We start from the raw sequence: 144,179 nt of genomic DNA, 5'->3' as shown, positions 1-144,179 counted from the left end.
AGAGATGAGGAAGGACACTATATCATACTCAAAGGGTCTGTCCAACAAGAAGATCTAACAATTTTAAATATCTATGCCCCCAACGTGGGCGCAGCAAACTATATAAACCAATTAATAACAAAATCAAAGAAACACATCAACAATAATACAATAATAGTAGGGGACTTTAACACTCCCCTCACTGAAATGGACAGATCATCCAAGCAAAAGATCAACAGGAAAATAAAGGCCTTAAATGATACACTGGATGAGATGGACATCACAGATATATTCAGAACATTTCATCCCAAAGCAACAGAATACACATTCTTCTCTAGTGCACATGGAACATTCTCCAGAATAGATCACATCCTTGGTCCTAAATCAGGACTCAACCAGTATCAAAAGATTGGGATCATTCCCTGCATATTTTCAGACCACAATGCTCTGAAGCTAGAACTCAACCACAAGAGGAAGTTTGGAAAGAACACAAATACATGGAGACTAAACAGCATCCTTCTAAAGAATGAATGGGTCAACCGGAAAATTAAAGAAGAATTGAAAAAAATCATGGAAACAAATGATAATGAAAATACAACGGTTCAAAATCTGTGGGACACAACAAAGGCAGTCCTGAGAGGAAAATATATAGCGGTACAAGCTTTTCTCAAGAAACAAGAAAGGTCTCAAGTACAGAACCTAACCCTACACCTAAAGGAGCTGGAGAAAGAACAAGAAAGAAACCCTAAGCCCAGCAGGAGAAGAGAAATCATAAAGATCAGAGCAGAAATCAATGAAATAGAAACCAAAAAAAAAAAAAAAATTGAACAAATCAACCAAAGTAGGAGCTGGTTCTTTGAAAGAATTAATAAAATTGATAAACCCCTGGCCAGACTTATCAAAAAGAAAAGAGAAAGGACCCAAATAAATAAAATCATGAATGAAAGAGGAGAGATCACAACTAACACCAAAGAAATCAAACTATTATAAGAACATACTATGAGCAACTCTACGCCAACAAATTTGACAATCTGGAAGAAATGGATGCATTCCTAGAAACATATAAACTACCAAAATTGAACCAGGAAGAAATAGAAAGCCTGAACAGACTCATAACCAGTAAGGAGATTGAAACAGTCATTAAAAATCTCCAAACAAACAAAAGCCCAGGGCCAGATGGCTTCCCGGGGGAATTCTACCAAACATTTAAAGAAGAACTAATTCCTATTCTCCTGAAACTGTTCCAAAAAATAGAAATGGAAGGAAAACTTCCAAACTCATTTTATGAGGCCAGCATAACCTTGATCCGAAAACCAGACAAGGATCCCATCAAAAAAGAGAGTTATAGACCAATATCCTTGATGAACACAGATGCAAAAATTCTCACCAAAATACTAGCCAATAGGATTCAACAGTACATTAAAAGGATTATTCACCACGAGCAAGTGGTATTTATCCCAGGGCTGCAAGGTTGGTTCAACATCCGCAAATCAGTCAATGTGATACAACACATCAATAAAAGAAAGAACAAGAACCATATGATACTCTCAATAGATGCTGAAAAAGCATTTGACAAAGTACAGCATCCCTTCCTGATCAAAACCCTTCAAAGTGTAGGGATAGAGGGCACATACCTCAATATCATCAAAGCCATCTATGAAAAACCCACTGCAAATATCATTCTCAATGGAGAAAAACTGAAAGCTTTTCCACTAAGGTCAGGAACACGGCAGGGATGTCCATTATCACCACTGCTATTCAACATAGTACTAGAAGTCCTAGCCTCAGCAATCAGACAACAAAAGGAAATTAAAGGCATCCAAATTGGCAAAGAAGAAGTCAAATTATCACTCTTCGCAGATGATATGATACTCTATGTGGAAAACCCAAAAGACTCCACTCCAAAACTGCTAGAACTTATACAGGAATTCAGTAAAGTGTCAGGATATAAGATCAATGCACAGAAATCAGTTGCATTTCTCTACACCAACAACAAGACAGAAGAAAGAGAAATTAAGGAGTCAATCCCATTTACAATTTCCCCCAAAATCATTAGATACCTAGGAATAAACCTAACCAAAGAGGCTAAGAATCTATACTCAGAAAACTATAAAGTACTCATGAAAGAAATTGAGGAAGACACAAAGAAATGGAAAAATGTTCCATGCTCCTGGATTGGAAGAATAAATATTATGAAAATGTCTATGCTACCTAAAGCAATCTACACATTTAATGCAATTCCTATCAAATTACCATCCATCTTTTTCAAAGAAATGGAACAAATAATTTTAAAATTTATATGGAACCAGAAAAAACCTCGAATAGCCAAAGGGATATTGAAAAACAAAGCCAAAGTTGGTGGCATCACAATTCCGGACTTCAAGCTCTATTACAAAGCTGTCATCATCAAGACAGCATGGTACTGGCACAAAAACAGACACATAGACCAATGGAACAGAATAGAGAGCCCAGAAATAGACCCTCAACTCTATGGTCAACTAATCTTTGACAAAGCAGGAAAGAATGTCCAATGGAAAAAAGACAGCCTCTTCAATAAATGGTGTTGGGAAAATTGGACAGCCACGTGCAGAAAAATGAAATTGGACCATTTCCTTACACCACACACAAAAATAGATTAAAAATGGATTAAGGACCTCAATGTGAGAAAGGAATCCATCAAAATCCTTGAGGAGAACACAGGCAGCAACCTCTTCGACCTCAGCCGCAGCAACATCTTCCTAGGAACATCGGCAAAGGCAAGGGAAGCAAAGGCAAAAATGAACTTTTGGGATTTCATCAAAATCAAAAGCTTTTGCACAGCAAAGGAAACAGTGAACAAAACCAAAAGACAACCGACAGAATGGGAGAAGATATTTGCAAACAACATATCAGATAAAGGACTAGTGTCCAAAATCTATAAAGAACTTAACAAACTCAACACCCAAAGAACAAATAATCCAATCAAGAAATGGGCAGAGGACATTAACAGACGTTTCTGCAAAGAAGACATCCAGATGGCCAACAGACACATGAAAAAGTGCTCCATATCACTCGGCATCAGGGAAATACAAATCAAAACCACAATGAGATATCACCTCACACCAGTCAGAATGGCTAAAATCAACAAGTCAGGAAATGACAGATGCTGGCGAGGATGCGGAGAAAGGGGAACCCTCCTACACTGTTGGTGGGAATGCAAGCTGGTGCAACCACTCTGGAAAACAGCATGGAGGTTCCTCAAAATGTTGAAAATAGAACTGCCCTATGACCCAGCAATTGCACTACTGGGTATTTACCCTAAAGATACAAACGTAGTGATCCAAAGGGGCATGCACACCCGAATGTTTATAGCAGCAATGTCCACAATAGCCAAACTGTGGAAAGAACCTAGATGTCCATCAACAGATGAATGGATGAAGAAGAAGTGGTATATATACACAATGGAATACTATGCAGCCATCAAAAGAAACGAAATCTTACCATTTGCGACAACATGGATGGAACTAGAGCGTATCATGCTTAGCGAAATAAGTCAAGCGGAGAAAGACAACTATCATATGATCTCCCTGATATGAGGAAGTGGTGATGCAACATGGGGGCTTAAGTGGGTAGGAGAAGAATCCATGAAACAAGATGGGATAGGGAGGGAGACAAACCATAAGTGACTCTTAATCTCACAAAACAAACTGTGGGTTGCTGGGGGGAGGGGGGTTGGGAGAAGGGGGGTAGGGTTATGGACATTGGGGAGGGTATGTGCTTTTGGGTAAATTGGAAGGGGAGATGAACCATGAGAGACTATGGACTCTGAAAAACAATCTGAGGGGTTTGAAGTGGCGGGGGGTGGGAGGTTGGGGTACCAGGTGGTGGGTATTATAGAGGGCACATTGCATGGAGCCCTGGGTGTGGTGAAAAAATAATGAATACTGTTTTTCTGAAAATAAATAAATTGGGAAAAAAAAAGAACATCAGGATCTGGGAGGAAATCTAGAATACAAAGAAGCCTGCCCCTATTCTGGGTTCCAACAAGGAATGGGGGTTGGGAGATACTGACAGAGACTCTCCAGTGAGGCATTCTCACCATGTTGTACAGGGCCTGGAAGAACTAGTACCTATGGAAGGGTGATTTGTGTGCATGTTGGATGAAGGCCCTGTTGTGTGGCTGCATAGTTGTGTGTCTGTCTGTGTCTATGTGTTATGCTTGTGAACACGAATATGTGCCTTTCTCAGGAGATCTTTCTCACACTTTCATCATATTCAAAGTGTCACCCTGCCAAAACTCTCATCACCCTGGCACACTTTACATACTCTATTCCCTGCTCACCATAGATGTACCAGGAGGATGTTTCTGTTCGCCTTTCTGTGATGGCCATGGCTCGGAGATGAATGATCAAAACCCTTGACCTCCTACTTGGAAAGCCAAGATTTGAGCTCAGGTTTCAATATGAAAGTTGCTCTGGGCTACACACCTGTGTTAGTCCCTCAGCCAGGGGGTCATGATGTACCATAGGTGCTAGTTAGCAAAGGGGCACCAGCATCTGTGCATAAGGCCAAAAACCTAGATTCTATGAAGGTCCCCGAAAAGACCCATCATGACACAGTGGCTACCAAGGTCACAGAAGCTGGGGCAAGGATAGAAGCCCATGTTAAAAATTACAGCCTTGTCCCTGGACTCACGGGCACAGAGAAAAGCCACATCCTCGTGCTCAAGCCCATAATGCTGGAAAGTGTGTGGACCCATGGAGGACAGAATAGGGCAGTATTCGTCATAGCCAGTCTCAATATGTACACACGACCAACGGCAGAAAAGCATAACAGAGGGAATTTAGTGTACTTGATAAGATTTCTATAAGCCTCAGGAAGGATCAAATTCTCTAAGCACACACTCACATACCACTGTCAAATAGGAAATCAAGGTCAAGCTTGGTTGGAAGCTTTGGACCCAACATTCCAGGAGCAAATCTCCTGCAAAGCTGGCCTACAGAGTGTCATCACACACTCCAACAGTCCTTTGTTTAAGGAACTTCCCACTGGTCAGAACACCTGGCAGGGTTTGGACAGTCACTGTATTCATCCAAAAAACACACACACAGGGAACAGCTCAAGAATAGTGGAAGGAATACATCAAACTCATTGATGGTGCCAGCTGTTTATGTAAGCTACAATGTCAGTTTTCTCCAGCATTGTACATGGGATTTTCTGAAGACAAATGATAAGTGAAGCAAACCACTAGGCTTCTTTTTTGAGGGTTGAATTCAGCCCGGCAAGCAAAGCTGCTTTTTATGCCGTGCAAAGTCTTAGGGACGTGATGCATACAGTTATAGTATATGGGGATCTTGGGCCCAGAACTGATGTCCAAAGAAGCAGCATGTGATACCTTAGTGGCACATCAGTCAGGAGAGGTTATGGGACTTGGTCCTCACACAGAAGCCAGGTTAAGGTTCACATGTATTGGACTGACTATTTGACTTTGATCGGGCTCGTTTTAGCTAGAAAGAGAAAAACCTTCTCATTTCCCTCCTGCACCTCTCGCATCCCTTCTTCTCGGCACCTAGGAGAAGGTCCATCAGCAGTGCGGTCTGTACCTCCTATGCACACACACAGACACACACACACACACACACACACACACACACACACACACTCCTCTCCTGTCTTCATCCATCCAAACTCCCAGCCTACTTCCTAAGCAGCCACAGCAGTGTCCTCACAGTGCCTCTGTATCCTCCTAGCTCCCGCCGAGGACGTGATGGAAGAGCTACCCATTTTGAGGGCAGAGGAATTAACACCAACTCTCCTCAGATAAACCCATTTTTCTTCAAGATTTTATTTGTTTTAAAGAGAAAAATACAGAGTCAGAGAGAGACAGACAGAGAGGGCAAGATAGTGAAAGCAGGGGGAGTAGCAGAGGGAGAGGAAGAAGCAGGCTCCTTTTTTGAGCAGGGTGCCCAATGTGGGGCTCCATCCCAGGACCCTAGGGTCAGGTCCTGATCTGAAGGCAGAAGCTTCAATGTATGTGCCCCTCGGTCCCCTCAGTAAAGTCATTTTGTGCTTCTGAGGGACAACCAGTGTTTTATTTCTCTTTCCATGAATATCTGATCATGTTCATGCCAGAGGGGAGAGACAATTTCCTTGGTGCTGAGAGCCTGCAGTGAGTTTATATCAGTAAGGGACACCATATTTAGAGGGGCACTGAGAAAACACCACCACCATTCCTTAAGCAATGGATGGTCATGAGCATTTTCCACCAAGTCATTCTGTCTATGGAAAATAGCTTTGATTTGAGTTGCTGAAGAAAATAGACTTGGGAGATTTGACATTCCAAGCTGGAGCCATTGCTGGGGGTCATTTTCTCCTCTGGATCATAAACTCAATGACTGCATCGCATATGGCTTGCTTCTGACACCAATAGCACATTGATGAGTGCACATGGTGTGCACAGGATGCTTGGATCCTCACTGTGCTTCCCTTTCTCCAACTCCAGGAGGCAGCAACTGGAAATGGACCATGTACATATTCTCCCATAAGTTACTTTTGGGGGACAGATCTAGCTGAAGAACAAGGTAGGGCTTTGTCTCCTCATTTGGTCTGGAGGGCTTCCTCCATTCTGAGTTCCTGCTCAGAACGGAGGCTGGGGCGGACTGAACAAATGGCGTGTCCTGTAGAAAACCAGGACCCTGTGCTACAGTCCCTGAAAACCAGTAGGTCATTCAGATGTTGTGCTTGGTGTGACTGAGGGTTCGGGCTTGTTGCTGTGTGGGTCATTGCAATGGGACTGTGCCTGTGGGGGTGATGAGTGCCTGTGTTTAATCAGAAGACATCTCCCACTTAATGGAGTTCAGGATATGGGTCAAAGTTTCAAAGCCAAACCTCCTTCATCCCCACTGCACACACCCACCTAGGACACCACATTCCTCGCTGACCACCATTACACCTGGAGGGTTGCTTAGGATTCCCTTTCCTCAAACAGGGATGGGGAGAAAGGAAGGGGCACACATCTGTCCTAGCTGGGGACATTTCTCAGATAGGGTCAAAACACAAAAGAATCAGAACCTACTTTAGTCTACCAAAACATCATCACCAGCCTTACAAAAATGCTCACATCTTGAATGCACAGAGGGAAGGCTCACTGGCAAATGGCAACTGTGAGGAAAGCCTCATCTTTAACTTGGCACCTGATCAAATATCCTGACAATCTGCTACATGGCCAGGTTAGCGAGTACCCTTCTCTTGCCTGGCTTCTGCTCTCTCATGAAATTGCTTGTTCCTGATTGAGGACGGGTTGTGGAGAGGCTCCTGGGAAACTGGGTCCTGCTGACTCAAAGGACACACCCACATACCACAGGAAAGGAAAACTTGGAAGAATAAGCACTTTGAGGATGGGGACTCTTTTGGAATGCACAGATGTCAGGACATAGAAATCCTGTGTCTTTGGTTTTCCTGACCATGCATGTCTCAGGAACAAATATAAACCTCTAGGGTACTTGTGCTTCCATTGAATGCAACCCTGCCACAAAGTGTTCTTCTGAAGAAATACAATCTCCTAGAAGAGGTGAGAGATAGGGAGAAGCCTCAAAGGTTGATCCTGGCAAAGAAACGATCTTGACAATGACCACGACACAGTCGCTGGTTGGAGGAACTTGCCTGTCAGTACAACAGAGCATGCACATTAGTGTTTACCCTCTTTCATTTGAAGAGATCACCCTGATTCAATTCCTGTAGCTAAAGTTCAGAGTCAATGTTTCTCTCTCCATCCCAGCTCCTTGCACTGACCATTCTTGATGCAGCAACAGCTTGCTCAGTCCATACCCAGGTAACCCAACATCTCCATCCATTCCCATGTATGCTGTCCCCAAGCTAAACTACATGAGCTCTTCCTGCTGAGCCCCACCAGGGTACTGATCATTCTGTGTATCTCTCCCTAGCTTTGCTGGATGGACAGGCATGTGAACATTCTATATGAATGAAAGAGGAAGGCAATCCATTTTTTATCAGAGTGGTATGTCATCCCTTCTTTGTGGGAGACAAAAAATTTTGGCTTTTTTAATCAAGATCACATACAAAAATCTCAGCATGCACAATTTACAAGGTAGGGAGAAGTCTGAGTAAGAGTCTGTTAACAAATGTTACCTAATCCCAAAGACATTGCGGGGGGGTGAGACAACTACAGCAGGATCATCTACCATCTGTAGGACAGTGAGCTTTGGTATGGGTAGCAGCTATTCCCCCTTGCCACCTATTTTGTCCAGTGGGACCAAGAACGTGGAATCTGTAAGAAGACTGGGCCCATTTGTGCATGACTCATTTTGCTCTCTTCATACTCTGGGGCTCATAGGACTCTAGCACACTTCCCCATCTTCCCCAGGAATGAGGGGTCCTCTGCGCATTGCAAAGTGGTGAAAGAGAACCTCAAACCTCAAATATCCCATCCCCCAGGGAACAAAAGAGTCATGCAAACAAGACAACGCATGATTTGATGATCATACTGTATTCTTTCCTGAAATCACAGGTGTCCTAGATGGAAGGGGAGGGTGGTAAGTATTCTGTACTCTAGAGTCATTCATTTGTTTGCAACAACCTGGAAAAGGGGTAAGGTGGGGCTTCCTCACAGGCTCCATGATAAAACCACCCTGATTCCAGGTCCTGAGGGATTGAGAATAAGGTTCATAGTAACAGAAGAGTATTTTCTGGGGAAAGACTCGTGTCCTCATGGCCCTGTCCCTGGAAACTACGCTGCTGCCTTTAGGTGCTGCAGGTTTCGGTGCAGGGAGTAGGTGTGCTTTTAAGATGGACTTATTTCACAGCTACTCCATGCCTAGTAGCTCCAATAGGAGGCAGAGTTACGATTCACATCCCTGCTCCAATTCAGGACCTTTCTTCCTCCATCCAGGAAGGGCCAACTGCAGCTTAGTCCATACTGATTAACTCACCACCTCCACACCCTTGTCCACACGTGCACACCAAGCAAAGCTCCCTGAGCCCCGTGGGTGACCAGACACTCTCTGTGTGTATCTACCTAGATCCCTGGATAGCCTGTGCAATGGCCTTGATGTGGACAGCACAGAAGGAGAGGCCTCATTTTTCACCAACGTGGTAAATTAGACTTTCTTCATGTGAAGTACAGCATCCTTTGATTCTCTTATACTCGAAATCAGATCCAAACACCTCAGCACGTACAAGGTCCTTGGTGGGGAGTTTATTGAGGGAGAGTCTGTTACCCATGGATACCCGATTCCAAAGACCCTGCAGGAAACAGCATGTTATGTTACAGTCCAGAGGGTAGTGAGCTTTTTCATGGGTACTACTTACACTGCCTTGGCACCTGTTTGGCCCAATGGACCCAGGGCATGCAACCTCTAGGTACATTCCATATCACTGCCCATGGCCCTGCCCATCACCAAGAGAATAAAAGAGCTGTGCACACAGGACAAGGCATGATTTGATATCCATAATATTTTCTTTTCTGAAATCACAGGTGGCCCTGCTGTAAAGGGAGAGTGGTATGTATGCTGTATTCTAGAGTTACTCATTGGTTTGGAGCAACCTGGATAATGAGCAAGGTGGGGCTTCATTGCAGACTCCATCTTTAGAGCCACCCAGAAACCAGATCCTGCAACAAGGAGACTAAAGTCATGTTCCAGACCAAGACCTGAGGCCTCATGACCCTGCCCCCTCAAGCTACCATGCTGGTCTTAGGTTCTGTAGGAGTGGGTGCTGGGTAGGTGTGTTTACATGGGAACCCATGTGGTGTGATTCTCAGGGTTGAGTTTTTGTGTCAGTTGGGTGAATAGTATATTCTCAGACATGCCTGTTCCCTTCCACATGGCGATTAATGGCGTCCACTTTCTCAGGGAAGTTTCCCATTAACATCACATCATGAATGTCCATGCACATGTAAACTTCAACAACTACAATTTAAATAGGTGTTCATTTATTTTAAGATATTATCTATTTATTTGATAGACAGAGATCACAAATAGGCATGCTGGTCTTAGGTTCTGTAGGAGTGGGTGCTGTGTAGGTGTGTTTACATGGGAACCCATGTGGTGTGATTCTCAGGGTTGAGTTTTTGTGTCAGTTGGGTGAATAGTATATTCTCAGACGTGCCTGTTCCCTTCCACATGGCGATTAATGGCGTCCACTTTCTCAGGGAAGTTTCCCATTAACATCACATCATGAATGTCCATGCACATGTAAACTTCAACAACTACAATTTAAATAGGTGTTCATTTATTTTAAGATATTATCTATTTATTTGATAGACAGAGATCACAAATAGGCAGAAAGGCAGGCAGAGAGAGAGGAAGGGAAGCAGGCTCCCTGCTGAGCAGGGAGCCTAATGCGAGGCTCAATCCCAGGACATTGGGACCATGAACTGAGCCGAAAGTGGAGGTTCAAACCACTGAGCCACCCAGGCGCCCCTTTAATAGGTGTTCTTTCCTTGCAAATATACATCAACTTCCCTAGAAAACAAATACCATCGCTAACTAGGAAGGGGGAAACTGCGCCCCAAAGACACAAGTGTGTCTTTTCCAATCCCTTTTACTGAGTCAGTGTCCATGGGTCTCTGATGTCATGGTACATCATGGGCATGAATGGTCACAGTACTTCTCTTTTGCCACTCCACTCACACACATGTCTCTGCATCATGATGCATGATGCATCTTCCCACACTCATTGGAAGCACTGAGTGCTGGGAGAGACTCCTTCCTTGCAGGCGGCTTCTGGGGCAACCTCATGCAACAGCCCATTCAGGGAAGACCCTGACAAAGGAGCAGTGGACAGGAATAGATGGGGCCAATTCACTCCATGTTTCTCCGTGGAGATCTACCATTGCCCTGAAGATAATGTGTCTAAGAATTAAACTGGCCTTCTCCCATGGGAAATCACAAACACACCACTGGCCCTAGCTGGGGCTTTCTGAGTTAGGCCCAAAAGCTGTTTCTATCAAAGGAGAAATGAGGTCTCTTCAGGGACTGGGCATCACTGTGGGGTCCTGGGCACCCTCCGTGCAGGAACAAGGGGTGCTCTGTGCATTGCAAAGTGGTGAAAGAGAACCTCAAACGTCAACAGGTGTGACAGGACAATCACCACACATTTCACTAGCCATCTGTCCAGGCAAGAGGGGCTTGTTTTATTCAGAAGGTTTAGGCCAATAGACAAGTCAAGGGAGGTCCGTGCCTGGGAATGGAAACAGCCAGGTCAGGGTTTCAAGGTACTTTGGCAGCAAATAAGACTTTCTCTTGGTGAGAAACACATGTTTGAAAAGAATCTGATTTTCTGACATCTCTTTTCCTCACTCGCATGTGCGGGATCCACGGGAGTACCTTTTGCTGCTCTCTGAGGACACTCTACAGGCTCTTCCCGGGTTGCTGCACCATTCTGCATTCCACTAGTTTCATACAAAGTCTCAAATTTTCTGCATCCTTCCAACATGGGTTTGGGGCTTGAATTCCTGGTTTGGGTCCTCACTATCCTAACACACAATGCCACAGCCCAGCGACCTTTGGATTGTCATTGCCTTAACGATGCCTTATATTGAGCATCTTTTCATAAGTGTCACCAATCTGTGGGCTGCCTTTTCATTCTGTTTGCTGTTTTAGAAGAGGATGTTTTTTCTATGCGGTCCTCTTGACAAATATCATGATGCCAACAAGAGTGCATTTCTTTGGGCATTTCTATTTCACTCCCACGTGCCCCTGCCTATTTGTAGGCCAGCACCATCCTGTTAGCTCAGGGAGTGATCCAATGTATTGGAAGGTCAGCTACTAGGGACCCACCACCTATTTCTTCATATTCAGAAACGTTTTAACTCCTTGTGTTCTTTGTGGTTCCATATCTATTCTAGCAGTTTCTCTTTTTTGAGAGCACCACATTGTGATTTTGGTCAGTGCTGTACTGAATCTGTTCCCTACTTATTCCAGGAATGGGGGGTTCACCTTAATTTCTTAGGGTCCAACGGCCTCCAACATTGCCTGCTGGGTGTGCATGAACCTGGGAATGTCTTACGTATCAACGGTCCTGTCAGGTCAGCCACTAAGGCTAGAAAAATATGCTGGAGAGCAGGGCTTGTCTCTCGCTCCTGGTTGGTTTCTAATTCTGATCTAACTAGGAAAGACTCGGTCTACAATCCATTTTACAAAGTCACTTATTATCTCAATTAACTATAGGGAAAGCATCCAGGAAAAGAAAACGTCCAGTTGCTCACTCCCACTAGCCACATGTCAAGAGTCCCATAACAACTGGAGTTTTAGATGGTTGCATTGGGAGGGGACAGTAGTTATGGGCATGTAGAACTGACACTGAGGAGACTGCTGCATCATCCTGGTCTCATTAGAAGGGATGAAACTCCAATCCCTGTCTCCTCAAAAGCCTCTGGCTCCACCAGCCCCATGGACATTTGACAGCAGAGCAAAAGGCTCAGACAAATGCTGCATGGCCCACAGACATCTCAATAGAACTGGGATGAATGGGTGAGGCAGTCTCTCTCATAAGAGCATTGCTCCTGTTTCAGTTCTTACAGATTTGGGTATAGACAGCACTGACAACTCCAGCAGTGAGGACGAATTCTCTTCAGGTAGGGAACATCACAGAGGAAGGGAACAGTGGGACAGGGCACCTGGGAACAGGCTGTTGCCCCTGGTGCTCTGGAGAAAGAAGAAGGTGGATTAAAACTGCCAAGGAAGGGATGCATTGGCAACAGGCATGGTTTGCTCATTTCATAGTTTCTGAATGAAAAGAACAGACATTGTGACCACAGGCCTTTAGGTTAGGCTGTGTTTGTCATCACTGCTCAACACCTTGGGCAGCTATTTTAAGGACCTTTCCCATCAAACCTGCTCTTGCCACCCTTTGCTGCTGCCACATGTCAAGCTTGGTCTCTTTGCTGAAGGCCTTTCAGGAATGGTGCACAATCGATTCTGGGTCTTTCTTGGCATGGTCCCAGAACTGGTAAATGTCATGATTTTACAGACCCAACCACCCTCTCCTGTGCAAGAGAACCAGGACACTACGTTCTATTGAGAGCCAGGATGTGGAAGAAAGTTAAACCGTCTCCCTCATAACGTCTACTACCAAACCTTCCTGGTTCTGTCCAAGCTGCTGTATCTTCAAGGGGACTCCCAGAGCTGGAGAAGGTAAAGCAAACTTCCCCTGGTTTCAATACACAGGCTCCCATGATCCTTAGCTTCTGCAAGCCTTCTCACCCCAGCTGAGTCTTAACTGTGTATGTGTTCCCAAAGAAGGACACCCCCATGAAGCTTCCCAGGGGACACAGTCATGGGCCAGGGTCCTCCAAACCTGTGTTAAGGGGCTCCTGGGCCTGCTTCACACACTTGCTGTCCCACCTGCACCGTGCAGAGATCAAGCAACCAAGGTCAGGGAGGACTGCGAGCTGGGGCCCCACCCAGCTGAGGGCAGAGCTATCATACCCAGAGCAGCAGGCCATAAATCATTAGCTCCACTAACTCCCCTTTATCCTCTCTCACAGCCACCCCAGAATCCTCACTGCTCTCTGACCCGGAGGAGGATTCCATGGAAGACAACTATTCTGAGGGAAGGAGCCACACTGTGCCGATAATTCATTTCCACCTCCCTCTCGTGGGTTTCCTGTCTCATCTGTCCATTAGCACCTCCTCCTTGTGTTGACGATGCCCACCCTGGAGGCCCTAATCTCTGGCAGGCATTCAGGCTTTGCATCTGAACTGCTGCATGATATCCGTGGGCAGCCCTCCTCACCTCGTTCCTAACATCACTCTGACCCCTCACCGCTGAATCTGGGAAGCAGCACTGGACAGAAGAGCAGTGGGTACGGCTGGGAGTTGGCAGGGCACAGGTCGCCCTGCTGGAGGGGCCTCAGGAAGGGAGGCTGGGCCTGGGTGTCCCCATTTGGTTCTCTGCTTCCCGGAATCTGTGCTCATGCCCTATTCTGCTCTTCCTTTCAGCTCTCAAGAAGCTTCCCCTCTGTGGACTTGACAGAAACAACATGGGAAGCAGAAGGGAAGGACTTGGGAATGGGGTGAGTTGGGAAGGAAGAGGGGCAGGCAAAGATGGACACATGCTCTACCTCATTGCCCTGAATTTGTTGTGGGCACCTCGGGAAACAACAGAAAATCCAGGGTGCTGCCCTGGCCTCTGACAACAAACAGGAGATTAGAGGAAGGTCACAGTACCTGCAGGCAGTAGGAAGCCTGACAACATCCCACGAGGAACCTCCACCTGATCCGTCCGACTCCCTGTGGTGGTTGGGCACTGTCGTCCAGGAGCCACTGCTCTTGGAGGAAGGGCATTGGCTGCCTGGAGGTACTGGACCCCAGGCAGCCCATGCACTGCGCTCCTTTGGAAAAGAGCCCCTCACCCCAAAGAACCCCTCACTCTGCACAACCCAAGCCTTGCCGTTCTATCATGAAAAACTCAGTGGACGGCTTGCTCCCAAACAACACTAGTCGAGAAGAGATAGTGGTGGGGTGGCCCCATCTCCCACTTCAGACATCTGAGAAATGAGCAAAAAAGACAGGCCCCAGGCTCATAGGAGTTGGACATCTCACCCCTCCCAGTGCTGTATCCTTCTGGGCATGGAGTAGGCAACAGTCTCTGGCTGAGTCATATATGCTGGCCACTCCTGTAGTACCTGACCAATACCTCCAGTCTCCCAAGTCTCCAAAACACCTCAGGGGAGGTAGCCGGTCCCTTCATGGCAACATTTCACTACGTGAGTTTGATATTCTAGAGATACTTCCCAATCTCTAATTCTGCAGGGAAGACCCATCAAGGAAAGGCCACACTGCCTGCTTCCACCTTGCCCACCACCTGACCACAGCGTTGGGCCCAAACTCACTTCCCATGGGAGTCGGGAGCATGCCTTCTCTGTCATGCCACCTGCAACACTCGTGTGGGCAAAGGCTCCCGCCACAGAGAAGGGCATGTCGAGGGCTCTCAGAGAAGCTGGAGAAGCGACAGCCCGGCAGGAGGAGGACCTGGCAGTAATGGAGGAATATGGTCAGGGAAGGGGCCCGAGTGAACCTGGGAGTGTAGCCTTCATTCAGCCCTAGGGGGCCCATGGGAACTTCCCTTTCTTGATGTCACACATGGGTCCTGCAGGGAAACCTCTACCTCAACACCTCAGAAGACATGTCCCACAAAAGCCCACAGGCCTCTGGTAAGACCTGCCCCAGGGCACATGCCACTCACTATCTCATACCACTCCACCTTCTGTCTCCACAGCTGCACCACAGGACAGTCTGCCCACGACCCCAAGGCACCAGAGTCTCCAGAGGTGTTCAGACAAAGGGAGCCAGGAGGGCCCTGGCGCCCCTCTTATGACTTCGATTTGGGCCTAGAGGAAGACTCGGTGTGAAAACACAAGGAATCATGCCTGCAGGAATGGCTTCTTGCACCTGACCTCCACAGGCCAAACAAAGAGAACACTACTTTGCAGCCCTCCAGAAGACGGCAATGGATCCCCAAGAATGAGACAATGGGACCCTCTGAGTTGGCCACCAAACCCACAGTTGGCTGCCCAAGCCCTGCTGATAAAGGACACTTGGGGCAGGAAGCAATTATCTAGGCCCACAACAGTCCATTGCCTGGTGAGACTGGACCTACCTGGACTGGGTGGGACAGCAGTCTTGCGGTCATTTCCCTTATCCACTGCAGGGACTGCTCCTCCTCCCACTGACCCTTCCAGTCCCCATCAACCATGCAGAGCATGACAGATGCATGAAGAAGCATGATTTCCAGGGCCCCTTGACCACCATGGAATTGACTTGAGGGGCAGCAGCCACCCCAGCTCTATTCCTCCAGGGTGCCATCCCAGAACCACCCTGTCACTTCCACACACAGGACCATGACCAATGTTGGGCTCAACACTGGCAGTGGCCCAACAAAACGGGCCCTGCTCAGTCTGTGTGTACTGCAGCAGCAACAGGTGTAGGGAGGAGAGGCTGTCCCTAAACTTAGCTCCACCTCTGGAGCATCCAGACACCACAGCAGAGGAACTGGGACCTCAAGCACCATGCTGCACTTCGAGGAAAACATGAGCTTCAAGTTCGGCAACGCTAGACACCTAGGGTGTACAGATATGGGATCCAACATTCCTTTGGTGGGAATGCAAGCTGGAGAAGCCAATTTGGATAACAGTGTGGATATTCCTTAATAAATTAAAAATAGAGCTTCCCTATGACCCTACAATTGCACTACAAGGTATTTACCCCAAGATACAGATGTAGTGAAAAGAACGGACATCTGTACCCCAATGTTCATAGCAACAATGGCCAACATTCCTTAGGAAGCATGTTGAAGCATTGCCCGTATTGCTCTCCCTGAGGCCTCCAAATCCAAAGGTCTCAGGAACCATTTCTTCTCGCACAGAAACCCTAATATATCTCCCCCATGTTCAAGAAGAATCTCTTCTCCTTGTAACGGGGCATCATTGGAAATATGGGTGATTAAAACAAGGCTTAGACAGGGCTGTCCTATTGAGAGAGCTAGACAGAGACTCAGATGGGACCAAAGGGCTTTAAGGAACTAAGGCTGACTTTTGGAAAAACTACAGCCATCAAATCCCTTAGGAATTTTGGCCTGACCCCTTGCTTATAGACCTCCCCATTGCCTCACCAGGAGTTTAAAGAATGTCACTCTCTGGTAGGTGTAGGAACCTTGGATACATCAGGCACCTCAGGAAGAGGAATGTGCCCAAATCCACAGGTATCGCCTGCATGTCTGATGCCAAGCCCTTTCCTTGGCTGCTGTCCTGGAGAGACAATGATCAGAGTTTCCTCAAAAAAGTCCCAGTGATGTAGATTCTAAGCAATCACCATGATTGATCACTAGGCTTGCTAAGCTTAAGTCAAGAATTGCACCATGTGGGTTAAAGCAGGACTTGCTTTCCAAGGACATGAGCCCTGAGCTGGCTGTCTGTGGAAAGGAGCATTCTTTTGAAGAGGAAATGTAGACTTCAAAAACCTACCTTGTGGACTTTCAAATCTATCTCTGGTGGGCTTTCCATATGTGTTGCTTACATGTGCGAGACTACTTGAGGTCATTTTTAGAAACATTTCCACATTAGCTCATGGTCAGTCAATCCCCTTGCTTCTTATTCTGTGGGGATAGCAGGACCCCACGGGCTCAGGGCTAATTCAACAACTGGAGCATGCAATTGATTCCCCCACGACTGTAGAACTCAACTAGCACCTTGAGCAATTGGATGGGCCTGGGATGAGGAACTCAGTCCTTCAAAGCCAGAGAACATACACCACTCCACAGGGTTCTCTGGGGACAAATGGTGACAATGAAGGACCCAGCTGTCCCTGTAACTGGAGTGGAGGGTCCACTTGGGAAGGCCCTTTTCTGCCAGCGAAGTTTTCTCCCACTCACTGGAGACTATTACTAACGAGGATATTCAGGCGAGACCTCAAAATAAAAAAGGCTTCCTGGAATGGTTTCTTCCCTCCCAGTACTACAGATCCAGTACAACGGCAAACAAAGTCTTTAGCTAAGCATCCAACTGCTCGCCTGGGAAAATGAACCTCCCGATTCATACGGGTATGGCCCCTGACTCTACGGACTTGGCCTCAGCTCCAGAGAATCACAGAGAATAAAGGCACCAAACTATGTCACCAAACAATGACAGGAGGCTGATTTATCAAGTACCAGCTTACATTTCGAGATATGCCTGAACTAATGCTGGAAACCAGTCCAACTTTAAACCCAGCCACACTTAGGCCTGGACCTGACAACTCTACACCTATGGCTCCTAACTCTTTTAAGGCTCTTATGTAAACTAGACTTAAGATGCCCCACGACAATGCAGAGGACAGATGCTTTTGCATTGGCAACAGTTTCATGGAAATGGGCTAAGAAAAACCAGATATGCTTTCATCAATCGAACTCAGACTGCTGAGGCCAAAGCCTGTCAGCCAACATGTCTGCCCCCAAATCAGAGATCCTACTGCCCACCTGTTGGTTTTAATTGGCAAAAGTCTTACAAGTATTTATCCTGACTCCAACAGAACTTCTTTGTCCGCTACACCCATGAAGCAATTGACAGAAAAGGCTTTTCTTCCCAAGCCACAACCCGCCAACCCAACATGGGCCTGAAATGATTGCACATCCCAGGAATGGCCCTCCAAACCTGAGGAGCCCTTGAAAGCCTGACTGCAGCTCAAGGAGACTAAGGATAAGATAAGTGACCCTAGCTGGGACAAAGGGCCTTGAAGCTCTAACCTGTGCCCATGGATTCCCCAAGCTCCAGAGGCCACTGGACACTTAGGGTGGGCCCAGAGGCATGGGCTCATTATGAAAACCATCACCGACCCAGCCAACCTTCCCCATTTCAAGCAACGGTGCACGTGTGCTCTGTTTCATTGACATGGTCACCTAGTATCCATCTTTGCCCCTCTTTGGGACTGGAGGATGTTGTGTGGCATGGGGAAGTCCTTACAGAGTACACAGTCAAGGCCCTACATGTCAACTCCAATAGGATTTCTCAATGAAATAAGGGAATGATCCCAATGCATGAAGCAGCCATACAAAACACAAAGACTTTAGATGTTGTAGCTGCTGCGCAAGGTGGAGCTTGTGCCAATCTAAAGACAGAATGATGTGGGTGCATTCCCACTACCACAAAGAGATTTCTGGGTTCCTAACAGATACCACAGCCCAAATTCGCACTTCCAAGGATCCCTCTCTTTAAGGGTTGGCTCAACTCTTGCCCTGGAGGAGCGTTCTCACCCACTATCAAAGGACTCTTCATGGGGATTTTCCTTCTCTTTCTTCTTCTAACCCTGTTGTGTTGTTCCCCACCCATCCCTTCCGTCTCTGCAGGTGGTTCCAGGAATCCTTCACTGCAGTAACTTCCAGAGGACAGATGGTCCTTTCCACTCAAGAGGATCCAGTTAAAACTTCTCCCCTGCACTCAGTGGCCTCTTCATTTCACAACTCTGACACATAGAGCCCCCAATTGACCAGGAATGACCCACAGTTAGGGACAGCTCTATGCCCCTATTCAGCAGGAAGAAGTTACAGAAGATGAGACCATCCTCCTTCAACAACCTTAGTGACAGAAGAGTCTAAACTGTTCAGGGGCACATGAGGAGGGAGGAGAAAGCCAGCTGAGTACGAAGCAGAAGCTGGCACACAACAAAGCCCCCACCCCCTACATGTGATATGAGTGACATTCCTCAGGTGCTCTCACTGCCCTAAAATAAGGAAAGTAAAAAACAGATTCTCCACAAATAGAGATCAAAACCCTGCAAGATCAGAGTCTTCCTCAGTTTGTAAAAGTTCTCATGATTCTCAAGGAAGATGCTAGCTACCATCCAGAGACCCATAACTCCGTTTCCTGAAACCCTATCATCCCCCTCCCTTCCATCACACTGAGGAAAGCTGAGGCAGAAGGAAATGTCAATAAAATGAATTTTTTATTCAAACTTGCAGTCCCTTGAGAAGGACTTGTGGGAGGAGGAAAGTAATATTCCTCCAGGAAGCTCCCAATTATCTTTCTATTAATGCCTTCCTAGTAGGAAAATCTACCTTCATTTAACAAGAGCAAAGTCTCCTGTATCCTGTGTGTCCTCTGTCCTACTGCAACGTTCTTGCAAAATCTCCCTTTTGCCTGACCACCCCCAATCCCATCATAGAGTCGGCCTCCCATCATGACCCCAGCATAGCATAGAAATCTGAATAGTTTTCTTTCTGGACTGAAATGCACCTCAGGTCAAACCATTGCCTGAGTGTCTGTAAAAGTCACTGTCTTGAATACGACTCACCGATATAGCTTGAAACTCAAACATCTAAAATATAATCAGCAGTTGACATGAATGTGAGGCTACCCTGTAGAAAGATCTATCTGAATTCTGGAAAGTAACATGGCACCTGACTACAGGTGGAATGCAGAGGTGGATGCAGAGACAATTCCTGAAGAAAGGGGCTGGAATTCTTATGTTGAGTCAGGAAGGGAGGAACATGAGTGAGCAGTCCTTCCACAGCCCCTACTGTTTTGGCCATTAGCAAAATGTTCACCCTGCACAGAAACACGGCAAATTCTGGGGCAAAGGTGGGAGATTTCTCACATACCTCACCTCATTCCATGTGTGTTATGTCCTGGGAAGAGAAACCTTGTATTTACAGACAATATGGAAGAACCTTCAGCTATGTGTCCCCAGTTCAAATGACATCAGAACTCGTTCATCATGGATTGCACCACACACATCTTCCCAGTGTGGGAGAGCATTTGTTAGGGGTTCTAACCTCGGGAGAAACAAGAGAACTCACCCTCTGAGGAAAGTAGACATGATACACATGGGGGAAACAATTCTAGGCCAGGGCTCACCTCTGCACACAGCAAAACCATGGGAGAGGCACCTTAGGGATGTAAAAGGGTGGGAGACCCTTCATTCAGAGAGCTCTGTTCTTATTCTTCCCCATGACCTCACATGTGTTAGAAGCCATGTGGTGGCATTGTTGTACCAGAGCCCGCAGCAACATGCATCCCTTCGAGGCCATGGGCACGTTGCCATAGACAGAAACTGGTTGAATCCATCTTCAAGGGAAAGCATTTAGTACAGCCATAGCCTTCGCCAGCATCTGAGGATCCACACTGGTGGGAACCCCTACAAATGTGTTCAACGTGGAAGAGCTGTTAGGTACAGGTCTCACACTGGGAGACACCAGAAAACTCAGAGCAGGGAAACCTGTGTCTGTCATTCCTGGGGTCCTACCTGTACCCAGAATGCCCACCTTTCTCACCACCACAGAAATCCGAGAGTACAAACTGTGTGTCTCTGATCACTGAGGCAGAGCCTTCTGCCAGATTTGGTCACTTTTCCAACACCAGAGAATTCACACGGAGAGAGCCACTAGCGCTGTGCCTTCGAGAAAGAAGTTTCAACTGGGGCTCAAGCCTGAGCTCCTGCTACCATCTCAGAGAGCGGGTCATCCCTCATTAATGAGCGAAGGTGCAGGGACCTCCTGGGACACCCTGCATCATTGCTGCTGCTGAATGCTGATGAAATACCTGTGGGAATCCCATTCCTCATGAAGCCAACACATGAAGGACGTGGGAGGATTCACACAGAAGAAAATCCTCTCGGAGTGATTAGGAAAGGAATGTTCTCAGGTATCCCTTCTTCCTTAGCCAACAATGACACCCTCACACCAAGGAAACACTGATCCCAATGCAATGGGGTGAGATTCTTCCCCTGAAACTCACATGAGAAAATCCCTGGGCAAATACCTCCAAAGGAATTTCTTAGGGTGAAAATGAGATACAAACCTAGACACTGACAATTTTTCACTACAAACACATACAACTGTGTCATGTCCTGAGGGATGCTGAATGCAGTATTTCAGTAATCAATAGCTAGAAATAAAGCAAATCTGCTTCCATCCATCAGTACTTGCATAAAGGTCAGGATCACTGTAAAGGAGGGGTCTCACAACCATGCACACTATAAGATCGGGGGACTTCTCCTTTACTAGCACTCACAAATGACACTGTTACTGTCTCTTGGTAGGAAGTTTGACACATATATACACTGCCTGGGATCCATGAAAACATCAATTGAAGGGTTAACTTAGAATCTTAGAACAAAAGATGATTGACGTATGTTCATGAAATCATTAATCTATTGATGTATGTAGATTGCAAGGATGAAAGGCAAGAAGACTCAAGAAACACATGGTTTGTGATATACAACTCATGTGTCCTTAATTCTACTAATATTGTCCTCATAAATAGGAAAGGATTTATAAATTAATTACATGCTTAGAAATATTTCTATTTTCATTACTTATTTGAGAGTGAGAGAGCTAGAGAGGGAGCAAGAACAGTCCAAGTTGGGCAGCAGAGAAGAGGGAGAGAAAGCGGCTTCACATTGAGAAGGGTGCCCAATGCAGGGCCTGATCCTCCAGGATCCAGAGATCCTGACCTCAGCCAAAGGCAGATGCTTAGCCAACTGTGCCACGCAGGGACTTGCAAATTAATTTCATCTTTTACAATGGTGCTGTTTTTGAAGAATTGTGTATATCGGGACAGGAATTAAACTGTACTGTTCAGATTCAGGCAGTGAGGGCTTCCTCCCCCTCTATGAGAATTTGTTAGCCAACTGCTTTTTCTCCACCACCAAAAATATATCCTTATCACTTGGCCTGAGAAGGTGTAAGACCACTGCTGATATGGAAACAGTCCCCGATTTAGATGATTTAGAATAGGAGGGGATGCATATGCTCCCTTCCATAAACACAAAGCACATCCAGGAATACCTGTACGGTTCTTTTATTTAAGGGACAAACTTGATTTTCGCTCAGATCCTGATATCAGGGTTGTCAGATCGAGCCCCTGACATGTATCATGCTCTGCACCACAGATGGAGCCTGCGTAAAGTTCTCTCTCTCCCTCTCTACCTCCCCTTCCAATCTTGGCTACCAGAAATTCCACGATGTCTATGCCAGACTAAAGGAGGCACGTGTAGGACAAGAGGTAACACAGATGTCAATCACCATTGGCAACTAGTGAAAAGAGACTAAATAAATTTCCTGCTGCTCCCAGAACCAAATAGAAGACTTGAAGAAACCCTATTACAACTGCATTTCACATGACCATCTTAGCAATGCTTACTTCTCCTAGAATCTTCATATTAGAAATATTTTCTCATTCATCTACCTTGAATATTCAGTGATATGGAATTCCTACAGGAGATGTGCAAACACTATACCTCCTCATGTCTTCTCTACTCTATGTGAGTGACCTTCTTACTGACCCTCTTGATTTTGGCTGAGATGATGACTCCAGGGTTGTGAGATTGAGCCCTGCAAAATGTGTGGCGCCTGCCCAGTGTCTCCCTCTCTCTCTCTCGCACCTCCCCCTCTTAAAAAAAAAAGACAAACAAACAAACAAAAACAAACAGCACGTCCACTCAGAGGTCCATTTGTAAAGATGCCCGATATTTTTTTAATCTAGTTTACTGACCCTAAAAAGAATGTGTTGACATAAAACACTATTTTGGAGAGAATATCTATTTATAATATAACCTTGCAATAATTCAGGATTCTGCTAACAGAAGCAAACTTTAGTTCAGATATTTTGTTTGGAGCAGGGACTTGCAGAACCTTCTCCATATGTGCCACTAAGTAATTTTCCCCAAGCAACAAATTCTAGATATTCTGGCTAAGGGTACATCTCCAATTTAATCGAAAAGAAGAAGGTATCTTTCCCTCCAGAAGAAAGACAGAAGCCAGCAAAAGAGGCACCCAAGTCACACCATGAACCTCAACCCAGGCAGAAAGTTCAGAACCAGGACAACTTACTGCTGTGATGCACATCCATCATGGAGGCGACAGAGGTCACACTACAGTACGTGTTGCACTTGAATCTGCACTGAAGAGACAGAGGCCAGATGCACTGGATGCTTCCAAGTAGGCCAAATCACCTGAGCCTCGAAGCGCCACCTGTAAAAACACAGAGAGCATTTAGCTGAGGTCTCAGGACCCATACTCAGGAAGACACAATGTCATACAAAACTGAAAGCATGCTCCTCCCTTCCAGCAGAGAGCTCAAGCTCAAAGAGGCCAAAACCACAGGATCCAGAAATTTGTGAAAGACTTAGCATTGCTGCTGGCAGAACTTCAAATAATACATGCATGTTAAGTTGGCTACCAGGAGTTCCATGATATCTATGCCAGTCCCAAGCAGGATGATGTGGGCCAGGAGACGGCCCGGAGGTCAATCATCATTTGCAACTAGTGACGAGAGTCTAAGAGTCTAAGTTCCTTCTGCTCTGAGAACCCGAACAGAAGATCTGCAGAAACCCTATTTCAACTGCATTTTGCATAACCGTCCTAGGGTTGCTTACTTCTCCTTGAATCTTTTTTCACCTTTGACATGCATTCTCATTAATCTACCCCATAACTTAAATGACGCAGAACTCCCATAGGAGATGTGCACATACTCTACCTTCTCAATGTCTTTCCTACTCTACCTGAGTGACTCTGTTAGTCTTTCTTTCCCTTTTCACAACTCTATTTGGCTGAAATGAGCCTCTGGTCTTTCCTTTCTAAGACATGCCTCTCATGGACCCTGGAACTCAAAAAAAAAAAAAAAAAGAAAGAAAGAAAGAAAGAAAGAAAGAAAGAAAGAAAGAAAGAAAGAAAGAAAAAAGAAACAAGTCTACCAAAAAAATGTCATCCCTAATAATTTCTGGTACTTTAATTTTAAAGTTTTAGTTTATACTCATCCAATCAAATATATAGCTGAGGTATATATTTGTGAGAAATTGAACTGTTTAGGGTGGTAGGTTACACTCACTCCCTTAATCATGTATTCTTATTTTTAATTTTTTAAATTTATTTATTTTCAGAAAAACAGTATCATTATTTTTTCACCACACCCAGTGCTCCATGCAATCTGTGCCCTCTATAGTACCCACCACCTGGTACCCCAACCTCCCACCCCCCCGCCACTTCAAGCCCCTCAGATTGTTTTTCAGAGTCCATAGTCTCTCGTGATTCACCTCCCCTTCCAATTTAACGCAACTCCCTTCTCCTCTCTAACACCCCTTGTCCTCCATGATATTTGTTATGCTCCAAAAATAAGTGAAACCATATGATAATTGCCTCTCTCTGATTGACTTATTTCACTCAGCATAATCTCTTCCAGTCCCGTCCATGTTGCTGCAAAAGTTGGGTATTCATCCTTTCTGATGGAGGAATAATACTCCATAGTGTATATGGACCATATCTTCCTTATCCATTCATCCGTTGAAGGGCATCTTGGTTCTTTCCATAGTTTGGCGACCGTGGCCATTGCGGCTATAAACATTGGGGTACAGATTGCCCTTCTTTTCACGACATCTGTATCTTTGGGGTAAATGCCCAGGAGTGCAATGGCAGGGTCTTAGGGAAGTTCTATTTTTAATTTCTTGAGGAATCTCCACACTGTTCTCCAAAGAGGCTGCACCATTTTGCATTCCCACCAACAGTGTAAGAGGGTTCCCCTTTCTCCACATCCTCTCCAACACATGTTGTTTCCTGTTTTGTTATTGATTCTGCCATGTGACCTGACAAAATTGGGATGGTGGCTCCTGTTCCTGCTTTCTTATTACAGCTATGACATACAGCGGTGGAAGTATTAAGTACTAAGCTACTAAGAAATTTGAGAAAGGATATGCAATTCTAATAGTAAGGATATTTTCACATACATTACAACTAATTTAATATTATTTTAGGACTGAAAGAAATCTAGAAGAATGTACAGACATTCTTCATCATTTCAGATACTTTAACATCCAATACTACCCTAATCAAATCCATGGGACTTTAGTTTTATAGACTTTTCCTTGTAGATGAATCTGAAGAATAGAATCAGTATAAACTACTTTATGTCTGAAAGAATTCATCTTTGAGGTATCAGACTTGACCAGTTCCAAAGAATTAATAAGAAGTCCCTTTCTTGGTGCAGCCACATTGGGAAACAGTGTGGAGATTCCTCAGAAAAATTAAAGTGGAGCTGCTCTATGACCGTGCAACTGCACTCGGTATATACCGAGAAGATACAGATGTAGTGAAAATAAGTGCCATCTGTACACCAATGTACATAGCAGCAATGGCCAAAGTCACTAAAGTGTGGAAAGAAACCAAGATGCCCTTCAATGGACGAATCGATAAAGATGTGGTCCATATACAATATGGAGTATTACGCCTCCATCAGAAGAATGAATACCCAACTTTTGTATCAACATGGACTGGACTGGAAGAGATTATGCTGAGTGAAATAAGTCAAGCAGAGTCAATTATCATATGGTTTCTTACTTCTGGAGCATAAGGAATAACACAGAGGATTTTGGGAGATAGAGGGGAGAATTGAGTTGAGGGAAATTGGAGGGAGAGACAAACCACGAGAAACTGTGAACTCTGAGAAGCAAACTGAGGTCTTTAGAAGGGAGGCAGGTAGGGAGTTTGGTGAGCCTGGTGATGGGTATTATGGAGGGCACGTATTGCATGAAGCACTGGGTGTGGTGCATAAACAATGAATTCTGTAACACTGAAAAGAAATAGAATTAAAAAAAAAAGATATAAAAAAACCAACAACTAATCACCACACAATATGAATGTAACCTATACCTTGGAGATTGAAGTTGTTTCACTCTAACCAGCGACTCTGCTACTGACCCAAAGGGCCAGCCCTCCAGCAACTAGCTTCTACAGGATTCTGGGACAATTTGGGGTATAGTTCTGATTGGATTTTCCCAATAAGAAAACACTGACAGCCTCCAAACCTGATTGCAAACTAAATAGAATCAGAGCTTCACAGGACCCACTGTGAGGCAAAGAAATGCCTGGCAGTGGTGGCAGCGGGTGCCAGTCCACGCGGCTGATGGATTTCAGTTCAACGGATTTGGGATTGTTTCTTAGATGCAAGAAGGCTGCCGCAAGCACACTTGGTTTATTAGCATCTATTCTAATGAAGCCTGGAAGGCATAATGATGGACCATTTCATCCAGATTTTGAAACCCTGCTGTGCTGGAACTTTTCATGAGGAATATCTAGAATGAACTTTCAGTGGTGTGGCCAAGCCAAAGCCAAGTGTGATATTCCCATCAGACTTGACTGCAATACCTGTCAATTTGGGTTGATTCCTCTTCTGAGGTCCCCCAAATATCCTGAGGTTCCTATAACTGCAACCAAATAACTTTCCCTACTCATCCAGCAAGGCTCCTGGGCACTGTGTTATCAAAGTGTGAAACTTCTATTGCCAAGGGGATCCACAAAGCCACCCTTAATTCTTGAAACTTGTCTGGTCATTATCTGACTCTATACACATTACTCTCAAATTGGACATTTCACTCAATCCCTTGGTAATATAACCAATGTTTCCAGCAATGTCCTGTTACAAGAAAAGGGCACTTGTGCTGACCCTACACCAATATTCCTAAGTACCTTGGAAGAAAGTATTCTCCCTGAGAGCTTCTGAATGATGGAGGATTCAGGGAGGGAGAGAAGTTAAATGCTCCCATTTGCTCACACAGAAATATTTCATCACATTTCTGTAGATCATCGATACTTTCAGATACAGAAATACAAATACATGGATACAGATACAGATACATGGATACTTTCCCTCAATCTGGAAGAAGAAACATTAAAGAACCAGCAATGTTTCAAACAAGAGTCACAAAGGTAGACTCATTTTCCTCAACTCACTCAGTCTCCCCCTTATTAATTCTTGTTCAGCTTGAATGCACCTTTTCCATGAGTTCTGCACATCTGTACCCAGTTGAGTTTGAGGATTTTCACAATCAGACACTAAGACCCCATGAGACACATCACCGTGTAAAGTCACAGGCATTTAGTGGTAGAGTAGGAATGAAAGGCCTGTGGACACATGCTTAATGAGATATATTTTCACCAAACATTGAAGGCAAGACATCATCATGGAGGCAGAGAGGCCACAAGACCTGTATTCTGGTCCCTAGGGCATGGTGTGTCCATGAGTTTCCATATCTCCAAGCCAAACACACTCATGTCTTCTGAGCTAAGGGTTCTGCTTATAGAATTTTCTCCCAAGGAGAAAACTAGAGGGGTTGTGAAGAATTTGAAAAAGTGTTCATGGAGTCTTCCTGGATGATGGTTAAACCCTGCAGCCCACCGTCTTGCCCAGGCCCACAAAACTGTTCAGTGCCCACTTTGCATCCACCATGGTCAGGCAGGTCTAGCCCTCTCTCTCCTGGTTGCACAGCATACACTCTCCTGGTATCCACCAGGCCACCCAGCCTCTGTGTTCCATGTCCTTGATGGATCTCTTTGGAAGATGGTAACCTGCATAGGGGTGGAAGGAGCAAATATACTCCTTCCCACCCTTTCTCCCTCCTTGCACCCATCCAAGGTTTGTGCAGGGGGAGAAGAGCTACAGGAACATGCAGATAGGGTTCTTCTTCTGTGGAGCTTCCAAGAACCCCCATGCACAGAGCCTGAGTCTTAGCACTTAGCAGGATATTTTGGTCTATAACCCCACCACCCACCCCAGCCACGAGGCAACATTCCACCGGCCAGCCTCCTCAGAAAGAACTCCTGCACCCTAGCTAGCTTCCCTCCATCCAAAACCCAAGTGCTTACCTAGGCATTCAAAAGGAGACTGGACTAGGAGACACACACTGTAACCAGGTGCCTGACTGGATGTCACACCACACCTTCTAGTTCAGGATTGTGGTGATGGCAGAATTCACGCTGTGTGCTTTTTGACTTGAGACATGCCAACCCTCCAATGTGTCACAGAGTACAGAGCCGGGCTTCAGCTCCCCTGTGATCTGGCTCTCTGATGCGGCTGCCTGGGCCTGCCCACCTCCCTCCCTGTGTCCAGTCCTTTCCTATGAGCATCTGCCTAGGCCTTGCGACTCTGGCTCTGCTCCAGTGCCCCAGGCCCTGGTTGCAGGCCATCAACAGCCAGTTGAGGAGCCACAGACTCTGGCTTGCTGGCCCTGTGCTCCCCTCAACCCATCCACCATGGTGACCAATGTGGATCCAAGTGCCAGATAGGACTGCAGCCCCTGCCTTCCTGCTCAACCTCAGGGGGCACTTTTGAAGCAAGGAACGTCAGATCCAAATATCTGCTCCCAGCTCCCTCCCCACCAGCCGAATAACACCTAGGGACAGATGTATAGGGAAGCCAACTTATTCTACAGTCCAGGCATTGCATATCATTCAGCCTCTTATGGTACACAGGTGGGTCAGAGGATTCAGCACAACAGCACAAACAACACGAGTAGTGAGCAAATGTGTTACTCCTGGGGCAGCAACATTTCAAGATACCCTGCAGTAGGCCTGGTTGTCAGCCTACCTGTGATCCAGTAAGAGCCCTTCTCTGACATTGATGATCAAGCCACAGACCAAGAGAACCTCTTCAGGTAAATGAGCCCAAATTTATCCTGGATCATTTCATTTTGTTGTTTTGATTTTGCTCCAAAGTCCAGAGAGATATCTCTGGGGCATGGATGGGGCTCTCCATTCAAGATCACAGGATGTTAATGAGCCATATGTTCCTCTCAACACAACTCCTGGGATAGGCCGGGTCAAGCTACTACCCATGGGCTACTGTGTGAGCTCAGCAGGGCCAAAGACAGCCTGCTCCCTGGATGTGGAGAGAACACTGATGCAGTCCCTGTGCCTCACATTTGGAAGCCAGAACTCTAAGGGAACTGTGCATGTGGGCTGTTTGTAGCACAGAAACTGGTAGGCATGATGCTTCCCTGAAAGCCACGCAGGATCCTGGAGGCCTCAGAGTGCGGTTTCAGTGGCTGCCCTGCATTCCAGATTGCCCCTGCTCTGTCCTGATATCGACCTAACCTGGAACCCCTGTGGTCCCTCCAAGGTCGGGTGGCATAAAAAGGGCCTAGTGTAGTTGGGGTGGCCCTGGGAAGGGAAACCACTGAGGCAAATCCCAAAATGAGGCTGGAGGACATATCAGGATCTCACTGATATGGGAACCCACAGAAGATTGCTGTGGGAACAGGGAGCCCAGAGTCTGTGGAGGTTGTTCACATCACTGCCTCAACAGCTGTGTCCCTGTTGAATGGCTGAATCTGTGTCCCACATATTCCATAGAAGTGGGACTCACAGCACTTTGTACCCCAGAATTTGGAGAGGAGAAACCAAGGCAATGAACAATAAAAGCACCTCACCAGTGCTTGAAACAGAAGCAGCATCCATGAAGACATATCTCCCTAGGATTGCTTGGTAGAAAACGTGTTTTGGAATCCCTGGCTCAGCTTGTCATGTTGTTTTGAACATCAGAGAAAAAGCACCTGGCTTCAAGGAGCCTCCCTCCATCATGGTGACTCTGAGCCACCCTGATCCAGTTACACAACTTCCTCTCCAGGGACATTCCTGCCAATCTGGTAAATATCGGGCTGTGTAGACACACTACCCTGCAAGCTCTGCCCCAGGAAGCTGTGGACCCAGCAAGTTTGTGGCTCCCAGTTGGGCCCAGAGGTCCTCCCCATGTCACCAGGACAGTGGACCTGGGCCTCTGGCCTTACATCGCTTCTCAGTGGTGATGAGAGTGGCTTCTAGGATTTCCCCAGCTCTGCCTCATCTTGGTCATCAGTCTGAAGATGTACGCTGATCTGGGGCCAGCTCAGTGGCTGTGAATTGCCTCAACATGGCACCCATCTCCACTGTGGTGAACATGCTGGTGTTGCTGTTGGCCAGGCAGTAGATGATCTGATACACTGTGAGTGGTACGGGAGGGCCAATCATCAGTCTCATCATTCCCTTGAACCCCACATTCCCACCACCCAGTCATCAACACTCTGCCGCGTTTCTGCCATGTCCTCCTCCTCTGCCACAATCTGAGAGGAATGGCACAGCTGCAGTGGCAGATAGAGCCTCTGAGCGCTGGGCCCCCATTTCTCTCGTTCCCCTTCATCCATCCCCCACCAAGATGTGGAAACAGTTTCATCTTTAGTGATTCAATACTTACATAAAACACTAGTACTCATCATATCAGCAATTTAAAAGCTCCCAAAAAAACAAGTTCCAGAGCCAGATGCTTTTCGTGGTAAATTCTACCATTCAGGGAAGGGTTCATAGCAGTCATTTGCCCACTTTTCCACAAACTAGAAGAGAAAGCTTCTAAACTCATTGCTGAGGCCAGCATAGCCCTAATGCAAAAATAAACGAGAACACCCCAAGAAAAGAGTCTTACAGTCCAATATCCCTGATGACCATAAATGCAAAAATGTCCAACAAAATACTAGCAACTCAATTTCACCAATATGCTGAGAAAATCATATACTATGATCAAGTGGGATCTTGCAGGAATGCAATCATGCTTTACAGGTGCACATTGATCAAAGTGATACATCACATTAAGAAAATAAAGAATAAAATGATGTTATCATCTTGAGATGCAGGGAAGCATTTGACATACTTTTATATCCGTTTGCAATCAAAATTCTCAACAGTGTGTGTAAACCAGAAACATACCTCAACACCAAAGAGGCCATATATGGGGTGCCTGGGTGGCTCAGTGGGTTAAAGCCTCTGCCTTAAGCTCAGGTCATTATCCCAGGGTCCTGGGATCGGGCCCCGAATCAGGCTCTCTGCTCAACAGGAAGCCTGCATCCTCCTCTCTCCACCTCTCTGCCTACTTCTGATCTCTCTCTATATATATCAAATAAATAAATAAAATCTTTTATAAAAAAGGCCATATATGACAACCACACAGATTACGTCACATCTGATAGTGAAAAGTTTTAGCTTTTTCTATTCCCTCTAAGATCGCCTAAGTTAGGAACATTGCTGATCTTTCCTTGCCACTTTTGCTGAACACAATATTGAAAATCCAAGGCAGAACAATTATGTAAGAAGATAATCAGAAGACATCACAACTGGAAAGAAAGAAGTAAAATGGTCACTACTTGCAGATGATATAGTATATATGGAAAACCTCAAAAAAGCCAGTGAAAAATTGTTCAAACTATGACTAAATTCAGTAAAGGGGCAGGATACAATATCACTACCCCAAAATCTGCTGTGTTTCTATATGCTAATAACGAATCATCAGAAAATAAATTAGGAAGATCATCCCACCTGAAGTTGCATGAAAAAGAATAAAATACCCAGGAATATACTTCACCAAGAGGTAAAATCTTGTATGATGAAAACGACAAGATGGTGAGGAAAGAAATTGAAGGCAACACACATAAACCAAGAGACACCGCATATTCATGGGTGAGCAAAATGATAAAAATGTCCATACTTCCCTAAACCATCTACAGTTACATTGAAATTCCTGCCAAAATTCCTAGGGCATTTTTCACAGAAAGAGAAGAAAGGTTCTAAAAATTTGTATGATGCCACAAAGTACTATGAATACCAGAGCAATCTAGAGAAAGAAGAACCACACTAAAGGCATCATGCTTGTTCATTTCAGACTAATGACAAAGCTAGAGTAATCAAAACAATCTAGCATTGTCATAACAACAGACACACACATCACCAGAAGACAGGAAAGAGCCCAGAAGTAAACACAGACATCTATGGTCCGGGATCTTATGGCAAAGGAGCTAAGAATAAACAAGGGAGGAAAACAGTCTCTTTCATCAATGGTGCTGGGAACACTGGAGAGCCACACGCAAAAGAACAAAACAGTACCATTCTCTTACACCATACACAAAAATTAACTCAAAATGGGTCAAACAATTGAATATAAGTCCTGGAACTATAAAACCTGTAGTAGAAAACACAGGGTTTGGAAAGGTCCTTGACAAAACGTCTCGGTAGTGGTACTTTTAAGGGGATACCAAAGTAAAAACAAACAAAGAAGCAAAGTGTGGGCCTACATCTAACTATAAAACATCCAAACAACAAAGGAAACCATCAACAAAATAAAACGGTAACCTAAGGGAAAACATTTGTAAATTATATATCTGATAAGGGGTTAATATTCAAAATACAAAGAACTCATGCAACTCAACAACAAAACAAAACAAAACACACAAAAGCACCCAAAACAACAAAAAGCCCACAAGTTATCGAGTGTATCAGGAGATGTTCCAAATAGACATCTTCCTAAAGAAGACATACAGATGGTTTACAGGAACATGAAAAGATACTCATCATTAATCATCAGGAAAATGCAAATCAAGCCAGAATGAGGCACTACTTCACACATGTCAGAAGGGCCACTATAAAAAACAGTAGAGACAGCAAGTTTTGGTGAATATGTGGAGTAGAGGAAAACTATAGTGCACCATTACGGGGAGTATATATGGGTGTGGCCACTATGGAAAACAGTACAGAAGTTTCTCAAGAAAATGAGAAAGAGAGCAACCAAAGGAGCCAGCAATTCCCTTTCTGAGTATCTGAAGGGAATTAAAACACTAATTCACAAATGCATATTCACCCCTGTGTATACTGCAGGATTATTTACAACATAGAAAATAAAGAAACAACCTAAATGCCATCAGTGGCTGAATGAATTAAGAAATTGTGGTTGATAAACACAGTAGAATCCTACTCAGCCATAATAAAGGATGAAATCTTTTGATTTACAACATGGAGGCCCTTGAAGGCATTATGCTAAGTAAAACAGGCCAGACAGAAAGACAAATACTAGAAATCACTTACATGTAGAACTTTAAAACAAACAAAACATAAACAAAAATGTGAGCACACAGACCGAACAGATGGGGGCTGGTAGAAGTTTGGGGTTGGAGGTGGGAGAAATGGGTGAAGGTGTCAAAAGGAAAAAAGAAAACAAACCCAAATATAGCATTGTTTATTTTTTTTTAATTAAGTAATCTGTACCCCCAACATGACTCAAACTCATAACCAGAAATCAAGAGTCACACACTCCACCACCCTGCTCTCCAGTCCTTCCGTATGGGATGTCCTGGAGCCATTAAACAGGACTTGACTGTCCCTCAGAAGGAAACCTTGTGGTTTGGAGCAACTCACAAACTCAGCATGGGTAAACCTCCTTGGCCTCATGAGGCCCCTGCTTCATGAAGGGGCCATCATGGACACAAACTCCAACCTTAGCCAACGTGTGATCCTCACCCTGATTTCAGATGCAGGAGATTTCGTTTCAGCATCTGCAGAGTGGACCTGCCGTGCCCTTGGGCCCAAACCTCACCCTAGCTTTTGTTTTCAGACTTCTGTCCTCACACTCCTGGCCCACAAGCCCTCCCGATTGGGAATTTGGGGCCACAATGAAGCACTCTGCCTATCCCCCAGACGAAAAACATTGTCTATAACATTGCCCAGAAACCCCAAATGAGGATCATACTGCTTGGCCCTCAGAAACACCCCAATTGCATAGGCTACCCTAAGCACTAATGCTCTGTCCTACACAGCCGGAGCCCAGACCTTCCGACAGACACAGAAACAGCTGGCCGCACACCCAGCACATTGGTCCATCCATGGTCTTAGGCCATTCATCCCTTCCCTTTGACCTGTTTGTCTTCCTGGAGGTATGTTCTGAGGCTATGTCAGACTGTGAATTTTTTCCAGAGTGGCCTATGAAATTGAGGTGGGCTCAGGGGCCTTGCAGGTTTCTCCTAATCTGGTAGGTTTGGGAAACTGAGACGGGCTGAGATTCCTTGGGAGAGCAGGCCCAGTGATGTGCTCTGGTCCTGGAGGCCCAATCCTGGAGGGAATATGGGTCAGGACTTTGGGTTCAAAGTCTTCAGACACAAACTCGGGTAAGAGTTAGCGGCGAGGTGATGGCAGACCCGATCTGCAGTCCCTGAGGGCAGCTCCTCGGAATTTGAAATTCGGATGGCTGGGAGGCAGGAGCACAGGATTTTCTGTCTGATTTGTTTGTCTAAGATGGCCATGTAATGAAGGGGTGGCTTCATGGGTCCATGTGAGATTCTACCTCTCTGGGAATTCTGCCCATCACCCAAAAGTTTGGTGTATTTCTGGGGGATGGGGGGAGCACGGTTCTCCATGTCAGAGGTACCATACAATCAGGCATTCCAGAGATGGATTCTGGGTCTGGGAGCCTGGATCACACCAACAAGGCTTAGGATTTGGGCCTAGGGGCATGGCAGGCCCGCTCTATATTCTCCTGCTACAGCTCCCGAGGGGGCTTGTTGGAAATGGGTCTCAGTCTGAGGGTCACAATACCTGTGCCCAGATGTCCATGCTGAGTAGGCACGAGATCATGGGCCAAGCTCTTCGCTCCTACTCTGAGGGTCGGACAGCCATCTCAACATTCAGTTTTCCTGCCATGGGGAAGGAGGTGTACTTTTTCGTGCTTCAGGGTCCCCAGTGGGAAGGAATTTGAGCTAAGTTCTTTGACAGGTACCTGAATACCCAGGTTGCTTCGAGATGAGGTCCTTGGGCCAAGGCAGGACCCACCTGCAGGAAATGGGGCCTGCTGTCTTGGTGGCTGACAGGAGGTTGGGCTCAAGCTGTGTCAGACAGAGAATTCTTTCAGAGGGTGGCCTATGATATTGGGGTGCTGTTGAGAGCTGTGCAACTGGATCATCAAGTGGGGTTTCTGCTCAGACCCTTAGGGTACTTCTCTATCTGGTGAGCAGGCAGATGGCTGCATTATGGCTCCAGAATACCCAAGATGGAGGGCTTGCAGGCGAGGAGTGTGAGGACAGAAATATGAAAACACAAGCTACGGTTAAGCTCAGTGATGAGCACATGTACATTCCAATGTACAGCAGTTGTTTCGAGATCTCCAGCACCTGGGCGAAGGTCAGATGTCTGCTTACGCTGGAGTTTGTATCCATGATGGCCAACTAAAGGTGGGGTAGCCTCAAGAATTCTTGGAGTTTTTTCCAAGCTGGAGCTTGTGAGCTACTCCAAATATCAAGGTGTCCTACTGGGGGACAGAAATCCGCTTAGAGGGCTTCAGTGTCCCCCATAATGAAGATTCAATAGCAGAGGTCTCTGAATGGAGGCCTGGGAAGCCCATCTCACATTACCATTGCAGCTGAAGAACAGGGAAGGCTTGATCCAATGACACTGAGTCCAAGTTCCAAGTGATCTCGTTGACGGAAGTTCTCAGTCTAATGGGTCCCAATGCTGTTTGGTGTCCAGAGAGACCTTAGAATGTAGTGGTGGCTCTCAGGCCATGCAGGATTCTCTATCCTGAGGATTAGACCCAGTACCCAGGATCCAGGTTTCCTTCTCGGGACAGGAAGTGTTCTCTTGTATGGCTCACGGACCAAAGGTTGGAATATATGTTGAATTTCCAGAACAGGCCTCTGGGGAGAGAGGCCTCAAAACCTAAGCTAGGGTTCTGATGAGGTTGTAGGGGCATGGCAGGTTCAATCTTCGGACTCAGTGCCATTGACCTGCGTGTCCTCCAGGAGGTAAGTGATGAGGCTGTGTCAGGCTTTGCATTTTTTCCAGAGCGGCCTGTGAAATTGGGGTGGACTCAGAGGCCTTGCAGTTTTCTCCTAATCTGGATGTTTTGGGAAACTGAGACGGGCAGAGTTTCCTAAGGAGAGCAGGCCCAGTGATGTTGTGTGGTTCATGAGGCCCCATCCTGGAGGGCATGTGGGTCAGGACTTTGGGACCAAAGACTTCAAACACAAACTCGGGTACTAGTTAGGAGCGAGGTGGTGGCAGTCCAAATCTGCAGACCCTGAGGGAAACTCCTTGGGATTTGAAATTCAGGTGACTGGTAGGTAGGAGCACAGGCTTTTCTGTCTTGATTGTGTGTCAAGCATGGCCACAAAATGGAGGGGAGATCTCATGGGTCCATGAGATATTCTTCCATTCTGGGAATTCTTCTTGGCACCCAAGAGTTTGATGTTTTTCTGGGGAAGAGAAAAACGTTGTTTTCCATCTCAGGGGTCCAAACAAGGATTACGGAGATGGGTTCTGGGTCCAGGCACCTAGACATCCCAAACAAGGCTTCGGTTTTGGGCCTAGGGGCATGGCAGACCCTCTCTGTAGGACCCTGGTCCAGCTCCCAAGGGGGGTCTTTGGAAAGGGGTCTCATTCTGAGGGTCGCAATGCCTATTTGTGCCTAGCTGCCCATCCTGTGTGGGCGTGGTCTCATGGGCCATGAACTTGGCTCCCACTCTGAGGGTTGGACAGCCATCGCAACATTCAGTTTTCTGGCCATGGAAAGTAGGATTGCTCTTTTGTGATTTAGGGTCCCCTATGGGCATGGATATGAGCTAAGTTTTGGACAGACACCTAAATACCCAGAATGGTTCGATATGATGGCCTCGGGCCAAGGCTGGACCCATCTGCAGGATATGGGGCCCACTATCTGTGTGGCTGCCAGGAGGTCGGGATCGGGCTGTGTCAGACAGAGCATGTCTATAGAGGTCAGCCTATTATATTGGGGTTCCATTGAGGGCCGTGCAGGAGGATCCTTATGTGGGTTTCTGCAAAGACCCATAGGGCACTTCTTCTTTCTGGTGGTCAGGCAAAAGGTTGCATTGTGGCTACAGAATTCCCAATATGGAGGGCTTGCAGGCTAGGACTGTGAGGACAGAAGTCTGAAAACACAAGCCACGGATAAATTCAGTGCCAAGCACGTGGCCATTCCAACGTGCAGTGGTTGTTTCAAGATCTCCAGCACCTGAGTATGGGCGAGGGTCAGATGTCTGCTCACGCTGGACTTTGTATCCATGATGGTCAATGAATTGTGGGGTGGTCTCAAGAATTCTTGGAGGTTTTCACAAGCAGGACCTTGTGAGCTGCTCCAAACAGCAAGGTGTCCTACTGTGGGACAGGGGAAGTCCACTTAGAGGGCTCCAGGATCCCCCACATGGAAAGATTCGATAGCAGAGTTCTCTGAATGGAGGCCTGTGAAGCCTTCCTTGCATTACCATTGCAGCCGAGGAATATGGCAGGTTTGATCCCCTGGTTCTGGTTCCAATTTCCAAGTGATCTAAGTTGATGGATGTACTCAGTCTAACGAGTCACAATGCTGCTTGGTATCCAGGGAGACCTTTGAATGTGGTGGTTGGTCTGCGGCCATGCAGGTTTCTCCTACCTGAGGGTTAGACCCAGTTCCCAGGAGCCAGGTTTCCTTCTCGGGACAGGAGGGGTTCTCTTGTATGGCTCAGGGACCTCATGTCGGATCAGATGTTGGATTTCAAGAACAGGCCTCTGGGCACAGAGGCCTGAATACCTACGCTAGGGTTCTGATGAGGTTGTAGGGGCATGTCATGTTCAACCTCCGGACTCAGGGCCTTTGACCTGCGTGTCTTCCTGGAGGTAGGTGCTCAGGCTGTGTCACACTGTGCAATTTTTTTGCAGAGCAACCTATGAAATTGGGGTGGGCTCAGGGGCCTTGCAAGTTTCTCCTAATCTAGAGGGTTTGGGCAACTGAGATGGCAGAGTTTCCTCCAGAGGGCAGGCACAGTGATGTAGTGTGGTTCTGGCAGCCCCATCTTAGAGGGCATGTGGTTAAGGGCTCTGGGACCAAAGTCTTCAGACACAAAATTGGGTAAGAGTTAGGGCTGAGATGATGGCAGGCCTGATTTGAAGACCCTGAGGACAGCTCCTCAGGATTTGAAATTCGTGCGTCTGGAAAGCAGCAACAAAGGCTCAGGGGCCTTGCAGGTTTCTCCTTATCTTGAGGTTTTGGGCAACTGTGACGGACATATTTTCTTTGAGAATGGCAGGCACAGTCCTGTGGTGTGGCTCCAGAGACCCCATCCTGGAGGACATATGAACCATGGTTTTGGGAGAGAAGTCTGCAAACACAAACTCAGGTTAAGTTTAGGGGTGAGGTGATTGCAGGCTCAATGCATATACCTGGAGGGCAGCTCATCAGGAACTGTAAATCAGGCACCTCGAAGGTGTATCTGGCTTTTGTATCTGGCTTGTGTGTCCAGGGTGGCCTAAGAATGCATGTGTGTTCTCATGGGTCCATGGGAGATTTTTTTTCCTCTCAAGGATTCTGGCAGCTCCCTATATTATGGTGGCTTTCTCGGCAAAGGGAAGAGTGCTATTTTCCATTTAGGGTGCCCCAAAACAGGGATTCCAGAGATGGGCTGTGGTTCTGGGCGCCTGAAAAATCCCACCAGGGGTTAGGATTTGGGCTTAGGGGCATACCAGGCCTGCTATGTGGGATCCTGGAGATGCAATGGAGAGCGTTTGTTTTCTCACAAGCTTTGGCGTGGGAAATCCTCCATGGCCTCTTGGTGCCACCCTCCATTAGTCGGTCTTCATAGACACAAATTTAGTGTGAGAAAAGATCTGACATCTGCCCTTCTTGGCTGCTGGATATCTTGAATAAGTCTCTGCACATTGGAACTGCTTTCTACTTGGGACTGAATTGAACCATAGCTTGTGTTTACAACTCCATCGTCAACCTACTAGTCCCCAAGCCTCATGACAGGGAATTCTGGAGCCACAATGCAGTATTCTGACTTACCCATAGAAAGACGAGGTGCCTGGTGAGTCTGCCCAGAAACCCCACATGAACATAAATATGCTCAGCCCTCAATGGAACCCTGATTTATAGACTGCCTTGGCCACTAATCCTGTGTCTGACAGAACATGAGCCCCAACATAATGTCAGCCTCCAAGAGAGCAGGTCCCATTACCAGCATATGAGACTGGTCACGGCCCAAGTCCGTCATCTCTACAGATCCTTGGTATTCAGGCATCATTCTCCAGACATTTGCTGGAAACCCTGCCAGTGGGGGTACCTGAAGCACAATAGAGAACTCCTCTTTTAGTGGCAGGAACCCTGGCTGTTGCAATGGGTGTCCAACCCTTAAAGTGGGAGCCAGCTGTATGGCCAAAGTGACTACGCCCTCCCCTGAGGGCCCCCCTTGGCACAAACAGGCATGGTGAGCCGAAGCCTGAGCATGGTTTCACAAAACAAGCCCTCTCAGTTACACCACCTGGATCCTGCATTGCAGGCCTTGGACGCCCCTAGGCCCAAATCCTAACACTTGGTGGTATTTTCCAGGCACCCAGACCCAGAACCCGTTTCTGAAATCCCTGTTTTGGGGTACCCCTAAATTGGAACACAGCACATTTCCCTGTTTTGGGGCACCCCGAAGATGGAAAAGAGCACTCTTTTCTTCTCCGCAAAAACCACCAATCAATGGAGAGCCACCGGGATCCTTAGGGAGGAAAAGTCTCCCATTGAACCATGAGACCACACCTACATTCCAAGCCCATCCTGGACACACAATCCAGGTAGAAAAGCCTGTTCTACCAGCTTACAGTCAACCCAGTTACAGTTCCTGACATGCTGCCCTCTAGGTCTATGCATTGGATCTGCGATCACTTTGCCACTATCTCTAATCCAAATTTGTGTTTGCAGACTTCCTTCCCAAAACCATGGCTCTCATGCCCTTCAGGATGGGGTCTCAGGAGCATTATCACAGGACTGGGCCTGCCATCCCCAAGGAAAATGTGCCCATCACAGTTGCCCAAATCCTCCAGATTAGTAGAAACCTGCAAGACCCCTGAGCCCACCCCAATATTGGAAGTGGCTCTGGATGCAAATGCACAGTCTGAAAAACCCTGATCACCTAAATCCAGACAGACACCCAAGTCAATGGACCTTGGTTAGAAAAGTGAACCTGACATGCACCTAGGACATCATTGGAACCCTAGATTAGGTTTCAAGCATCTGTCCTCAGAGGCCTGTACTTGAATACCAAGTTAGGATACAGCATATGTACCCTGAGCCACAAAATAGAACATCTCCTTTTCCAAGAAGGAAACTGTGCACATCGACCTATGCCTAACCCTCAGGGTAGGAGAATCCTTCATGGGCCCTTAGCCACCAGCACATTCTAAGACCTCCCTTGTAACAAACCAGTATTGGGACACCTCTGGACAGATTCCAAGTCAGCTCAAGGCCTTGGTACTTGGCCCCAGAACCACCACAATGAGCCTGTCATGTTCCCCAGCTGCAATGGTCATTGGACATGTGCTTTCCAGTCATCCATGCGGGAGGACTCTGCTACCCATACTTGCCACATGGGGGACCCTGAAGGAAACAAACCAGACTCCTCCTGTCCATTAGAAGGAAACCTTGTTGTATGGAGCATCTCACAATCCTAAGCGTGGGTAATCCTCCATGGCCTCTTGAAGCCACCCCTCCATTTCTTGGTCATTATAGACACAAACTCCACTATGAGCAAATATCTGACATCTGCCCTTACTCAGGTGGGGGATATCTCGTATAAGCTGCTACACATTGGAACTGACTTCTGCTTGACACTCAATTTAAGCATAGCTGGTGTTTACCATTGCATTCTCACCCTACTTGTCCCCAAGCCCACTTTATAGGGAATTCTGGAGCCACAACACAGCATTCTGCCTTCCCCATAGAAAGAAGTGCTTTGTGAGTCTGCACTGAAACCCCACATGAGGATCAATCTGCTCGGCTCTCGAGAGAACCCCAATTTATAGGCTTCTCTGGCCACTTGTGCTGTGTCTGACAGAGCCTGATCCCAGACCTCTTGTCAGTCACCCAGAGAGCAGGGCCCATATCCAGCATGTGCGAATGACCATTGCCCAAATCTGTCATCTCTACGCATCCTTGGTATTCAGGCATCTGTCCCCAGAACTTTGCTGGAATCCTTGCCCATGGGGGAACCTGAAGCACAATAGAGAATCCCTCCTTCCCCATGGCTGGAAACCTAGACATTGGAATGGGTGTCCATCCCTCAGGGTGGGATCCAGCACGTGGGCAATGGGACCACTCACACTCCTGAGGGCCGAACTGGGCACAAACAGGCATTGTGACACTCAGTCTGAGCATGCTTTCAAACAAGCCCTCTCAGTTGCACCACCTGGATCCCACATCACAGGCCCGTTACGTCCCTAGGCCCAAATCCTAAACCTTAGTGGAATTTTCAACACGCCCAGACCCAGAGCCCATCTCTGGAGTCCCTGTTTTAAGGCACCACTAAGATCGAAAATAACACTCTTTGCATCCTGAAAAGCCATCAAACTATTGGGAGTCACCGGTATCCTTAGAGAGGAAAAATCTCCCATGGACCCATGAGACCACAGCTGCTTTCTGAGGCCATCCTGGACACACCATCCAGATATAAAAGCCTGTGCTTCCGCCTTCGAGTCACTCGAATTACTGTTACTGACCAGTATCTCTCCAGGTCTATGCATTGCCCTGTGATAACCTCGCCACTAACCCTAACCCGAGTTTGTGTTTGCAGACTTCTCTCCCCAAACCATGGCTCACATGCCTTCCAGGATGGGATCTCTGGAGCCACACCACAGGACTGTGACTGTCTTCCCCATGGAAATTGTGCCTGTCACAGTTATCCAAACCCTCCAGAGTAGGTTGAAACATTCAAGGCCCCTGAGTCCACCCTAATATTGGAGCCCACTCTGGACACAAATGCGCAGTCTGAAACTCGCTGATCACCTGAATCCAGGCAGACACCCAAGTCAATGGTTCTGAGTCAGAAGATTGAACCTGACATGCCCCTATGACCTCATTGTAACCCTAGATTAGGTTTTCAGGCATCTGTCCTCAGAGGCCTGTTCTTGAGTACGAACTTACGATACAACATATGGTCCCTGAGCCCCACAATAGAACATCTCCTTTCCCCAGATGGAAGCCGTACTCTTGGACCTGTGTCAAATCCTCAGGGTAGATGAATCCTACTCGGCCCGTAGCCACCAGCAGATTCTAAGATCTCACTGGTAACAAGCCAGCATCGTGACCCATCTTCATGAGATTCCATATCAACACAAGGCCTTGGTACTTCACCCCAGAACCTCCAGAATGAACCTGCCATGTTCCTCAGCTGCAATGGTCAATGGAGTTGAGCTTTCCAGGCATCCATGTGGTAGAGCTCTGCTACCCAAACTTTTCACATGGGGGACCCTTGAGCAAATAAACCAGACTGCACCTGTTCAGTAGGATGTAACCTTGCTGTTTGGAGCAGCTCATAAGCCTCAACGTGAAAATGCCTCCATGGCCTCTTGATGACAACCCTCCGTTTGTAAGTCATCATAGACACAAACTCCATTGTGAGGAAATATCTGACATCCGCCCTTACTCAGGTGCTGGATATCTCGAATAAACAGCTGCACATAGGAACTGCATTCTGCTTGGCACTGAATTGAACCGTAACTTGTGTTTACAATTCCATCCTCACCCGACTGGACACCAAGCCCACTTGATAGGGAATTCTGGAGACACAATGCAGCATTGTTCCTTCCCTATAGAAAGAAGTACCTGGTGAGTCTGTCAAGAAACCCCCCATGAGGATCGGTCTGCTGGGCCCTTGAGGGAACCCCGATTTATAGGTTTCCCTGGCCACTAGTGCTTTGTCTGACAGAGCCTGAGTCCCGACCTAGTGTCAGTCACCAGAGAGTGGGCCCCACATCTAGCATTTGGGATTGTCATGGCCCAGGTATGTCTATGCCTTTGTTTTCAGGCATCAGTCCCCAGGCTTTGCTGGAATCCCTGCCAATGGGGGAACCTGAAGCAGAGTAGAGAATGCCTGCTTCCTCATGGCAGGAAACTTGGCTGGTGGGATGGGTGCCCAACCCTCAAGGGGGGAGCCAGGTACAAAACCAATGAGACCATGCACACTCCTGAGGGCCATCCTGGGCAAAAACAGGCATTGTGAACCTCAGCCTGAGCATGCTTTCAAACAATCCCTCTCAGTTGCACCACCATGATCCCGCATTGCAGGCCTGATACAGCACTTGGAACAAATCCTAAAACTTGGTGGGATTTTCCAGGTGTCCAGACCCAGAGTCCGTCTCTGGAATCCCTTTTTTGGGGCACCCCAAGATGGAAAACAGCACTCTTGTCTTCCCCGAAAAAGCCATCAAACTATGGGGAGCCACCAGGATCCATAGAGAGGAAAAGTCTCCCATGGGTCCATGAGAACACACCTGCATTCCACGGCCATCCTGGACACACAATCCAGAGAGAAAAGCCTGTGCTACGGCCTTCTAGTCACCCTAATTACAGTTCAAGACAAGCTGCCCTCCAGGTCTATACATTGGGCCTGCGATCACCTCGCCACTTACCCTAATCCAAATTTGTGTTTGCAGCCTTCTCTACCAAAACTATGGCACACATGCCCTCTGGGACGGGGTCTCTGTATCCACACCACAGGACTGTCCCTGCCATCACTAAGGAAACTGTGCCTGTCACAGTTGCCCAAACTGTCTAGATTAGGAGAAACGTGCTAGGCCCCTGAGCCTACCCCAATACTGCCCGCTTCCCTGAACGCAAATTTGAAGGCTGATATATGATGATCCCCTACATCCAGGCAGACAGCCAAATCAATGGTCCTGTGTCAGAAGAGTGAACCTTTCATGCCCCGAGGAGGTCCTTGAAACCCTAGATTCGGTTTTCAGACATTTCTCCTCAGAGCCCTGTTCTGGACTGTGAACTAATGATACAAAACGTGGTCCCTGGGCCACACAATAGATCATCTCCTGTCCCCAGATGGATACTATGCCCTTCCATCTGTGCCAAAGCCCAGGTTGGTAGAATCCTGCACAGGACCTTAGTCACCAGCATATTCTAAGATCTCCCTGATAAATCACCAGCATTATGGCCCATCTACAAGAGATTCCATGTCCACTCAAGGACTTGGTACTTCTTTCCAGAGACACCAGAAGAACCTGCCATGTTCCCCATGTGCAATGGTCAGTGGAGTTGAGCTTTCCAAGCATCTATGTGGTAGAGCTCTTCTATCAAAACTTTCCACATGGGGGGCCCTGCAGCAAATAAACCAGACTCCACCTGTCCAGTAGAACAAAACCTTGCAGTTTGGAGCAGCTCACAGGCCTCAGCGTGTGAACTCCTCCATGGCCTCTTGACGCTACCCCTCCATCTGTCAGTCATCGTAGACACAAACTCCAGTGTGAGAAAACATCTGATATCCGCCATTATTCAGGTGCTGGATGTCTTGAATAAACTGCTGCACACTGGAACTGCCTTCCACTTGGCACTGAATTGAACCATAGCTTGTGTTTATAATTCCATCCTCACCCTACTGGTCCCCAAGCCCTCTTGATAGGGAAATCTGGGGCCACAACACAGCATTCTGCCTTCCGCATCAAATGAAGAATTGCCTGGTGAGTGTGCCCAGAAATCGCACATGAAGATCAATCTGCTCTGCCCTCGAGTCAACCCTGGTTTAGAGGCTGCCACAGCCACTAGTGCAGTGTCTGACAGCCTGACATCCGACTGAGATTCAGCCACCAGAGAACAGGCCCCATATCTAGCATCTGGGATGGTCCTTGCCCAAGTATGTCATGCCTACCTATCCTTGGTATTCAGACACCTGTGTCCAGACCTAGTCTGGAAACCCTGCCAATGGGGGAACCTGAAGCACAATAGAGAACTCCTCTTTCCCCATGTCAATAAACCTGGCTGTTGGAATGGGTGTCCAACCCTCAAAGGTGAAGCAGTTACAACATCAATGAGATCACGCCCAATCCTGAGGGCCGCACTGGGCACAAATTGTCATTGTGACAGTCAGCTGTAGCATGCTTTCAAACAATCCCTCTCAGTTGCACCACCGTGATCCCGCTTTGCAGGCCTGGTACGCCTCTAGGCACAAATCTTAAAACTTGGTGGGATTTTTGAGGTGCCCAGATCCAGAACCCGTCTCTGGAAGCCCTGTTTTGGGGCACCCTAAGAGGGAAAGCAGCACTCTTCCATCCCCAAAAAAGCCACCAAACTATGGGGAGCCACCAGGATCCAGGGAGAACAAAAGTCTCCCATGGACCCATGAGAACAAACCTGCATTCGGAGGCAATAATGGGCACACAATCCAGAGAGAAAAGCCTCTGATACCAACTTCCAGTCACCCTAATTACAGTTCCAGACGAGCTGCCTTCCAGGTCTATTCATTGGGCCTGTGATCACCTCGCCGCTCACCCTAATCCGAATTTGTGTTTGCAGACGTCTCTATAAAAACCATGGCACACATGCACTCCAGGATGGGGTCTCTGGATCCACACCACATGACTGCCCCTGCCATCCCCAAGGAAACTGTTCCCATCACAATTGTTCAAACCTTCTAGATTAGGAGAAACCTGCAAGGCCCCTGAGCCTACCCCGATTTTGGAGGCCTCTCTGAATGCAAATGAGCAATCTGAAACACCCTGATTACCGACATGCATGCAGAGAGCCAAATCAATGGTCCTGAGTCAGAATAGTGAACCTAACATACTGGTAGGACATCATTGGAACCTTTGATTTGGTTTTCAGACATCTATCCTCAGAGGCCTGTTCTGGAATGCGAACTTATGATACAACATGTGGTCCCTGGGCCACAGAACAGAACATCTACTGTCCCCAGAAGGAAACCGTGCCCTTCCATCTGTTCCAAAGCCCAGGGTACTAGAATCCTGCACAGCACCTTAGACACTAGCACATTCTAAGATCTCCCTGGTAACAAAACAGCATTGTGGCCCATCTGCAAGAGATTCCATGTCAGTTCAAGGATTTGGTACATCGATCCAGAGACAACAGAATGAACCTGCCATGTTCCTTAGCTGCAATGGTCAATGGAGTTGAGCTTTCCAGGCATCCACGCAGTAGAGCTCTGTTACTCAAACTTTACACATGAGGGACCCGGGACGAAATAAACCAGTCTCCAAACAGTATGAAACCATGCTGTTTAGCAGCTCATAAGCCTCTACGTGAAAACACCTCCATGGCCTCTTGGTGCAACCCGTCCATTTGTCAATCATCATAGACACAAACTACAGTGTGAGCAAATATCTGACGTCCGCCCTTACTCAGGTGCTGGATATCTCCAATAAGCCGCTGCACATAGGAACTGCATTCTGCTTGGCACTGAATTGAACCATAGCTTGTGTTTATAATTCCCACCTCACCCAACTGGTCCCCAAGCCCACTTGATAGCAAATTCTGGAACCACAACGCAGCATTCTGCCTTCCCTATAGAAAGAAGTGCCTGGTGAGGCTGGCCAGAAACCCCACATGAGGATCAATCTGCTCCCTCAAGGGAGCCCCGATTTATAGGTTGCCCAGACCAATAGGGCTGTGTCTGACAGAGACTGAGTCCCGACCTAGTGTCAGTCACCAGAGAGTGGGCCCCACATCTAGCATTTGGGATTGCCATGGCCCAAGTACGTCATCTCTACCCATCCTTGGTATTCAGGCACTTGTCTCCAGACCTTTCCTAGAATCCCTGCCAACTGGGGTACCTGAAGTAAAATAGAGAATGCCTTCGTCCTCATGGCAAGAAACTTGGCTATTAGGTTGGGTGTCCAACCCTCAAAGGGGGAGGCAGTTACATGATCAATGAAACCACATCTACTTCTGAGGGCCGCCATGGCACAAACAGGCATTGTGACCCTCAGCCTGAGCATGCTTTCAAACAATCACTCAGTTGCACAATCATGATCTGGCATTGCAGGCCTCATATGCACTTAGGCCCAAATCCTAACCCTTGGTGGGATTTCGCAGATGCCCAGAATCAGAACCCATCTCTGGAATCCCTCTTTTGGGGCACCCCAAGATGGAAAACAGCACTCTTTCCTTCCCTGAAAAAGCCACCAAACTATGGAAAGATGACAGGATCCATAGAGACGAAGTTTCGCATGGACCCATGAGACCACACCCGCATTTCGAGGCCATCCTGGACACACAATCTAGAGAGAAAAGCGTGTGCTTCTGCCTTTCTGTCGTCCTAAATAAAGTTTCTGACAAGCTGGCCTCCAGGTTTACACATTGGGCCTGCGATCACATCGCCACAAAGTCGCTACCCTGAATTTGTGTTTCCAAACTTCTCTCCCAAAACCATGGCTCACATGCCCACCAGAATGGGATCTCTGGAGCCACACTGCAGAACTCTGGCTGCCATCCTCAAGGACACTGTGCATATCAGAATTGCCCAAACCTTCCATATTAGAAAAAACCTGTAAGGCCCCTGAGCTTACCCCAATATTTCCGGCCACTCTGGATGCAAATTCGCAGCCTGAAATACCCTGATCACCTACATCCAGGGAGACAGCCAAGTCAATGATTGTGAGTTAGAAGATTGAGCTGAAATGCCCCTAGGACCTCAATGGAACCCCATTAGGTTTTCAGGAATCTGTCCTCAGGGGCTTATTCTCGAATACCAATTTATGACACATCATGTGGTCCCTGGGCCACAAGACAGTACATCTCCTGTCCCCAGAATGATACCATGCTCTTCGACCTGTTCCAAACCCTCAGGGTAGGAGAATCCTGCATGGCACCTTAGCATCCAGCACATTCTAAGATCTCCTTAGTAACAAACCAGCATTGTGGCCCATCTTCATGAGACTCCAAGTCAACTCAATGCTTTGGTACTTCTCTCCAGAGCCACCAGAATGAACCTGCCATGTTCCTTAGCTGCAATGGTCAATGGAGGTGTGCTTTCCAGGAATCCATGTCAGAGAGCTCTGCTTCACAAACTTTCCACTTGGGGGAACCTAGAGCAAACAAACCAGACTTCACCTGCCCAGTAGAAAGAAACTTTAATGTTTGGAGAAGCTCACAGGCTTCAGCGTGAGGACTCCTCCGTGGCCTCTTGACGCCACCCCTCCATCGGTCGGTCATCATAGACACAACTATAGTGTGAGCAAACATCTAACATGCACCCTTATTCCGGTGCTGGATGTCTCGAATAAACCACTGCATATTGGAACTGTCTTCACCTTGGCACTGAATTGAACTGTAGCTTGTGTTAATAATTCCATCCTCACCCGACTGGTCCCCAATCCCTCTTGATAGGGAAATCTGGAGCCACAATGCAGCATTCTGCCTTCTGCATCGAATGAAGTAGTGCATGGTGAATGTGCCCAGAAACCCCACATGAGGATCAATCTGCTTGGCCTTCCAGTCAACCCCTATTTAAAATCTTCCATGGCCACTAGTGCTGTGTCTGACAGAGCCTGAGCCCCGACCGAGTTTCAGCGACCAGAAAGCGGGCCCCATATCTAGCATTTGGTATTGTCATGGCCCAATACGTCATCTCTACACATCCTTGGTATTCAGACATCTATCCATGGACCTTGACTGGAATCCCTGCCAATGGGGGAACCTGAAGCATTATAGAGAATGCCTCTTTCCTCATGGCAATAAACCTGGCTGTTGGGATGGGGGTCCAACACACAAACGGGGAGCCAGTTACAATACCAATGGGACTATGCCCTATCCTGAGGGATGCAATAGGCACAAACAGGCATTGTGACCCTCAGCCAGAGCATGCTTTCAAACAATCCCTCTCAGTTGCATCACCATGACCCCGCATTGCAGACCTGTTACGCCTCTAGGCACAAATCCTAAAACATGGTGGAATTTTCCAGGTGCACAACCCAGATCCCGTCTCTAAAATCCCTGTTTTGAGGCACCCCTAAGATGGAAAATAGCACTCTTCCCTTCCCCGAAAAAGCCACCAAACTATGGAGAGTTGACAGGATCCATAGAGACGAAAAGTTTCCCCTGGACCCATGAGACCACACCTGCATTCTGAGGCAATCCTGGACACACAATCCAGAGAAAAAAGCCTGTGCTACTGCCTTCCAGTCACTCTAATTAAAGTTCCTGAAGAGCTGCCCTCCAGGTCTACACATTGGGCGTGCGATCAAATCGCCACAAAGTCGCTACCCTGAATTTGTGTTTCCAAACTTCTCTCCCAAAACCATGGCTCACATACCCACCAGAATGGGATCTCTGGAGCCACAACACAGAACTCTGGCTGTCATCCCCAAGGACACTGTGCATATCAGAGTTGCCCAAACCTTCCAGATTAGGAGAAACCTGTAAGGACCCTGAGCCCACCCGAATATTGCTGGCCACTCTGGACACAAATTCGCAGTCTGAAACACCCTGATCACCTACATCCAGGGAGAAAGCCAAATAAATGATTATGAGTTAGAAGATTGAACCTGAAATGCCCCTAGGCCCTCAACGGATCCCCATTAGGTTTTCAGGCATCTGTCCTCAGGGGCCTGTTCTCGAATACCAATTTATTTTATTTTTTTTAATTTTTTTTAAAGATTTTATTTATTTATTTGACAGAGAGGGATTACAAGTAGGCAGAGAGGCAGGCAGAGAGAGAGAGGAGGAAGCAGGCTCCCTGCTGAGCAGAGAGCCCGATGCGGGACTTGATCCCAGGACCCTGAGATCATGACCTGAGCCGAAGGCAGCGGCTTAACCCACTGAGCCACCCAGGCGCCCTCTGGAATACCAATTTATGACACATCATGTTGTCCCTGAGCCACAGGACAGAACACCTCCATTCTGCAGCAGGATACTATTATCTTCGACCTGTTCCAAACCCTCAGGGTAGGAGAATCCTGCATGGTACCTTAGCAACCAGTACATTCTAAGATCTCCTTCGTAACAAACCAGCATTGTGGTCCATCTGCAAGAGATTCCATGTCAACTCAAGGTCTTGGTACTTCTCCCCAGAGCCACCAGAACGAACCTGTCATGTTCCTCAGCTGCAATGGTCAATGGAGGTGTGCATTCCAGGCATCCATGCCAGAGAGCTCTGCTTCACAAACTCTCCACATGGGGGAACCAAGAGGAAAAAAACCAGACTTCATCTGCCCAGTCGATGGAAGCCTTATGTTTGGAGCAGCTCACAGGCCTCAGCGTGTGAACTCGTCCAATGGCCTCTTGACGCTATCCCTCCATTGGTCAGTCTTCATAGACACAAACTGTAGTGTGAGCAAACATCTAACATCCACCCTTATTCCAGTGCTGGATGTCTCAAATAAAGCACTGCACATGGGAACTGCCTTCCGCTTGTCACTGAATTGAACTGTAGCTTGTGTTTACAATTTCATCCTTTCATGACTGGTCCCCAGGCCCTCTTGATAGGGGATTGTGGATTCACAATGCTGTATTCTGCCTTCCCTATAGAAAGAAGTGCCTGGTGAGTGTGCCCAGAAACCCCACATGAGGATCAATCTGCTTGGCCCCCAAGGGAACCCCAATTTATAGGTTGCCCTGGCCACTAGTGCTGTGTCTGAAAGAACCTGATCCCCGACCTAGTGTCAGTCACTAGTGAGCGAGCCTCACATATAGCATTTGGGATTGCCATGGCCCATGTACATCATCTCTACCTATCCTTTGTATTCAGGCACCTGTCTCCAGACCTTTTCTGGAATCCCTGACTATGGGGGAACCTGAAGCACAATAGAGAACTCCTCCTTCCCCATGGCAGGAGACCTGGTTGTTGGGATGGGTGTCCAACCCCCAAAGTGGGAGCCAGCTACATGGCCAATGAGACCACGGCCACTCCTGAGGGCTGCCCTATGCACAAACAGGCATTGTGACCCTCAGCATGAGCATGCTTTCAAACAAGCCCTCTCAGTTTCACCAACATGATTTCGCACTGTAGGCCTGGTACACCCTTAAGCCCAAATCCTAAAACTGGTGGCATTTTCCAGGAACCAAGATCCAGATCTCATCTCAGGAATCCCTGTTTTGGGGCACCTCTAAGATGGAAATCAGCACTCTTCCCTTCCTCAAAAAAGACTCCAAACTATGGAAAGCCACCAGGATCCTAAGTGAGGTAACATCTCCCATGGACCAAGAGACCATACCTGCATTCAGAGTGAATCCTGGACACACAATCCATATAGAAAAGCCTGTGTTATCGCCTTCCAGTCACCCTAATTACAGTTCCTGACGAGCTGCACTCCAGGTATACACATTGGGCCTGCAATCACCTTTCCACTAACCCTAACCCGCATTTGTGTTTGCAGATTTTGCTCAAAACCATGGATCATATGCCTTTCAGGATAGGGTCTCTGGATCCACACCTCAGTACTGTGCCTGCCATCCCCAAGGAAACTGTGTTCATCAAAGCTGCCCAAACCTTCCAGATTAGGAGGAACATGCAAGGCCCCGAGCCCACCCCAATATTGTCAACAGCGCTGGATGCAAATGCCGGTCTGAAACACCCTGATCACCTGCATCCAAGAAGAAAGCCAAGTCAATGTTCCTGGGTCAGAAGATTGAACTTGGCATTCCCCTAGGACCTCATTGGAACCCTACATTACGTTTTCAGGCATCTGTCTTTGGGTCTTGTTCTAGAGTACCAACTTAAGATACAGCATGTGGTCCCAGAGCCACACAACAGAATGTCTTTTGTCCCCAGAAGGAAAATGTGTCCTTCGACCTGTGCCAAACCCTCAGGGTTGGAGAATCCTGCACAGTACCTTAGGCACCAGCACATACGCTAGTTTGTGAGTTGCTCCAAACCACAAGGTTTCCATCTGCAGGACAGTCGAGTCCTGTTGAATGGCTCCAGGTCGTCCCATACAGAAGGTCTGGAGATCAGGGTTCGAAGGATGGATGCCTTTACAGCATACCTCCCATTCCCATTGGCTCTTTGCGACAAGACATGTTTGAACTACTGGCTCTGGGGCTAGCTACCCAGGGGGCTGAGTTGAAATGGACTCTCTTGAGGATGGGTTGTAATGTGGGTTTGTGTCCATGGAGACCTTGGAATGTTCTGGTGACTCAGGGGACTTGCAGAATTCGCCTAATAGAAGGGTTTGATATGGCTCCAGTAAAAAAAATTCCCCATGTAGAGATGAGAGAGGTTCTGTTTGGTGCCTCAGAAAAGCCGCAGATGCTGGTCTTCAAACCAGTTCTCTGAGGAGAGATACCTGGAAACCAAAGCTAGGGTTCAGATTAGGGTCTAGGTGCCTGTCCGTTTCAATCCTCTGTCTCTGGGGACACTGTCTGAGTGTCTGAATCCTTCAGGGCTTCAGCACCACCGCCCCATTCCAAGGTCTCCATGGACACAAACCCACGTTATGACCGATCCTCAGGAAAGTCCATTTCAACTCAGTACCCTCGGTTGCTCCCCCAGAGACAGAAGATCAAACCTGCCTAGTTGCTAGGAGACAATTGGAATGCGAGGTGGGCTGCCCAGGCATTCATCCTTAGAGCCCTGCTCTGGAGAACTTTGTTATGGGACGTCCTGGATCCATTCAACAAGTCTCCACTGTCCCGCAGAATGACTCCTTGCTGTTTGGAGCATCACACAATCCCACCGTGGGAAAATCTCTATGGCCTCATGATGTCCCCCACCTTCATGAACGGGCCATCATGGACAGAAACTCCATCCTCAGCCAAAGTCTGATCCTCGCCCTGACTTCAGAAGTAGATCTCAATTCAGTTCTGCAGAGTGTGCCTGCTGTGTCCTTGGCCTGAAACCTAAGCCTAGCTTGTGTTCCCAGACTTCTATCCTCACACTCCTGGCCACAAGCCCTCAAGTTTGGCAATTCTGGAGACACAATGCAGTACTCTACCTGCCCTCCAGAAGAAAAACGTTGCTGTATAGGGCTAACCAGAAACACCAAATGAGGAACAACCTGCATGCCACTCGACCATACCCCAATTATACAGTCTAGCCTGTGCACTAAAGCCCTGTCTGACGCAGCCTGATCCCAGACCTCCCGTCCGACATCCAGACAGCTGGCCGTACACTGAGCCATCGCACGCACAATGGCTTTAAGTCATCATCTCTACCCAACCTTGGTTGTCAGGCTTCGGAACATTGAAGTTATCACCACTGACTGCCCAGGAGTGAACGTGATGCATAAATCAGAACTCCTCCTTTCCCATGGCCAGAAACCTTGTGGCTGGCATGTTGTCCAAAGTACATTGTAGGAGAAAGCAGCGTGGCCCATGAGGTCCCGCCTATCCCTTAGGGCTGCAATTTGTACAAACACACATTGTGACCCGCAGAGTGAGCCCAATCCTCAAGTAAAGTCTCTCAGTGACTGGAACAAAAGCCTGTATATGGGGCTTGCCAAGCCCCTGTTCCCCCAATCTCATCCAGATTTTGAGATGTCTAGTCACCCCTACTCAGGGCTCTGCTCTGGAATCCCTCTTTCGTGGGACACCTGAGGTTAAAAAAAATACAGAAAGGACTCCTCCCATCTACAGAATGACCCCAACCACTTGGGATCGGGACAAATCTCCAGAGAGAAAGACTTGTCCATGGCCCTGAGGCCACCCTGACATTCCACGGCCATCCTTGACACAAAATCCAGATATAAAATCCTGAGCAAGCGCCTACACTCGCCCTTTGTTCATAGCCCGAAAAATTCTTCTCACTGTCTGTAGATCAGGCCTTTCATACATATGTCCCCAAACCTAACCTGAGTTTGTGCTTTCAGACTTCTGTCCCCACAGTCCAGGCCCATACAACCTCCGAGCTTGTGCCACTGGAGCCACACCTCAGAACTGTGCCTGCCCTCACCAGGGGAATTCTGCCCATTCCACTGGCCACAACCCACAGATTAGGAGAAACCTCCAAACTTCCCGAGGCCATCCCAATAGTGTCGGCCACCCAGAACAAACAGGGGTGACCTGTCACAAGCTAAGCAACTATCTCCACTCAGACCCAGAGAGAGATATCCCCATAGAAGAAGATTGAACGGGACAGGCACCTAGACCCTAATCTGATCCATTGCTTTTGTTTCCAGGCATCTGTCCTCACAGGCCTGGTTTCCAATACCAGCATATGGGAGATTACTGAGGCACTCATCAGAAAAATCTCGTCACCACATAGGATAGGTACTCTTTGGAGTTCTGTCAAAACATCCAGTTAGGAGAATATTTACGGACCCCGGATCAAGCACACCATTCCAAGGTCTCCATGGACACAAACCCACATTATGACCCATTTTCAGGAGAGTCCATTTCAATTCACCCCCCTTGGTTTCTTCCCCAAGGCCAGCAGACCGAACCTGCCTTGTTGCTAGGAGATAGCTGGAATGGGAGGCAGGCTGCCCAGGCATCCATCCTTAGAATCGTGCTCTGGAGTCGTTCCATATGGGACATCCTGGAGCCATGCAACAGGTCTCGAGAGTCCCACAGAAGTAATCTTTGCGGTTTGGAGCATCTCACGACTCCCATCGTGGGAAAACGTCCATGGCCTTGTGAGATGCTCCACTTTATAAAGGGGCCGTCATGGACAAAAACACCAAACTGAGCAAACGTCTGATATTCGCCCTGGCTTCAGGTACATGAGATTTTTATTCAGCTCTGCAGAGTGTGCTGGCCGTGCCCTCACCCAGAAACCTAAGCCTAGCTTGTGTTCTCAGACTTCCGTCCTCACACTCCTGGCCCACAAGCCCTCCAGTTTGGGAATTCTGGAAACACAATGCCGCACTCTTCCTGCCTTCCAGAAGAAAAACGTTGCCCTATGGAGCTACCCATAAACCCCAAATGAGGATCAACCTGAACACCACTCCACTGCACCCCAAATATACAGTCTACCCTGTCTAATGCCCTGTCTGACACAGCCTGAGCCCGCACCTCCGGAACTACACTCTACAGTTGGCCACACAATTAGTTCATCAGACATGCAAGGCCCTTTAAAATTCATCTCTTCCCAATCTCGGTTTTCAGGCCTCAGAACCTTAACTTAAACTTCAATCACTGTCCAGGGGAAAACGTGATGCAGAAATCAGAACTCTTCCTTCCCAATGGCCAGAAACCATATGGTTGGCATGTTCTCCAATGTACAGTGTATGAGAAACCAGAGTGTCCCATGAGGCCCCACCCATGCTTGAGGGCCTTGTTGGGAACACATAGGCATTGTGACCCTCAGCGTGAGCCCTGTCCTCAAGGAACAGGGCCCAGTGTCTAAATCAAGAGCCCGCATATGGGGCTTATATGCCCCGAGGCCCCCAAACTTAACCACAGATGCGTTTGTCCAGTTGCCCCTTCCAAGGGCTTTGCTCTAGAATCCCTCTTTTCTTGGGACACAGGAGGAAAAAAAAGCAAAAAAAGAAAAAAACAAAAAGGACTCCTCCCATCCCACAGAATGTACCCAAACTCTTGGGATAGGGCCAAATCCTCAGAGAAGGAAAAATGTCCATGTCCCAAGAGGCCACGCCAACATTCCACCAACATTGTTGACACAAATCCAGAGACAAAACCTGAGCAAGCACCTCAAACTCACCCTTTTTCATATCCCGAAGAGTTCTCCTCATGGTCTGTAGATTGGGCGTGCCTTACCTACGTCCCAAATCCTATGCAGAGTTTGTGTTTTCAGTCTTCTATTCCCACAGGCCTGGCCACACACCCTCCAGGCTGGGGCCCCTAGAGCCACACCTCAGAACTGTGCCTGCCCTCACCAGGGGAACTCTGCCCATTCCATTCGTCACAACCCTACAGATTAGGAGAAAACTCAAAAGTCCCGAGGCCATCCCAATATTATAGGCCTCCCAGGACAAACAGGGGTGATCTGACACAAGCGGAGCAACTACCTCCCCTCAGAGCCTTAGACAGCTATCCCTGGAGAAGAAGATTGAACCGGACAGGCACCAAGACCCCATTCAGATCCATTGCTTTTGTTTCCAGGCATCTCTCCTCAGAGGCCTTGTTTCCAATACCAGCATATGGGAGATTCCTTAGACACTCACCAAAACAATTCTCATCTCCACATAGGAAAAGTACTCCTTGGAGCTCGATCAAAACCTCCAGTTATGAACATCCTTCAGGGCCCCAGATCTACCGCCCCATTCCAAGGTCTCCATGGACACAAAAGTACATTATGACCCATCCTCAGGAAAGTCCATTTCAACTCATCCCTCAGTTGCTCTCTCCAAGCCAGCAGATCCAACTTGCCTTGTCGCTAGGAGACAACTGGAATGGGAGGCAGGCTGCCCAGGCATCCATCCTTAAAACCCTGCACTGGAGAACTTCCTTATGGGACATCCTGGAGCCATCCAACAGGTCTTGAATGTCCAACAGAAGGAATCATTGCAGTTTTGAGCATCTCACAACTCCCATCGTGGGAAAACCTCCATGGTCTCGTGAGACCTTCCCCTTCATGAAGGGGAAGTCAATTTCATGGACAGAAACTCCAACCTGAGCCAATGTCTGATCCTAGCTCTGTCTTCAGGTGCACGAGATCTCGAATCATCTCTGCAGAGTGTGCCTGCCGTGCCCTCCCTACGAAACCTAAGTCTCGCTTGTGTCTCCGAATTTCGTCCTCACACTCCTGGCCCACAGCCACAATACAGCACTGTGCCTGCCCTCCAGAAGAAAAACGTTGCCCTCTGGGGCTGCCCGGTAACCACAAATGAGTATCAACCTGCACAAAACTCGACTTCACCTCAATGATACAGTCTAGCCTGGGCACTAATTCCCTGTCTGCCACAGCCTGAGCCCGCAACGCCCAACCCACACTCAACAGCTGGCCGAACACTGAGCACATCAGAAGCCATTGCCTTAGGTCTTCATCTCTTCCCAACCTCGGTTTTCAGGCTTCAGTACCTAGACCTTAACTCCAATCACTGTCCAGGGGTGAACGTGTTGCAGAAATCAGAACTTCTCCTTCCCCATATCCAAAAAACTTGTGGTTGGCATGTTGTGCAACGTTCAGTGTAGGAGAAACCAGCATGGTACATTAGGTCCACCCCAGGCTTGAGAGGCTCGTTGGGCACAAATATGCATTGTGAACCTCAGCGTGAGCCCTATCCTCAAGGAAGGCCTCTCAGTGTCGGGACCAAGAGCCCGCATATGGGGCTTGCCATGCCCCTATGTCCCCAATGTTAACCGGAGTTCAGGTTGTCCAGTCGACCCTCCCTAGGACTCTGCTCTGGAATCCCTCTTTTGGTGGTATACCTGAGGTAAAAAAACATATAGGCCTCCTCGCTTCCAACAGAATGACCCAAAACTCTTGGGATCATGCCAAATCACCAGAGAGGGAGAATCGTCCATGGCCCATGAGGCCACCCCGACATTCCACGGCCATCGGTGACACAAAATCCAGAGACAAAAGCCTGAGCAAGTGCCTCACACTCGCTCTTTGTTCATAACCTGAAGAGTTCTCATCACGGTCTATAGATCGGGCCTGCCATACCTATGTCCCAAAACCTAAACAGATTTTGTGTTTTCAGACTTCTGTCCCAACATCCCTGGCACACACACCCTCCACACTTGGGTCCCTGGAGCCACACCTCAGGACTGTGTCTTCCCTCTCCAAGGGAATTCTTCATATTCCATTGGCCAAACCTTGCAAATTAGGAGAAACCTCCAAAGTCACTGAGGCCATCCTAATAGTGTAGGCCACCCAGGACTAACAGGGGTGATCAGACACCAGCTGAGCAGCTACCTCCACTCAGACCCGTCGACAGGTGTCCCCAGATAAGAAGATTGAGCTGGACAGGCTCCTAGGCCCTAATCCTAGGGCTTCCAGGCAACTCTCCTCAGAGGCCTGGTTTCCAATACCAGCATATGATGGTTTCCTGAGGCACAAATAAGAACAAATCTCGTCTCGCCATGGAAAACATACTCGTTGGAGCTGTGTCAAAACATCTGGTTAGTAGAATCCTTCAGGGCCCTGGTGCCACTGCCCTATTCCAAGGTATCCATGGACACAAACCCACATTATGACCGATCATCAGGAGAGCCCATTTCAACTCACCTCCCTAGGTTGCTACCCCAGAGCCCGCAGATCAAATGTGTCTTGTCGCTAGGAGACAATTGGAATGTGAGGCCGGCTGCCCAGGCATCCATCCTTAGAACCCTGCTCTGGAGAATTTCTTTATGGGACATCCTGGAGCCATCCAACAGGTCTTAATTGTCCCGCAGAAGGAATCCTTGCGGTTTGGAGCATCTCAAAACTCCCTTCGTGGCAAAACCTCCATGGCAGGCCCTTGTCGTAATGCACCCGCCCCTTCATGCAGGGGCCAACATGGACAGAAACTCCAACCTGAGCCAACGTCTGTCCCTCGCCCTGACTTCAGATGCATGAGGTCTCGATTCAGCTCTGCAGAGTGTGCCTGCTCTGCTCTTGCCTCGAAAGCTAAGCCTAGCTTGTGTTCTCAGACTTCCCTCCTCACCTCTTGGCCCACAAGCCCTCGAGTTTGGGAATTCCGGAGCCACAATGCAGCACTCTGCCTGTCCTCCAGAAGAAAAACTTTGCCCTATTCTGCTAATAAGAAACCCAAATGATTATCTACTGTAAATAATTATCGACTGTAAAGCAATTATACAGACTACCCTGTGTATTAATGTCCTGTCTGAAACAACCTGAGACCTGACATCCCAAACGACACCCAGACAGCTGGCCCCAAACTGAACACATTGGACCCGCCATGGCCTTAGGTCAACATCTCTTCCCAACCTCGGTTTTTAGGCTTCAGCACCTAGACCTTATCTCCAATCACTGCCCAGGGGTGAACATGATGCAGAAATCAGAATTTCTCCTTCTCCATGGCAAGAAACCTTGTGTTTTGCATGTTGTCCAATGTTCAGTGTAGGAAAACCTGCATGGTCTGATGGGCCACGACAATGCTTGAGGGCGGCCTTGGGCATAGACACGCATTGTGACCCTCAGCGTGAGTCCCGTATTCAAGTAACGCCTCTCAGTGGCTGGACCAAGAGCCCGCATATGGGGCTTGCCATGCACATAGGTCCCCAGGACTTAACAGAGGGCAGGTATTGCAGTTGTCAGTACCCACTGCTCCGCTCTAAATTCCCTCTATTGGGTGGACACCTGAGGCAGAATACAGGACTCCTCCCATCCCACAGAATAACACCAAACTCTAGGGAGATGGGCAAATCACCAGAGAGGGAATGCTCTTCCTTGGCCAATGAGGCCACTCCCTATATTAAACCGCCATCGTGGACACTACATCCAGATACAAAACCCTGAGAGACTGCCTCAAACTCACTCTCATTTCATATGCTGAGGATATCCCCTAACAACTGTAGATCAGGCCTACCATAACCTCGGCCCCAAACCTGAGCCGAGTTTGTGTTTGCAGATGTCTGTCCCCACAGCCCTGGCACACACACCCTCTAGGCTGGGACCTCTGGAGCCACATAACAGTACTGTGCCTGCACTCTCCTAGGAAACTGTGCCCATTCCATTGGCCACAACCCTACAGAATAGGAGAAACCTCGAGGTCCCCAAGGACATCCAACTACTGTAAGTGGCCCTGGACAGACAGGGGCATTGTTACACAAGCTAAGCAACTACCTCCATGCAGCCACGCAGACAGATGTCCACAGAGACAGAAGATTGAACTGGAAAGGCCTCTAGGCCCTAATCTCAACTTTTGCTTTGGTTTCCAGGTGTCACTCCTCAGAGGCCTGGGTTTGAAGACCAGCATATGGTGCTTTCGTGAGGCACCAAACAGAATACTTCTCGTCTCCACATGGGAAACTTCCTTGTTGGAGCTGAGTCAAACACTTTGGGTTGGAGAATCCTGCAAAGACCCTGAACCACCACCACATTCCAAGGTCTCCATGGCCACCAACCCACGTTATGACCCATCCTTAGGGGAGTCCATTTCAACTCAGCCCTCTGGGTAGCTCGCCCAAGAGCCAGCAGATTGAGCCTGCCTTATCCCGACCAGTCAATGGGAATATGAGGTGCCATTTCCAGGCATCCATGCATAGACCCCTACTCTCTAGTATTTCTGTATGGGACGTCCTTTGACCATCCAATAGGACTCGACTGTCCTGCAGAAGGAAACCTTGAGGTTTGGAGCAGCTCACATCTCCCAGCATAGGGAAACGTCTCTGGCCTCATGACAGTCCCACCCCCTTCAGGAAGGGGCCATTATGGACACAAACTCTAGCCTGAGGCAACATTTGATACTCTCCCTGACCTTAGATGCAAGAGATCTCGATTCAGCCTCTGCAGAGTGGGTCTGCCGTACCCTCGGCCCCAAACCTCACGATAGCTTGTGTTTTCAGATTTCCTTCCTCACACTCGTGGCCAACAACCTTTCCAGTCTGGGAATTCCGTTACCACAATTCAGCCATCTGCCTGTCCACCAGAAGAAAAGCATTGCCCTATGGGGCTCTCCAGAAACCCCAAATAAGGATCGCACCTTGGACCTCGACCGCAACCCAATGGGATAGGCTGCCCTGGGCACAAATGCTCTGTCTGACACAGCGTGAGGCCAGCTGTCCCGACAGATAATGAGACAGCTGGACTCACACCCAGCACATCAGACACGCCATGGCCATAGGCCGTCATCTCTTCCCAACCTGAGTTTTCAGACATCTGAACCTAGACATTATGTCAAATCCCCGCACAGGTGAGTAGCTGAAGCACAACTCAGATCTCCTCCTTCCCCATGGCTGTAAAGCTTGCTGTTGGCATGGAGTCACACCTTCAGGGTAGGAGAATCCTTCAAAGTTCCTGAGTCCACACCCAAACTTGAGTGCTGACTTGGGCACAAACTCACATTGTGACCCTCAGCGTGAGTCCCATGTCGAAATAAGGCCTCTCAGAACCTGGACCAAGATCCCACATATGGGGCTTGCCAAATCCCTATGTTCCCAATCCTCACCAGAGTTCGAGTTTTCCAGTCACCTGTACCTGGGGCTCTGCTCTGGAATCCCTCTCTTGGAGAGACACCTGAGACAGAAAACAGGACTCCATGCTTCTGACAAAATGACCTTAAACTCTTGGGAGCAGGGCCAAATCCCCAGAGAGGGAGACTCGCCCATAGCACCTGAGGCCACCCTATAATGCACGGTTATCCTGGACACAACATCCAGAGACAAAAGCCTGAGGACCGCCTTCCAGTCACCCTTCTGTCAATAGCCGAGGAGCTCCCCTCACGGTCTGTAGATCCGGCCTACCATACCCTCGGTGCCACACCTAACCCGAGTTTCTATTTTCAGACTTCTGTGCTCACAGCCCGGATCCACACATCTTCCAGGCTAGGGCCTATGGAGCCACACCGAAGGACTGTGCCTGTCCTCTCCAAGGAAACTCTGCCCAATCCATTGGCCACAACCCTACAGATTATGAGAAATCTCCAAGGCCCCCGAGGCCATCCTGATAGTATAGGCTGCACTGGACTAAGAGGGGCACTCTGACACCAGCTGAGTAACTATCTCCACTTCAGACAGTGTCCCCAGAGACAGAAGATTGAAACGGACAGGCCCCTAGGCCCTAATCTGAACCCTAGATTTGGTTTCCAGGTGTCTCTCCTCAGAGAACTGGTTTTGAAGACCGGAATCTGGGGCTTTGCTAAGGCTCCAAACAGAAACTATCTCGTCCCCACATGAAGAGCTTTCTTATTGGAGCTCTATCAAACCCTTCAGGTAGGCCAATTCTGCAGGGCCCCTGAGCCACCAGCACATTCCAAGGTCTCCATGGACACAAACCCCCATTATGACCCATCGTCAGGAGAGTCCATTTCAACACAGCCCCCTGGGTAGCTCGCCCCAGAGCCAGCAGTTCAAACATGTCTTGTCGCAAATAGCCAATGTGAATGCGAGGTATGCTATACAGGCATCCATCCTTCCAACCCTGCTATCCATCCTTCCGTATGGGACATCCTGGAGCCATCCAACAGGACTCGACTGGCCCACAGAAGGAAACCTTGTGGTTTAGAGCAACTCACAAACTCAGCATGGGAAAACCTCCTTAGCCTCATGAGGCCCCCGCTTCATGAAGTGGCCATCATGCATACAAACCCCAGCCTCAGCCAATATTTGATCCTCACCCTGACTTCAGATGCAAGGGATCTCAATTCAGCCTCTGCAGAGTGAGCCTGCCATGTTCTTGGCCCCAAACATCACCCTAGCTTGAGTTTTCAGACTTCCGTCCTCACACTCCTGGCCCACAAGCCCTCCTGATTGGGAATACTGGGGCTAAAATGAAGCACTATGCCTGCCCACTGAAGAAATACATTGTCTATGGCCTTGTCTAGAAACCCAAAAGGAGGATCAACCTGCTCGTCCCTCGGCAACCCCCCAATTGCATAGGCTACCCTAAACACTAATGCTCTGTCTAACATAACCTGAGCCCAGACCTTCTGATAGACACCGAGACAGCTGCCCGCACACCCAGCATCTTGGACCAACCATGGTCTTAGGGCATTCATCCCTTCCCATTGACCTGCATGTCTTCCTGGAGGTATGTTCTGAGGCTGTGTCAGACCGTGCATTTTTTCCAGAGCAGCCTACAGAATTGGGATGCGCTTAAGGGCCTTGCAGATTTAAGCTATTCTGGAAGGCTTGGGAAACTGAGACGGGCAGAGTTTCCTTGGAAGAGCAGGCCCAGTGATGTTATGTGGTTCTGGATGCCCCATCCTGGAGTTCATGTGGGTCAGGACTATGGGACCAAAGTCTTCAGACAAAAACTTGGGTAAGAGTTAGGGGGGAGGTGATAGCAGGCCCGATCTGCAGACCCTGCGGGCGGCTGCTCGGGATTGGAAATTCGGACGGCTGGGATGCAGGAGCACAGGCTTTTCTGTCTGGATTGTGTGTCTAGGATGGCCATGGAATGGAGGGGTGGCCTCATGGGTCCATGGGAGATTCTACCTCTCTTGGGATTCTGACAGGCATCCCAGATTTTGGTGTCTTTCTGGGGGAAGGGCAGAGCGCAGTTTTCCATCTCATGGGTCCCATCAAAACAGGCATTCTAGAGACTGGTTTTGGGACCGGGCACCTGGATAACCCCACCAAGGCTTAGGACTTGGATCTAGGAGCATGACAGGCCCGCTCTGTGGGCTCCTGGTCCAGCTCGCGAGGGAGTTGTTGGAAAGGGTCTTAGGGTGAGGGTCACAATGCCTGTTTGTGCCCAGCTGCCCATCCAGAGTGGGTGTGGTCTCATGGGCCATGCACCTGGCTCCCATTCTAAGGGTGAAACTATCATCTCAACATTCAGTTTTCCTGCCATGGGGAAGGAGTAGAACTCATTTCTGCTTCAGTGTCCCCCATGGGCAGGAATTTGAGCTAACTCTGGGACAGGTACCTGATTACCCAGGTTACTTCAAGATGACGGCCTCGTGCCAAGGCAGGACCCAACTTCTGGATATGGGGCCCGCTGTCTGGGTGCTGACCGGAGGTTGGGGATCGAGCTGTGTCAGACAGAGCATTCTGTGATATTGGGGTGCTATTGAGAGCTGTGCAACTGGAACCTCATGTGGGGTTTCTGCACAGACCCATAGGGCACTTCTTCTTTCTGGTGGGCAGGCAGTAGGCTGCGTTGTGGCTCCAGAATTCCCAATATGGAGAGCTTGCTGGTGAGGAATGTGAGGACAGAAGCCTGAAAACACAAGCTATGGTTAAGCTCAGTGCCGAGCACATGGCCATTCCAATGTACAGCCGTTGTTTCTAGATCTCCAGCACCTGAGTATGGTCGAGGGTCAGATGTCTGCTCATGCTGGAGTTTGTATCTATGATGGCCAACGAATGCTGGGGATTTCTCAAGAAGCCTTGGAGGTTTTCCCAAGCTGGATCTTGTGAGCTGCTCCAAACAGCAAGGTGTCCTACTGTGGGACAGGGGAAGTCCATGTAGAGGGATCCAGGTTCCCCAATATGAAAGATTTGATAGCACAGGTCTCTGAATGCAGGACTGGGAAGCCGACCTCGTGTTACCATTACAGCCGAGGTACAGGGCAGGCTTGACCCGCTATCTCTGGTTCCAAGTTCCAAGTGATCTTTCTTGACAGAAGTTCTCAGTCTAATGGGTCCCAATGCTGCTTCGTGTCCAGGGAGACCTTAGAGTGTGTTGGAGGCTCTGGGACCATGCTTCATTCTTCTATCCTAAGTTTTACACCCAGTTCCCAGGAGAAAGTTTTCCTTCTCGGGAAAGGAGGGGTTCTCTTGTATTGCTCACAGACCACAGGTTGGACTGGTTTTCCAGAATAGACCACTAGGGACAGATGCCTGAAAAACCTAAGCTAGTGTTCTGATGAGGTCCTAAAGGCATGGCAGATTCAATCTTCGGATTCAGCGCCATTGACCAGTGTGTCTTTTTGGGGGTAGGTGCTGAGACTGTGTCAGACAGTGCATTTTTTCCAGAACGGCCTATGAAATTGGGGTGAGATCGGGTCCTTGCAGGTTTCTCCTAATGTCTAGCATTTGGGCAACTGAGATGGGCAGTTTTCTCCAGAGAGAAGGCCCAGTGATGTGCTGTGGTTCTGGAGGCCCCATCCTGGAGGGCATGTGGTTCAGGGCTCTGGGACCAAAATCTTCAGACACAAAATCGGGTACAAGTAAAGGGCGAGGTGATGGCAGGCCCGATCTGCAGACCCTGAGGGCAGCTCCTCGGATTTGAAATTCGGGCGGCTGGGAGGCAGGATCACAGGCTTTTCTGTCTAATTGTGTCTAGGATGGCCACTGAATGGATGGGTGTGCTCATGTGCCCATGGGAGTTTCTTCCTATCCGGGGTTTCTGCCTGGCACCCAAGATTTTGGTGTCTTACTGGGGAAGGGGAGATCGCGTTTTACCGTGTCAGGGTTCCTGTCAAACATGGATTCCAGAGATGGGTTCTGGGTCCTGGTGCCTTGGTAACCCCACTAAGGCTTAGGATTTGGACGTAGGGGCATGACAGGCCCACTCTGTGGGGTCTTGGTCCAGTTCCCACAGGGGCTTGTTGGAAATTGGTCTCAGGATGAGGTCACAATGCCTATTTGTGCCCAGCTCCCCAACCTGAGTGGGCACTGTTTCTTGTTCCATGCACCTGGATCCCAATCTGAAGGTTGGACAACCATCTCAACATTTAGTTTTCCTGCCACGGGAAAGGAGGAGTGCTCTTTTGTGCTTCAGGGTCCCCAATGGGCAGGAATATGAGCTATGTTCTGGGACTGGTACCTCAATACCCAGGTTGGTTCGAGATGAAAGACTCATGTCAAGGCAGCTCACACCTGTAGGATATGGGTTCCAATATCTGTGTGGCTGCCAGGTGGTCGGGGCTTGGACTCTCTCAGACGGAGCATTAGTGCACAGTGTGGCCTATTATATTTGGGTGCCATAGAGGGCCATGTAGGCGGATCCTCATGTGGATTTTATGCGCAGACCCATAGGGCACTTCTTCTTTCTGGTGAGCAGGAAGAAGGCTGCATTGTGGGTCCCAAATTCCCAATATGGAGGGCTTACAGGCAAGGAATGTGAGGACAGAAGTCTGAATAGACAAGCTACATTTAAGCTCAATGCCGAGCACAATGCCTTTCCAATGTGCAGTGGTTTTTTCGAGATCACCAGCCCCTGAGTATGGGCGAGGTCAGATGTCTGCTCACGCTGGAGTTTGTTATCTATGATGGCCAACGAACGAGATATCCAGCACCTGAATAAGGGCAGGTGAATGATGTTTGCTCACACTGGAGGTTGTGTCTATGATGACCGACAAATGGAGAGGTGACATCTAGAGGCCATGGAGGATTCCCCACGCTGATGAATGTGAGATGCTCCAAACAGCAACATTGTTTTTTCTACTGACAGGTGGAGTCTGGTTTGTTTGCTCCAGAGTCCCCCACGTGGAAAGTATGGAGAGCAGAGCTCTTCCACATGGATGCCTGGAAAGCACACCTCGAAGGGCCATTGCAGCTGAGGAACATGTCAGGTTCCTTCTGGTGGCTCTGGGGCGAAGTACCAAGGCCTTGAGTTGACACTGAATCTCTTGCAGATGAGTGACTATGCTGGTTTGCTACCAAGGAGATCTTAGAATGTGCTGGTAGCTAAGGTGCCATGCAGGATTCTCCTACCCTGATGGTTTAACCCAGGTGGAAGTGCTGTGTCCCCTTCTCGGGCCAAGAGATGTAGTGTTGCGTGGCTCAGGGACCACATGTTGTATCATAAGTTCATATTCCAGAACAGGCCTCTGAGGACAGATGCCTGAAAACCTAATCTAGGGTTCCAATGAAGTCCTAGGGGCATATCAGGTTCAATCTTCAGACTCAGGACAGTTGACTTGGGTGTCTGCTGAGATGCAGGTGATCAGAGTTTCAGTGTTTCTGGATGCATTTGCATCCAGAGCGGCCTCCAAAATTGCAGTGTGCTCAGGGGGTTTGCAGGTTTCTCCTAATCTGGAGGTTTGGGAAACTGTGATGTGTACAGTTTCTAGGGGATGGCACGCACAGTGCTGTGGTGTTATTCCAAGACCCCACCCTGGAGTGCATGTGAGCCATGGTTATGGAGAGAAGCTATGGTTATGGAGAGAAGTCTGCAAACACAAACTCGGGTTAGGGATAATGGCGAGGTGTTCACAGGCCCAATGCGTAAACCTGGAGGGCAGCTCATCAGGAACTATAATTAGGGTGATGCGAAGGCAGTAGCACAGTCTTTTATATCTGGATTCTGTATCCAGGATGGCCTTGCAATGCAGGTGTGGTCCCATGAGTCCATGGGAGATTTTACTCTCTAAGATCCTGGCGTCTCCCAATAGTTTGGTGGGTTTTTCAGGGAAGGGAAGAGTGCTGTTTTCCATCTTAGGGGTGCCCCAAAACAGGGATTCCAGAGATGGGCTCTGGGTCTGAATGCTTGGAATATCCCACCAAGGGTTAGGATATGGGCCTAGGGCCGTCCCTGGCCCACAAAGCGGGATCCTGGTGGTGCAACTGAGAGGGCTTGTTTGAAAGCATGCTCAGGCTGAGGGTCACAATGCCTGTTTGGGCCCTAGGCGGCTCTCATGTGTGGGTGTGGTCTCATTGGTCATGCAGCTGTGTCCAAGAGAGTTGGACACCCATCCTAAAAGTTAGGATTCCTGCCATGGAAACGGTGGAGTTCTCTGTTGTTCCCCCATTGGCAGGTTCCCCCATTGGCAGGGGTTCCAGCAAAGGTCTGGGGACAGATGTCTGAATACCAAGGATGAGTAGAGATGATGGAGTAAGGCCATATTCAGTCCCACATGCTAGATAAAGGTCCCGCTGTCTGGGTTGCTGCCACTAGGTCATGGTTCAGTCTCTGACAGACACCGTACAAGAGGCCAGGGCAGCCTATAAATCGTGGTTCCCTCGGGGGGTCATGCAGACTGATCCTCATGTGGGTTTTCTGGGCAGACTCACCAGGCACTTCTTCTTTCTATGGGGAAGGCAGAATACCGTTTTGTGACTCTGAAATTCCGTATCCAGAAAGCTTGGGGACCAGTACGGTGAGAATGGAATTGTAAACACAAGCTACAGTTAAATTCAGTGCAAAGTGGAAGGTTGTCCCCATTGGCATTGGATTCTGTGAGATATACAGCACCTGAGTAAGGGAGGATGTCAGATGTTTGCTCACACTGGGTTCTGTGTCTATGATGACCGACAAATGAAGAAGTAGCGTCAAGAGTCCATGGAGGATTTCCAACGCTGGGGCTTGTGAGATGCTCCACACAAGGTTTCCTTCTACTGGACAGGTGGCGTCTGGTTCTTTTGCTCCAGGGTCCCACATGTGATAAGTTAGGTAGTAGAATTCACCCGGATGGATGCCTGGAAAGCACACCTCCATGGTCCATTTCAGCTGAGTAACACGACACATTCGATCTGGTGGTTCTGGGGATAAGTTCCAAGCAGCCTGAGTTGACATGGAATTTCATGCTGTTGGATCACAATGCTGGTTGGTATCCATAGAGAAATTAGAATGTTGAGTGGTCAGAGAGCCATGCAGGATTCTCCTACACTGTATCTGGGACACAGCTACCAAAAGCAAGGTATACTGGGAACAGAAGATGCTCTTTAGTGTGGCTCAGGGACCACATGATGGCATATAAGTTGGTACTGGGGAACAGGCCCCTGTGGACAGGCACCTGAAAACCTAAACTTGGGTGTCGATGAACTCCTAGAGGAATGTCAGGTTCAATCTTCTTACTCAGGGCCTTTGACTAATATCTTCTTGGAAGCAGGTGCTCATTGTGTGTCAGAATGCGCACTTGGGTCCAGGAAGTTCTTCAAAATGGAGGTGGGCTCTGGGGCTTTGTACTTTGCTCCTAAACTCCAGGGTTTGGGCAACAGTGAAGGACACACTTTCTTTCGGAAAGATAGGCACAGTCGTCTAGTGTGGCTCCAGATTCCCCTTCCTGAGGGCATGTGGGTCAGGGCTTTGGGGACAGAAATCTGCAAATGCGAATTAAGGTTATGGTGAGGACTGAGGTAATCACAGGACTGCTCTGCAGGCCCTGAGTGCAGCTCATATTGTACTGAAATTAAGGTGTCATGGAGGCAGTAGCACAGGCTTTTCTGTCTGAATTTTGTGTCCAGGATTGTCGCAAAAATATGGGTGGATCATGGGGGCATGGGAGATTCTTCATCTCAGGGGATTCTTCTTGGATCACAAGAGTTTTGTTTCTCTGGGGAAAAGGAAGACTGCTGTTTTCGGTCTCAGGGGAACCCCAAAAGAGGGATACCAGAGACAGGTTCTGGGTGGGAGAGTGGAAATAACGAAAGTCGGTGAGGATTTGACCCTAGGAACGTGGGAGGCCCTCTCTGTGGGCTCCTGGCCATTACTGAGGGGGTTTGTTTGAATGCAGGCTCATGCTGAATGTCACAAAGCTTGTTTGTGCCCAGGGTGGCTTTCATGAGTGACTGTGGTCTTATGGCCCATGAAGCTTGTTCCATTCTGAGGGCTGGACACCCATCTCCCCCGCTAGGTACACCTGGGCTTCAGGTTCCCCCAAAGGCAGGGATTTGAGCTACTGTCTGGGGAGAGATGCCTGAATATCCCGGTTGAGTAGATGTGACGGCTTTGTTCCACGACAGGTCCCTACTGGAGGATATGGGGTCCACTGTCTAAGTGGCTGTCTGGAGGTCGTGGGCCAGGCTGTCTCAGACACCCCCAGTGCCCATGGCAGACTATGATATTAGGGTGCCATCAAGGGCCATGCAGGTAGATCCTTATGTGGGTTTTCTGTGCAGACTCACTTCTTCTGTGGGGTAGGCAGAATGCTGTGTTGTGGCTCAAGAATTCCTTATCAAGAGGGCTTGGGGACAAGGAGGGTGAGAATGAAATTTTAAACACAAGCTATAGTTCAATTCAGTGACAAGCGGAAAGCAGCTCCAGTGTGTAGCGGCTGAATTGAGATATCCAGCACCTGAGTAATGGTGGATATCATATGTTTGCTCACACTGGAGTCTGTGACTATGATGACCACCAATTGGAGGGGGAGCGTCATGAGTCCATGGAGGATTTCCCACCCTGGTGCTTGTGAGATGCTCCAAACAGCAAGATTTCCTTCTATTGGACAGGGGGAGTCTGGTTTGTTTGCTCCAGGGTCCTCCATATGGAAATTTTGTGTAGCTGAGCTCTCCCTCATGGATGCCTGGAAATCACAACTCCATTGACCATTGAAGCTGAGGAACATGACAGGATCGATCTGGTTCCTCTGGGGCGAAGTTCTAAGTGGCCTGAGTTGACATGAATTTTCATGCTGTTGGATCACAATGCTGGTTGGTATCCAGGGAGATGTTAAAATGCTGGGGTGGTCATGGGGCCATGCAGGTTTCTCCTACACTGAGTCTTGGACACAGCTACCAAGAGCAAGGAATGCTTCTGGACACAGGAGTTGTTCTGTAGTGTGGCACAGGGACCATATGTTGGAATATAAGTTGGTTTTGGTGAAAAGGCCTCTGAGGACAGGTGCCTGAAAATTTCAACTAGTGTATTGATGAAGTCCTAGAGACATGTCAGTTTCAATCTTCTGACTCAGGGCCTTTGACTGGATGTCTGCCTGGAGGCAGGTGCTCATTGTGTGTCAAAATGTGCATTAGGGCCAGGGTGTTCTTCAAAATTGAGCTGGGCTTGGGGCTTTTTACTTTGCTCCTAAGCTTCAGGGTTTGGGAAACCGTGAAGGGCAGAATTTCCTTTGGGAATGTAGGGACAGTCGTCCAGTGTGGCATCAGAGGCCGCATCCTGGAGGACAAGTGGGCAAGTGCTTTGGGCACTGAAATCTGCAAAAGGAAACTAGGGTTAGAGTAAGGGCCATGGTGATTACAGTTCCGATTTGCAGGCCCTTTGGGCAGATCATAGAGTACTGAAATTAAGGTGTCATGCAGGCGGTAGGGCAGACTTTTCTGTTTGGATTGTGTGTCTAGGATGGTTGCAAAATGTAGGGTAGTCTTCATGGTGCCATGGGAGATTCTTTGTCTCTGGGGATTTTGCCCAGATCCCAAGAGCTTTTGTCTCTGGGGGAAGGGAAGACTGCTATTTTCTGTCTCAGGAGACCCCCAAAGAGGGATTCCAGAAACAGGTTCTGGGTGTAGACGACTGGAAAACATGAATGCAGGTGGGCATATGGCCCTAGGAACATGGAAGTTTTGTTTGAAATCAGGCTCACGCTGAGGGTCACAATGCTTGTTTGTGCCCAGGGAGGCTCCCATAAGTGACAGTAGTCTCATGAGCCATGCAGCTTGTTCCCACTCTGAGGGTTGTACACCCATCTCTACAGCCAGGTTTCCTGCCATCAGGAAGGAGGAATACTCCTGTGTTTCAGGTTCCCCCATAGGCAGGCATTTGGACTACAGTCTGGTAAGAGATGCCTGAATATCCAGGTTGAGTAGATGTGACGGCTTCAGGCGACAGCAGGTCACAACTGCTGGATATGGGGCCCACTGTCTGCATGGCTCACTGGAAGTCGTGGCTCAGGCTGTGTCAAACAGAGACTGAGTGCCCATGGCAGTCTATGATATTAGGGTGCCATCGAGGGCCATGCTGGTGGATCTTCATGTAGGGTATCTGGGCAGACTCACCAGACACTTCTTCTTTCTGTTGGACAGGCAAATTCTGCATCGTGGCTCCAGAAAGCCATATTAAGAGGGTTTGGTGACTAGGAGGGTGAGGATGGAATTGTAAACACAAGCTACCATTATTCAGTGCCAAGCAGAAGGCAGTTCCAGGGTCCAGTGGCTTATTTGAGATATTCTGTACCTGAGTAAGGGCAGATGTCAGATCTTTACTCACACTGGAGTTTGTGTTTCTGATGACCGTCAAATGGAGAGTGGCGTCATGAGGCCATAGAGGATCTCTCACACTGGGGCTTGTGAGATGCTCCAAACAGCAAGGTTTCCTTCTACTGGACAGGGGGAGTCTGGTTTGTTTGTTCCAGGGTCCCCCATATGGAAAGTTAGGGTAGTAGAGCTCTCCCTTATCAATGCCTGGAAAGCACAACTCCATTGATCATTGCGGCTGAGGAACATGGCAGGTTTAATATGGTGGCTCTGGAGCGAAGTTCCAAGCGGCCTGAATTGATATCGAGTTTCATGATGTTGGATCACAATGCTGGTAGGTATCCATGCATGGTATCCATGGATACATGCATGGATACCATGCATGTATTTTGGTATACATGTTAGAATGTTGGTGTAGTCAGGGGTCCATGCAGGATTCTCCTACACTGTGTCTTGGACACAGCTATCAAAAGCAAGGTATCCTTCTGGGGACAGGTTTGGTTCGATTGTGTGGCTCAGAGTCCACATGTTGGAATATAAGTTGGTATTGGAGAACAGGCCTCTGGGGACAGGCATCTGAAAACATAAACTAAGATATTGATGATGTCCTAGAGGCATGTCAGATCCAATCTTCTGACTCAGGGCATTTGACTTAGGTGTCTGCCTGGAGGCAGGTGATCATTGTGTGTCAGAGCATGCATTTGGGTCCAGAGCGTTCTTTGAAATTGATGTTGGCTCAAGGACTTTGTCCTTTGCTCCTAATAGTCATGGTTTGGGCAACAGTGAAGGGCAGAGTATCCTTCAGGAGGGTAGGCTCACTCATCATTATGGCACCAGAGGCCCCATCCTGGAGGCATTTGGGTCAAAGCTTTGGGGACAGAAATCTGCAAATGCGAACCTGGGTTAGGGTGAGGGCCGAGGTGATCACAGGCCCGATCTGCAGGCTGTGATTGCAGCTCATATTGTACTGAAATTAAGATGTCATGGAGTCGGTAACACAGGAATTTTTTTCTGAATGTGTGTCCAGGATGGCCACAAAACATAGGGTCCATGGGAGATTCTTAGTCTCTGTGGATACTGCCCAGCTCCCAAGAGTGTGATGTCTCTGGGGGAAGGGAAGACTGCTGTTTTCTGTTTCAGGGGACCCCCAAAAGGGGGAACCCAAAGACAGGTTCTTGGTTTTGGTGCCAGGAAATCACGAAAAAGGGTGAGAATTTGGCCCTTGGGACATGGCAGGCCCATTCGGCGGGCTCCTTGTCCAGAACCGAGGGTTTTCTTGAAAGCAGGCTCATGCTGAGGGTCACAATGCCTCTTTGGGCCCAGGAAGGCTCCCATGAGTGTCTGTCATCTAATGGGAAATTTAACTTGTTCCCACTCTGAGGGGTGGACACCCATTTCAACAGTCAGGTTTCCTGACTTCGGGAAGGAAGAGTATTCTTGTGCTTCAGGTTCCCCCTTAGGCAGGGGTTTGATCTTCGGTCTGGGAACAGATGCCTGAATACCCAAGTTGAGTAGAGCTGACGGCTTCGGGCCACGGTAGGTCCCATCTGCAGGATATGGGGCCCACTGTCTGCATGGCTGTCTGAAGGTCATGGCTCAGGCTGTGTCAGACAGAGCCTGAGTGCCCATGGAGGCCTAAGATATTAGGGTGCTGTCAAGGGTCATGCAGGTGGATCATCATGTGGGGTTTCTGGGCACACTCACCAGGCACACCTTCTGTCTTTGGGGTAAGCAGAATGTTTTGTTTTGGGGCCAGAATTCCCTGTCAAGAGTACTTTATGACCAGCAGGGTGAGGATGAAATTGTAATCACAAGACATGGTTAAATTCAGTGCCAAGTGGAAGGCAGCCATTGTGCACTGGCTGATTCGAGATACCAGCACCTGAGTAATGGCGGATGTCAGATGCTTGCTCACAATGGACTTTGATTCTATGATGACCCCCAAATGGAGGGGTGGCATCATGAGGCCATGGAGGATTTCCCACACTGGGGCTTGTGAGATGCTCCAAACAGCAAGGTTTCCTTGTACTGGACAGGGTGAGTCTGGTTTGTTGGATCCAGAGTCCCCGTATGGACAGTTTGGGTAGCAGAGCTCTCTAAAATGGATGCCTGCAAAGCACACCTCCATTGACCATTGCAGCTGAGGAACATGGCAGGTTCAATCTCGAGGCTCTGGGGCGAAGTTCCAAGTGGCCTGAGTTGACATGGAATTTCATGCTGTTGGATCATAATGATTGTTCGTATCCAGGGAGACGTTAGAATGTTGGGATGGTCAGGGACCATACAGGATTCTCCTACACTGAGTCTTGGACATAGCTACCAAGAGCAAGGTATCCTACTGGGGACAGAATGGGTCTGTTGTGTGGCTTACGGACCACATGTTGGAATATAAGTTGGTATTGGAGAAAAGGCCTCTGGGGAACGGCATCTTAAAATCTAATCTATGGTATTGATGAAGTCCTAGGGGCATGCCAGGGTCAATCTTCTGAAACAGGCCCTTTGACATGAATATCTGCCTGGAGGCAGGTGCTCATGGTGTGCCAGAATGCGCATTTTGGTCCAGAATTTTCCTCGCAATTGAGGTGGTCTCAGGGGCTTTGTACATTGCTCCCAATCTTCAGGATTTTGGCAACAGTGAGGGCAGAGTTTCTTTCGGGAGGTTAGGCATAGACATCCAGTGTGGCTCCAGAGTCCCCTTCCTGAGGGCATGTGGACCAGGGCTTTGGGGACAGAAATCTGCAAACATGAACTAGGGATAGGGTGAGGGCCGAGGTGATCACAGGCCTGATCTACAGGCCCTGAGGGCAGCTCATAGTGTACTGAAATTAAGGTGTCATGGAAGCAATAGCGCAGGCTTTTCTATCTGGACTGTGTCCAGGATGGTCGCAAAAAACAGGGTTGGCTTAATGGGGTCATGGGAGATTCTTCGTCTCTGTGGATTCTGCCCAGCTCCCTAGAGTTTGGTGTCTCTGAGGAAGGGAATATTGCAGTTTTCTGTCTCAGAGGACCCACCAAAAGAGGGGTTCCAGAGATAGGTTCTAGGTCTGGGCACCTGGCAAACACGAATGAGGGTGAGGATTTGCACCTAGGGACCTGTCAGGCCCGCTCTGCAGGCTCCTCGTCCAGCTACTGAGGGGGTTTGTTTGAAAGTAGGATCATGCTGAGGGTCACAATGCCTGTTTGTGTGCAGGGTGGCTCCCATGAGTGGCTGTGGTCTCATGGTCCACGCCGCTGCTTCCCACTCTGAGGGTTGGACACCCATCTCAACAGCCGGGTTTCCTACCAACATGATGGAGAAGTACTCTTGGGCATCAGGTTTCCCCATACTCAGGGATTTGATCTACAGTCTGGGGAGACATGCCCGAATATCCAGGTTGAGAAGATGTGACAGCTTCGGGCCAAGATAGGTCCCACCAGCAGGTTATGGGGCCCACTATCCATGTGCCTGACTGGAGGTCGTGGCTCAGGCTGTGTCAGACAGAGCCTGAGTGCTCTTGGTGGTATATGATATTAGGGTGCCATCAAGGGCCATGCAGTTGGATCATCATGTAGGGTTTCTGGAAAGACTCACCAGGCAATTCTTTCTGTGAGGCATGCTGAATGCTGCATTGTGGCTCCAGAATTCCCTGTAAAGATGACTTGTGTACCAGGAGAGTGAGGATGGAATTGTCAACACAAGCTATGGTTAAATTCAGTGCCAAGCAGAAGGCAGTTCCAGTGTGTAGTGCCTGATTCGAGATATCCAGCTCCTGAGTAAGGGTGGATGTCAGATATTTTCTCACACTGGAGTTTGTGTTTATGATGACCACCAAATGGAGGGGTGTGGTCTGGAGATCATGGAGGATGTGCCATGCTGGGACTTGTGAGATGCTCCAAACAGCAATGTTTCTTTCTAGTGGACGGGGCGAGTCTGGTTTGTTTCCTCCACCGTCTCCCATATGGAAACTTTGCGTAGCAGAGCTCTCCTGCATGGAGGCCTGGATAGCCCATCTATCAGCTGGTCCATTTCAGCTGAGTAACATGGCAGGTTCGATCTGTTGGCTCTGGGTAAAAGTTCCTTCTGCCTTGAATTGACATGGAGTTTCGTGCTGTTTGATCACAATGCTGGTTGGTATCCATGGAGAAATTAGAAGATTGGTTGGTCAGAGGACCATGCAGGATTCTCCTACACTGTAGCTTGGACACAGGTACCAAGAACGAGGTATCCTACTGGACACACGAGGTGTTCTTCAGTGTTGCTCAGGGACCACATGTTGGAATATAGGTTGGTATTGGGGACGAGGCACCTATGGACAGGCAACTAAAAACCTAAGGTCGGGTATAAATGAAGTCCTAGAGGAATGTCAGGTTCAATCTTCTGACTCAGGCCCTTTGACATGGATATCTGCCCGGAGGCCGGTGTTCATGGTTGCCAGAATGTGCATTTCGGTCCAGAATTTTCCTCGCAATTGAGGTGGTCTCCGGGGCTTTGTACTTTGCTCCGAATCTTCAGGGTTTGGGCAACAGTGAAGGGTAGACTTTCCTTCGGGAGGATAGGCATAGTTGTCCCGTGTGGCTTCAGAGTCCCCTTCCTGAGGGCATGTGGGCCAGGGCTTTGGGGACAGAAATCTGCAAACGCAAACTAGTGTTAGGGTGAGGGCCGAGGTAATCACAGGCCTGATCTGCAGTCCCTCAGTGCAGCTCATATTATACTGAAATTAAGGTGTCATGGAGGCAGTAGTGTAGGCTTTTCTGTCTGGACTGTGTGTCCAGGATGGTCGAAAGATGTAGGGGTGGCTCATGGGGCCATGGGAGATTCTTCATCTCAGGGGATTCTGCTCCGATCACAAGAGTTTGGTTTCTCTGGCGGAAGGGAAGACTGCTGTTTTCGGTCTCAGGGGACCCCCAAAAGAGGGATACCAGAGACAGGTTCTGGGTGGGATCCTGGAAATAACAAAAGACGGTGAGGATTTGGCCCTAGGAACCTGGGAGGCCTGCTCTGCGGGCTCCTGGCCCAGTTGCTGAGGGGGTTTGTTTGAAAGCAAGCTCATGCTAAGGGTCACAACTATTGTTTGTGCCCAGGGTGGCTCCCATGAGTGACCATGGTCTTATGGCCCATGCATCTGGCTCCACTCTGAGGGTTGGACACCCATCTAACAGGCAGCTTTCCTGCCACCGGGAAGGAGGAGTAAACCTGGGCTTCAGGTTCCCCCATAGGCAGGGATTTGGGTTATGGTCTGGGGAGACATGCCTGAATATCTAGGTTGAGTAGATGTGACGGCTTCGTTCCATGGCAGGTCCCTCCTGGAGGATATGGGGTCCACTGTCTAAATGGCTATCTTGAAGTCATGGCCCAGGCTGTATCTAACAGATCCTCAGTGCCCATGGTGGCCTATGATATAAGGGTGCCGTCGAGGGCCATGCAGGTGGATCGTCATGTGGGTTTTCTGTGCAGACTCACCAGGCACTTCTTCTTTTGTGCGGCAGGCAGAATGCTGTGTTGTGGTTCAAGAATTCCCTATGAAGAGGGCATGTGCAAAAGGAAGGTGAGGATGGAATTATAAACACAAGCTACGGTTCAATGCAGTGACAAGCAGAAGGCAGTTCCAGTGTGCAGCGGCTGATACGAGATATTCAGCAGTGGAATAAGTGAGGATATCAGATATTTGCTCACACTGTAGTTTGTGTCTATAATGACTTCCAAATGGAAGGGTGCCATCATGAAGCCATGGAGGATTTCCCAGTCTGTGACGTGTGTAGCAGAGCTCTCCCTCATGGATGCCTGAAAGCACAACTCCATTGACCATTGCAGCTGAGGAACATGGCAGGTTCTATCTGGTGCCTCTGAGGCGAAGTTCCAAGAGGCCTGAGTTGACGTGGAGTTTCATGCTTTTGGGTCACAATGCTGGTTGTTATCCAGGGAGATGTTAAAATGTTGGGGTGGTCAGGGGGCCATGCAGGTTTCTCCTACACTGAATTTTGGACACAGCTACAAAAGCAAGGTGTCCTCCTGGGGACAGGAAGGGTTCTGTTGTGTGGCTCAGAGACCACATGTTGGAATATAAGTTGGTACTGGGTAACAGGACTCTGGGTATAGGAGCCTAAAAACCTAAGCAAGTTATTGATAAAGTCCTAGAGGCATGTCAGGTACAAACCTCTGACTCAGGGACATTTACTTGGATGTGTGTCTGGAGGCAGGTGCTCATTATGTGTCAGAATATGCAATTGGGTCCAGAGCATTCTTCGAAATTGAACTGGGCTCAGGGGCTTTGTACTTTGCTCCTAATATTCATGGTTTTGGCAACCGTGCAGGGCAGAGTTTTCTTCAGGAGGGTTGGCACACTCGTCCGGCGTGGCACCAGAGGCCCCATCCTATAGGGCATGTGGGCCAGGGCTTTGGGGACAGAAATCTGCAAACACAAACTATGGTTAGGGTGTGGGCTGCTGTGATCACAGACCTAATCTGCAGGACGTGATTGCACCTCATAGTGTACTGAAATTAAGATGTCATGGAGGCCGTAGTGCAGGCTTTTCTGTCTGGATTGTGTGTCTAGGACAGTCGGAAAATATGGGGGAGTCTTCATGGGTCCATGGGAGATTCTTCGTCTCTGGGGATTCTGCCCAGCTCCCTAGAGTTTGGTGTCTCTGGGGAAAGGGATGACTGCTGTTTTCTGTCTCAGGGGAACCCCAGAAGAGGGATTCCAGAGACAGTTTATGGGTCTGGGCGCCTGGAAAACACAAAGGAGGGTGAGTATTTGTCCCTAGGGACTTGGCGGGCCTGCCCTGTGTGCTTCTGGTCTAGCCACCAAGGCGGTTTGTTTGAAAGCAGGCTCACACTGAGGGTCACAATGCCTGTTTGTGTCCAGGATGCCTTACATATGTGGCCGTGGTCTCATGGGCCATGCAGCTGGTTCCCACTCTGAGGGTTGGGCACCCATCTAAATAGCCAGTATTCCTGCCATCGGTTAGGAGGAGTACTCCTGTGCTTCAGGTTCCCCCATTGGCAGGGATTTGAGCTATGGTCTGGGGAGAGATGCCTGAATATCCAGGTTGAGTAGATGTGACGGCTTCGGGCCACAACAGGTCCCACCTGCAGGATATGGGATGAACTGTCTGTGTGTCTGGATAGAGGTCGAGGCTCAGGCAGTGTCAGACAGAGCCTGAGTGCCCATGGCAGCCTATGATATTAGGGTTCCGTCAAGGGCCATGCAGGTGGATCCTCATGTGGGGTTTCTGGCAGACTCACCAGGCACGTCTTCTGTTGTGGGGTAGGCAGAATGCTTCATTTTGTCTCCAGAATTCCCTGTCAGGAGGGTTTGGTGACTAGGAGGGTGAGGATAAAATTGTAAACACAAGCTGCAGTTAAATTCATTGCCAAGCGAAAGGTAGTTCAAGTGTGCGAAGGCTGATTCGAGATACCAGCACCTGAGTAAGGGATGATGTCAGATGCTTGCTCAAACTGGACTTTGAGTCTCTGATGACCACCAAATGGAGGGGTGGCATCACGAGGCCATGGAGGATTTCCCACCCTGGGGCTTGTGAGATGTTCCAAACAGCAGGGTTTTCTGTACTGGACAGGGGAAGTCTGCTTTGTTTGCTCCAGGGTCCCCATATGGAAGGTTTGGGTAGCAGAGCTCTCTAAAATGGATGCTTGGATAGCACACCTCCATTGACCATTGCAGCTGAGGAACATGGCAGGTTCATTCTAGTGACTCTGGGGCGAAGTTCCAAGCGGCCTGAGTTGACATGGAGTTTCATGCTGTTGGATCATAATGATGGTTTGTATCCAGGGAGACGTTAGAATGTTGGTGTGGTCAGGGGTCATGCAGGATTCTCCTACACTGAGTCTTGGACAAAGCTACCAAGAACAAGCTATCCTACTGGGGACAGGAGGGGTTCTGTTGTGTGGGTCACGGACACATGTTGGAATATAAGTTGGTATTGGAGAAAAGGCCTCTGGGGACAGGCGCCTGAAAATCTAATCTATGGTATTGATGAAGTCCTAGGAGCATGTCAGGGTCCATCTTCTGACTCAGGGCCTTTGAGATGGTTGTCTGCTGGAGGCAGGTGCTCAAGGTGTGCCAGAATGTACATTTTGGTCCAGAGTTTTCCTTGCAATTGTGGTGGGCCCAGGGGCTTTGTACATTGCTCCTAATTTCAGGATTTGGGCAACAATGAAGGGCAGAGTTTCTTTCAGGAGGTTAGGCTCAGTCGTCTGGTGTGGCTGCAGAGGCCCCATGCTGGAGGGCATGTGGAGCAGGGCTTTGGGGACAGAAATCTGCAAACGTGAACTAGGGATAGGGTGAGGGCCGAGGTGATCACAGGCCCGATATGCAGGCCCTGAGGGCAGTGCATAGTGTAGTGAAATTAAGGTGTCTTGGAGGCATTAGTGCAGGTTTTTCTGTCAGGATTGTGTGTCCAGGATGGTTGCAAATTGTACCGGTGGCTTCATAAGGCCATGGGAGATTCTTCATCTCTGGGGATTCTGCCCACCTCCTAAGAGTTTGGTGTCTCTGGTGGAAGGGATGATTGCTGTTTTCTGTCTCAGGGAACACTCAAATGTGGGATCCCCGAGACAGTTTCTGGGTCTGTGTGCCATGAAACATGAACGAGGGTGAGCATTTGGCTCTAGGGAAATTGCTGGAATGCTCAGCGGGGTCCTGGTCTAGCTACCGAGGGCGTTTATTTGAAAGCAGGCTCATGCTGAGGGTCACAATGCCTGTTTGTGCCCAGGGCGGCTACCAAGAGTGGCTGTGGTCTCATGGGCTATGCAGCTGGTTCCCGCTCTGAGGTTTGGACACTGATCTCAACAGCCAGGTTTCTTGCCATCTGGAATGAGGAGTACTCTTGTGCATCAGGTTCCCCCATACACAGGGATTTGAGCTACGGTCTGGGGAGAGATGCCTACATATCCAGGTTGAGTAGTTGTGACGGCTTCGGGACAAGGCAGGTCCCACCAGCAAGTTATATGGCCTATTGACCGTGTGCCAGACTATAGGTCGTGGCTCAGGCTCTGTCAGACAGAGCCTGAGTGCTCTTGGCAGCCTATGATATTAGGGTGCCAGTGAGGGCCATGCAGGTGGATCCCCATGTGGGGTTTCTGAGCTGTCTCACCATGCAATTTTTCTTTCTGTGGGGCATGCAGAATTCTGAGTTGTGGCTCCAGAACTCCCTATCAAGAGGGCTTGGGGACCAGGATGGTGATAATGGACTGTCAACATGAGCTACAGTTAAATTCAGTGCCAAGAAGAAGGCAGTTCCAGTGTGTAGTGGCTGATTCAAGATATCCAGTACCTGAGTAAGGGCAGATGTCAGATGTTTGCTCATACTGGAGTTTGTGTTTATGATGACCACCAAATGGAGTGGTGAAGTCACGAGGCCATGGAGGATTTCCATGCTGCGGCTAGTGAGATGATCCAAACAGCAAGGATTCCTTCTACTAGACAGGGCGAGTCTGTTTTTTTTTTTTTATCTCCAGGTTGAGTACATGTGACAGCTTCGGGACAAGGCAGGTCCCACCAGTAGGTTATATGGCCCTTACCCCATATGGAAAGTTTGGGTAGCAGAGCTCTCCCACATGGATGCCTAGAAAGCACACCTCCATTGACCATTGCAGCTGCAGAACATGGCAGGTTTGATCTGTGGCTCTGGGGAAAGTTCTTTCCAGCTTGAATTGACATGGAGTTTGATGCTTTTGGATCACAAAACTTGTTTTTATCCAGAAGATGTTAAAATTTTGGGGTGCTCAGGGCCTATGCAGGATTCTCCTACACTGAGTCTTGGACAAAGCTACCCAGAGCAATGTATCCTTTTGGGGACAGGAGGGTTCTGTAGCGTGGCTCAGGGACCACATGTTGGAATATAAATTGGTATTAGAGAACAGGCCTCTGGGGACTGACACCTGAAAATCTAATATAGGGTATCGATGAACTCCTAGGGGCATGTCAGGTTCAATTCTCTGACTCAGGGCCTTTTACATGGATGTCTGTCTGGAGGCAGGTGCTCATTGTGTGTTAGAATAGGCATTTGGGTCCAGAGCGTCCTTTGAAATTAATATGGGCTCAGGATCTTTTACTTTGCTCTTAATCTTCAGGGTTTGGGCAACAGTGAAGTGGAGAGACTCCTTTGGGAGGGTTGGCACAATCATCTGATGTTGCACCAGAGGCCCCATCCTGGAGGGCATGTGGGCCAGGACTTTGGGGACAGGAATCTGCAAACACGAACTAGGGTTAGGGTGAGGCCCGAGGTGATCACAGGCCAGATCTGCAGGCCCTGAGGGCAGCTCATATTGTACTGAAATTAAGGTGTCATGGAGCATAACAAATAGCATGGAGGACAAGGGGCATTAGAGAGGAGTAGGGAATTTGGGTGAATTGGAAGGGGAGGTGAACCATGAGAGACTATGGACTCTGAAAAACAGTCTGAGGGGTTTGAAGTGGCGGGGGGGGGTGGGAGGTTGGGGTACCTGGTGGTGGGTATTATAGAGGGCACGGCTTGCATGGAGCCCTGGGTGTGGTGAAAAAATAATGAATACTGTTTTTCTGAAAATAAATAAATTGAAAAAAAAAAGGTGTCATGGAGGCAGTAGTGAAGGCTATTTTTCTGGATTCTGTGTCCAGGCTGGTCACCAAATATAGGGGTGGCTTTATGGGCCCATGGGTGATTCTTCGTCTCTGGGTATTCTGCCCAGCCCCCAAGAGTTTGGTGTCCCTGGGGAAGAGAAGACTGCTGTTTTCATTCTCAGGGGAACCCGAAAAGAGATTCCAGAGACATTTTCTGGGTCTGGGTGCCTGGAAAACACCAACGAAGGAGAGGATTTGGCTGTAGCAACCTGGTAGGCCCGCTCTGCGGACTCACGGTGCTGCTAACGAGGGGTATTTTTTTTTTAAAGCAGATTCACACTGAGGGTCACAGTGCCTTTCTGTGCCCAAGGCGTCTGCCATGAGTGACCGTGGTCTCAAGGGCCATGCAGCTGGTTCCCACTCTGAGGGTTGGACACCCATTTCACAGGCCACATTTCCTACCATTGGAAAGGAGGATTACTCTTGTGCTTCAGGTTCCCCCATAAGCAGGGATTTTAGCTAAGTTCTGGGAACAGATGCATGAATTACCAGGTTGAGCAGAGATGACAGTTTTGAGACACACAAGTTCCCACTTGCAGGATATGGGGCCCAATGTCTAGGTGGCTGACTGGAGGTTGTGGATCAGGCTATGTCAGACTGAGCTTTAGTGCCCATGGTGTACTATGATATTAGGGCATTGTTGAGGGCCATGCAGGTGGATCCACATGTGGGGGATCTGGGCAGCCTCATAAGGCACTTCTTCTTTCTATGGGGCAGGCAAAATGCTGCGTTGTGGCTCCAGAATGCCCTATCAAGTGAACTTGGGGACAATTAGGGTGAGGATGGAATTGTAAACACAACTATGGTTAAATTCAGTGCCAAGTGGAAGGCAGTTCCAATGTGCAGGGGCTTATTCGAGATATCCAGCACCTGAATAAGGACATATGTCAAATGGTTGCTCACATTAGAATTTGTGTCTATGATGACCGACAAATGGAGGGGTGGCGTCAATCGCCATGGAGGATTTTCCACACTGAAACTTGTGACATGCTCCAAAGAGTAAGTTTTCCTTCTACTGGTTTGTTTGCTCCATAGCCTCCCATTTTGAAATTCTGGATAGCAGAGCTCTCTGACATGGATGCCTGGAGAGCACACCTCCATTGATGATTGCAGCTGAGGAACATGGCAGGTTCATTCTTTTGGCTCTGAGGCAAAGTAGCAAGGGTGATGCGTTAACTTGGAATCTCCTTCAGATGGGTCAAAATGCTGGTTTGTTACCAGGGAGATCTTAGAATGTGCTGGTTACTAAGGTACCCTGTAGGATTCTCTTATCCTGAGGGTCTGACACAGGTCAAAGAGCACAGTTTCCTTCTGGGGACAGGAGATGTTCTGTTCTGTGGCTCAGGGATCATATGTTGTATCATAAGTTGGTATTCCAGAATAGGCCCTTGAGGACAGATGCCAGACAACCTAATCAAGTGTTCCAATGAGGTCCAAAGGTATGTCAGGTTCAATCTTCTCACTCAGGACCATTGACATGACTGTCTGCCTGGATGGAGGGGATCAGGTTGTTTCAGACTGCAGAATTGCATCCAGACTAGCCGCCAATATTGGGGTGGGCTCAGAGGCCTTGCAGGTTTCTCTTAATCGGTAAGGTTTGGGCAACTGTGATGGCCACGGTTTCCTTGGGGATAGCAGCCACAGTCCTTTGGTGCAACTCAAATGACCCTATCCTGGAGAGCATGTGAGCCATAGTTTTGGGAGGGAAATCTGCAAACACAAATTCCGGTTCAGGTTAGTCGAGACGCAATCACAGGCCCAATACATAGACCTGGGGGTCAGCTTGACAGGAACTGTAATTAGGGCGACTGGAAGATGGTAGCACCGACTTTTCTGTTTGGTTCATGTGTCCAGAATGGCCTCAGAATGCAGGTGAGTTCTCATGGATCCATGAGAGACTTTTCTGCTCTAAGGATTCTGGCAGCTCCACATAGTTAGGTGGGTTTTGGGGGTAATATAAGAGTGTTGTTTTCCATCTTAGAGGTGCCCCAAAACAGGGATTCCAGATACAGGCTCTGGGTCTGGGCACCTGGAAAATCCCATGAAGGGTTAGGATTTGAGCATAGTGGCATACCAGACCTGCAATGTGGGAACCTTGTGGGGGAACTGAGAGTGTTTGTTTGAAATCATACTCAGGTGAGTGTCACAATGCCTGTTTGTTCCCTGGGCAGCCATCAGGAGTTGGCGTGTTCACATTGGCCATGCACCTGGATCCCACTTTGAGAACTGAACACCCATCACAACAGGCAGGTTTCCTTCCATGGGGAAGGAGTAGTACTCAATTATACTTCAGGTTCCCCCATTGGAAGGATTCCAGAAAAGTATGGGGAAAGGTGCCAGAATACCAGGATGGGTAGAGATGATGGACTTGGGACATGGCCAGTCCCACATGCAAGATATGGGGCCCGTTTTCTGGGTGACTGACAGTAGGTCGGGGCTCACACTCTGTCAGACACAGCACTAGTGTCCAGGGCAGTCCATATATCGGGCTTCTCTCGAGAGCCAAGCAGATTGATCCTCATGTGGGGATTCTGGACAGACTCAGCAGGCACTACTTCTTTCTATGGAGGAGGAAGAATGCTGCACGGCGGCTCTAGAATTCAATATCAAGAGGCCTTGGGGACCAGTAGGGTGAGGATGGAATTGTAAACACAAGCTACTGTACAATTCAGTGCCAGCGAAATGCAATTCCAACGTGAAGCATCTTTTTCGAGATATCCAGCACCTGAGTAAGGGTGGATGTCAGATATTTGCTTACACTAGAGTTTGTGTCTATGAAGACCAACAAATGGAGGGGTGGCACCAAACGCCCATGGAGGATTTCCCCCGCTGAGGATTGTGAGATGCTCCAAACAGCAAGGTTTCCTTCTACTGGACAGGTGGAGTCTCGTTTGTTTGTTCCACGGTACCCCATGTGGAAAGTCCTGGTAGCAGAGCTCTTCGGCATTGATGCCTGCAAAGCACACCTTCATTCTCCATTGCAGCTGAGGAACATGGCAGGTTCATTCTGGTGACTCTGGGGCAAAGGACCAAGGCTTTGAGTTGACATGGAATCTTGCAGATGGTCCACAATGCTGGTTTGTTATCAAGGAGATCTAAGAATGTGCTGGTGGCTAAGGTGCCGTGCAGGATTCTTCTGTGCTAAGGGTTTGGCACAGGTTGAAGAGCACGGTTTCCTTCAGGGGACGAGAGATGCTTCTTTGTGAGGCTCAGGGACCACCTATTGTATCATAAATTGGTATTCCAGAACAGGCCCCGGAGGAACAGATGACTGAAAACCTAATCTAGGGTTCCAATGAAGTCCTATGGGCCTGACAGTTTCAATCTTCTGACTCACCACCATTGACTTGACTATCTGCCTAGATGTAGGTGATCACAGTTTTTCAGATGCACATTTGTGTCCAGAGCAGCCCCCTATATTGGGGTGGGCCCAGGGGCTTTGCAGGTATCTACTAATTTGGAAGGTTTTGGCAACTGTGACAGGCACAGTTTCCTTGGGGATGGCAGGCACAGTGCTGTGGTTTGTCCGAAGAGACCCCATCCTGGAGGACATGGGATGTATGTTTTTGGGAGAGAAGTCTGAAAACACAAATTTGGGTTAGGGTTATTGGCGAGGTGATTGCAGGACCAATACGTAGACCTGGATGGTAGCTCCTGAGGAAATGTAAAGGTGACTGGAAGGCGGTAGCACATGCTTTTTTATCTTGATTGTGTGTCCAGGATGGCCTGGGAATGCAGGTGTGGTCTCCTGCATCAATGGGAGATTTTTCTTCTCTAAGGACCCTGGCGACTCCCCAAAGTTTGGTGGCTTTTTCGAGGAAGATAATAGTGCTGTATTCCATCTTAGGGGTGCCCCAAACAGGGTTCCAGAGATGGGTTCTGGGTCTCGGCGCCTGGAAAATCCTACCAAGGGTTAGGATTTCGGCCTAGGGGAGTATCAGGCCTGCAGTGCAACTGAGAGGGTTTGTTTGAAAGCATGCTCAGGTGAAGGTCACAATTCCTGTTTGTGCCCAGGACAGACTGAAGGAGTGTGCATGGTCACTTTGGCCATGCACCTGGCTCCCACTCTGAGGGTTGGACATCCATCCCAACAGTCAGGTTTCCTTCCATGGGGAAGGAGTAGTTCTCAATTGTGCTTCATGTTCCCCCTTTGGAAGGATTCCAGCAAAGTCTGGGTAAAGTTGCCAGAATACAAAGGATGGGTAGAGAGAACGGACTTGGGCAATGGCCGATCTCACATTCTGGATTAGGGGCCCGCTCTCTGGGTGGCTGACACTGGTTTGGGGCTCAAGCTCTGTCAGACACAACGCTAGTGGCAAGAGCAGCCTATAAATTGGGGTTCCCTCCAGGATTGAGCAGATTGGTTCTCATGTGGAGAGTCTGGACAGAAGGCACTTCTTCTTTCTATGGGCAAGGCAGAATGCTGCGGTGCATATTCAGAATTCAATATCAAGAGGCCTTGGGGAGCAGTAGAGTGAGGATGGAATTCCAAACCCAAGCTATGGTTCAATTCAGTGCCAAGCAGAATGCAGTTCCACTGTGAAGCGTCTTTTCCAACATATTCAGCACCTGAATAAGGCAGTTGTCAGATGTTTGGCTCATACTAGAGTTTCTATTTTGATGACCCACAAATGGAAGGGTGGTGTCAAGAGGCCATGGAGGATTTCCCCCGATGAGGCTTGTGAGATGCTCCAAACAGTAAGGTGTCCTTTTACTGGGTAGGTGGAGTCTGGTTTGTTTGCTCGAGGTTCACCCATGTGGAAAGTCTGGATAGCAGAACTCTTCGGCATGTATGCCTGGAAAGGACACCTCCATTGACCACTGCAGCTGAGGAACATGGCAGGTTCGTCCTGGTGGCTCTGGGGCTAAGGACCAAGTCCTTGAGTTGACATGGAGTCTCTTGAAGATGGGCCACAGTGCTGCATTGTTACAAGGAAGATCTTAGAATGTGCTGGTGGGTAAGGTTCCGTGCAGGGTTCTCCTACCCTGAGAGTTCACCACAGGACAAAGAGCATGGTTTTCTCCTGGGGACAGGAGATGTTCTGTTGTGTGGCTCAGGGACCACATGTTGTATCATAAGTTGGGATTCCAGAACAGAAATCTGAGGACAGATGCCTGAAAACCTAATCAAGGTTTCCAATGAGGTCCAAGGGCATGTCAGGTTCAATCTTCTGTCTTAGGAACATTGAATTAGCTGTATGTCTGGATGTAGATGATCAGGGAGTTTCAGACTGTATTTGCATACAGAGCAGATGCCAATGTTGGGGTGGGCTCAGGGCTCTTGCAGGTTTCTCCTAATCTGAAAGGTTTGGGAAACTGTGAGGGGCACAGTTTCCTGGGGGATGGCAGGCACATTAACTTGGGCATGAACCCTGTGGGATCCAGAGACCCCATACTTGAGGGCATATAAGCCATGGTTTTGGGGGAGAAGTCTGCAAACACAAATTCGGGTTAGGGTTAGTGGTGTGGTGATTGCCGGCCCAAGGTGTAGACCTAGAGAGCACCTCGTCAGGAACTGTAATTAGCATGACTGGAAGGCAGTAGCACAGGCTTTTCTATCTGGATTGTGTGTCCTTGATGGCCTCGGAATGCAGGTGTGGTCTCCTGTGTCCTTAAGGATTTTTCTTCTCTAAGGATCCTGGTGGATCCCCATAGTTTGGTGAGTGTTTCGGAGACGAGAAGAGTGCTGCTTTCAATCTTAGGGGCGCCCCACAGCAGGGATTCCAGAGATGGGTTCTGGGTCAGGGCACCTGGAAAATCCCACCAAGGGTTATGATTTGGGCCTATGGGCATACCAGGCCTGCAATGCAGGATCCTGGTTGTGAAATTGAGAGGGCTTGTTTGAAAGCATGTGCAAGCAGGGAGTCACAATACCTGCTTGTGCCCAGGGAGGACCTCATGTGTGTGCGTGGTCTCATTGTCAATGCAGCTGGCTCCCACTTTGAGAGTTGTACATCTATAACAACAGCCAGGTTTCTTACCATGGGGAAGGAAGAGTTCTCTATTGTGCTTTAGGTTCCCCCATTGGCAGGGATTCCAGCAAAGGTCTGGGGACAGGTGCCTGCATACCAAGGATGGGTAGAGATGATAGATTTGGGCCATAGCCAATCTCACATGCTGGATAAGGAGCTGGCTCTCTGGGAGGCTGACAATAGGTCGGGGCTCAGGCTTTTTCGGACACAGCACTAATGGCCAGGGCAGCCAATAAATCATGGTTCCCTTGAGGGCCGAACTGATTGATCATCATGTGGAATTTCTGGACAGACTCACCAGGCACTTCTTCTTTCTATGGGGAAAACAGAATGCTGCATTGGGTCTCCAGAATTCCCTATCAAGAGGGCTTGGAGACCAGTAGGGTGAGGATAGAATTCTAAACACATGCTTCGGTTCAAATCAGTGCCAAGAGGAAGGGAGCTCCATTATGCATCGGTTTATCTAGATATCCAGCACCTGAGTAAGGGCAGATGTCAGATGTTTGCACACACTGGAGTTTGTGTCTATGACGACGGACCAATGGAGGGGTGGCCTCAAGAGGTCATGGAGGATTTCCCACACTAAGGCTTTTGAGATGCTCCAAATAGCAATGTTTCCGTCTACTGGACAGGTGGAGTCTGGTTTGTTTGCTCCAGGGTCCCCCATGTGGAAAGTCTGGGTAGCAGAGTTCTCTGACATGGATTCCTGGAGAGCACACCTCCACTGACCATTGCAACTGAGGAACATGGCAGGTTCGTTCTGGCGGCTCTGGGGCAAAGGTCCAAGGCCTTGAGTTGACATGGAATCTCTTGCAGATGGGCCACAATGCTGGTTTGTTACCAGGGAGATCTTGAATGTGCGGGTGGTTAAGGTGCCGTGCAGGTTTCTCCTACCCTGAGTATTTGGCTCAGGTCGAAGGGCACGGTTTCATTCTGGGGACAGGAGATTTTCTGTTGTGTGGCCCAGGGACCACATGTTGTATCATAAATTGGTATTCCAGAACAGGCCCCTGTGAAGAGATGCCTGAAATCCTATTCTGTGGTTCCAATGCAGTCCTAGGGACATGTCTGTTTCAATATTCTGACTCAGGACCATTGTCTTGGGTGTCTTCCTGGATGTAGGTGATCAGGTTGCTTCAGACTGTGCATTTGCGTCCAGAGCTGCCACCAATATTGGGGTGGGCTCAGAGGCCTTGCAGGATTCTCCTAATCTGGAAGGTTTGGGCAACTGTGAAGGGCACATTGTCCTTGGGGATGGCAGCACAGTCCTGTTTTGTGACTCTAGAGACCCCATTCTGGAGGGCATGTGAGCCATGGTTTTTGGAGATAAATCTGTAAACACAAATTTGGGTTAGGGTTAGTGGCATGGTGGTCGCAGGCCTATTGCATAGACCTGGAGGGCAGCTCGTCAAGAAGTGTAATTAGGGTGACAGGAAGGCAGTAGCACAGTCTTTTTTATATTTATTGTGTGTCCAGGATGGCCTTGGAATTCAGGTGTTGTCTCATGGGTCCATGGGACACTTTTCCTCTCAAAGGTCCTGGCAGCTCCCCATAGTTTGGTGGATCTTCAGGGAAGGGAAGAGTGTTGCTTTCCATCTTAGGAGTTTGGATTTCTCTCAGGAAATCCAGAGCCAGGCTCTGGGTCTGGGCGCCAGCAGAATCGCACCTAGGGTTAGTATTTGGGCCTAGGGACATACCAGGCCTGCAATACTTGATACTGGTGGAGCAACTGAGTGGGCTTCTTTGAAATCATGCTCAGGCTGAGAGTCACAATGCGTGCTTGTGCCCAGGGGGGCCCTCGGGATTGGGCATGGTCTCATTGGCCATGCAGCTAGCTCTGACTTTGAAGGTTTTACACCCATCCCAACAGCCATGTTTCCTACCATGGGAAAGAGGAGTTCTCTATTTTGCTTCATGTTTCCCCATTGGCAGTGATTCTAGCAAATGTCTGGGAACAGGTGCCTGAATATCAAGGATTGGTAGAGATGATGGACTTGGCCCATGGCTGGACCCACATGCTGGATATGGGGCCTGATCTCTGGGTGGCTGACAAGACGTCGGGGCTCAGGCTTTGTCAGACACAGCACTAGTAGCCAGGGTAGCCTATAAATTGGGGTCCCCTCGAGTTCTGAGCAGATTTATCCTCATGTGGGGTTTCTGGGAAGACTCACGAGGCACTTCTTCTTTCTATAGGGAAGGTAGAATGCTGCATTGTGGCTCCAGAATTCACTATCAAGAGGGCTTGGGGACCAGTAGGATGAGGATGGAATTGTAAACACAAGCTACGGTTCAATTCAGTGCCAAGTGGAAGGCAGTTGCAGTGTGCAGCAGGTTATTCGAGATATCCTGCACCTGAGAAAGGGCATATGACATGATTGCTGATACTGGAGTTTGTGTCTATGATGACTGACAAATGGAGACGTGGCGTCAATAGGCCATGGAGGATTTCCCACACTGAGGCTTGTGAGATGCTCCACACAGCAAGGTTTCAATCTTCTGGACAGGTGGAGTCTGGTTTGTTTGCCCCAGGTACCCCATGTGGAAAGTTGGGGTAGCAGAGCTCTCCCGCATGGATACCTGGAAAGTACACCTCCATTGACCAATGCAGCTGTGCATCATGGCAGGTTCGTTCTGGTGGCTCTGGGAGAAGTACCAAGGCCTTGTGTTGATATCAAATTCTTGCAGATGGGTCACAATGCTGTTTGTTACCATGGAGATCTTAGAATCTATTGGTGGCTACGGTGCCCTGCAGGGTTCTCCTTCTCTGAGGTTTTGGCACAGGTCAAAGTGCTCGGTTTCTTTCTGGGGACAGGAGATGGTCTGAAGTGTGGCTCAGGAACCACACATTGTATTGTAAGTTGGTATTCCAAAACGGGCCTCTGAGGACAGATTACTGAAAACCTAATCTAGGGTTCCAATGCGGTCCTAGGTGCATGTCTGTTTCAATCTTCTGACTCAGGACCATTGATTTGGCTGTCTGCCTGGATGTAGGGGATCAGGGTGCTTCAGACTATGCAGTTGCGTCCTAGCGCCTGCCAATGTTGTGGTGAGCTCAGGGGCCTTGCATGTTTCTCCTAATCTGGAAGGTTTGGGCAACTCTGACTGGTATAGTTTCTTTGGGGATGACAGGAAAGTCCTGTGATGTGGCTCCAGAGACCCCATCTGGAGGGCATGAGAGCCATGGATTTTAGAGAGAAATCTGCAAACACAAATTAGGGTTAGGGTTAGTGGCAAGGTGATCACAGGCCCAATGTATAGACCTGGTGGGCAGCTCATCAGGAAGTGTAAATAGGGTGACTGGAAGGCGGTAGCACAGGCTTTTCTATCTGGATTGTGTGTCCAAGATGGCTTCGGAATGCACGTGTGGTCACCTGTGTCCATGGGAGATTTTTCTTCTCTAAGGATTCTGGCGGCTGCCCATAGTTTGGTGGATTTTTCAGGAACAGGAAGAGTGCTGTTTTACATCTTAAGGCTGCTCCAAACAGGGATTCCACAGATGGTCTCTGGGTCGGGGCACCTGGAAAATTCCACTAAGGGTTAGGATTTGGGCCTAGGGGTTTAGCAGGCCTGCAATGCGGCATCCTGGTGCTGCAAATAAGAAGGTTTCTTTGAAAGCATGCTCAGGCTGAGCATCACAATGCTTGTTTGTGCCCAGGGAGGCCTTCAGGAGTGGGCGTGGTCTCATTGGCTATGCAGCTGGCTCTGACTTTGAGGGTTGGACACCCATCACAACAGCCAGGTTTCGTGTCATGGGTTGTAGGAGTTCTCTATTGTGCTTCATGTTCCCCTTTGGCAGGTATTCCAGCAAAGGTCTGGGGACAGATACCTGAATACCAAGGATGGGTAGAGATGGGACATGGCCGGTCTCACATGCTGGATATGCAGCCCGCTGTTTTGGTGGCTGACACTAGGTTGGGGCCCAGGCTCTGTCAGACAAAGCACTAATGTCCAGGGAAGCCTATAAATCGGGGTTCCCTCGAGGGCCTATCATATCGATCCTCATGTGGGTTTTCTGGGCAGACTCACGAGGCACTTCTTCTTTCTATGGAGAAGGCAGAGTGCTGCCTTGTGGATCTAGAATTCCCTATCAAGAGGGCTTGGGGACCAGTAGGGTGAGGATGGAATTGTAAACACAAGATGTGGTTCAATTCAGTGCCAAGCAGAAGGCAGTTCCAATGTGCAGTGGCTAATTTGAGATATCCAGCACCTGAGAAATGGCTGATGTCAGATATTTGCTCACAATGGAGTTTGTGTCTATGAAGACAGACAAAAGGAAGGGTGACTTCAAGAGGCCATAGAGGATTTCCCACACTGAGGCTTGTGAGATGCTCCAAACAGCAAGGTTTGCTTCTACTGGGCAGGTGGAGTCTTGTTTGTTTGCCCCAGGGTTCCCTATTTGCAAAGTTTGTGTAGTAGAGCTCTCCCACATGGATGCCTTGGATTCACACCTCCATTGACGATTGCAGCTAAGGAACATGGGAGGTTCGTTTTGGTGGCACTAGGGTGAAAGACCAAGACCTTGAGTTGACATAAAGTCTCTGATTTGTTGATGATTTGTTAACTGATTTGTTACCAGGGAGATCTTACAATGTGCTGGTGGCTAAGGTGCCATGCAGGAGTCTCTTACACTGAGGGTTTAACACAGGTCCAAGATCACGTTTCCTTCTGGGGAAAGGAGATGTTCTTTTGTGGGTCTCAGGGACCACATGTTGTATTAAGTTGGTATTCCAGAGCAGGCCTCTGAGAAGAGATTCTGAGAACCAAATCTAGGGATCCATTGATGTCCTAGGGGCATGTCAGCTTCAATCTTCTTACTCAGGACCATTGACTTGGGTGTCTTCTGGATGGAGGAGATCAGGGTGTTTCAGAGTGCACATTTGCATCCATAATGGCCTCCAATATTGAGGTGGGCTCAAGGCCCTTGCAGATATCTCCTCATCTGGAGGTTTTGGGCAACTGTGATGGGCACAGTTGGGCCTAACTGGACCAGTCCTGTGGTGTGGCTCCAGAGACCCCATCCTGGAGGGCTTGTGAGCCATGGTTTTGGGAGAGGAGTCTACAAACACAAATTCAGGTTAGGGTTAGTGGCGAGGTGATCGCAGACCCAATACGTAGACCAGGACTGCAGCTTTTCAGGAACTGTTACTAGGGTGACTGGTAGGCAGAATCACAGGCTTTTCTATCGGGATTGTGTGTCCAGGATGACCTCGTAATGCAGGTGTAGTCTCATAAGTCCATGCGAGATTTTTCCTCTCTAAGGATCCTGTGGCTCCCCATAGTTTGGTGGCTTTTTCAGGGAAGGGAAGCATGCTGTTTTCCATCTTAAGGGTTCCCCAGAACATGGATTCCAGAGAAGGGCTCTGGGTCTGGGCGCCTGGAAAATCCTACAAAGGTCAAGATTTAGGTGTGGGGGTGTACCAGACCTGCAATGAGGCATGCTGGTGGTGCCACTGAGAGAGTTTGTATGAAAGCATGCTCAGACTGAGGGTCACAATGGTTTTTTGAGCCCAGGGCGGCCTTCAGGATTGGGCGTGATCTCATTGGCCATGCAGCTGGCTCCCACGTTGAGGTTTGGACACCTATTCCAACATCCAGGTTTCCAGCCATGGGGATTGAGGAGTTCTCTATTGGACTTCAGGTTCCCCCATTGGCAGGGATTTCAGCAAAGGTCTGAGGACAGGTGCCTGAATATGAAGGATGGGTAGAGATGATGGACTTGGGCCATGGCCGGGCTCATATGCTCGATATGGGGCTCACTCTCTGGGTGACTGACAGTAGGTCGGGGCTCAGGCTCTGTCAGTCACAGCCCTAGTGGCCAGGGAAGCCTATAAATCGTGGTTCCCTAGAGGGCTGAGCAGATTGATCCTCATGTGGGATTTATGGGCAGACTCACCAGACACTTAATTATTCTATGTGTAAGGCAGAATGCTGCATTGTGGCTTCAGAATTCCTCATCAAAAGGACTTCGGGACCAGTAGTGTGAGGATGGAATTGTGAATACAAGCTACGGTTCAATTCAGTGCCAAGTGTAAAGCAGTTCCAATGTGCAGCAGCTTATTCGAGATATCCAGCACCTGAGTAAGGATGGATGTCATATGTTTGCTCACACTGGGGTTTCTGTCTATGATGACCTACAAATGGAGTGGTGGTGTCAAGAGGCCACGAAGATTTCCTGCGCTGGGGCTTGTGAGATGCTCCAAACAGCAAGGATTCCTTCTAAGGGACAGGAGGAGACTGGTTTTTTTGCTCCAGGGTCCCCCATGAGAAAATTTGGGGAGGTGAACTCTTTTGCATGGATGCCTGGAAAGCACACTTCCATTGACCATTGCAGCTGAGGAGCATGGCAGGGTCGTTCTAGTGGCTCTGGGGTGAAGTACCAAGGCTTTGAGTTGACATGGAATCTCATGAAGATGGGTCACACTGCTGGATTATTACCAGAGAGATCTTACAATGTCCTGGGAGCTAAGTTGCCATGCAAGCATCTCCTACACTGATGGTTTGGCACAGGTCGAAAAGCACGGTTTCCTTCTGGGGACAGATGTTCTGTTTGTGGCTCAGGGCCACATGTTGTATCATAAATTAGTATTCCAGAAGAAGTCCCTGAGGACAGACTCCAGAAAAACATAATCTAGGGTTCCAATGAGGTCCTAGAGGCATATCAGGTTCAATCTTCTGGCTCAGGACCATTGACTTGGGTGTCTTCTGGATGGAGGAGATCAGGGTGTTTCAGAGTGCACATTTGCATCCATAATGGCCTCCAATATTGAGGTGGGCTCAAGGCCCTTGCAGATATCTCCTCATCTGGAGGTTTTGGGCAACTGTGATGGGCACAGTTGGGCCTAACTGGACCAGTCCTGTGGTGTGGCTCCAGAGACCCCATCCTGGAGGGCTTGTGAGCCATGGTTTTGGGAGAGGAGTCTACAAACACAAATTCAGGTTAGGGTTAGTGGCGAGGTGATCGCAGACCCAATACATAGACCAGGACTGCAGCTTTTCAGGAACTGTTACTAGGGTGACTGGTAGGCAGAATCACAGGCTTTTCTATCGGGATTGTGTGTCCAGGATGACCTCGTAATGCAGGTGTAGTCTCATAAGTCCATGCGAGATTTTTCCTCTCTAAGGATCCTGTGGCTCCCCATAGTTTGGTGGCTTTTTCAGGGAAGGGAAGCATGCTGTTTTCCATCTTAAGGGTTCCCCAGAACATGGATTCCAGAGAAGGGCTCTGGGTCTGGGCGCCTGGAAAATCCTACAAAGGTCAAGATTTAGGCGTGGGGGTGTACCAGACCTGCAATGAGGCATGCTGGTGGTGCCACTGAGAGAGTTTGTATGAAAGCATGCTCAGACTGAGGGTCACAATGGTTTTTTGAGCCCAGGGCGGCCCTCAGGATTGGGCGTGATCTCATTGGCCATGCAGCTGGCTCCCACGTTGAGGTTTGGACACCTATTCCAACATCCAGGTTTCCAGCCATGGGGATTGAGGAGTTCTCTATTGGACTTCAGGTTCCCCCATTGGCAGGGATTTCAGCAAAGGTCTGAGGACAGGTGCCTGAATATGAAGGATGGGTAGAGATGATGGACTTGGGCCATGGCCGGGCTCATATGCTCGATATGGGGCTCACTCTCTGGGTGACTGACAGTAGGTCGGGGCTCAGGCTCTGTCAGTCACAGCCCTAGTGGCCAGGGAAGCCTATAAATCGTGGTTCCCTAGAGGGCTGAGCAGATTGATCCTCATGTGGGATTTATGGGCAGACTCACCAGACACTTAATTATTCTATGTGTAAGGCAGAATGCTGCATTGTGGCTTCAGAATTCCTCATCAAAAGGACTTCGGGACCAGTAGTGTGAGGATGGAATTGTGAATACAAGCTACGGTTCAATTCAGTGCCAAGTGTAAAGCAGTTCCAATGTGCAGCAGCTTATTCGAGATATCCAGCACCTGAGTAAGGATGGATGTCATATGTTTGCTCACACTGGGGTTTCTGTCTATGATGACCTACAAATGGAGTGGTGGTGTCAAGAGGCCACGAAGATTTCCTGCGCTGGGGCTTGTGAGATGCTCCAAACAGCAAGGATTCCTTCTAAGGGACAGGAGGAGACTGGTTTTTTTGCTCCAGGGTCCCCCATGAGAAAATTTGGGGAGGTGAACTCTTTTGCATGGATGCCTGGAAAGCACACTTCCATTGACCATTGCAGCTGAGGAGCATGGCAGGGTCGTTCTAGTGGCTCTGGGGTGAAGTACCAAGGCTTTGAGTTGACATGGAATCTCATGAAGATGGGTCACACTGCTGGATTATTACCAGAGAGATCTTACAATGTCCTGGGAGCTAAGTTGCCATGCAAGCATCTCCTACACTGATGGTTTGGCACAGGTCGAAAAGCACGGTTTCCTTCTGGGGACAGATGTTCTGTTTGTGGCTCAGGGCCACATGTTGTATCATAAATTAGTATTCCAGAAGAAGTCCCTGAGGACAGACTCCAGAAAAACATAATCTAGGGTTCCAATGAGGTCCTAGAGGCATATCAGGTTCAATCTTCTGGCTCAGGACCATTGACTTGGCTGTCTGCCTGGATGTAGGTGATCAGTGTGTTTCAGACTGAGCATTTGTGTCCAGAGCAGCCGCCAATATTGGGGTGGACTCAGGGGTCTTGCAGATTTGTCCTATTTTGAAAGGATATGGCAAGTTTAATGGGCGCAGTTTCCTTGGGGATGGCAGGCCCAATTCCATGGTGTTGCTTCAGGACACCATCCTGGAGGACATGTGAGCATTGTTTTGGGAGAGAAGTCTGCAAACACAAGTTCAGGTTAGGGTTAGTGGCGATGTGATCGGAGGCCCAATGGGGAGACCTGGTTGGCAGCTCGTCAGAAACTGTAATTAGGGTGATTGGAAGGTGGTTACACAGGCTTTTCTATCTGGATTGTTTGCCCAGGATGGCCTCAGAATGCAGGTGTGGTCTCATGGTTCCATGGGCGATTTTTCCTCTCTAAGGATCGAGGCAGTTCCCCATAATTTGGTATCTTTTTGGGGGAAGGAAAGAGTGCTGTTTTGCATCTTAGGGGTGCTCCAAAACAGGGATTTAAGAGACGGGCTCTCAGTCTGTTCTCCTGGACAATCCCACCAAGGGCTAGGATTTAGGCCTAGGGCCATATCAGGTCTGCAATGTGGTATCCTGGTGGTGCCACTGAGAGGGCTTGGGTGAAAGCACACTCAGGCTGAGGGTCACAATGCCTATTTGTGCCCAGGGCGGCCATCAGGAGTGGGCTGGTCTCATTGGCCTTGCAACTGTCTCCCACATTGATGGTTGGACGACCATACTAATATCCAGGTTTCCTGCCATGGGTATGGAGATCTCTATGTGCGTAAGGTTCCCCCATTGGCAGGGATTCTAGCAAAAGTCTGGGGAAAGGTGCCTGAATACCAAGGATGGGTGGAGAGGACAGAATTTTCCCAGGGCAATCTCACTTGATGGATATGGGGACCGGTCTCTTGGTGGTTGACACTAGGTCAAGGCTCAGGCTCTAGTGGCCAAGGCAGTGTATACATTGGGGTTCCCTTGAGGGCTGAGCAGATTGATGCTCATATGGGGTTTCTGGAGAGACTCACCAGGCACTTCTTTCTATGGGGGAGGCAGAAACTGTGCTCTTCAACCTGTGCCAAACCATCAGGGTAGGAGAACCCTGCACGGCTCCTTAGCCACCAGCACATTCTAAGATCTCTCTGGTAACAATCCAGGATTGTGACCCATCTTCAAGAGATTCCATGTCAACTCAATACTTGGTATTTCACCCAAGAGCCACCAGAATGAACCCGCCATGTTCCTCAACTGCAATGGTCAATGCAGGTGTGCTTTCCAGGCATCTGTGCCGGAGAGCTCTGCTACCCAAACTTTCCAGATGGGGGACCCTGGAGTAAACTAACCAGGCTCCACCTGTCCAGTAGAAGGAAACCTTGTTGTTTGGAGCATCTCACAAGCCTCAGCGTGGGATATCCTCCATGGCCTCTTGACACCACCCCTCCATTTGTGGGTCTTCATAGACACCAACTCCAGTGTGAGCAAACATCTGACAACCACCCTTAGTCAGGTGCTGGATATCTGGAATAAGCCACTGCACATTGGAACTGCCTTCCGCTTGGCACTGAGTTGAAACTTAGCTTGTATTTACACTTCCATCCTCACCCTACTGGCCCCCTAGCCCTCTTGTTGAGGAATTCTGGAGCAACAACCGAGCTTTCTGCCTTCCCCATAGAAAGAAGTGCCTGGTGAGTCTGCCCAAAAACCTCACGTGAGAATCAATCTGCTCGGCCCCAAGGGAACACTGATTTATAGGCTGCCCTGGACGCTAGTGCTGTGTCTGACAGAGCCTGAGCCCCGACCTAGTGTTACCCACTCAGATAGCAGGCCCATACCCATCATCTGATACTGGCCATGGCCCAAGGCCATCATCTCTACCCATCCTTGGTATTCAGGCACCTGTCCCTAGAATTCTGATGGAATCCCTGCCAAAGGGGAACTGGAAGCATAATAAGAATCCCTCCCTCCCCATGACAGGAAATCTTGTGTTGGGATGGTTGTCTATCCCTCAGAGTGGGAACCAGCTGCATGGCCAATGAGACCACGCCCACTCCGGAGGGCCACCCTGGGCAGAAACAGGCATTGTCACCATCAGCCTGTGTATGCTTTCAAACAAGCTCTCTCAGAGTCACCACAAGTATCCCGCATTGCAGGCCAGGTATGCCCCTACACCGACATCCTAAGCCTTGGTGGGATTTCCAGGCGTTCAGACCAAGTGCCCCTCTCTGGAATCCCTGTTATGGGGAAGCCATATGATGGAAGACAGCTCTCTCCCCTTCCCCGAAAAAGCCACCAAACTATGGGGAGCCACCGGGATTCTTAGAGAGGAAAAAACTCCCATTGACCTATGAGGTCACAGCTGCATTCTGAGGCCATCCTGGACACACAATCCAGATAGATAAGCCTGTGCTACTGCCTTCTCATCACCCTAATTTCAGTTCCTGACAAGCTGCTCTCCAGGTCTACCCATTTGGCCTGCAATCACCTCGCCACTAACCCTAACCCGAATTTGTGTTCACAGACTTCTCTCCCGAAACCATGGCTCACATGGCATCCAGGATGGTGTCTCTGGACCACACCAAGGACTGTGCCTGCCATCCCCAAGGAATCTGCCCATCACAGTTGCCAAAACCTCTCAAATTAGGAGAAACCTGCTAGGTCCCTTAGCCCACCCCAAAACTGGCAGCCACTCTGGATGTAAATGCACAGTCTGAAACACCCTTATCACCTACATCCAGGCAGACAGCCAAGTCATTGCTCCTGAGTCAGAAGATAGAACCTGACATGACCCTAGGACCTCATTGAAACCCTAGATTAGGTTTTCAGGCAACTGTCCTCAGAGGCCTGTTCTGGAAGACCAACTTATGATACAACATGTGGGCTCTGGGCCACACAAATGAAATTCTCCTGTTCCCAGAACCATACTGTGCTCTTCAATCTGTGCCAAACCATCAGGGTATGAGAAACCTGCTGGGCACCTTAGCCACAAGCACATTCTAAAATCTTCCTGGTAACATACCAGCATTGTAACCCATCTTCAAGAGATTCCATGTCAACTCAAGGCCTTGATACTTCGTCCAAGAGCCACCAGAAAGAAACTGCTATGTACCTCACCTGCAAAGGTCAATGGAGCTTTGCTTTCCAGGCATCGATGATGGAAAGCTCTTCTACCCAAACTTTCCACATGGGGGACACTGGATCAAACAAACCAGACTCCACCTGTCCAGTAGAAAGAAACCTTGCTGTTTGAAGCATCTCACAAGCCTCAGCGTGGGACACCCTCCATGGCCTCTTGAAGCCACCCCTTCATTTGTCGGTCATCATAGACACAAAGTCCAGTGTGAGCAAACATCTGACATCCGCCTTTACACAGGTGCTGGATATCTCGAATAAGCTACTGCATATTGGAACTGCCTTCCGCTTGGCACTGAATTGAAACTTAGCTTGTGTTTACTATTCCATCCACACCCAACTGGTCCCAAGCCCTCTTGACAGGGAATTCTGAAGTCACAACACTGCATTCTGCCTTCCCCATACAAAGAAGATGTGCCTGGTGAATCTGCCCAGAAACATCTTATGAGATTTAATCTGCTCAGCCCTTTAGGGAACCCCAATTTATAGGCTGTCCTGGGCACTAGTGCTGTGTCTGACAGAGCCTGAGCCATGACCTAGTATCAGCAACCCAGAGAGTGGGCACTATATCCTCTATGTGAGACTGGTCATGGCTCAAGTCCATCATCTCTACCAATCCTTCATATTCAGGCACCTGACCCGAGACCTTTGCTGGAATCCCTGCCAATGGGGGAACCTGAAGCACAATAGAGAACTCCTCCTTCCCCATGGCAGGAAACCTTGCTGTTGGGATGGGTGTCCAACCCTCAAAGTGTGAGCCAGCTGCATGGCCAATGAGACCAAGGCAACTCCTAGGGCCACCCTTGGCACAAGCAGGCATGTTGACCCTCAGCCTGAGCATGTTTTCAAACAAGCCCTCTCAGTGGCACCACCAGAATCCCTCATTGCAGGCCAGGTACGCCCCTAAGCCCAAATCCTAACTCTTGGTGGGATTTTCCAGGGGCCCAGACCCAGAGCCCGTCTCTGGATTCCCTGTTTTGGGGCACCCCTAAGATGAAAAACAGCACTCTTCCCTTCCCCAAAAAAGCCACCAAACTATTGGCAGCCGACAGGATCCTTAGAGAGGAAAAATTTACCATGGACCTATGAGACCACACCTGCATTCTGAGGCCAATATGTACACACAATCCAGATACAAAAGCCTGTGGTACTGCCTACCATTCATCCTAATTACAGTTCCTGACGAGCTGCCCTCCAGGTGTACGCATTGGGCATGTGATCAACTTGCCACTAACACTAACCCAAATTTGTGTTTGTATTCTTCTCTCCAAAGCCATGGCTCACATGCCCTCCAGGATTGGATCGCTGGAACCACACCCCAGGACTGTCCCTGCCATCCCCAAGGAAAGTGTGCCCGTCACAGTGGCCCAAACCTTTCAACTTAGGAGAAACCGGCAAAGCCCCTGAGTCCACGCTAATACTGGCTTCCGCTCTGGATGCAAAAGGACAGTGGGAAATACCCTGAACCACCAAGTCAATGGTCCTGAGTCAGAAGATTGAACCTGGCATGCCCCTAGGACCTCATTGGAACCCTAGAATAGGTTTTTAGGCATCTGTCCTCAGGGGCCTGTTCTGGTATACCAACTTATGATACAACATGTGGTCCCTGAGACACAAAACAGGACATCTCCTGTCCCCAGAAGGAAACGGTGCTCTTTGACCTGTGCCAAACAATCAGGGTAAGAATCCTGCATGGCACCTTAGCCACCAGCACATTCTAATATCTCCCTGGTAACATTCCAGCATTGTGACCCATCTGCAAGATATTCCATTAAACTCAAAGTCTAGGTAGTTTTCCCCAGAGCCACCAGAAAGAACCTGCCATGTTCCTCAGTGGCAATGTTCAATGGAGGTGTGCTTTCCAGGCATCGAGGCAGGAGAGCTCCTGCCTTTCCAGATGGGGGACCCTGGAGCCAACAAACCAGGCTCCACCTGTCCAGTAAAAGAAAACCTTGATGTTTGGAGCATCTCACAAAACCCAGTGTGGGAAATCCTCCATCGCTTTGTGATGTCACCCCTCCATTTATCGGTCGTCATAGACACAAACTCCAGTGTAAGCAAACATCTGCCATCTTCCCTTACTCAGGTGCTGGATATCTCGAATCAGCTGCTGCACATTGGACCTGCCTTCCACTTGGCACTGAATTGAACCATAATTGTGATTACAAATCCATTCTCACCCTACTGGTCCCCAAGCCCTCTTGATTAAGAATTATGGAGCAAAACGCAGCATTCTGCCTTCCCCGTAGAAAGAAAAAGAAATGCAACTGATTTCGGTGCATTGATCTTATATCCTGACACTTTACTGAATTTCTGTACAAGTTCTAGCAGTTTTGGAGTGGAGTCTTTTGGGTTTTCCATATAAAGTATCATATCATCATCAGTGAAGAGTGATAATTTGACTTCTTCTTTGCCGATTTGGATGCCTTTAATTTCCTTTTGTTGTCTGATTGCTGAGGCTAGAACTTCTAGTACTATGTTGAATAGCAGTGGTGATAATGGACATCCCTGCCGTGTTCCTGACCTTAGTGGAAAAGCTTTCAGTTTTTCTCCATTGAGAATAATATTTGCAGTGGGTTTTTCATAGATGGCTTTGATGATATTGAGGTATGTGCCCTCTATCCCTACACTTTGAAGGGTTTTGATCAGGAAGGGATGCTGTACTTTGTCAAATGCTTTTTCAGCATCTATCGAGAGTATCATATGGTTCTTGTTCTTTCTTTTATTGATGTGTTGTATCACATTGACTGATTTGCGGATGTTGAACCAACCTTGCAGCCCTGGGATAAATCCCACTTGCTTGTGGTGAATAATCCTTTTAATGTACTGTTGAATCCTATTGGCTAGTATTTTGGTGAGAATTTTTGCATCTGTGTTCATCAAGGATATTGGTCTATAGCTCTCTTTTTTGATGGGATCCTTGTCTGGTTTTGGGATCAAGGTGATGCTGGCCTAATACAATGAGTTTGGGAGTTTTCCTTCCATTTCTATTTTTTGGAACAGTTTCAGGAGAATAGGAATTAGTTCTTCTTTAAATGTTTGGTAGAATTCCCCCAGGAAGCCATCTGGCCCTGGGCTTTTGTTTGGAGATTTTTAATGACTGTTTCAATCTCCTTACTGGTTATGGGTCTGTTCAGGCTTTCTATTTCTTCCTGGTTCAATTTTGGTAGTTTATATGTTTCTAGGAATGCATCCATTTCTTCCAGATTGTCAAATTTGTTGGCATAGAGTTGCTCATAGTATGTTCTTATAATAGTTTGTATTTCTTTGGTGTTAGTTGTGATCTCTCCTCTTTCATTCATGATTTTATTTATTTGGGTCCTTTCTCTTTTCTTTTTGATAAGTCTGGCCAGGGGTTTATCAATTTTATTAATTCTTTCAAAGAACCAGCTCCTACTTTGGTTGATTTGATCTATTGTTTTTTTTTTTTTTTTTTTTTTTTTTTTTGGTTTCTATTTCATTGATTTCTGCTCTGATCTTTATGATTTCTCTTCTCCTGCTGGGCTTAGGGTTTCTTTCTTGTTCTTTCTCCAGCTCCTTTAGGTGTAGGGTTAAGTTGTGTACCTGAGACCTTTCTTGTTTCTTGAGAAAAGCTTGTACCGCTATATATTTTCCTCTCAGGACTGCCTTTGTTGTGTCCCACAGATTTTGAACCGTTGTATTTTCATTATCATTTGTTTCCATGATTTTTTTCAATTCTTCTTTAATTTCCCGGTTGACCCATTTATTCTTTAGAAGGATGCTGTTTAGTCTCCATGTATTTGTGTTCTTTCCAAACTTCCTCTTGTGGTTGAGTTCTAGCTTCAGAGAATTGTGGTCTGAAAATATGCAGGGAATGATCCCAATCTTTTGATACCGGTTGAGTCCTGATTTAGGACCGAGGATATGATCTATTCTGGAGAATGCTCCATGTGCACTAGAGAAGAATGTGTATTCTGTTGCTTTGGGATGAAATGTTCTGAATATATCTGTGATGTCCATCTCATCCAGTGTATCATTTAAGGCCTTTATTTCCCTGTTGATCTTTTTCTTGGATGATCTGTCCATTTCAGTGAGGGGAGTGTTAAATTCCCCTACTATTATTGTATTATTGTTGATGTGTTTCTTTGATTTTGTTATTAATTGGTTTATATAGTTGGCTGCCCCCACGTTGGGGGCATAGATATTTAAAATTGTTATATCTTCTTGTTGGACAGACCCTTTGAGTATGATATAGTGTCCTTCCTCATCTCTTATTATAGTCTTTGGCTTAAAATCTAATTGATCTGATATAAGGATTGCCACTCCTGCTTTTTTCTGATGTCCATTAGCATGGTAAATTCTTTTCCACCCCCTCACTTTAAATCTGGAGGTGTCTTCGGGCTTAAAATGAGTTTCTTGGAGGCAACATATAGATGGGTTTTGTTTTTTTATCCATTCTGATACCCTGTGTCTTTTGATTGGGGCATTTAGCCCATTAACATTCAGGTTAACTATTGAGAGATATGATTTTAGTGACATTTTATTGCCTATATGGTGACTGTTACTGTATATTGTCTCTGTTCCTTTCTGATCTACCACTTGTAGGCTCTCTCTTTGCTTAGAGGACCCCTTTCAGTATTTCCTGTAGAGCTGGTTTGGTGTTTGCAAATTCTTTCAGTTTTTGTTTGTCCTGGAAGCTTTTAATCTCTCCTTCTATTTTCAATGATAGCCTAGCTGGATATAGTATTCTTGGCTGCATGTTTTTCTTGTTTAGTGCTCTGAAAATATCATGCCAGCTCTTTCTGGCCTGCCAGGTCTCTGTGGATAAGTCAGCTGCCAATCTAATACTTTTACCATTGTATGTTACAGACTTCTTTTCCCGGGCTGCTTTCAGGATTTTCTCTTTGTCACTAAGGCTTGTAAATTTTACTATTAGGTGACGGGGTGTGGGCCTATTCTTATTGATTTTGAGGGGCGTTCTCTGAACCTCCTGAATTTTGATGCTCGTTCCCTTTGCCATATTGGGGAAATTCTCCCCAATAATTCTCTCCAGTATACCTTCTGCTCTCCTCTCTCTTTCTTCTCCTTCTGGAATCCCAATTATTCTAATGTTGTTTCGTCTAATGGTGTCACTTATCTCTCGAATTCTCCCCTCATGTTCCATTAGCTGTTTGTCCCTCTTTTTCTCAGCTTCTTTATTCTCTGTCATTTGGTCTTCTCTATCGCTAATTATTTCTTCTGCCTCATTTATCCTAGCAGTGAGAGCCTCCATTTTTGATTGAACCTCATTAATAGCTTTTTTGATTTCAACTTGGTTAGATTTTAGTTCTTTTATTTCGCCAGAAAGGGCTTTTATATCTCTGGAGAGGGTTTCTCTAATATCTTCCATGCTTTTTTCAAGCCCGGCTAGGACCTTGAGAATTGTCATTTTGAACTCTAGATCTGACATATTACCAATGTCTGTATTGATTAGGTCCCTAGCCTTCAGTACTGCCTCTTGTTCTCTTTTTTGTTGTGAATTTCTACGCCTTGTCATTTTGTCCAGCTAAGAGTATATGAAGGAGCAAGTAAAATACTAAAAGGGTGGCAACAATCCCAGGAAAATATGCTTTAACCAAATCAGAAGAGATCCCAAATCGTGAGGGGGGATTTCTCCCCCTTCACGATTGGGTGATGGTTCTCCCCTGATTGGGATCTCCTCTGATTGGGATCTCCCAATCTCTTCTGATTGGGATCTCTTTTGATTTGCGGATAAAAAGAGGTTCAAAAAGAAAGAAAAAAAAAAGAAAAAAAAAGAATTAAAAAAAAGAGATTGAATTAAAAATTCAATCAGGAATTTAAAAAAGAATTAGAACAAAGTTTGAAGAGATTGGTATCTCTTCTGATTTGGGGATAAAAAGAGGTTCAAAAATAAAGAAAGAAAAAAAAGAAAAAAGAATTAAAAAAAGGAAACAAATAAAAGTATAAAAAAGAAAAAAAAATATATATATATATTAAAAAACGTTTAAAAAACGTTTAAATGTTTTAAAAAACGTTAAAAAAGAAAAGGGTAAAAGTTAAAAAAATTTAGCAGAAGAAGAGAAAAAAAATGAAAAAGAAAAAAATTAAATTAACTGCAAGACTAAAAAATCACAGAGAGAAAGCCATGAGTTCCGTGGTTTGTTTTCTCCTCCTCTGGAATTCTGCTGCTCTCTCCTTGGTATTGAAACTGCACTCCTTGGTAGGTGAACTTGGTCTTGCCTGGATTTCTTGTTGATCTTCTGGGGGAGGGGCCTGTTGTAGTGATTTTCAAGTGTCTTTGCCCCAGGCGGAATTGCACTGCCCTCACCAGGGTCCAGGCTGAGTGATCCGCTCGGCTTTGCTTTCAGGAGCTTTTGTTTCCTGAGCGCTTTCAGTAGAGTTCCGGAGGACGGGAATACAAATGGCAGCCTCCTGGTCTCCGGCCTGGAGGAGCCGAGAGCCCGGGGGCCTGCTCCCCAGTGGGCTCTCAGCAAACAGCTCCCAGTAACTCGCGTCTGCCTAACCTCCGGCCGCGCTCCGAGCTCACCGAGCCTGCGACCGGTTCAAGGCAACACCGAGATGCGAGCTTACTGTCGCCTCTGTCTCTGTAGCCGGCTTTCCCGTTCCAATATCCGCAAGCTCTGCAACACTCAGACACCCCCGATCCTTCTGTGACCCTGCGGGACCTGAGGTCACGCCGTCCCCGCTTGGGCTTCGCCCCGGTTTAGCCTCCGGAGCGATGTCCCTCAGCAGAACAGACTTTTAAAAGTCCTGATTTTGTGCTCCGTTGTTCCGCCACTTGCTGGGAGCTGGCCCCTCCCCCCGGGTTCTATCTTCCCGTCACTTTGGATTCACTTCCCCACCAGTCTTACCTTTCAGAAAGTGGTTGTTTTTCTGTTTCTAGAATTGCTGTTCTTCTTCTCTTCAATCTGCCGATGGATTTGCAGGTGTTTGCAATCTTTAGATAAGCTCTCTAGCTGATCTCCTGCTAGCTGAAGTAGTCTCAGCCTGCTACTTCTCCGCCATCTTGACTCCTCCCCTCCCCGTAGAAAGAAGAACTGATTGATGAGTTTGTGCAGAAACCCCACCTGAGAATTAATCTGCTCGGCCCTCAAGGGAACCCCGATTTATAGGCTGCCCTGGACAATAGTGATGTGTCTGAAAGAGCCTGAGCCCTGACCTAGTGCTAGCCACCCAGAGAGCAGGCCCCATATCCAGCATGTGAGACCCGCCATGGCACAAGTCCATCATCTCTACCCATGCTTGTTATTCAGGTACCTGTCCCCAGAACATTATGGAATCCCTGCCAGTGGGGGAATCTGTAGCAGAATAGAGAACTCCTCTTTCCCCATGGCAGAAAACCTGGCTGTTGGGATGGGTGTCCAACTCTCAAACTATGAGCCACCTGCATGCCCAGTGAGAACACGCCCACTCCTGAGGTCCGCCCTGGGCACAAAAAGGAATTGTGACCCTCAGCCTGAGCATGTTTTCCAGCATGCCCTCTCAGTGGTATCACCAGGATGAAGCATAGCAGGCCTGTATGCCCCTAGGCGCAAAACTTAACCCGAGGTGGGATTTTCCAGGCGCCCAGACCTGGGTCCCAACTCTGGAATCACTGTTTTGGGGCAACCCTAAGATGAAAAACAGCACTCTTCCCTTCCCCAAAAAAGCCATTAAACTATGGGGAGCCACCAAGATCCTTAGAGAAGAAAGATATCCCGTGGACCTATGAGACCACACCTGCATTCCGAGGCCATCCTGGACACACAATCCAGATACAAAAGACTGTGCTACTGCCTTCCACTCACCCTAATTACAGTTCATGACGAGCTGCTTTCCAGGTCTATGCATTGGGCCTCAGATTACCTCGTCACTAAGCCTAACTCGGGTTCGTGTTTGCAGGCTTCTCTCCCAAAACCATGGCTTACATACCCTCCAGGATGGGGTATCTGGAGCCACACCTGCCATCCTCAAGGAAACTGTGTCTGTCACAGTTGCCCAAACCCTACAGATTAGGAGAAACCTGCAAGTCCCCTGAGCCCAATGCAATAATCGAGGCCACAGTGGACGCAAATGGACTGTCTGAAACACTCCGATCAGGCAGAAACCCAAGTCAATGGGACTGAGTCAGAAGATTGAACCTGACATGACCCTAGGACCTCATTGGAACCCTATATTATGCTTTCAGGCATCTGTCCTCAGGGGCCTGTTCTGGAATATCAACTTATGATATAACATTGTGCCCTTGAGCCCCACAACCGAACATCTCCTGTACCAAGAAGGAAACCTTGCTCTTGGACCTGTGTCAAACCTTCAGGTAGATGAATGCTACATGGCCCCCTAGACACCAGCACATTCTAAGATCTCCCTGGTAACAAACCAGATTTGTGACCCATCATCATGAGACCCCATGTCAACTCAAGGCATTGCTACTTCATCATAGAGCCACCAGAACGATCCTGCCATGTTCTTCAGCTACAATGGTCAATGGAGGTGTGCTTTCCAAGCATGCATGTGGGAGTGCTCTGCTACCCAAACTTTCCACACAGGGGACACTGGATCAAACAAATAAGACTCTCCCTATCCGGTAGAAGAAACCTTGCTGTTTGGAACATCTCACAAGCCCCAGCATGGGAAATCCTCCATGGCCTCTGACGCCAACCCTCCATTTGTTGATCATCATAAACACAAACTCTAGCATGAGCAAACATCTGATATTCGCCCTTATTCAGGTGCTAGATATTCGAGTCAGCCACTGCACAATGGAACTGCCATCTGTGTGGCACTGAATTGAACTGTAGTTTGGGTTACAATTCCATCCTCACCTTACTGGTCCCCAAGCCCTCTTGATAGGGAATTCTGGAGCCCCAACGCAGCATTCTGCTTACCCCGTGAAAGAAGAATTGCCAGGTGGTACTTGTCGTGGACCAAAGCCATCATTCCTACTCAACCTGGATATTCAGGCCTCTGTGCCCAGCCTGTAGCTCAAACCCCTGCCTGTGGGGGAACCTGGAGTACAATGGTATTCTTCCTTCCCAATGGTTGGAAATCTGGCTGGTGAGATGGGTGTCCAACCCTCATAGTGGGAACCAGCTGCATGGACATGAGACCACAACCACTCATGGGCACCACCCTGGGCACAAACAGGCATTGTGACCCTCAGAGTGAGCCTGCTTTCAAGCAAACTCCCATGGTAGCTGGGCCAGGAGCCTTCAGAGCAGGCCTTCCTGGTCCCTAGGGGAAAATCCTCACCTTATTGATGTTTTTCAGGCGCCTAGATCCAGAACCTGTCTCTGGAAACCCTATTTGGGGGTCAGCTGAGATGGAAAACAGCAGTCTTCCTTTCCCCCAGAGACACCAAACTCTTGGTATCTGGGCAGAATCCCCAGAGATGAAGAATGTTCATGACCCCATGAAGCCACCCCTAACTTTTGCGACCATTCTGGACACAAAATACAGACAGAAAAGTCTGCCCCACCTCCTCCATGACACCTTAATTTCACTACACAATGAGCTGCCCTCAGAGCCTGCAGATCGGGGATGTGACCACCTTGGGCCTCACCCTAACCCTAGTTCGTGTTTGCAAATTTCTGTCCAAAACCCTGGCTTTCATGCCCTCCAGAATGGGGACTCTGGAGCCACATCAGACGACTGTGCCTACCCTCCTGAATGAAACTCTGCCCTTCACTGTTGCTCAAATCCTGAAGTTTAGGAGCAAAATACAAAGCCTCTGAGCCCACATCAAATTCCAAGAATGCTCTGGATCCAAGTGTACATTGTGACACACAGTGAGCACCTGCCTCCTGGCAAACATCCAAGTCAAAGGCCCTGAGTCAGAATATTGAACCTGACATGCTCCTACGACTTCATCGATGCCCTAGCTTAGGTTTTCAGGTGCCTGTCCCGAGAGGATTGTTCCCCCATACGGTCTTATATGCCAACATGTTGTCCCTGAGCCACACAACAGACCCCTCCTGTCCCCAGAAGGATACCTTGCTTTTGGTAGCTGTGTCTAAGACTCAGTGTAGGAGAATCCTGCACAGACCCTGACCACCCAAACTTTCCAGCATCTCCTTGGATACAAATCAGCAATGTTTTCCCACAGCATGAAACTCCATGTCAACTCTGCCCCCTTGGAAATTGGCCCCAGAGCCCCAATATCGAACTTGCCATGTTCCTGAGTTGCAATGGTCAATGGAGGTGTGATTTCCAGGCATCCATGTGGGAGAGCTCTGGTCCACAAATTTTCCATATGGACGACCCTGGAGCAAACAAACCAGGCTCCCCCGTCCAGTAGAAGAAAGCATTGCTCTTCGGAGCATCTCACAAGCCTCAACGTGGAAAATCCTCCGTGGCCTCTTGATGGAACCCTTCCATTTGTCAGACATCATAGACACAAACTCCAGTGTGAGCAAATATTTGACATTCACCCTTACTCAGGTGCTGGATATCTCGAATCAGCCACTACCCAATGGAACTGCCTTCCTCTTGGTACTTAATTTAACCTTAGGTTGTGTTGACAATTCTGTCCTCTCCCTACTCGTCCACAAGCTCTCTTGATAAGGAATCCTGGAGCCACAACACAGCATTCTCTGTACTCAATAGAAAGAAGTGCCTGGTGAGTCTACCTAGTAACCCCACATGAGGATCAACCTGCTCGGCCCAAGAGGGAACACCAAATTATAAGCTACCATCACCACTAGTGCTGTGTCTGACAGAGCCTGAGCCGTGACCTCCTGTCAGCCACCCAGAGAGCGGGACCCATATCCAGCATGTGAGACCGGTCATGGCCCAAGTTCCTCATCTCTACCCATCCTTGGTATTCAGACAACTGTACCCAGACCTTGCTGGAATCCCTGCCAATGGGAGAACCTGAATAACAATAGAGAACTCCTATCCCCCATTTCAGGAAACCTGGCTGTTGGGATGGGGGTCCAACCCTCAGAGTGGGAGACAGCTTCATGGCCAATGAGACCACGCCCACTCATGAGGTCCTCCCTGGGCAGAAAGAGGCATTGTGACCCCCTTCCTGAGTATGTTTTCAAATAAGCTTTCTCAGTTTCACCACCAGAATCCGGCATTGCAGGCCTGGTGCACCCTTCCGCCCATATCATATCACTTGTTGGAATTTTCCATGTTCCCAGACCTAGAGCTCATCTCTGGAATCCCTATTCTGGGGTACTGCTAAAATGGAAAACAGCACTCTTCCCTTCCCTGAAAAAGCCACCAAACTATGGGGAGCTGCCAGGACTCTTAGAGAGGAAAAATCTCCCAAGGACCTAGGAGAACACAGCTGCATTCCGAGGCCATCCTGGACACACAATCCAGATAGAAAAGCATGTGCTACTGCCTTCCATTCACCCTAATTACATTTCCTGAGGAGCTACCCTCCAGGTCTGTGCTTTGAGCCTGCGATCACCTCACCACTAAACCTAACCCCAGTTTGTGTTTGCAGACTTCTCTCCCAAAACCATAGCTCACATGCTTTCCAGGATAGAGTCTCTGGAGCCACACCACAGGACTGTGCCTGTCATCACCAAGGAAACTGTGCACGTCATATTTGCCCAAACCCTCCAGATTAGGAGAAAACTGCAAGCCACCTGAGCCCACCGCAATATTGGTGGCCGCTCTGGACTCCAATACACAGTCTGAAACAATTTGATCCCGTACACCCAGGCAGACAGCCAAGTCAATGCTCCTGAGTCAGAGGATTGAACCTGACATGCCCTTGGACCTCATTGGAACTCTAGACTAGGTTTTCAGGCATCTGTCCTGAGAGGCCTGTTCTGGAATACCAACTTATGATACAACATATGGACCCTGAGACACACAACAGATTATCTCCTGTCCTCAGAATGAAACCGTGCTCTTCGACCTGAGCCAAACCCTCAGGGTAGGAGAATCCTGCATAGCACCTTAGCCACCAGCACAATCCAAGATCTCCCTGCTTATAAATCAGCATTGTGACCCATATGCAAGAGATTCCATGTCAAATCAACGCCTTGGTACTTCGCCCCTGAGTCACCAGAATGAACCTGCCATGTTTCTCAGATGCAATGGTCAATGGAGGTGTGCTTTCCAGGCATCCATCCGGGAGTGCTCTGCTACCCAAACTTTCCACATGGGTACCCTGGAGCAAACAAACCAGACACCACCTGTCCAGTAGAAGGAAACCATGCTGTTTGGAGCATGTCACAAGCTTCAGCATGGGAAATCCTCCATGGCCTCTTGATGCCACCCCTCCTTTGTCAGTCATCATAGACACAAACTCCAGTGTGAGCAAACATCGGACATGCACCCTTACTCAGGTGCTGGATATCTCGAATAAGCCGCTGCACATTGGAACTGCCTTCTGCTGGCACTGAATTGAACCCTAGCTTGTGTTTACACTTCCATCCACACCGACTGGTCCCTAAGCCCTCTTGATAAGGAAATCTGAATCCACAACGTAGCATTCTGTCTTCCCCATAGAAGGAAGAAGTGCCTGGTGAGTCTTCCCAGAAACCCCACATGAGGATCAATCTGCTAGGCCTTTGAGGTAACCCCAAATTTTTAGGCTGCCCTGGCCACTAATTCTGTGTCTGACAGAGCCTGAGCCCCGACCTAGTGTCAGGCACCAGATAGCGGTCCCCATATCTAGCATGTGGGACGAGCCATGGCCGAAGTCCGTCATCCATACCCATCCTTAGTTTTCAGGCACCTGTCCCCAAACCTTTGCTGTAAACCATGCCAATGGAGGAACTTGAAACACAATAGAGAACTAGTCCTCCCCCATGGCAGGAAACCTGGCTGTTGGGATGGGTGTCCAACCCTCAAAGTGGGAGCCAGCTGCATGGCCAATGAGACCACGCCTACTCCTAAGGGCCTCCCTGGGCACAAACAGTCATGGTGACCCTCAGCCTGAGCTTGCTTTCAACAAGCCCTCTACGTTGTCAACCAGGATCCCACATTGCATGCCTGGTACGTCCCTAGACCCAAATCCTAACACTTGGTGGGATTTTCCAGGTTCCCAATCTGAGACACTCTTTGGAATCACTGTTATGTGCCACCCCTAATATGGAAAGCAGCACGCTTCCCTTCCCCGAGAAAGCCACCAAACTGTGGGGCGCCACCTGGATCATTATAGAAGAAAAGTCTCCCATGGACCCATGAGACAACACCTGCATTCTGAGGCCATTCTGGACACACAATCCAGGTAGAAAATCCTATGCTATCGTCTTCCACTCACACTAATTACAGTTACTGATGAGCTGCTCCCAAGGTCTATGCAATTTGCCTGTGATCACCTCGTCATTAACCCTAACCTGAACTTGTGTTTGCAGACTCTTCTCCCAAAACCATGGTTCACATGTCCTCCAGGATGAGGTCTCTAGATCGACACACAGGAATGTGCCTGCCATCCCTAAGGAAACTGTGCCCATCACAGTTGCCTAAAACCTCCAGATTATGATAAACTTGAAAGGCCCTTGAGCCCACATCAATATAGGTTGCAGTTCTGGAGGCAAATGCGCATTTTGAAACACCCTGATAACCTAGATTCAGGCAGACAGCCAAGTCAATGCTCCTGAGTCAGAAGATTGAACCTGACATGCCCTAGCACCTCATTGGAACCTTAGGTTACGATTTCAGGCATCTGTCCTCAGGGGCCTGTACCAACTTATGATACAACATATGTACCCTGAGCCCCAGAACAGAACCTCTCCTTTCTTCAGAAGGAAACCATGCTTTTCAACCTGTGCCGAACCCTCAGGATAGGAGAATCCTGCACGGCACTGTAGATACCACCACATTCTAAGATCTCCCTGGTAACAAACCAGCATCGTGACCCATCTGCAAGAGATTCCAAGTCAACTCAAGGCCTTGGTACTTCGTCACAGAACCACCAGAATGAATTTTCCATGCTCCCCAGCTGCAATGATTAATGGAGGAGTGCTTTTCAGGCATCCATGCGAGAGAGCTCTGCTACTCAAATTTTCTACCGGGAGACACTGGAGCAAACAAACCAGGCTCAACCTGTCCAGTAGAAGGAGCTGTTTGGAGCATCTCACAGGCCTCACCTTGAGATATTTTCCATGGTTTCTTGACGCCTCCCCTCCATTTGTGGTCATCATAGACACAAACTCCAGTGTGAGCAAATATCTGGCATCTGCCCTTACTCAGGTGCTGGAGATCTTGAATAAGCTGCTGCACATTGGAACTGTCTTCCGCTTGGCACTGAATTGAACTCTAGCTTGTGTTTACAATTCCAAACTCACCCTATTTTTCCCCAAGCCCTCTTGATAGGGAATTCTGGAGCCACAGTGCATCATTCTTCCTTCCCCATAGAGAGATGTGCACGGAAAGTCTGCCCAGAAACCCCCCATGAGGATCAATCTGCTTGGTCCTCGAGAGAACCCCTATTTGTACGGTGCCCTGGACACTAGTTCTGTGTCTGACAGAACCTGAGGCCCGACCTAGTGTCAGCCAACCAGAGAGTGGGGCCCATATCCAGCATGTGAGACCGACCATGGCCCAAGTCTGTCATTTCACCCATCTTTGGTGCTCAGGCACCTGTCCCCAGACCTTTGCTGGAATCCCTGCCAATGGGGGAACCTGAAGTCCAATAGAGAACTCTTCAATCCCCATGGCAGGAAACCTGGATGTTGGTATGGGTGTCCAAACCTCAAAGTAGGAGCCAGCTGCATGGCCAATGAGACCATGCCTACACCTAAGGGCCACCCAGGACACAAACAGGCATTGTGACCCTCAGCCTGAGAATGCTTTCAACAAGCCCTCTCAGTGGCACCACCAGGTTCCCACATTGCAGGCTTGTGACACCACTATGCCCAAATCCTAACCCTTGGTGGCATTTTCCAGGCACCCTGCCCTGAAGCCCATCTCTGTAATCCCTGTTTGGGGGCACCACTAAGATGGAAAATAGCAAACTTCCCTTCCCCGAAAAAGCCACCACTATTGGCAGCCGCCAGGATCCTTAGAGAGAAAAAATCTCCTATGGAACCATGAGACCACACCTGCATTCTGAGGCCATCCTGGACACACAATCCAGATACAAAAGCCCTTGCTTAAGCCTTTGAGTCAGCCTAATTACAGTTCCTGATGAGCTTCCATCCAGGTACGCATTGGGTCTGCGATCACCTCACCACTAACCCTAACCTGAATTTGTGTTTGCAGACTTCTCTCCCAAAGCCATGGCTCACATGCCCTCAAAGATGGGGTATCTGGAGCCACACGACAGGACTGGGCCTGCCATCACCAAGGAAACTGTGTCCATCACAGTTGCCCAAACCTTTCAGATTAGGTGAAACCTGCAGGAAACCTGTGCCCAACCCCATACTGGCAGCTGCTCTGGATGCAAATGTGCAGTCTAAAACATCCTGATCACCTCCATCCAGGCAGACAGCCATGTCAATGGTCCTGAGTCAGAAGATTGAATCTGATATGCCCCTAGGACCTCATTGGAGTCCTAGATTAGAATTTCAGGCATAATTCCTCAAGGGCGTGTTCTGGAATACCAACTAATGATACAACATGTGGTCCCTGAGCCACTCAACAGAGCGTCTCATGTCCCGAGAAGGAAACCAGGCTTTTCAACCTGTGCCAAACCCTCAGGGTAAGGGAATCCTGCATGGCACCTTAACCACCAGCACATTCTAACAATCCAGAATTGTGACCCATCTGCAAGAGATTCCATGTCAACTCAAGGCCTTGGTGTTCTCCCCAGAGCATCCAGAACAAACCTGCCATGTTCCTAACCTGCAATCATCAATGGAGGTGTGCTTTCCAGGCATCCATGCGGGAGATGGGGGACCAAACTTTCCATATGGGGGACCCTGGAGCAAACAAACCAGGCTCCACATGTCCAGTAGAAGGAAACTTTACTCTTTTGAGTATCTCACAAACCTCAATGTGGGACATCCTCCATGGCCTCTTGACCTCACCCCGCCATTTGTTGGTCATCATAGACACAAACTACAATGTGAACAAACATCTGACATCCTCCCTTACTCAGGTGCTGGATACTTCAAATAAGACGCTGCACATTGAAAATGCCTTCCACTTGGCACTGAATTGAACCCTAGCTGTGTTTACAATTCCATCCTCACTTTACTGGTCCCCAAGCCCTCTTGATAGGGAATTCTGGAGTCACAATGCAGCATTCTGCCTTCCCAATAGAAAGAAGAAGAGCCTGGTGAGTCTGCCCAGAAACCCCACCTGAGAATCAATGTGCTGTGCCCTCAAGGGAACCCCAATTTATAGGCTGCCCTGGCCACTAGTTATGCGTCTGACAGAGCCTGAGCCTGGTCCTAGTGTCAGCCACTCAGAGAGTGGGCACCTTATCTAGCATGTGAGACCGCCATGTCCCAAGTCCGTCATCTCTACCCATCCTTGGTATTCAGGCAACTGTCCCTAGACTTTTTCTGGAATCCTTGCCAATGGGGAACAAGAAGCATAAGAGAGAACCTCTCCTTCCCCATGTCAGGAAATCTGGCTGTTGGAATGGGTGTCCAACCCACAAAGTTGGAGCCATCTGCATGGCCAAAGAGATCACGCCTACTCCTGAGGGCCTTCCTGGGCACAAGCAGGCATTGTAACCCTCAGCCTGAGCATGCTTACAAATACGTCTTCTCAGTGACACTACCAGAATCCAGTATTGCAGGCCTGGTTCATCCCTAGACCCAAATACTAAACCTTGGTGTGATTTTCCAGGCGCCCAAACCAAGAGTCCGTCTCTGCAATCCCTGTTCTGGGGTACCTCTAAGATGGAAAACAGCACTCTTCCTTTCCCCGATAATGCCACCAAACTATGTGGAGCTGCCAATATCCTTAGAGCAGAAAAATCTCCAATGGACCCCTGAGACCACACCTGCATTCTGAGGCCATCCTAGGCACACAATCCAGATAGAAAGGCGTGTGTTACCACCTTCCAGTCACCCTAATTACAGTTGCTGATGAGTTGCCCTCAGATTTATGCATTGGGACTGCGATGACCTCGCCATTAACCATAACCAAGAATGTGTTTGTAGATTTCTCTCCCAAAGCCATGGCTCACATGACCTCTAGAATGGGGTCTCGGGAGCCACAACACAATAGTGGTCCTACCACCCCCATGGAAACTGTGCCCATCACAGTAGCCCAAACCCTCCAGATTAGGAGAAACCTGCAAGGCCCCTGATCCCAACCCAATAATGGAAACCACTCTGGACACAAATGTGCAGTCTGAAACACCCTGATCACCTCCATCCAGGCACACACCCAAGTCAATGGTCCTAGTCAGAACATTGAACCTGACATTCCACTAGGACTTCATTGGAACCCTAGTATAGGTTTTCAGGCATCTTTCCTCAGAGGCCTGTTCTAGAATATCAACTTCTGATACAACATGTGGTCTCTGAGCCACAGAACAGAATATCTCCTGTCCCCAGAAGGAAGTCATGCTCTTGGACCAGTGTCAAACCCTCAGGGTAGGTGAATCCTTTACGGCCCCTTAGCCACCAGCACATACTAAGATCTCTCTGGTAAAAAAACATAATTGTGACCCATCTTCATGAGACTCCATGTCAACTCAATTGCCAACTAAACTCCATATCAACTCAACTTGATACTTCGCCCCAGAGCCACCACATTGAACCTGCCATGTTCCTCATCTGCAATAGTCAATGGAGTTGTACTTTACAGGCATCCTAGCAGGAGTACTCTGCTACCAAAAATTTCCACATGGGAAACTCTGGAGCAAACAAAACACACTCCCCATCCGATTGAAGGAAACCTTGCAGTTTGGAGCATCTCACAAGCCCCATTGTTGGAAATCCTCCATGGCTTCTTGAAGCCACCCCATCATTTGTTGGTCATTATAGACACAAACTCCAGAGTGAGAAAAATCTGACATCCATCCCTACTCAGGTGCTGCATATCTGGAATCAGCCATTGCACACTGGAACTGCCTTTCACTTGGAAATGAATTTAACCATAACTTGGATTCACAATTCCATCCTCAACCTTCTAGTCCACAAGCCTGTGTGATAGGGAATTCTGGAGCCAAAACACAGCATTCTGCCATCCCCATAAAAAGAAGAAGGGCCTGGTGAGTCTGCCCAGAAAATACAAATGAGGATCGATCTGCTTGGCCCTCGAGGGAACCACGATTTATAGGCGGCCCTGGCCACTAGTGCTGTGTCTGACAGAGCCTGAGCCCTGACCTCGTGTCAGTCACCCAGAGAGCGGGACCCATATCCAGCATGTGAGACCAGCCTGGCCCAGGTTGTCATCTCTAACCATCCTTGGCATTCAGGCATCTGTCCCCAGACCTTTGCTGGAATCCCTACCAATCGGGATCCTGAAGCACAATCGAGAACTGCTCCTTCTACATGGCAGGAATCATGGCTGTTGGGAAGGCTGTCCAAACCTCAGAGCCGGTGCCAGCTGCATGGCCAATGAGACCACACCCACTCCTGTGGGCCGCCCTGGTCACTAGCAGGCATTGTGACCCTCAGCCTGAGCATAATTTCACACCAGCCTTCTCAGTTTCACCTCCAGGATCCTGCATTGCACAACTGGTATGCCCCTAGGCCCAAATCTTAACCCTTGGTGACATTTTCCCGGTGCCCAAACCAAGAGTCCATCTCTGGAATCCCTGTTTGGGGGCAACCCTAAGATGGAAAACAGCACTCTTCCCTTCCCCAAGAAAGCCACCAAACTATTGGGAGCCTCAAGGATCCTTATGAAAATTCTCCCATGGACCCATGAGACCACACCTACATTGCGAGGCCATCCTGGACACACAATCCAGATGCAAAAGCCTTTCCTACCGCTTTTGAGTCACCTGATTTACAGTTCCTGACCAGCTGCCCTCCAGGTCTGTGGATTGGGCGTGTGATCACGTCACCACTAACCCTAACCTGAGTTTGTGTTTGCAGACTTCTCCCCAATAACCAGGGCTCACATGCCCTTCAGGATGGGGTCTCTAAAGCCACTCCACAGGAATGGGCCTGCCATCCCCAAAGAAACTGTGCCTGTCACAGTTGCCCAACCCCTCCATATTAGGAGAAACCTAAAGGACCCTGAGCCAACCCCAGATTAGAGGCCGCTCTGTATGCAAATGCGTAATCTGAAACACCCTGATCACCTCCATCCTGGCAGACAACGAAGTCAATAGTCCAGAGTAAGAAAATTGACATGCCCCTAGGGCCCCATTAGAATGCTAGATTAGGTTTTCAGGCATTTGTCCTTGATTCCAGGTCTGGAATACCAACTTGTGATACAACATGTGGTCCCTGAGCCCCAAACTGAACATATCCTGTAACCAGGTGGAAGCCGTGCTCTTGGACCTGTGTAAAACCCTCAGGATAGATGAATCCTTCATGGCCCCTTAGCCACCATGAAATTCTAAGATCTCCCTGGTAACAAACCAGCATTGTGACCCATCTCGATGTGACTCCATGTCAACTCATGACCTTGGTACATTGCCCCAGAGCCACCAGAACGAACCTGCCATGTTCCTCAGCTGCAATGTTCAATGGAGGTGTGCTTTACAGACTTCTATGTGGGAGTGCTCTGCTACCCAATCTTTCCATATGGGGGAACCTGGAGCAAACAACCAGACTGCCCCTGTCCGGTAGAAGGGAACATTACTTTTTGGAACATCTCACATGCCCCAGCATGGGAAATCCTCTATGGCTTCTAGACGCCACCCCTCCATTTGTCATCATCATAGAAACAAACCCCAGCATGAGCAAACATCTGACATCCGCCCTTCCTCAGGTTCTGGATATTTGAATCAGCCGCTTCACACTGGAAATGCCTTTTGCTTGGCATTCAATTTAACCATAGCTTGGTTTTACAATTCCCTCCTCACCCCACTGGTCCACAAGGGAATTCTGGAACCAACACAGAATTCTGCCTTCCCATTAGAAAGAAGAAGGGCCTTATGAGTCTGCCCAGAAACTCCACATGAGGATCAATCTGCTCGGCAGTCGAGAAAACCCCGATTTATAGGCTGCCCTGCCACTAGTGTGTCTGACAAAGCCTGAGCCGCATTCTCGTGTCAGCCTACCAGATGGCGGGACCCATATCCAGCATGTGAGACCGGCCATGGACAAGGGCCGCCATCTCTACCCGATATTGATATTCAGACATCTGTCCCCTGACATTTCCTGGAAACCCTACAAATGAGGAAACCTGAAGCACAATAGAGAACTCCACCTTCCCCATGGAATGGGTGTTCAACCTTCAGATTGGGAGACCACGTCCACTCCCGAGGGCTGACCTGGGCACAAGCAGGCATTGTGACCCTCTGCCTGAGCATGCATTCAAACAAACATTCTCAGTTGCACCCCCAGGACCCGCATTGCAGATCTGGTACACCCCTAGGCCCGAATGCTAACCCTTGGTGGGATTTTCCAGGGGCCCAGATCCAGAGCCCGACTCTGGAATCCCTGTTTTGGGGCACCCCTAATATGGAAAAGAGCACTCTTCCCTTCCCTGAAAAATGAACTAAACTATGGGGAGCCGCCAGGATCCTTAGTGACGAAAAATCTCCATGGGCCCATGAGACCACACCTGCATTCAGAGGCGATTTTGGACACACAATTGAGATACAAATGTCTGTGCTACTGCCTTTGAGTCACCTGATTTGCAGTTCCTGACGAGCTGCCCTCCAGGTGTATGCATTGGGCCTGCGACCACCTCGCCACTAAACCTAACCCAAGTTTGTGTTTGCAGACTTCTTTCCCAAAACCATGGCTCACATTCCCTCCAGGATGGGGTCTCTGGAGTCACACCACAGGAATGGGCCTGACATCCCCAAATAACTGTGTCACTCACAGTTGACAAAACCCTCCAGATTAAGAGGAACCTTTATGTCCCCTGAGCCCAACCCCCACTGGAGGACGCTATGGAACAAATGCGCTGTCTTAAACAACCTGATCACCTACATCCGGGCAGAACGCCAAGTCAAATGTCCTGAGTCAGAAGATTGAATCTGACATGCCCCAAGAACCTCATTGGAACCATAAATTAGGTTTTCAGGCATCTGTCCTCTGAGGCCTGTTCTGGAATACTGTAAACTTAGTTACAACATGTGGTCCCTGAGCTGCACAACAGAACATCTCCTGTCCCCAGAAGGAAACCAGGCTCTTCAACCTGTGCCAAACGCTCATGGTAGGAGAATTCTGCACAGCATCTTAGCCACCAGTACATTCTAAGATCTCTCTGGTAACAAACCAGCATTGTGGTCCATCTGCAGGAGATTCCATGTCAACTCAAGGCCTTGGTACTTTACACCAGAGAAACCAGAACAAACCTGCCATGTTCTTCAACTGCAAGGGTCAATGGAGGTCTGCTTTCCAGGCATCCATGCCGGAGAGCTCTGCTACCCAAACATACCACATTGGGGACGCTGGAGCAAACAAATCAGACTCTGCCTGTCCAGTAGATGGAATCCTTGCTGTTTGCAGCATCTCACAAGCCTCAGCGTGGGAAATAATCCATGGCCTCTTGACACCACCCTTGTATTTGGTCGTCATCATAGACACAAACTCCAGTGTGAGCGAACATCTGAAAACCGCCTTTACTCAGGTGCTGGATATCTCGAATCAGTCTCTGCACATTGGAACTGCCTTTTGCTTGGCACTGAATTGGACCGTACCTTGTGTTTACTATTCCATCTTCACGCTACTAGTCCCCAAGCCCACTTGATAGGGAATTCTGGAGCTACAACGCAACATTCTGCCTTCCCTATAGAAAGAAGAAGTGCCTGATGAGTTTGCCCAGAAAACCCACATGAGGATCAATCTGCTTGGCCCTCGAGGGAACCCCGATTTATAGACTGCCTTGGCCAATAGTGCTGTGTCTGACAGAGCCTGATACCCGACCGTGTGTCAGCCACCCAGAAAGCAGGTTCTTATCCAGCCACCCAGAAAGCTGATCCCTAACCAGAAAGCGGGCCTTGGCCCAGCTCCACCATCTCTACCCAAACTTGGTATTCAGGCACCTGTCCACAGACCTCTGCTATAATCCCTTCCAAAGGGGAACCTGAAGCACAATAGAGAACTCCTCCTTCTCCATGGCAGGAAACCTGGCTGTTGTGATGGGTGTCAAACCCTCTCAGTGGGAGGCAGCTTCATGACCAATGAGACCACATCCACTCCTGAGGGCTGCCCTGGGCGCAATCAGGAATTGTGGCCTTCAGCCTGAGCATGCGTTCAAACAAGCCCTCTCGGTTGCACCACCAGGATCCCGCATTGCAGGTCTGGTACTCCACTAGGCCCAAATCCTATCCCTTGGTGGGATTTTCGAGGTGGCCAGACCCAGAGCCCGTCTCCGGAATCCCTGTTTTGGAGCACCCTTAGATGGAAAACAGCACTCTTCCCTTCCCAGAAAAATCCAGCAAAGTAAGTAGAACCACCAGGATCCTTAGAGAGGAAAGGTCTCCCATGGATGCATGAGGCCACACCTGCATTCTGAGGATATCCTGGACACACCATCCAGTTAGAAAACCCTGTGCTACCAGCTTCCCTTCACCCTAGTTACAGTTCCTGACTAGCTGGCCTCCAGGTCTACGCATTGGGCCTGCGATCACCTTGCCACTAACCCTAACCCTAATTTGTGTTTACAGACTTCTCTCCCACAACAATGGCTCACATGACCTCCATGATGGGGTCTTTGGAACCACACCACAGGACGGTGCCTTCCATACCCAAAGAAACTGTCCTGTCACAGTGGTGCACACCTTCCAGATTAGGAGAAACCTGCAAGGCACCCTGATCCAACAATATTGATGGCCATTTGAAGAAAATGCACAGTCTTAACAACTTGATCACCCACATCCAGGCAGAAAGCAAAGTCAATGGTCCTGAGACATTGAACCTGACATGCCACTAGTACAACATTGGAACCCCGATTAGGTTTTCAGATATCTGTCACCAGGAGCTTATTCTGGAATACCAACTTATGATGCAACATATAGTCCCTGAGCCACACAACAGACCATCTCCTGTCCCCAGAATGTTACCGTGCATTTCAACCTGTGTCAAACCCTCCGGGTAGAAGAATCCTACAGGGCAGCTTAGCTACCAGCACATTCTAAGATCTCCCTGGTAAAAAACCAGCATTAGGACCCATCTGCAAGAAATACCATGTCAACTCAAGGCCTTGGTACTTCGCCCCAGAGCCACCAGAACGAACCTGCCTTTTTTCCATAGCTGCAATGGTCAATGGATGTGTGCCTTCAGGGCATCAATCCTGGAGAGCTCTGCTACCCAAACTTTTCACATGGGGGACACTGGAGCAAACAAACCAGACTCCACTTGTCCAGAAGAAGGAACCATTACTGTTTGGAGCATCTCAAAAGCCTCACCGTGGGAAATCCTCCATGGCCTCTTGATGCCATCCCTCCATTTGTTGGTCATCATAGACACAAACTCCAGCTTGAGTAAACATCGGACATCCGCCCTTACTTAGGTGCTGGATATCTCGAATCAGCCACTGCACATTTGAACTGCCTTCCACTTGGCAATGAAGTGAATCGAAGATTTTGATAACAATTCCATCCTCACCCTACTTATCCTCAAGACCTCTTGATAGGGAATTCTAGAGTCATAATGCAGCATTCTGCCTTCCCCATAGAAAGAAGAAGTGCCTGGACAGTCTGCCCAGAAACCCCACATGAGGATCTATCTGCTCGGCCCTCTAGGGAACCCCAATTTATAGGTTGCCCTGGCCACTAGTGCTGTGTCTGACAGACCCTGAGCCTTGGCCGTGTATCAGCCACCCAGAGACGGGCCCCATATCCAGTATGTGAGGCTGGTCATGGCCCAAGTCCATATATCTACCCATCCTTGGTATTCCAGCACCTTTCCCCAGGTATTTGCAAAAATCCCTGCCTATGAGGGAAACTGAAGCACAATAGAGAACTCCTCCTTACACATGACAGGAAACCTGGCTGTTTGTTGGGATGGGTGTCTAAACCTGAAAGTGGGAGCCAGCTGCATGGTCAATGAGACCACGCCCACTCCTGAGGGCCACCCTGGGCACAAACAAGGCATTGTGAACCTCAGCCTGAGCATGCCTTCAAACAAGCCCTCTCATTGGCTCCACCAGGATCCTGCATTACAGACCTGGTACGCCCCCAGGCCCAAATCCTAACCCTTTGTGGGATTTTCAAGGCACCCAGAAACAGAGGCCGTCTCTGCAATCCATGTTTTGGGGCACCCCTAAGATGGAAAACAGCACTCTTCCCTTCTGTGAAATAGCCACCAAACTATGGAGAGCCACCTGGATCCTTATAGAGAAAAAGTCTCCAATGGACCCAGGAGACCACACCTCTAATCCTAGGCCATTCTGGACACAAAATCCAGATACAAAAGCCTGTGATACTGCCTTCCAGTCACCCTAATTACAGTTCCTGAAGAGCTGCCCTCCGGTCTAAGCATTGGGTCTGTGATTACCTTGCCACTAACCCTGACCTGAATTTGTGTTTGCAGACTTCTCTCCAAAAACCATGGTTCTCATGCCCTCCAGAATGGAGTCTCTGGAGCCACAGCACAGGACTGTGCCTGCCATCCCTAAGGAAAGTGTGACCATCACAGTTGCACAAACCTTCCAGATTAGGAAAAAAACTGCAAGGCCCCTGAGCCCAGACCAATATTGACACCCACTCTGGATGCAAATGTGCAGCCTGAAACACCCTGATTACCTACATCTAGGTAGACACTCAAGTCAATGGTCCTGAGTCAGAAGATTGAACCTGACATGCCCCTAGGACTTCACTGGAAACCTAGATTAGGTTTTCAGGCATCTGTCCTCAGGGGCCTGTTCTGGAACACTATTTTATGATACAATCCCCACCAATGGGGGAACCTGAAGCACAATAGAGAACTCCTCCTTCTCATGGCAGGAAACCTTGCTGTTGGGATGTGTGTCCAGCCCTCATAGTGAGAGCCAGCTGTATGGCCAATGAGACCACACCCACTCCTGAGGGCCGCCCGGGGCAGAAAGAGGCATTGTGACCCTTAGCCTGAGCATGATTTCAAACAAGCTTTCTTGTAGCCATAGAACAGAACATCTGTCTCCAGAATGAAACTGTGCTCTTTGTCCTGTCCCAAACCTTGAGAGTAGGAGAATCCTGCATGGGAGCTTAGCCACAGGTACATTCTAAGATCACCCTGGTAACAAACAAGCACTGTGTCCTGTCTGCAAGAGATTCCATGTCAACTTATAACCTTGGTACTTTGACCCAGACCCACCAGAATGAACCTGCCATGTCCCTCAGCTGCAATGGTCAGCGGAAGTGTGCTTTCTAGGAATCCATGCGGGAGTGCTGCTACCCATATTTTCCACATGGCGGACCCTGGAGCAAACAAACCAGACTCCAACTGTCTAGAAGAAGGAAACCTTGCTGTTTGGAGCATTTCCCATGCCTCAGCGTGGGAAATGCTCCATGGCCTCTTGACGACACCCCTCCATTTGTTGGTCATCATAGACACAAACTCCAGTGTGAGCAAACATCAGACATCCGCCGTTACTCATGTGCTGGATATCTCGAATCAGCTGCTGCACATTGGAACTACCTTTTGCTTGACACTGAATTGAACCATAGCTTCTGTTTATAATTTCATCCTCACTCTACTGATCCTCAGTGCTGGGAAATCTGGAGCCACAACACAGCATTCTGCCTTCCCCATAGAAAGTAGAAGTGTCTGGTTAGTCTTTCCAGTAACCTCACATTAGGATCTATCTGCTCGGCTCTTGATGGAACCCCGATTTATAGACTGCCCTGGCCAATAGTGCTATGTCTGAGAGAGCCTGATCCCTGACCTAATGTCAGCCACCCAGAGAGCAGACCACATATCTAGCATGAGAGACCGACCATGTCCCAATTGCCTCCTCTTTACCCATCTTTGATATTCAGGAACCAGTCCACAGACATTTGATGGAATCCCCACCAATGGGGGAACCTGAAGCACAATAGAGAACTCCTCCTTCTCATGGCAGGAAACCTTGCTGTTGGGATGTGTGTCCAGCCCTCATAGTGGGAGCCAGCTGTATGGCCAATGAGACCACACCCACTCCTGAGGGCCGCCCGGGGCAGAAAGAGGCATTGTGACCCTTAGCCTGAGCATGATTTCAAACAAGCTTTCTCAGTGGCATCACCACGATCCCACATTGCAGACCTGGTACGCCACTAGTCCCAAAACCTCACCCTTGGTGGGATTTTCCTGGCACCCAGAACCAGAGCCCATCATGGAATCCTTGTTTGGGGGCACACCTAAGATGGAAAACAGCAGTCTTTCCTTCCCAAAAAGCCACATAACTATGGGGAGCCGCCAAAATTCTTAGAGAGGAAAAGTCTCCCATGGACCCAGTAGACCACACCTCTAATCTGAGCCGATCCTCGCCACACAATCCAGATAGAAAATCCTGTGCTGCCGCCTTCCAGTCACCCTAATTACAGTTCCTGACGAGTTGCCATCCAGGTCTGTGCATTGGGCCTGCGATCACCACGTCACTAACAAAAACCCAAATTTCTGTTTGAAGACTTCTTTCCCAAAACCCTGGCTCACATGCCTCCAGACTGGGGTCCCTGGAGGCACACCACAGGACTGTGAATGCCATCCCTGAGGAAACTGTGCACATCATATTTGCCCAAACCTTCCAGATTAGGAGAAACCCGCAAAAGCCCGGAGCCCACACCAATATGGGCGGCTGCTCTGGACAGAAATGTGTGGTCTGAAACAAATTGATCACCTACATCCAAGCAGAAGGCCAAGTCAATGGTCTTGAGTCATGAGATTGAACCTGACATCCCTTGACCGACGTCATTTGACCCCTAGATTAGGTTTTCAGGCATCTGTCCTCAGAGGCCTGTTCTGGAATTCCATAAACTTATGTTACCACATGTGGTCCCTGAGCCACACAACAGAACATCTCCTGTCTCCAGAAGGAAACCATGCTCTTTGACCTGTGCCAAATGCTCATGCTAGGAGAATCCTGCATGGCACCATAGCAACCAGCACATTCTAAGATCTCCTGGGAAACACATCTGCATTGTGGCCCATCTGCAAGAGATTACATGTCAACTCAAGGCCTTGGTACCTCACCCCAGAGCCACCAGAAAGAACCTGCCATGTTCCTCAGCTGCCATAGTCAGTGGAGGTGTGCTTTCTAGGCATCCACGCTGTAGAGTTCTGCTCCCCAAACTTTCCACATGGCGGAACCTGGAGCAAACAAACCAGACTCTACCTGTCCAGTACAAGAAATCCTTGCTGTTTGGAGAATCTCACAAGCCTCAGCATGGGAAATCCTCATGACCTCTTGACGCTACCCCTCCATTTGTCAGTCAGCATAGACACAAACTCTAGTGTAAGCGAACATCCGACATCCGCTCTTACTCAGTTGCTGGATATCTCGAAAAAGCCACTGCACATTGGAACTGCCTTCTGCTTGGCACTGAATTGAACCGTAGCTTGTGTTTACAATTCTATCCTCACCTACTGCTCATCAAGGCCTCTTGATAGGGAATTCTGGAGCCACAACGCAGCCTTCTGCCTTCCCTATAGAAAGAAGAAGTGCCTAGTGAGTCTGTCCAGAAACACCACATGAGGATCAATCTACTCGATGCTCGAGGGAACCCCGATTTAAAGATTGTCCAGGACACTAGTGATGTGTATGACACCCTGAGCCCCGACCTAGTGTCAGCCACTCAGAGAGCGGGCCCCATATCCAGCATGTGAGAATGGCCATGACCCAAGTCTGTCATCATTACCCATCCTTGGTATTCAGGTACCTGTCCCCAGACCTTTGCTGGAATCTCTGCCACTGAACAAACCTGAAGCATATAGAAAACTCCTCCTTCCCCATGGTAGGAAACCTAGCTGTTTGGATGGGTGTCCAACCTTCTAAGTGGGAGTCAGTTGCATGCCAATGAGACCACTCCCACTCCTGAGAGCCGCCCTGGGCACAAAGAGGGAGTGTGACCCTCAGCCTGAGCATGTGTTCAAATAAGCCCTCTGACAGGCAAAAGAAGGTTCCCGCATTACAGGCCTAGTAAGCCCCTAGGCCCAAATCTTAACCCTTGGTAGGATTTTCCACTCGCCCAGACCCAGAGTCCATCTCTGGAATCCCTGTTTTGGGGCACTCCTCAGATGGAAAACAGCACTCTTCCCTTCCCTGAAAATGTCACCAAATTTAGGGAAGCCGCCTGGGTCCTTAGAGAGGAAAAGTATCCAATGGACCCAGGAGACCAAACCTCTAATCAGAGGCCATCCTGGACACACAATACAGATAGAAAAGCCTGTGCTACCACCTCCCAATCACCTAAATACAGTTACTGATGAGCTACCCTCCAGGTCTAGGCATTGGGCCTGTGATCACCTTGCCATGAACCCTATCCCAAATTTGTGTTTGCAGACTTCTCTCCCCAAATCTTGGCTCTCATGACCTCCAGGATGGGGTCTCTGGAGACACACCATAGGACTGTGCATGCCATCCCCAAGGAAACCACGGCCATCACAGGTGCCCAAAACACCCAAATTCGGAGAAATCTGCAAGGCCCCTGAGCCCACCCCAATAATGGAGGCTTCTCTGGATGCAAATGCACAGCCTGAAACACCCTGATCATCTAAAATAGGCAGAGCCTATTAAATGGTCATGAGTCAGAAGTTTGAACCTTACATGCCCCTAGGATCTCATTGGAACTCTAGATTAAGTTTTCAGGTGTCTGTCCTCAGGGCCCCCTTCTGGAATACAACTTATGATACAACATATGGATTCTAAGCCACACAATAGAACATCTGTTTCCAGAAGGAACTCTTCGACCTGTGCCAAACCGTCAGGAAGGAGAATACTGCACAAGGCCTTAGAAACCAGCACATTCTAAGATCTCCCTAGTAACAAATCAGCATTGTGACCCATCTACAAGAGATTCCATGTCAACTCAAGACCTTGGTACTTAGCCCCAGAACCACCAGAATGAACCTGCCATGATCCTCAGCTTCAAGGGTCATTGGAGGTGTGCTTTGCAGGCATCCATGCCAGAGAGTTCTGCTACCCAAACATTCCACATGGGGAACGCTGGGACAAACAAATCAGATCCAGCTGTATTGTAGAAGAAACCATTGCTGTTTGGAGCATCTCAGAAGACTCAGCATGGGAAATCCTCCATTGTCTCTTGATGCCACTCCTCCGTTTGTCTGTCATTATAGACACCATCTCCAGTGTGAGCTAACATCTGAAATCCGCCCTTACTTTGGTGCTTGTATATCTCGAATCAGCCGCTGCATACTGGAACCACCTTCCGCTTGGCACTGAATTGAACCATAGCTTGTGTTTACAATTCCATCCTCACTCTACTAGACCCCAAGCCCACTTGATAGGGAATTCGGAAGGCACAATGCAACATTCTGCCTTCCGTATAGAAAGAAGAATTGCCTGGTGATTCTGCCCAGAATCCCCACATGAGGATCAGTCGGATCGGCCCTCGAGGGAACCACGATTTATAGGCTGCCCTGGCTACCTAGTGCTGTGTCTGACAGAGCCTGAGCATTGACCGTGTACCAGCCACCCCGAAAGCGGGCTCCATATCCAGCATGTGAGACAGGCCATTTCCCAAATCCATCATCTCTACACATCCTTGGTATACAGGCACCTGTCCCCAGAACTTTGTTGAATCCCTGCCAGTTGGGGATCCTGAAGCACAATAGAGAACTCCTCCTTCCCCAGGGAAGGAATTATGGCTGTTGGGATGGGTTTCCAACCCTCAAAGTGGGAGCCAGCTGCATGGCCAATGAGACCATGCCCACTCCTGTGGGCCGCCCTGGGCACAAACAGGCATTGTGAATCTCATCCTGAGCATGCTTTCAAACAAGCCCTCTCAGTTGCACCACCAGGATCCACATGGCAGGCCTGGTAGGACACTAGGCCCTAATCCTAAATCTTGGTAGGATTTTTCAGGTGCCAAGACCCAGAGCCCATCTCTGGAATCCCAGTTTTGCAGTACCCCTAAGATGGATAACAGCACTCTTCCCTTCCAAGAGAAAGCCACCAAACTATGGGGTGCTGCCGGGATCCTTAGAGAGGAAAAGTCTCCCTTGGAGCCAGGAGAGCACGCCTGCATTCTGAGGCCATCCTGGACACACAATCCCGATAGAAAAGTCTGTGCTACCACCTTCCAAACACCCTAATTACAGATCCTGACAAGCTTCCCTCCATGTCTACGCATTGGGCCTGCGATCACCTCGCCACTAACGCTAACCTGAAATTGTATTTGCAGACTTATCTCACACAACAATGGCTCAAATGCCCTCCAGGATGGGTTCTCTGGATCCACGCCACAACACTGCGCCTGACATCCCCAAGGAAGTTGTGCCTGTCACAGTTGCCCAAACCTTCCAGATTAGGAGAAACCTGCAAGGCCCCTGGGCCCAGCCCAATATTGGCGGCTGCTCTGGATGCAAATGTGCAGTCTAAAACTCCCTGATTACCTACATCAAGCCAGACAGTCAAGTCAAAGGTCCTAGGTACAAAAAGGCATTGTGACCCTCAGTCTGAGCATGCTTTTTAAATAAACCCTCTCAGTTGCACCACCAGGGTCCCCCATTTCAGGACTGTTATGCCCCTAGGCCTAAATCCTAACTTTTTTTTGGATTTTCCAGGCACCCAGACCCACAGCCCATCGCTGGAAACGCTATTTTGGTGCACCCCAACGGTGGAAACAGCACTCTTCCCTTCCCTGAAAAAGCCACCAAACTATGGGGAGCTGCCAGGATCCTTAGAGAGGAAAAAATCTCCCATGGACCCATGAGAACAAACCTGCATTCCGAGGCCATCCTAGACACAAAATCCAGATAGAAAAGACTGTGCTACCACCTTCCAGCCACCATAATTACAATTCCTGACTAGCTGCCCTCCAGGTTTAGGCATTAGGTCTGTGATCACTTTGCCACTAACCCTAACCCAATATGGGTTTGCATACTTCTCTCCCAAAACCATGGCTCACATGTCCTACAGGATGGGGTCTCTGGAGCCACACCACAGGACTATGCCGGCCATTCCCAAGGAAAGTGTGTCTGCCAGAGTTGCCCAAACCCTCTAGATTAGGAAATACCTGTAGGACCCCTGATCCCACCCCAATAATGGAGGCCTCTCTGGACACAAATGTGGAATCTGAAACATCCTGATCACCTAAATCCAGGGAGACATCCACGTCAGTGATCCTGAGTCAGAAGATTAAACCTGATATGCCACTAGGATCTCATTGGAAACCTAGATTAGGTTTTCAGGCATCTGTCCTCAGAAGCCTGTTCTGGAAAACCAACTTATGATACAACATGTGTTCCCTGAGACACAGAAGAGAACATCTCTTGTCCCTAGAAGGAAACCATGCTCTTCGACCTGTGTCAAACACTCAGGGTAGTAGAATCCTGAATGGTACCTGAGCCACCAGCACATTCTAACATCTTCCTGGTAAATGCTAAATTAGCATTGAGACCCATCTGTAAAAGATTCCATGTCAACTCAAGGCCTTGATACTTCGCCCCATAGCCACCAGAACAAACCTGACCTATTACTCAGCTGCAATGGTCATTGGAGGTGTGCTTTCCACGCATCCTTGTGCAAGTGCTCTGCTACCCATACTTTCCACATGGGGGACACTGGAACAAACAAACGAGACTCCACCTGTCCAGTTGAATGAAACCTTGCTGATTGGAGCATCTCCCAAGACCCAGCGAGGGAAATCCTCCATGGCCGCTTGACACCACTCCTCCATTTTTGGTCATCGTTGACACAATCTCCAGTGTGAGCAAAATTCTGATATCACCCTTACTCAGGTGATGGATATCTCGAATAAGCCGCTGCACACTGGAACTGCCTTCTGCGTGGCACTGAATTTAATCATAGTTTGGGTTTAAATTCCATCCTCACCCTCCTGGACACATACCATATTGATAGGGAATGCTCAGGCCACATTGTGGCATTCTGTCTTCACCATAGAAAGAAGAAGTGCCTGGTGAGTCTGCCAAGAAACCCCACATGAGGATCAATGCTCCGCCCTCGAGGGATTTATAGGCTGCCTCCATTTATAGGCTGCCCAAGCCACTAGTGCTCTGACAGAGCCTGAGCCCCTACCTCGTGTCAGCCACCCAGAGAGCAGGCCCATATCCAGCTTGTGAGACTGGCCATGGCCCAAGTCATTCATCTTTACCCATCCTTGGTATTCAGGCACCTGTCCCCAGACATTTGCTGGAATCCCTATCAATGGGGGAACCTGAAGCAAAATAGAGAACTCCTCCTTCCCCATGGAATGAAACCTGGCTGTTGGGATGGTGTCCAACCCTCAAAGTGGTAGCCAGCTGCATGGCCAATGTGACCACGACCACTCTTGAGGGCCGCCCTGTGCACAAACAGGCATTGTGACCCTCAGCCTGAGAACACTTTCAGACAAGCCCTCTCATTTGCACCTCCAGGATCCTGCATTGCAGGTCTGGTATGCCCCTAGGCCCAAATCCGAACCCTTGGTGGGATTTTCCAGGTGCCCAGACCCAGAGCCCGTATCTGGAATCCCTGTTTTGGGGCAACCCTAAGATGGAAAAAAGCACTCTTCCCTTCCCCAAAAAAGCCACCAAAGTATTGGGAGACGCTGGGATCCTTAGAGAGGAAAAATCTTTCATGAAACCATGATACCACAACTGCATTCTGAGGCCATCCTGCATACTCATTTCAGATAGAAAAGCTGTGCTATCACCTTCCAGTCACCCTAAATACAGTTCCTGACGAACTGCCTTTCAGGACTATGCATTTTACCTGCAATCACCTCACCACTAAGCCTAACCCGAACTTGTGTTTGCAGATTTCTCTCCCAAACCCATGGCTTACATGACCTCCAGGATGGGGTCTCTGGAGACACTCCACAGGACTGTGCCTGCCATCCGCAAGGAAACTGTGCCCGTCACATTTTCCCAAGCCTTCCAGATTAGGAAAAACCTGGAAGGTCCTTGAACCTACCGCAATATTGGTGGCGGCTCTGGACAAAAATGCCCACTCTGAAACTACGTGATCACCTACATCCCTACAGACAGCTACGTCAATGGTCCTGCATCAGAAGATTGAACCTGACATGCCCCTAGAAGCTCATTGGAACCCTAGATTAGGTGTTCAACGATCTGTCCTCAGGCCCCTGTTCTGGAATACCAACTTATGATAAAACATGTGATCCCTGAGCCACACTAGAGATCATTTCCTGACCCAAGAAGGTAACCATGCTATTCAACTTGTGCCAAACCTTCTGTGTAAGAGAATCCTGCACGGCACCTTAGCCATCAGCACATTCTAATATCTCCCTGGTAACAAACCAGCATTGTGACCCATCTACGAGAGATTCCATGTCAACTCAAGTCCTTGATCCTTCGACCCATAGCCATCCGAACGAACTTTCCATGTTCCTCAGCTGCAATGGTCAATGGAGGTGGCTTTCCAGGCATCCATACAGGAGAGGTCTGCTACCCAAACTTTCCACATGGGGGACACTGGAGCAAACAAACCAGACTCCACCTGTCCAGTAGAAGGAAACCTTGCTGTTTGGAGCATCTCACAAGCCTCAGCCTGGGAAAATCTCCATGGCCTCTTGACGCCACCTCTCTATTTGTTGGTCATCATAGACTCAAAGTCCAGTGTGAGTAAACATCTAACATCCGCCCTTACTCAAGTGCTAGATAGATCGAGTGAGCCGATGCACATTGGAACTGCCTTCTGCTTGGCACTATATTGAACCGTAGCTTGTGTTTACAATTCCAACCTCACCCTACTTGTCCACAGGCCTCTTGATAGGGAACTCTGGAATCACAATGCAGCATTCTGCCTTCCCCATAAAAAGAAGTGCCTGGTGAGTCTGTCCAGAAACCCCACATGAGGATCAATCATCTCGGCCTTTGAGGATACCCCAAGTTATAGGCTACCCTGTCCACTAGTGCTGTGTCTGACAGAGCCTCAGGCCCAACCTAGTGTCAGCCACCCAGAATGTGGGCCCCATATCTAGCATGTGGGAATGGCCATTGACCAAGTCCGTCATCTCTACCCACCCTTGGTATTCAGGCACATCTCCCCAGAACTTTCCTGGAATCCATGCCAATGGGAGAACCTGAATCACAATAGGGAACTCCTCCTTTCCCTTGGCAGGAAACCTGGCTGTTGGGATGGGTGTCCAAGCCTCAAAGTGGGAGCCAGGTGCATGGCCTCTGTGACCACTCCCACTCCTGAGGGCTGCCTTTGGCACAGTCAAGCATTGTCACCCTCAGGCTGAGCATGCTTTCAAAAAAGCCCTTCAGTTTCCCTACAATGTTCCCGCATTGCAGGCCTGGTACGCCCCTAGGCCCAAATCCTAAACGTTGGTGGAATTTTCCAAGAGCCCAGACCCAGAGCCTGTCTCCGGAATCCCTGTTTTTGGGCATCTCTAAAATGGAAAACATCACTCTTGCCTTCCCTGAAAAAGCCACCCAACTTTGGGGAGCCACCAGGACCCTTAGAGATGAAAAGTCTCCCATGGACCCATGAGACTATACCTGCATTCTGAGGCCATTCTGGACACAGAATCCAGAGAGAAATCCAGAGAGAAAAGTGCTACTGCCTCCAGTCACCTTAATTACCGTTCCTTAGGAGCTGCCCTCCAGGTTTATGCATTGGACCTGCAATTGCCTCGCTAATAACCCGGACGCGAATTTGTGTTTGCAGAGTTCTCTCCCCAAATCATGGATCACATACCCTCCAGGATGGGGTCTCTCGAGGCACACCCCAGGACTGTGCCTGCCATCCACAAGGAAACTGTGCCCATCACAGTTTCCCAAACCTTAGAGATTAGGAGAAACCTGCAAGGCCCCTGAGCCCACCCCAATTTGGCTGCTGCTCTGGATGCAAATGCGCAGTCTGAAACTTCTAGAACCCCTCCATCCAGGCAGAGAGCCAGGTCAATGGTCCTGAGTCAGAAGATTGAACCTGACATGCCCCTAGGACCTCATTGGAACCCTGGACTGGGTTTTGAGGCACCTGCCCTCAGGGTCCTGTTCTGAATAACAACTTATGATACAATATATGATCCCTGAGCCGCACAACAAAACATTTCCTGTTCCCAGAAGGAAAACATGCACTTCGACCTGTGCCAAACCCTCATTTTAGGAGAATCCTGCACAAAACCTTAATCATTGGCACATTCTAACATCTCCCTGGTAACAATCGAACATTGTGGCCCATCTGCAAGAGATTCCATGTGAAATCAAGGCCTTTGTACTTCACCCCATAGCCATCAGAATGAATCTGCCATGTTCCTCAGTTGCCATGGTGTGCTTTCTGGGCATCCATGTGGGAGAGCTCTGCTACCCAAACTTTCCACATGGGGAATGCTGGAGCAAAAAAAAAAAAAAAAAAAAAAAACAGACTCCACCAGTCCAGTAGAAGGAAACCTTGCTATTTGGAGTATCTCACAAGCTTCAGCATGGGAAATCCTCCATGGCCTCGTGCAATCACCCCTCCATTTGTCGGTTATCATAGACACAAACTCCAATGTGAGCAAACATCTGACATCTGCCCTTACTCAGGTGCTGGATATCTCAAATAAGAAGCTGCACATTTTAACTGCTTTCCGGTTGGCATTGAATTGAACTGTATCTTATGTTTACAATTCCATACTAACCCTACTGTTCCCCAAGCCCTCTTGATAGGGAATTTTGGAGCCACAAGGCAGCATTCTGCCTTAGTCGTAAAAGAAGAAGTGCCTTGTGAGTCTGCTCAGAAACCACACATGAGAATTTATGTGCTCGGCCCTCAAGGGAACCCCCATTTGTAGGGTGTCCTGGCCACTAGTGCTGTGTCTGACAGAGCCGGAGCCATGACATAGTGTTTGCCACCTAGAAAGCGGGACCCATACCTAGCAGGTGAGACGGGCCATAGCCCAAGTCTGTCATCTCTTCCCATCCTTGTTATTCAGGCACCGGTCCCCAGGCCTCTGCGAGAATCCCTGCCAATGGGGGACCTGAAGCACAATAGAGAACTCCTACTCCCCATGGCAGGAAAGATGGCCATTGGGATGGGTGTCCAGCCCTCAAAATGGGAGCCAGCTGCATGGCCAATGAGACCACGCCCACTCCTGAGGGCCGCCGTGGGCACAAACAGGAATTGTGACCCTCAACTTGAGCATGCTTTCAAAGAAGCCCTTTCAGTTACACCACCAGGATCCCGCATTGCAGACCTGGTAAGCCCCTAGGCCAAAGTCCTAACCCCTACTGGTATTTTCCATGCACCCAGACCCAGAGCCCGTCTCTGGAATCCCTGTTTTGGGGCACTCCTAAGATGGAAAACAGCACTCTTACCTTCCCCGAAAAAGCCACCAAACTATGGGGATCAACAAGGGTCCTTAGAGGAACAAGTCTCCATGGACCCAAGAGATCGCACTTGCATTCTGAGCTCATCCTGGACACACAATCCAGATAGAAAAGCCTGGGCTACCACCTTCCAGTCACCCTAATTACATTTCCTGACGAGATGCCATCCAGGTCTAAACATTGGGCCTGCGATCACCTTGCCACTAACCCTAACCCATATTTGTGTTGGCAGAATTCTCTTCCAGAGCCGTGGCTCACTTGCCCTCCTGGTTGGGGTCTTGGGAGCCATACCACAGGACTGTGCCTACCATCCCCAGGAAAACTGTGCCTGTCACAGTTGCCCATAATTTCCAGATGAAATTATGAAATTATGAACGACCTCATTGGAACCCTTGATTAGGTTTTCAGGCTTCTGTCCTCAGAGGTCTGTTCTGGCATGCCAACTTATGACACAACATGTGGTCCTTGGACCAAGTGACAGAACAACTCCTGTCCACAGAAAGAAACCGTGCACTTCGACCTGTGCTTAACCCTCAGGGAAGGAGAATCTTGCACGGCACCTTAGACAAGAGAACATTCTAAAATCTACCTAGTAACAAACCAGCATTGTGGCCCACCTGCAAGAGATTCCATGTCAACTCAAAGCCTTCGTACTTTGCGCCACAGCAACCAGAACGAACCTGCCATGTTTTTCAACTGCAGTGGTCAATGGAGGTATGCTTTCCAGGCATCCATGTGGGAGAGCTCTGCTATTCAGTCTTTCCTCATGGGGGACACTGGAGCAAACAAACCAGATTCCATCAGTCCAGTGGAAGGAAACCTTGCTGTTTGGAGCATTTTACAAGCTTCAGCATGGGAAATCCTCCATGGCCTCTTGACGCCACTCCTCCATTTGTCGGTCATCATAGACACAAACTCCACTGTTAGCCAACATCTGACATCTGCCCTTACTCAGGGGCTGGATATCTCGAATCAGCCACTGTGCATTGGAACTACCCTCCGCTTGGAACTGACTTGAACAGTAGCTTGTATTTACAATTCCATCCTCACCCTACTGCTCCACAAGGCTTCTTGATATTGAATTCTGGAGCCGCAATGCAGCATTCTGAATTCCCCATAGAAAGAAGAAGTGCCTGCTGAGTCTGCCCAGAAACCCACATGATGATCAATCTGCTCGGCCCTCGTGGGAACCCTGATTTATGGCCTGCCCTGGCCACTAGTGTTATGTCTGACCGAGCCTGAGCCCCGACCGTGTGTCAGCCACCCAGAGAGCAGGCCCCATATCTAGCATGTGGGAATGGCCATGGCCCATGTCCATCATCTCTACCCATCCTTGGTATTCTGGCACATTTCACGAGACTTTGTTGGAGTCCTTCCAATGGGGGAAACTGAAGGACAATAGAGTACTACTCCTTCCCCAATACAGGAAACCTGGCTGTTGGATGGGTGTCCAAGCCTCAAAGTGGGAGCCAGGTGCATGGCCTCTGTGACCACGCCCACTCCTGAGGGCCGCCTTTGGCACAGTCAGGCATTGTCACCCTCAGGCTGAGCATGCTTTCAAAAAAGCCCTTCAGTTTCCCTACAATGTTCCCGCATTGCAGGCCTGGTACGCCCTAGGCCCAAATCCTAAACGTTGGTGGGATTTTCCAAGCGCCGAGACCCAGAGCCCATCTCTGGAATTCCTGCTCTTGAGTACTTCTAAGATAAAAAACAGCACTCCTCCCTTCCCCGAAAAAGCCACCAAACATTGGGGAGCCACCAGGATCCTAGGAGACAAAAAATCTCCCATGGACCCATGAGACTACACCTGCATTCCAAGGCCATTCCGGACACAGAATCCAGAGAGAAAAACTTGTGCTACCGCCTTCCAGTCACCTTAATTACCATTCCTTAGGAGCTGCCCTCCAGGTCTATGCATTGGGCCTGCAATCGCCTTGCTAATAACATGGACCCAAATTTGTGTTTGCAGACTTCTCTCCCAAAACCATGGCTCACATGCCCTCCAGGATGAGGTCTCTTGAGGCAAACCCCAGGACTGTGCCTGCCATCAACAAGGAAACTGTGCCTGTCACAGTTTCCCAAACCTTAGAGATTAGGAGAAAACTGCAAGGCCCCTGAGCCCACCACAATATTGGCTGCTGGTCTGGATGCAATTGTGCAGTCTGAAACTACTAGAACCCTCCATCCAGGCAGAGATCCAAGTCAATGGTCCTGAGTCAGAAGATTGAACCTGACATGCCCCTAGGACCTCACTGGAACCTTAGATTAGGTTTTCAGGCATTTGTCCTCAGAGGCCTGTCTGGAACTTATGATACAACCTGTGGTTCCCTGAGCTACACAACAAAACATTTCCTGTCCCCAGAAGGAAACCATGTTCTTGGACCTGTGTCAAACACTCAGCGTACAAGAATCCTGCATGTCACCTTAGCACCAGCACATTCTCAGATCTCCCTGATAACAAACCTTCCTTGTGACCTACTGAAGAGATTCCATGTCATGTCAAGGCCATGGTACTAAGCCCCAAAGCCACCAGAACAATCCTGCCATGTTCTTCAGTTGCAATGGTCAATGGAGGTGTGCTTTCAGGCATCCATGCGGGAGAACTCTGCTACCCAAAATTTCCACATGGGGTACTCTGGAGAAAACAAACCAGACTCCCCCTATCCACTAGAAGGAAAGCTTGCTGTTTGGAGCACCTCCCATGCCTAAGCATGGGAAATCCTCCATGGCCTCTTGACGTCAGCCCTCCATTTTTAAGTTATCATAGACACAACCTCCATTGTGAGCACACATCTGACATCCCCCTTCCTCAGGTGCAAGATTTCTCAAATAAACTGCTGCATTGGAACTGCCTTGGACTTTGCACTAAGTTTAACTATAGCTTGTGTTTACAATTCCATCCTCACCGTACTGGTCCACAAGCCCTCTCAATAGGGAATTCTGGAGCCACAATGAAGCATTGTGCCTTCCCCAAAGACAGAAGAAGTGCCGGGTGAGTCTGCCAGAAACCCCACATGATAATCAGTCTGCTCGGCCCTGGAGGGAAGCCCGATTCATAGGCTGCCCTTGGCACTAATGCTTTTTCTGACAGAGCCTGAGCCCCGACCTAGTGTCAGCCTCCCAGAGAGTGGGGATCTTATTCAGCAAGTGAGACTGGCCAGGCCAAGTCTGTCATCTCTTCCCATCCTAGGTATTCAGGCATCTGTCCCCAGACCTTTGCTGGATTCCCTGCCAATGGGGGAGCCTGAAGCACAATAGGGAACTCCTCCTTCCCCATGTGGAAACCTGGCTCTTGGAATGGGTATCCAAACGTCAGAGTGGGAGCCAGCAGCATGGCCAATGAGACCACGCCCACTCCTGAGCCGTCCTCGGCAAAAACAGGCATTGTGATTCTCAGCCTGAGCATGCTTTCAAACTGGCCCAAACTTAGGATACAACATATGGCCCCTGAGCCATACAACACTACATCTCCTGTCCCCGGAGGTGGACACATCTCTTTGACCTGTGTTAAACCCTCAGGGTAGGAGAATCCTGCATTGCACCTTAGCTACCAGCACATTCTAAGATCTCCCTGATAAAAAATCAGCATTGTGACCAATCTGCAAAAGATTCTATGTCAACTCAAGGCCTTGGTACTTCTCCCCAGAGCCACCTGAATGAACCTGCCATATTCCTCAATTGCAATGGTCAATGGAGGTGTACTTTCCAGGCATCCATGCAGGAGAGCTCTGCTATACATGCTTTTCACATCAGGGACCCTGGAGCAAACAAACAAGACTCCACCTGTCCAGTAGAAGGAAACATTACTGTTTGGAGCATCTCACAAACCCCAGCGTGAGGAATCCTCCATGACCTCTTTACGCCACTCCTCCATTTGTTGGTCATCATAAACATAAACTCCAGTGTGAGCAAACATCTGACATCTGCCCTTACTCAAGTGCTGGATAACTTGTTCGTTGGCCATCATAAATACCAACTCCAGCGTGAGCAGACATCTGACCCTCGCCCATACTCAGATGCTGGAGATCACGAAACAGCCACTGGACTTTGGAACGGCCATGTGCTCGGCATTGAGCTTTGTTTTTAGTCTTGCTTTCTCACACTCCTCGCCTGGAAGGTCTCTGTATTGGGAATTTGGGCACCACAATGTAGCCTTCTGCATGCCCACCAGAAAGAACAACTTCTCTGCAGAAACCCCAAATGAGGATCCACCTACACGGCCTTCAATGGCACCCAAATATCATAGGCCACCCTGTGCATCAATGCTCTGTCTGCCACAGCCCAAGGCCTGACCTCTTGTCAGCCACCCAGATATCAGGCCCCATATCCTGCATGTGTGACCTGCTTTGACCTGAGTCCTTCATCTCGAACCAACCTGGGTATTCAGGTACCTGTCCCAGAACATAGCTCAAATTCCTGCCCATGGGGGACCCTGAAGCACAAAAGAGTACTCCTCCTTCCCCATGGAAGGAAACTGAATGTTGAAATGTTGTCCAACCCTCAGATTGGGAACCAGGTGCATGGAACAGAAGACATGGCCCACTAAGGATGGGCAGCTGGGCACAAACAGGCATTGTGACACTCAGCCTGAGAACCCTTTCCAACAAGCCCCTTTGGGAGCTGGAACAGGAGTCAACAGAGCATGACTTTCATGCCCCTAATTTGTTTAGGGCTTGGATGGGTTATCCAGGTGTCCAGACCCAGAGCCCATCTCTGGAATGCATGTTTGGATGGGAATCCTGACACGGAAAACCACACTCTCTTCTACCCCCAGTGACACACCAAACTTTTGTGTGCTGGGCAGAATACCCAGAAAGGAAGAATCTCCCATGGACCCATGAGGACACCCCTCAATTCCGTGGTCATCTTAGACACACAATCCAGACAGAAAAGCCTATGCTCCTGCCTCGAAGCCACTAGAATTTCCAGTCCCAAGGAGCTTCCCTCAGTGTATGCAGATCGGGCCTGCCATAACCTCGTCCCTACACTTAACCGAGTTTGTGACTAAAGTCTTTGGTACCAAAGCCCAGACCCACATGGCCTCCCGGATTGGGCCTCTAGAACCAGACTACATCACTGGGCCTGCTTTCCCGAAGAAACTCTGCCCATCTCAGCTACCCAAAACCTCCAGATTAGGAGAAACCCAAAAGGCCCCTGAGGTCAACCCAATTCCATAGGCTGCTGTGGAAAAAAAAAAGCACAGTCTGACACAGCCTCAGCACCCACCTCCAGGAAGACACGCAGGTCAATTGCACTGAGTCCGAAGTTGAAATCGCCATGTCCCTAGAACCTCATCAGAGCCCTAACTTAGGTTTTCAGGCCTCTCTCCCCAGAGGCCTATTCTGGAAATACAAAATACGGTCCAACCTGTGGTGTGTGAAGCATACAAGAGAACCCCTCCTGTCATGAGAAGGAAACCTGGCTCCTGGGAACTGGGTCTACCCTCAGGATAGGAGAATCCTGCATGGCTCCAGGGCCTCTGCCACATTCTAAGTTCTCCCTGGATGTCAAGCAGCATTGGGACCATTTAGACTGAGAACTTCTGTCAACGCAGTTCACTTCGAACTTCTAAATAGAGTCAGCGGATCAAGCCTGCCCTGTTCCTTGGCTGCAATGGTAACGCGAGGTGGGCTTCCTAGACCTCCATTCAGAGAGCTCTGCTATCGAATCTTTCCATGTGGGGGACCCTGGAGCCATCTTAGCGGAATTCCCCTGTCCCACAGTAGGACAACTTGCTGTATGGAGCAGTACACAAGCTCCTGCTTGGGAAAACCTCCAAGGCTTCTTGAGGCCTCCCCACTATTCGTTGGCAATAATGGATACAAATTCCAGTATGAGCCGATATCTGACCCTTGCCCATATTCAAGTGCTGGAGATCTTGAAGCAAACACTGCACGTTGGAATGGCTCTGTGTTCGGCACTGAGCTTAACCGATACTTGAGTTTTCAGACTTATGTCCTCACATTCTTCGCCTGCAATCCCTCCATATTGGGAAATCTGGAGCCACAACACAGCCTTCTGCCTGCCCACCAGAAAGAAGTGCCCTATGGGTCTTCGTAGAAAACCCACATGAGGATGCACATTCATGGCCCTCAACGGCACCCCAATATCATAGGCTGATCTTTGCACTAATGCTCTGTCTGACACAGCCCAATCCCTGACCTCCTGTCAGCCACCCTGATAGTGGGCCACATATCCTGCAGTGGGTCCAGCCTTGGCCCGAGGCCATCATCTTGAACCAACCTGGGTGTTCAGGTACCTGTGCCAGAACTTAGCTCAAATTCCTGCCCATAGGGGACCCTGAAGCATAAAGAGGATTCCTCCTTCCCCATGGCAGGAAAACTGTTGAGATGGTTGTCCAACTCTCAGAATGGGAGCAAGTGCATGTCCCATGAGACCACACCCACTCACAATGGTCAACTGGGCACAAACAGGCATTGTGACCCTCACCCTGAGACCCATTTCCAACAAGCCCCATCGGGAGCTGGACCATGAGTCCACAGAGTGGGCTTGTCATGACCTAGGCTGAAATCCTAAACCATGGTTGGATTATCCAGGCACCTGGACCTAGAACCCATCTCTGGAATCCCTCTTTGGAGGGGACCCCTGACACAGAAAACCACGCTCTCCCCATCCCCCAGAAAGACACCAAACTCTTGGGTGCTGGGCAGAATCCCCAGAGTGGAAGAATCTCCCATGGACCCTTGAGGTCACCCCTCCATTCCGTGGTCATCCTAGACTCACAATCCAGACAGAAAATCCTGTGCTTCTGCCTCTGAGCCACTAGAATTTCCAGTCCCGAGGAGCTGCCTCAGGGGTCTGCAGATCGGGCATGCCATCACCTCGCCCCTAACCCTTACCCGAGTGTGCGTCTGAAGACTTTGGTCCCAATGTCTTGACCCATATGCTTTCCAGGATGGGGCCTTCAAAACCACACAACATCACTGAGCCTACTCTCCAGAGGAAACTATGCTCGTCTCAGTTGCCCAAATCCTCCACATTAGGTGAAACCTGCAAGGCCCTGAGCACATCCCAATTTCATAGGCTGCTCTTGAAGAAAATGCACAGTCTGACACAGCCTCAGCACCTACCTCCAAGAAGACACACAGGTTAATGGCGCTGAGTCCGAATATTGAATCTGCCATGCACCTAGGACTATGTCAGAACCCTAACTTAGGTTTTCAGGCCTCTCTCCCCAGAAGTCTGTTCTGGAAAAACAACATTTGGTCCAACCTGTGGTCTGTGAGGCATACAAGAGAACCCCTCCTGTCCCTGGAAGGAAAACTGGCTCCTGGGAACTGGATCTAACCCTCAGGATAGGAGAATCCTGCATGGCCCCAGAGCCACCGCTAAATTCTAAGGTCTCCCTGGACACCAAGTAGCATTGGAATCCATTAGGCTGAGAACTTCCTTTAACTCACATCACTTGAAACTTGGAACCAGAGACAGTGGATCAAGCCTGCCCTTTTCCTCGACTGCAATGGTAACACAAGGTGGGCTTCCCAGGCCTCCATTCAGAGAGCTCTGCTATCAAATCTTTCTATATGGGGGACCCTGGAGCTGTCTTAGCGGACTTACACTGTCCGGCAGTTGGACAACTTGCTGTTTGGAGCAGATCACAAGCTCCAGCTTGGGAAAACATCCAAGGATTCTTGAGGCCACCCCACCATTCATTGGCCATCATGGATACAAATTCCAGTGTAAATAGACATCTGACCCTCGGCCATACTCAGGTGCTGGAGATCTCGAAACAACCGTTGCACATTCGAATGGCCATGTGATCTGCCATGAGCTTAACCTATTCCTTGAGTTTGCAGAATTATGACCTCACATTCCTCGCCTGCAATCCCTCCATATTGCGAAAACTGGAGCCACAATGCAGCCTACTGCCTGCCCAACAGAAAGAAGTGCCCTATGGGTCTTCACAGAAACCCCATTTGAGGATCCACATGCACGGCCTTGAACGTCACCCCAATATCATAGGCCGACCTCTGAACTAATGATCTGTCTGACACAGCCCGAGCCCCAACCTCCTGTCAGCCACCCAGAGAGGGGTGGGTCCTGCCTTGGCCCGAGGCCGTCATCTCGAACCAAGCTGTGTATTCAGGTACCTGTCCCAGAACTTAGCTCAAATTCCTGCCCATAGGGTACCCTGAAGCACAAAAAAGTAACTCCCCTTCCCAATGGCAGGAAAACTGAATGTTGAGATGGTTGTCCAACCCTCAGAGTGGGAGACAAGTACATGGTCCATGAGACCACGCCCATTTAGGATGGGCAGCTGGGCTCAAACAGGCATAGTGACCCTTACCCTGAGAACCTCTTCAAACAAGCCCACTTGGGTACTGGACGAGGAGCCAACAGAGAGGACCTCTCATGCACCTAGAGCCAAATCCTAAGCCTTGGTTGGGTTATCCAGTCACCTGGACCCAGAACCCATCTCTGGAATCCCTGTTTGGAGGGGACCACTGATACAGAAAACCACGCTCTCCCCATCCCCCAGAAATACACCAAACTCTTGGTTGCTGGGCAAAATAGGAAGAATATC

The sequence above is a fragment of the Neovison vison genome, chromosome 2 (assembly GCF_020171115.1).
Source record: "Neovison vison isolate M4711 chromosome 2, ASM_NN_V1, whole genome shotgun sequence".
Taxonomy (NCBI): Eukaryota; Metazoa; Chordata; class Mammalia; order Carnivora; family Mustelidae; genus Neogale; species Neogale vison.
Note: the sequence above shows the minus strand (reverse complement) of the source record.